This window comes from Numida meleagris, chromosome 5, assembly GCF_002078875.1.
Source record: "Numida meleagris isolate 19003 breed g44 Domestic line chromosome 5, NumMel1.0, whole genome shotgun sequence".
NCBI lineage: Eukaryota > Metazoa > Chordata > Aves > Galliformes > Numididae > Numida > Numida meleagris.
Genome location: NC_034413.1, coordinates 16,854,819 through 16,996,819, shown reverse-complemented (window position 1 = coordinate 16,996,819; position 142,001 = coordinate 16,854,819). Strand labels below are relative to the sequence as shown.

General features: G+C 40.5%; 1 protein-coding gene and 1 long non-coding RNA gene across 3 annotated transcripts; one reads left to right on the top strand and one right to left on the bottom strand.

The window, feature by feature from the left end:
• On the bottom strand, nucleotides 6,002-53,029 carry ERCC6 (ERCC excision repair 6, chromatin remodeling factor). Of its 2 annotated transcripts, XM_021398802.1 has the most exons (22): nucleotides 52,936-53,029; nucleotides 52,481-52,694; nucleotides 51,177-51,610; nucleotides 48,338-48,458; nucleotides 45,816-45,924; nucleotides 43,231-43,957; nucleotides 33,949-34,074; nucleotides 28,993-29,151; nucleotides 26,662-26,797; nucleotides 19,963-20,133; nucleotides 19,336-19,512; nucleotides 17,876-17,992; nucleotides 16,391-16,486; nucleotides 15,283-15,501; nucleotides 14,430-14,540; nucleotides 13,887-14,006; nucleotides 12,763-12,857; nucleotides 10,855-11,000; nucleotides 10,055-10,768; nucleotides 9,307-9,508; nucleotides 8,886-8,964; nucleotides 6,002-8,481 (listed from the first exon to the last, which is right to left on the bottom strand). In XM_021398802.1, exons 3-22 carry the CDS (start codon nucleotides 51,605-51,607, stop codon nucleotides 8,047-8,049), a joined length of 4,491 nt encoding a protein of 1,496 aa, XP_021254477.1. In that variant the 5' UTR covers nucleotides 51,608-51,610; nucleotides 52,481-52,694; nucleotides 52,936-53,029; the 3' UTR covers nucleotides 6,002-8,046. The 2 variants fall into 2 exon arrangements, with proteins under 2 accessions (XP_021254477.1, XP_021254478.1); XM_021398803.1 differs by lacking the exon at nucleotides 33,949-34,074.
• Nucleotides 63,318-139,814, top strand: LOC110400443. Its single transcript, XR_002439846.1, has 3 exons — nucleotides 63,318-63,507; nucleotides 136,725-136,883; nucleotides 139,697-139,814. It is a non-coding gene; the product is annotated as an uncharacterized LOC110400443 (long non-coding RNA).

The window sequence follows — 142,001 nt, the reverse complement described above, 5'->3', positions numbered from 1 at the left end:
TTATTTTCATATTTCTGATTAGGCAAACAACATAATGAAAGCTTCGCTCCTTATTCTTTCGTAAGAATGTATGACTCACTGCTTATGTAAGCCTTATACAGGAGTTGGTCATAGCTCCACTGATGATACTACATTCTAGTTCGCAATTAGTGCAAGGCTTCAACCTCCCTGTTCTGTACCGTAAAAATAGCGCGTTCTCTCCACTTACATGTTACTAGCAGTGTGGCTTTGGGAGCCTAGGAAAAACAGGGAATCTATAGGGAACTATGATACGCAGTTAACAACGTAAAATTATAGGTGGATTCTCCAAAGAATTCAGCATTGGCATTGCTTTTCCTTCTCCTTCTCTCAAATGGGTGGGTAAACAGCTTGGTGGGTCTGTAGAGTTCAAAATTGCCTGGCTTTCAGGAATAGCTTATGGGGAAGAACAGTGGGATTTATTTTGTGCCACCACCTCACCTTTGATCGCATAGCAGTTAATATGGGACAGCAATACTGAAACAGCATGGATATTGCATTGCATCACTAGCTGGCAAAGTCTACTTGTGAGCTTTTGTTGCATATTTTAGAGCCCTATCAAATTTGGTCTTAAATGCATGGTCAGCCCTGCCATTCAGAAATGAAGGGCTCAGCTCTGATTATACTTCCCTTCTCCCTTAATTTGTCAGTATTTGTTTCATTTTAGCTCAACCCCCTTGAAACTAGTGCACAGAGCATGCTGGAGAAGTTGCTTCTTTCTCAGAACAGTGGCCTAATACTTCTCTGTATACTTTCTGTCCAGGTTCTGTATTTTCTAGTTTGATGCTCACAGTAATTTCTTCTTTCTGGATAAAAGAGTTGTTTTTTGTTTCCTAAGCACAGCATGGTGCACTGCAGTCTTCGCTGTGGCTTTTGCCAGCAGGGATCAAAAAAAACAAACAAAGGTATTTCACTTGCTTCATAGCAGCTGCCTCAGAACCATTTTATAAATAAAAGAGGAATGATCCTTGCGCGAGAGGAATAAGATTTCTCTCTGCTTCTAATGTTAGGGGCAGCAAAAACAGTCACCAACAAAAGCTAAGAATTACTAAGGAAAGCTTTATCTTCTCAGTCTCAGCTAAAGGAACAGGACTGTACCACATCAGCAATACCACGTGAAGTAGGAATGTTGACATCACTCCAGAGCTTAGAATAGCAATCCCATGAGGGGTGGGTAGATGCAGAGAGCCACTGAGTTAGTAAGCGTACATTCAGCATTTAGCTTGAATGTTGGAATAGGGAAATTATAAATGGCCTTAAGTAGCAGAGAAGTTTTACCATTTATCTAATATATAAATATCTCTCCCAAGGGAGGGAAAACTCCCAAGTGCAGACTTGCCAGCACATCCTGACTCCAAGGCATGTGCCCTACTCAAGCCCTTCAAAAACTGTACTGTCAGCATTTTGTACGATAGTTTTGTGTAAACTACAGTTGCCGAATTCACCATGTAGACAAGAAGATGCCATATTACCTTTGTTCTTCCAACTCGGACACCTTGTACTCTGCAATCATTTCCTGAAGCATTTCCAAAAAAAGGGAAAGATTTGTTGCCTTTTCCCCCTAAAGACTGCATCAGTCAGATGGTGAAAAAGAAGGCAATAAAGTATCTCATGCAAAGTCTCCAAGCAGTTTATAGCAGAATTCAGATCTCCCTGCTCCTACAAAACCAAATAGATTACACGGCATTTTAAACTGTCTGTGACTACACTACCTAACTTTATTCCTTCCTAATTTTTCTTGATGGTTTAATTAATTGATTGGCCGGGTATTGATAAAGTTTATCCAGGGTCTCTTAATATCTCACCTTTTCACCATCTTTACATATCATCTCAGAAAGCACAGCCACAACCAGCACAAAAGGAACTGCATCATGCTAGATCATTCTTCTCACTGAACCACAGATACACACAGGTCACTCCAAAAGTAACGTCTCCTATTTATTTCTGTGGAAACCACAACAGATACAAAGAGTACAATACCACTATTTGATAGTGATTCTCAGCTACAAAACACTATTTTTCAACAGAGCCACCACCATTAACTATGCATTTTCACCAGTGCTGAACAAGAGCCTGCATCTGTGCTCAAAAATCTGCACTGGGGAGGTGACCCACTGTTTCACAGCTGCTATGACAATGCTGTTACTAGGAAAATGTAGCCCATGTAATCGATCTTTCACTGGCCTGATCAGATGGAGGTCAGAAGGGGCCAAATCTGGACTATACAGTGGCTGTGGTGGGAATGTCTAGCCAAGGTTGGCAATGTGTTCCACAGACTTCAAACTGGTGTGGGAACCTGGTGCTACTGTGTTGCAAGAGAACCGTTGTCTTCTCCTCTAGCCAGACTTGGGAAGTTTGAGCCTTAAGCTTAAGTCAGCATTGCAATGTAGTGGTCAGAGCTGATTGTCCAGGTTCCAGGAAATCTAGAACAATCACCCCTTTCCTATCCCAAAAGACAGTGCACATCACTTTACCTGTTAAGGGCTTTGTTTTGAACTTTTTCTTAGATGACGAATTCACATGTTGTTCAATAAATTTTGACAAACTTACATATGGTGTTCTTTCTGTTCCTGTCTGAGCATTTGTGGGACCCACCTGGAGCAAACTTTGTAATATTCCAGTGTTGCCACCATCATTTCCAGCGCATTGAAGCCAACATTCAGCTCCATGCACAGTTTCCTGTTGTGATCCACTGATTCATGCAGATGAGCTGATTGAGAAGCTCTTCATTTCATGGTGCGACAGCTGTGCATGGCTGTCCGGAACATGATTTGTCTTTCAAGTCACTGTCGCCACTGCTGAAACACCCCACCCACCACCTCCCTGTACTCACATCCACTGTTTGGTCTCCATAAAAATTCAGCAAGCATTGGTGAGTGTCAGGGGGTGCCATTTTTTCTGCATGGAGGAATTCAATGACACACCTTTGCCTCATACCCACTTCCATGTCAGACACCATTTTGTCCGACTGCCCCTCTGCTGCCATCTGTCACACGGCAACAAACTGTAATGGAGGAAGGCTCAACCTGCACTGTCATACATCAACATCTGTCTCTAACATTGTGGGATAACATAATAAAATATGAGCCATTACTTTCAGAGCAGCCTTTGTGTATCCATTCCTCAACACCTCATCTTTCCAAGAGAGAAAACTGTTTAGACTGGTATTGCTAATACTTGACAAAGGAATCACAGCAGTATGCAAAAGGGGTGCAAGCCAGGTATTAGCCCACCAATTTTATTATTCATCTACCCAGTTCCTTATCTTAAAAATAACATCAGAGGAGGGCGACTAAGATGATCAGAGGGCTGGAGCATCTCTCCTATGAGGAAAGGTTGAGGGAACTGGGCTTGTTTAGTCTGGAGAAGAGAAGGCTCCGGGGAGACCTCGTTGTGGCTTTCCAATACTTGAAGGAGTGTATAAAAAGGAGGGGGAATTGTTCACGAGGGTGGATAGCGATAGGACAAGGGGGAATGGTTTTAAACTGAGACAGGGGAGATGTAGGTTAGATATTAGGAGGAAGTTTTTCACACAGAGGGTGGTGATGCACTGGAACAGGTTGCCCANTCTCCTATGAAGAAAGGTTGAGGGAACTGGGCTTGTTTAGCTTGGAGAAGAGAAGGCTCCAGGGAGACCTCATTGTGGCCTTCCAGTACTTAAAGGGAGCATATAAACAGAAGGGGGAACGATTGTTCACGAGGGTGGATAGCAATAGGAGAAGGGAGAATGGTTTTAAACTGAGACAGGGGAGATGTAGGTTAGATATTAGGAGGAAGTTTTTCACACAGAGGGTGGTGATGCACTGGAACAGGTTGCCCAGGGAGGTTGTGGATGCCCTGTCCTTGGAGGCATTCAAGGCCAGGCTGGACGTGGCTCTGGGCAGCCTGGTCTAGTGGTTGGCGACCCTGCACACAGCAGGGGGGTTGAAACTCGATGACCTTTGAGGTCCTTTTCAACCCAGGCCATTCTATGCTTCTATGAGTTGCTGTTTGCTTTAAGACGGGTTTGTCAAGTGAATTTCAAATGAATTACTTAAATGTTGCTTCCTTGTGACAGATTTCCCTGAAGGACACATCCTGTAACAATAACTGTTACACTGCTTTTTCTACTTACCTGATGCCTTCCGGGACATCTTTTTCACCAATGAAGTATTACTTACCTTTTAATGTTTCCTTTTCCCCCCAAACATCTTGATGCATAATATTTTAAAATACATTAGAAAATTCCTTCCTGCTACACCAATGCTGTTATGAGGATTCCTCTCTCATTTTCAGTTACTCAACAGTATCCTGGTTTACTGAACAGACTTAATGTCTGCTGAGTCTTAGCAAATGCCAGACATTCTCTGTCTTAAAAGTTTTCTTCCTTACATACTAGTGACGGGGCGGTATTTATACACTATCAAACTGAGTTAACAGGGTACATGAGGAAAGAGACCCTGATTTAATTGCAGACTAACATCATTATGACAAAGAACACTTAATACCTAGCTTTAACGATGTTGCAATTACCAAGAATAGGAAATCAAGACATAAAGATGTCTTCAGATGACTACTAAAATCATTGCCTTTACCTGTCTCCACGGTTTTTGAAAAACCTGTCTCAAACTGCATGTGGAGTTCTGGCCAAAAACAGAGCCCACAAGATTAATCTTCCCTAAAACTAAAAATGTCCATTGTCCAACCATGTCACTTGTGCACAAATGGGTATAGGTGAACATCATCTGAAGCCAAGACTTCAAAATTCAACAGCCCAATTCTGTACCACTTCACTTGCAAGGATAACATTTATTAGCTGTAGTAGACTCAGTTCTCCACACAGTGTACCCCACTGAGAAGAGGCTGAGCCTCTTCCATGAGAGCACTCATTTATGGATTTAAAAATACTCTGTCATTGTAAATCACTGTTTCTATCCCACCTATCTATCCATTCAATGTCTTGCTAACATTTATTTTGTGGTGGGGCATTATAGTTCAGAATAGTCAACCACCTCTCATCTGCAGCAGAACCTCTAGGTCAGAATTTAGATATCTAGGTCAGAATTTAGTTCTTACACTAGAGAAGTTTTGTACAGACAACATACTCAAGTGTTCAGCAAAAGGAGAATCGATGCTTGGAAGAATATAAAACAAGGAAAGGATGGGAAAGGCAAGTAATGCACCTTAATAACCAATGCTAGAGCTGCCTCCCAAATATTTATAGTGTGAAACAAAAATAACTAATTTTTTTTTTTTGTCTATTTAAGAACTATATTGTCTCATGCTGAAATGGCTTTCCTTAACAAGATTTAACTTGATTGCTAAATTAACATCTGTGTTTTGATCTTTCCTTTTCTCCTTCCTGATGAGGTAAGAAAAATCATAAGATAGAAGCATTCCACATGGAGCGATTTTTGTGATCATACACAATGTAACAACCACTCACTGCAGCACTGGATACTTGGAAAGGGTGAAATAAAAGCTTTTGAAAATGCTACACAACTATAAACTACCTGAAGGTAAATGCATTTGACTGCTTAATCATTAGTCAGGAACCGCTTCGTATCTTCTCTGAAGATATGAAATGAATTGATTTTACACAGGTAAAGAAATAAACAGAAGAGTCAGATACAGCATCTATTCTGGAATAAGAATAGGATTATTCTTAAATAACTCTGTTACTGTCAAATGCTTCAGCCATTCCAGAACAACTTTCACCTATAAGTCAGTCTGTAGACCTTTAATCTCACACCTTTTTTTTTATGAGATGAAGTACTTAAAAATATCCTCGTATTAAGTATTATGCTAATATTCATTCATTCTTTTAAACATCCACTAGTATTGGAAAAACCCAGTTGCTAGGGTACATAATTTAAAGTTGTATGAAAAACGGACTTGTACTTAAAGATAATTAGAATCATTTAGTTACAGAGCTACACCACACAGGAAAAGATGGCCTCCCTACTCCATCCTCCCCCCATCTCAGGAAGACTTCTAGAACAGATTTTTGTTTCTACTTTTTTAATAAGTCCATAAAAGCCAAGGATTTATAAAAGCACATGCAGGTCCATTTACATCAACAGATCATCAGTAAGAAGCTCCAAACATTCCTTAGTATAAGAACAATGTCTTTAAGACTGAAAGTAGTACATAAAACAGGACACCGGAACTGATAGCTAAGGTGACAACAGCAGCTTTGCTGACAGATGAATTCCTGGATTGCTCCTGGGGCATGGATAGGGATACATGTTGGGGATGACACCAAAATCTAATTGAAATCCTCTGTAGCTTTGGAGAGAACAGCAAGATTGTATTGTTTTAACTCTTTTACTGATCCATTTTAAGTCATATCAACAGATCTACAATTTTCTAAGCATTTTTGCAATTGCAACCTAGATTCTTGGTTTCATGTTTCTCCGGAAAGAGAGTATATAAATAAATATAATGGTATCAGAAAAAGGTGTCAGGAAAAGGTGCAACAGGCCCACCTTCAAATATCAGGAGGAAGAAAAGCAGATTCTTCGATGGTCTGTTCTCTCCAATCCCAGTCTGTGAAAAGCTAACTAATTGGTTATTGAAACAGTGAAGCACCGCTTCTTGCAAATATCTGCAGATCCTTTAATACAGAATAAAAACAGAAGGAAAAGCCATCAAAAGTATCTTAAAGACTACTTTTCTTTAGCAAATAGTACCTAGTTTGTGTTCTTGCTTCAGCATTCACCTTTCAGTGTTTGTACTTGAAATAAAAAAAAACAACAAAAAACAGAAGTAACTCAGATTTCCCTTTTCTCAATAGCTTAGAGACAGGGAGGATATCAGGCAAAACTAACTGCTCCTACCTTAAGTCATACAGTAACTTAATGTTGCTGTGAAGATGTGCAAGTCTGCCATTTTTCTCTCACAACCTATATTTTTTTTTCCCCCCAGATTTCTTTATTTAGCACACCAAATATCTAACATAGCACTTGGGTTTGCTACAAATAATCCGATTCTCCCTTCTTGGAAGAAAACAGGTATTAGAATTTATCTGACTGGCAGGAAGACTGAGATTTTCTCGCCTACCTGTCTATGGAATAGGCAGGAGCATATACAGAAGTCATAGATCATATTATGACTGTGTGAACACGTGATTATATTCAGCCAAACACAGTAAAATCATTCCCCCTCTGACAATCTTGATGCTTGTCAAAGACTATGTGCTAACAGGGAACTGAAAAATTTTCTATATAGAAATCAGTAAGAGTGAGACTTACAAATACGTAATGGGATCTCAATTATCAGTCCACAGCCTGTGACAAACACAGTGGTTACTGTCATCTCACTGGTAAGAAGCACTATACTGAGCAACTGCCAGTGGTGTATAGGACTATGACTGAATCAATGATTGTAGGGTAAATGGGTTTTCCACAATCCAATCAATTTTCCATAAATATCAACTGTCAAGCTTTTCATTTTTGTGATTAAATTTCTGTGGGAATAGATTATTTTCCAAGTTAAGTAGTAATGTAAGTCACACTGCATTTGTTAAATGCTAGCAACAATAAAAGTAGCAACATTAAAAACAAATTCTCACTACTAATGAAAGCTTCTTAATGATTTCAATACTCTTGTCAGTACAAGTGAATCTCTCATGCTGATCACAATTTTTTTTTTTTTGATGTTACACTGTGTGCCCAGTGACCACTTAAGTAACATAAAGGAAACTGAGAAAAGTTCTTGGAATTTCACAGAAATCAAATAAACGCCCACGGCAACATCCATGGTTCTTACTGCAGTAAAAAGTCAGCACGTATTCTTCATCCCATTATTTCTTTTAAAGAAAAGGTGGTATTTTGTATTGCTTCACCTATGAGGTAGGTAGCACTTTCATATAAATAACTTAAATCGGAAACGAAGCCAGCACTAAGCCTGCAATGAGTGCTGCATCACTGTCTGCTCAAGTCATTTATTAAATCATGAACACAAATTCCTCATTTCAAAAGATAAATAGCAAGTCTTTGACAGCAGAATGTCGGCCAAGTGCAAACTGGTGCCTCCTCTTGACAGAGGTCAGCGGAATTCTGGCTTCAGTCTCCAGACACCTTCACCATTTGGGTTCCTATGAAAGGTGCAGAGATTGCGGAGAAGTTCTCTAAAGACACAAGACTGTGCTGCAGGCAGTTTGGACTCAAATTCCTGCAGTATTTCCTGAGTACTAGCCTCACCGTCCACACGGGCCTGGAATGCTATGAAGTTCCGCACATCCACCAGCAATTCATCGTATTCTGTTGAACCTGGGGCTGGAGCGGGTGCTTGATGAAGATTCTCATCTCCCTCATTCCCTGTCCTTTGTGGTAAAATAAGGTGGTTTCTTGCCCTCATCTTAGCTAATAAGGATGAAGAATCTAATACACTAGATGATGATTCTCCAGTTTCCGATTTTCCATCGAAGTGCCCATTGGAACTACTCTTCTTCACATTTTCTTTCCTTATTGTATCTGCATCCTACAAATAAACATATAGACTATGTATTTTGAGATCCACAGAATCTGTTCAACAAAATCTGCTTGCCATTTAGACTTAATGACATCTGTGAGCACACAGGAGCTAAACATTTGTAATACACAATAAAGAGGTAGTATGCTCTAGTCTCAACTTGAATACTTTAGAACTAAGGAAGTGAAAGAAAAGCATTGCTGATCTCGAGACAGACAAGCAGAGCATGTTGCAGTTTGCTGTATCTGATTAGACAAGATGCTATATCAAAAAAATGAAAAATTCTTGGGTGACCGAAAATTCTAGAAGTCTACATAGACATATGATGAATAGGTATGAGAGTATAAATAAGTATACATCAGGTTTGTGAAATGTATATTACATAAGCTATTGAAAGAGCTCATGTCTCTTACCTTGCACTTTCTCCCAGGTGATGCACAAGTGGAATGTGAAGAAAGCAGCATAGGGTTTCTTTTTTGACCAAACCGACTCCTAAACATGCAAAAGAATTAATTTGATAAAAGATCTCCCTCAAAATTAGGATACTTTTGCCAAAGCCAATGACTGGATTTGCATTCTAGGATTCTCGAGGGTGCTCTGCAACCTCTCTCTCCTGTACTGTGAAACAGTAATGATTTTTTATACTTCAGAATGGACTTCTTTCTAGCTTCCAAATATGTCATTTTGTCTTACTGAATATTAAAAAAAATGAAACGTTGAAACAAATGAAAAATGATAAATGTTACTACAAATACAGGGTGCAATAAGAAATAATCTACATCATTCTAAGGAATTCTTCTATTTTTGGATAAGCAGCGTGAGAAGTGAACTTACTTTACTGCTGATGGTGCACCTGAAAGACCACTCATCCCTGTCCAGGTTGGCACACCAGAAGCAGCTCCTAAGCATCGCTGTCGAGAGACTTTTAAGGCTCTTAGTGCATCCTGGGCCACTCTGTTTGCTTCTGCTTCTACCAGCACATAATCTGCACTGGAAGCTTCCATAATGGCATCGTGTTTCATTACACTGTGTACCCCTAGCAAACAGAGCACACAAGAAGAGTTGAAGGAGGACACCTGTTAATTGAAATGTTCATCTTAAATGAACACCACAATCTTTTTTTTTTTTTCTTTTTTCTTTTTTCATTTTCAGATCGATTACATTCAGCACTTCAGTACAGTCATTTCTAGTAAGAGATCCCCCTTCTATCAGTTGAGCAATCAATTTGACAGTAAACCACTTTTGGTTTGCAGATGAGGTCATTATTCACAAAAGACTTAGCAATTATGTGGTTAAATTGATCATTTCTATTGCTATGGACAGGACAAACAGAAGTGGAACTCTTGCCTAAATGAAGGTTGGTAACGTATTTGTTTCCAGAAGAAACACTGTACTACTTCCATATCCAAAAGAGTTTCTGGAAGGCAACCAGCACATTCTCACCTAAGCAATTTCAACAATGAACATTTTAACACGTCATGACAGTAATAGACTAGAAAAACTGCTCTTTCTCATTCGCATGAGCTTTGTATACATCTGTTTAAATAGTTTGTCACTGTTGAACAAATCAAATAACATTTACCTGTTTTCTTGAAGAGTTTCTCCAAGACATAATCATCGTTTTTCTTTGGGTCTTCCTCCTTCTCTTCACTGTCCTCCTTCCTGTAGCGTTTTTGTTTCACTAGGTGAGGAATACGCTCCCCTTCAAACTTGGCGTCTTTGTGATGTTTCTTCTTAGACTTCTCTTTGTGGCTGCCATGTGATAGCATATCCACTCTGTGCTTTGTTTTTGAGGTACATTTATAATGATCATTATCCAATTTCCCATCTTCTGTTTTATCAACCTCCTTTTCCTGAGAGCCAGCTGCATCATGCAGAAGGCTAAAATCTCCCTCAACATTTTCATTAGCCACTTCACATTCTTCCTCGGTCACCATGGTGTTCTCTAAAGACTGTGCATCACCTGGCAATGATTGGGACAGAGATTTGTCAGCACATCCCAAGCTTTCCGGCTCACTTTTATTCACTGAGTTTATATTAGTAGCAGTTTGTGCATTATCTTTTGTATAGCTATTTTGGTCAAAGGTTTCCAAATTTCCTTTGGCTTCCTCGCTTGTCTCTATTGCTTGAGAAGAATTTGCCATGTGGCCGGTTAAGTGGGAACTGGATGACTTGCTGTACTTTGGTGAGCTGCTTTTTTTTAGATGGAGATCACCTTTCAAAGTGTCATCATCAGCTGGCTTTTCAAGTTTTCGTTTCAATTGGTGTTTGGGGACCTGAACATCTGAACCAGTACCTGAGGGATGAATAAAATTAGTATCAATTTACCAAACACTTCAAACGTTTTTCCTATTAAAAATATTAGTTAAAAAAAAAGTGTACCTGCAAAAATTGCACTTGTTTCTGTCCCCTGAGAAACATCTGGGCTGCTCAGAGTAAATAGCTCATAAAGATCGTTTGATTTGAAAAAACGCCTTTGCTTAGGGTCCTTCAGCACTCTGTTTGTTAAAAACTGCTTGAAGATTTGTCTAAAAACAAACAAACAAACCAAAAGTAATTTATGCAGGAATCAATGTCTAGCTATGTTTAAGTACTGACTACAGTACTTACACAGAAATCTGTATAAGCACAAATGTTACCCTGCAGAATGATTAAACAGTGGGAAGATGATGCTGGTTTCCAAAAGACAATCTTGAGTTAGTAACTTTCAAACAACCAACTAAATTGTTAAACATGGGGATTTACTGTTTTGCAACAATCCCATAACACAACAGGTAACCACCATCTTGAAACGTCCTGAGAGGCATTCGTTAACTAAGCAATAAATAACTTCACAGCTAGGGTTTTTTTTTTTGTCCATTAAAATTGAAAAGCTCACATATATAACTATCAGAAAGCTGTTTAAATGAAAAACAAGATCACGTTAAAATGTCATTTTTAATAGTCGAAGGAATCAAAGGCAGCATGGTAGCTCATAGTCTAATGGTGAGGACTAGATGGCAACCAGTGAAAAGAGAAAACAGAATTGGGTTTGAGAGGAAGGAAGTTGCTAGTATTAGTAGATTTACTTTTATGCCACATTTATACAACACAATTTTTGACTGTCATAAGCATTATTATTAAATATTAAATGTATTTTTAAAATGTATTATTAAAAATACATCCCAAATAGATATGGGAATCAGTTCACAAGTGTTATCATCATTTTGGCACTGCTAGCATTAAACAAGGACAGTATTTTTAAATCCAAACGTCAAAACTACATGCAAACATTGGCATCAGGTACTGCAGTGCACTCATCAGAAGACTTCTGGAGTTTTAAAGAATTAACAGATCTTCACAGCTTTCTGCATGGGATGATCACATATTTGCAGAGAGGAAAACATAAGGCAAGGAGAAAAGACAACTTGCTTAAAGCCTGAAGTCTACTGTACTGTTCTGGAAATACAACGGATTTCTGATGGCTGTCCTGACCCGTAGAGCCCACTTCCTTCATGTGGTCAGTGTTGTTCAAACACATGCATGCCAGAGGAATGCAAGCCAACCAACAGCGGATGCTTTGCATCAATGTGGTAAAGCAGAGAAAAAAATGCACTCAGTAATGTGCTGGTACTTCATTATTTAGAGCTTTCCGTTCATTCATCTGCGTTTTCAATGAGGACATTCCTGTTCTAAATAACAGTACCTAGCAAGAGGATTCCCACACATGTTGTTCACTTGGAATTCATGTGAGTGAAGCTAACTACTGAGAAAGCTGAATGGGAAAGCAAACAAAAAAGATTTCATTATTCAGAAATGCAAGCACTTTAAGACTTCAGATACATTTTGGAATAAATAGCATGAATATGACTGGCAGTTCTTGGGGTTTAATTCTTGCATTTTGGAACAGTTTGGGAATAAAATCAAATTAGGTTTGAAGCACAGCAAATATATGCACATATAGCACTTATCTTTACATATTCTAAGGATAAAAAAACTTGTTGATTTCAAATTGCACCTCAGACTTGTCAAATTTCATCTTCTGAATAAGCAGCCCATTTTCTGTGCTAAGGCCTATACTCTTCCTTACAGTGAACTCTTTGTGTGCTGGGCACAGCTGCTAAAACAAATTGAAGTACATTTAGCACGTGGGGTCTTAGAGCTAGAGCTACATGTGCCTGTCACAGTGAAGGCTGCGAGTTACATTCCACGTGAGCACACACACAGGTGTGTCACTGTTACACAGTCTCAGATTTGCTGCAAACATTTTCTTGAGCATAGGACTGTATTCAAGGAATCATTTTGACTGACCTGTGGTATATCTTCTCTTCAATAGTACCTGCAGTGAGAAGTCTGTACACAGTCACTTGTTTCTTTTGACCTATTCTCCAAGCACGTTCACGAGCCTGAACACAAAAGGTTTGGTTACCAGACATTAGCCTCTTAGATGTGTTTGACTGGGAGCTATCAAAACCAGCATATCAAACCTAGTTTGGACATTTAACAAACAGTTCAAGTAGCTATATTGCTGCAGTATTTCTACAGCATTAGGACAACTAACTCAGAAGGATAGGAAAACAATTTAGAAAATATATGCATGTAGAAAGACAAGAATCCAATTGTAACAAGAAACTTATGCAAAAATGTCAAAGAATAAATTAGTATCTTAAAATCAGAACTCATATCTAAGGTAAATAGTTTACATAGACTTGTTCTGAAACAAAGTTATTTCAGAAGTCATCTTTAATATAAAATTTTCCTTTGAAACTTTCTCCTTTTTCTAAACTGAGAACTTCCCTAAAAAACTCTCGAGGCAGCCACTAAAACAGACCTCTCTAGGTCTGCATACTTGCAGATCTCAGAGCTATTCAGGATTACTTTCCATCAGAAATAATTTATTCCTCTCAAACATGTAAGCCCCAAATACTGTTAAAGGATCTGGTAACCCATAGTCTCATCATTAAAAGCAGCTTCTCCTAAAGACATAGCTACATATGACTAGTGATAAACTCAACCTATGCAAAATTTTTCTCATTTTCTTACTCTGTATTGCCACCATGAACAGTCATGCCTGTTTAATGGCTGAACAGCCGCATTCTTCCTTGCAAAACATCTAGTATGTTTATTTGTTAGAGAAAAGAAAAAAAACAGGCCATTTCCACCGTTTGTTTTGCTACACTGATTATATGAGTCCACAATATTGAAGAGTGGTAAGATGTAACAACATAAAGGGGATGTGGTGGGAACCACTTATAATAGCTTTTCCAAAAGAGCAATCATAATGTGGAACTGTCCCCTAATTGACCACTGCTGGCAACAACAACTTAAGGAAGAGCAACACAGTGCTTTAACCATATTTGAGGAGACAGATCTCATTCCATCTTCAGTTTTATTTCAACGTAGCTGTTGAATAGAATGCAATGAACCAAGCTCACCTGTGTGTCCGTACTGGGATTCCAGTCAGGATCATAAATAATAACTCGGTCAGCACCAGTCAAGTTAACTCCAATACCACCAACACGAGTTGTAAGAAGAAAAATAAATATGGATTTGTCCTGTAACACAAGACAGAACTTACTAAAAGAAGAATTACCCAAGTACAAGATCATTTTCGTTATTTTCTGCATTCTTTTATTCTTATTTGCAAAGATCCAAAGAGAGTCAAAAGGAGGAGCAAATTTCCTTGTTTACCTAATATCTCTTTTGACAAATACAAGTAGTTTGATCTAAATTTAATTTATTGTTGCCCACTAAACTTACTTCTCCTTTTTCAACTGTTTTTTTTTCTTAGCAGAAATTTGTATTAAAAAAAAATGATGACATTTCCCCCCCTCACACTAAGAAAGTGGTCTCATTTGACTGAACTTCCCAAATGTGAAGTATTTAAAAACAGATCAAAAATGAATACCAGGAATTCAAGCTAAGCTCAGGCATCATACTCAATAATAGGCAGTAGCGTATGGGATCAAACATCTCACCTCATTATATCTTGTTATAAGGGGCTGTCTGGATGCTATTGTTGTAGTGCCATCCATCCTGAGGTAGGAATAGTTTCTGTCTCTCACAAAGACTTCAAGGATCTGCAGCATCTGTTGTGATAGAAAAAAAAATAATGAAATCCAGATGTGAAGACTAAACAAGCATCTGACTGAGTTGTGAGAATTTCTGGTACTAAATGCAATGCCAGTCAAACAAACAAGAAAGAAAACCAGCAACCTGTGAATCTTAAGTTAGCAGAAAATTTAGTTTACTCCAATTACATAAGTTGATGAAGAGTAGTTGTTTCATTGCTGAATGCAAGACTGGAATGTTTGTGCTTGGCGTAGGAAACCATGATCTGTGATCTCAAGCCAAGTTAACCAGGTAAGTGGTTCAGCATTCCAGGGGATCCACAGAAGACAAAATCATGAATGAAGGTCAGAGAAAATGAATGAAGATCACTGGCTGTGCTACTGGCCCAAAGCACACAATTGTCAGGATTAGATGTTAACAGGCTACCAGTTCTATCCTGAAATAATGCAGAAGGGGCAATAGATACATCACCACTACTTCAGCCTGGTACTGTGTGGTTACAACTGATACAAGCTTTGACTCAGTACATTCAACTTGGGCAACACTTGCCACAGCACTGCCCTTCCAGTAATGCTTGTGAGCTATGAAATAGGTCTTCAATTATTCCAATGACATTAGACTTTTTTTTTTTTTTAAGTTGTTTTTTTTTTTCCTCCAATAACATGTAAATTTTATAAGAAGGACACAAAAAATAACTGTTTTAAATTACAAGTCTTGTCAGGACAAACACACTTTTTATGTGCAATGAGCTCATCTTACCTGTCTTGACTGAGTGAAAAACAACACTCTGTGACCTTGCTTGTGCCATATTTTCAGCAAGGACTCTACTACTATCATTTTTCCAGAACGTTTCCAATATCCAAACTGATCTGCTTCCTCCATGTCAGCATCTGGTACACACTTCAAAATCTTGGGACCACCAGAGAAGAGGTCTGGGTGGTTGCAAATCTTCCTCAAAGCTACTAGTCCTGAGAAAATCTAAACGATACAGGAGAAAATATCTTTTTTATTTCTTGACAAATATTTACATCTACATGCATTGTGAATGAGAAATAACAGTGGATTAACCTAATCATAATCAAGATAATAGAGGTTTGCTCTTTAGAAGAACCAGTGGATGCCAATACTTGTTCCATGTAACGTTTTGTGAAAAATCAGTATAGGAGAAGGTCAATGACAATATACTACTGTAAGCCTATTCTGATGACAAGGTTAAGTGAATCCTGCAAAAATTTCCACATTAACAGATGCAGTCCCTAGCTGTTGCTCATGGTCAAGCTTTTCCTATTCAAAAAAAAAAAAAAAAAATCCATCAAGCTTGTTTAATTAAATTGTTGCATCTATCTCCCCATGTTATCAGGTAGTTTCAAACAGACCTTGAAGATAGCAGGTAAACCTTTTGGAATACATGGTAACAAAAAACAGCTGTGTCAATATACTTAAACACACCATGCTGAAAGTGACCACTTTTGATATAATGCTAGAAAAGTTCTGTTCAGTTACTCATTTAATACAAGTGACATTAATTCATCTGATATAATGAGTGCTCAAAAAAAATGAACTGGTCTGAAAGAAGCTAATCCCTCCATCTTCCATAACTGAAACTTGGATGAGCCAACACATTATTTATGGACTAGTTTTTCTTATTTTTATCTGGTCACGCCATTACATAGGGACTCCTAATTCTACATACTTCACAGCACAGTTTTGAGGAAAAAAAAAGAACAAAAAGCAGATATCCACAAAAGCAGAACTGAGATTGAATGTGTTTCCCTTTCCGCTTAGAACTCAGCTAGAAGAAAGAGAACGTCAATTTACGACTTTATCCATCAAACTCTACCTGTCATCAACCTTAATTAATGCCAACCTGCATGTCTCCATTGAGAATCTGGTAGACTTCTTTAGAGTCGATGAAATTTTGATAGACTCGACGCTGCTCATCTGTCAAACGACAAAAGAGGACCTACCAAAACAAAACAAGCAAACAGCTCAAGTCCAACTTGTAAACTCCAGACTTCACAAATTTTAGTTTTCCAATACAGAATGTGCTACAATGAAACTTCACAGACACGTCTGACATACTGAATTAAAAAACACTGTACAGAGATCGTTATAAATTAAAATTTGTTAGAATTTTTAGAGAATTAACAGAAACATTCAGATGGGTTTCATCATTTTTCTGTGCCTTTTCACAGTTATTACCTTTTCCTCTCATACTGTTTTGGTTTTGGAAGTGCTGCCATTTTCCAGCTTTACTGAGCTAACAATGCAGCGGTAGCATTTTCTCAAAAGTACTTTTATAAGAAATGCTTTCCACCTTGTGTTTGTTGTGTTCCTTACAACTTGTAAATTGTCAGTACCTCATGGGAAAACAACAGGTTAGAATACACAACTTGTACCGTCATTATATGCTCACACTCAAAGGCTAATGACTTTTCCTAAAAAGGAACAAAATCACTTCCTCACAACCTGAAAGGCACCCAACATTATGATGCAAGTCAAACTTACATTGTGCCCCATTACTGACAATGATAAGAATAAAATTTGTTTAATCTACTTATGACTACATTATTTAGAGTAAGTAGTCCAGGTTCTTAAGTAAATAGAAATTCAAAATTTGATTAAAAAGGCCATCGGACTGCACAGCAGAAACTGAGTCTGGGCTATTAATTTCTTATGTCTTACAAAGAATTACTGGCATGTCTGCTTCTCTTTTAGAGGGAGGAGACAGAAAGGAAAAGAGTTAGGAGAAGACAAGAAAGCTCAAAGCTCCAAAACCTGAGAGTCAGAAGAGTCCAATTGTAAAAAGTTTTGTAAGAATTTCAGTTATTTAAATAATCCTTACAACCTCCTCACCTTTGAGACAAAACATTTCCTAAAAAACATCCCAACTCTCTGTAGTAGGAGTAGTAAGTTCTAGAGCAAAAGGCTAGTGTTTCAGAAACCTATTACAATTTACAGGCCCAACTAACTTGCAACATGAAGAACTGTGGTTACATACTTCTCTAATGCTTGCAGCCCAAGTTAACCCCTTTACAGCAGGAAACAATGCTGAAGTGTCCAAGAGATGCACTATTCTAAACAACTTGTGGTGCACCTGTGACCTATGAGGACTGTATTAAAAAGGTCTGATCGCACTTCAAATAGCCTTCGTTTTTTAGGTAAGAGTGTACGTGTATAGACTCTGTAAGATAAAGACTATATTCTGCTCAGAAAACAAAGGAAAGAATAAGCAAGTTAAAAGCTCTCTATGTCATCCATAGTTAAAATAGCATTTCAACTGCTATCAGCACAGGAAGTCTGAACTTCAGGGAGGAAGAGGGCACAGATCCAACAGTAACAAAAAGCAAACCTGTTCATTTTTATCGGGAAGTGAAAGGCTCATTTTAACATCAGCCTTCATTCTTCGCAGCAGGTAAGGGTTTATGGCATCCCGTAACACACATGCACACTTGTATGCAGTTTTTACCTGAAAAAGGAAGAAAAGTCAAAAATTGTATTTTGGTTCTTGAAATTCTAGCAACAAACAACATTAAATAACTAGCAATTGGAAAGTCCTCATTTATGAGATGGTTTATGATTTATGTGGCCCTACAGTTACCTACTTAACACAACATGAATTGCAATAAAATTCACATTAGCAGCAATAGCACTGCATAAATAACTTTTCCTCAGATACCACTGATTTATCTTGATTAATTTAGTGGAATTTCAGAGACCAGAAATGAGATTTCTTTTAAAAACCAATTTGAGTTTAAACTTGCATAGAGCCAAAATCTGCATAAACAACTGCTAACACACACACCGAAGATCAAAAAAAAAAAAAAAAAGGCCTGAAGCAATGGCGGTTACTAGACAATAAGTGAAGATTAGTGTCCACTTGAGACTATTAAAAAAAAATCGGTACAAGAAAATCCCCATGATCACAGAAACTAAAGGTCACTATGGCCTCAAATGGAACATATGGTTCTATAATGGGTAATGGATGTGTGAGATGGGTATTAACTGTACATAATGGCTAAAAATACCTTCATTTTTCTTAAAGCAAAACAAAGAATACAATAAATTATTGATATGTAAAAAAACAAACTGGCTGTCCAATTAAGTAAATTACTAAGCTTTAGACAAGGGAAGCACTCAAGCTCAAAAAGAAAATAAAACTTTAGAAATGGATATGTGCAAAATATTTCAAATAATATTTAAAAGCAAATTTTTAATCGTTTCTATGAAATTTTTAGTCTACAGATTACTGAACACTAATTATTAGCTAACTTGAAATATGCTTAAGATGTCAGAGAACCACAACTACAAACATTAATAAGTGTACTTATTCAGAAGATAACATTCCAAACAACTTTTGCTTTCCAAATTAAATAATTTATATACTCTCATGATTTCTGATACCTATTTCAGTTTTGTAAAATGAAAATAGCTTTCAGTTTTGATTGAAGAATTCCTCTAAAACATCTGAAATAATTTGCTGAAGCATGAAATCAAACAAGAAAGTTCTATTTAACTACATTAAAATATGGGATTAGTCTTTTCCCCACACTTGCATATCTTTACTTAATTTCAGAGAATACTTCTAATGATTTCAACTTTCTTGACAAAAAACACTTGTGTTTATTCTGTATCCCTGTATAGAAGAAATAGTCTCACTTTGTTGAGCTATTTTTTTCCCCCACATACACAGAAGTGAAACATAGATGCATGACTCTATTGTTTGTGCCTAGAACGCATAGCAAGAGATACATTTAAAAATCAGATTTGAAACAATAAAACAGTTTCCAGTGAAATTTTCGATGCGTTTACCTGCACAGGAGAGGCATTGGAGTATCCTCCCATGGTTATTGGAACAGAAAATTGCTCCATGAACACAGGCAGTGTTCCCAGTTTCCCTGGGAATACAAAGTCAAAGAGGGACCACAGCTCCTTCAAGTTGTTTTGCATAGGGGAACCAGACAAGATGATGCGATGGGGTGTGCGGAACTATTAATTAATAAAAACAAAAACAAAATTAAGCTGTTGCCATGGCTCACAGTGTAACATGATTCCTGCTCCAGATGATTTTCAATTTCACCACCAATGAATTCTCATTTTAAAATATGTGGCTTCACATTCCTGAAACAACCACCCTTCTGCGAGATATCATCTGTAAACTGTTAGCAGAAAATAAACACCTACATTTGACAGTTGTTCCGAATGGTAAATTCCACCACAATCTGACATTTGATGTTTTTCCTCTGTCTTACCTCTAAAAATTCTTACTGATGTAAACTCACTTAAAATATTAACTAAATTAAACAGTCAAATACATACCACTGTTATTTATGCCTTAATTTCTTACTAATGGTTGATGGTATAATACAGGATAGTGGATCTTGGAAGGCAACTCCCACCCCTCAAAAAATAATCTTCCATTTGTTTTTGATGAAGTACCTGCTTGCATGCAAGTGTGACTGCGGCATTTGGATTTCGGATTTTGTGACCCTCATCCAAAATCACATAATGCCAGTCATAGCTGTGGATGTTATCTTGCATCAGTCGAATGTATGAATAAGATGTAATTAAAATTCCATGGCATGAAGCAATTTCTCGAATTAGTTTCACCTAAAAACAAAAAGGAGAAGGTGTCAGTAACACAATGAGACTGAAAATTCAGACTTGCTGAAAAAAGGTACACATAAAAGGTTTTGGAAGAGCAGAAAATCTGCTTCACAAAGAAAATCAGTGTAGAAAAGACTTTGATGGCATGATTTATCTATAAAAAATGAAGCACTTGGACACTGTGACAGAACAGAACAGAACTGGACCTGTAGCCTGACGAGAAGGAACAAGTTTTTTTTTTTTTTTGAAAGGCAATACCTGTAACTCAAACATGAAATTTTAAAGTAATTAGACTCTTCAAATTCCCCTATGCTCACTTTACAAATTTAGCTTTGTGTACTGCATCCAAGATACAACAGAATTTTAGAAGAAAATAAACAAGTGAAAAACTAAAACAACAGCAACAAAATACTTGTTAAATACTAAATTCTGGCATAACTTTTTCGTTAATAGGATTTTTAGGTTTTTCTTTTTTAATTTTTTTTCGATTGGCCACCAAATTGTATGCTTCTCTAGTAAGCTATATTCTTTCCACTGCTTTTTACTAGCCTTTCTAGCTGTAAATTATCTATGGCAGGAACTGTCTTTATCACCTTCACTGAGTACTTTCACAGCAACCATAGTATTCACGAATCTAATTTTTCCTGCATTTATCCCTCACGTATAAATCTAGTAGAAGATTGATATTATCTTTCTCTATATAGGAAGGAAAAGAGCACAGAATTATTTTTATTTATTTGCATGGATTTGGGTGAATCCATCAAGGTGTTTAACTGCCATAGAAGCCAACCGGACTTAGGTGTGTGCCTTAATAAGGAAAAAATCCTCATGGACTCTGGCGTTAAGAGTCCATGATCTCTTCTTGTAAAATTTCTTACAATAACTTCTTGCTCAGAGATACAATCCAAGATTAAAAAGCTCTTCTGCAATTAACTGTTCAAGAATTTCTACTTTCTGATCATCATCCCCTCAAACAACGTGCAGCATTAAATAACATCAATAGCACGACTGTCAAGAAAATATGCAATCTTTATAATCACACGTATTACAGATATAGTATGAATTCTAGGCATGTGGGAACATCCAAAGCTAAATTCTACCTGGTGCACTGCCCACAGTCTGCAGCAATGTCCTACAGTCTCAGCAATGGCCTATCACGGAATATTGCAGATATCTCTACCCAAACACTTAAGACAAATCATCTCGGGCGATTTCAAATTAAAAGCTTGTAAAATATGTAACCTCTCCTAGTTTTTGCAATTAATAGGGTATGTCTGCAATTAGCCTGACTTACGGAATGCTACACTGTTGTCATTAAAAGATGTTTTGTGAAAGTGCTGCTGTTATTATGGAGGCTCAAGAGACCAATCCCTCCTAGAGGGCAAGCAGTGGACTAGCAGAAAGCAACAGCCATAAATCACGCTGTCAGGTAGCACAGAGAACAGAAGTGAAACACAGGCACATGAAGGCCATTCACTGTAAACACACCACAGCAGAATCCTAGTCAGGATTTACTGAACCTGTAATTAATTAAAGTTCCCTTCAAGCTAAATTTTTAATAAACAAGGATTTCTGCTGACAATGAAGAAATACAACACCACAATTTTAACAACTCATACTACAACATCTCTTAACTGCTGTTTTACTGTACTGGGGACTTTCTTGGAGGTTGCCTTATCATTAGGTTGTAGCTCTTGGAATAATTTAATATCTTTTAAAACATGATAATGGATTTAATGTTGGACATGCCGTTTTGAAGCTGTGGCACTTCAGAATTTATGCTATTTTATCATGTATTCTTTAATTCACAGTTCCTGTTTGGTTAGATTCAGATATGTTTGCATTATTTTTATATTTATGTTCTTGGGAATGCATTTCAGAGAAATATTTCAGGTCATGCACTGCTAAACTGAAAAAAAAATACAAGAATAAGTTCAGCTCAGAGACAAATCCTGCCAATGCCGAAAGATAAGACAGTTGTCGTCTAGTTTTGAAATTCTGAAGTCTGGTACTTGAAAAGATGCTAACGAATACAAGAACATGCAAATAGATGGAATAAGGCTGATATTATAGTTTTGTTCAGCACAGTATTTCAGGCTTTTACAATTCAAGGACAGTATTTCCACCTAACGTGATGATGCCATTAATTGTGTTGACCTTTGACTCGTCTTCTCTGGGATGCACGTACTGTAAGAAGACTAGAAGATTTTCAGCACATACCATTGCTTAAGGCTAAAATGTTTCAGTGGTGTATTCTATGGACAAACCTTTCAGAAAGCTTTTCCATCCTGCTGATTACCTTGCAGTAGCTATGAGTTGGTTTCTGAAGCTACAAAACCACAATTGTTTTGAATGACTCAGATACAGAAATTAGATTTATCTTTTCAGCTGCTAAAGTAGTCTTTCTAAAAGATACTTAAGAGAACCTGGACTTTTGCATAATATTGTGTATTATAATGTTAACATTCTTAAATAGAAATATGCACGTAACATCAGACTCAAAGAATTAGACTAATGATAGCTATGAAATTCTCTGAACTTTCAGATACCCAGATAAGGCACACGTGAGCTCACCAAGATAATACCTAGTCACCTGCACAACTGTATCACTTGTCAGTCAAAAGTGCACAGTTCAGCAGTCTCTTTACTACCTCATAACCAACCATTAAACCCAGAGATCCATAAATTCAGCCTATAAAACCTCTAATATTTCCCCACCCCCAACAAAACAATCTAAATGGCACCATGAACAGGCTTCAAAAGAACACATTACAATGTTTAATAATGTAAATGTTGCAATAAAATGAGCTAGAGCACTTACTACATATTTAAGAGGAATGTTATTTGTTGTGGCATGATACAAAGTTTATCTGAGTTTAATCCCTAACACAGAAATAGAATCTTCTATAAAGTCTTCATAATCAGTCAAGTTCATGCCAAGAACTTTAATCTTTGTAATCTACTGTGAGGGTAGAAGACTTAAAATCTACAGTGTGCAAAGTCATCTTCAAGTTGGTGGTTCCAAAGGTGCAAGCATCATGAAAGGACGATTGCTTCTGAGGGCTACATTTTGTCCAATGTTTGACTAGAATAAATGAATATGCAGGTAAGGCTTTACAGACTGAATCAGATTACCAATAGAAAGAATAAATAACATCAGTGATATTTGTTCTAAACGTTGAGAAATTAAAAATTCAGCCTTGATCTCAATAATACAGCCTCCTCTCACATTTGAGATGTTAAATCAAGATAACTCAAGGACATGATTCCTCTTAGACTGTAGTTTCATACAAATGCTCACGTATTATCAGGTTTTGAAACAACAGGATAAGTTCTCTGTACAGAAGGCATTCTTCCCCATGTCCCCTGTTCTAAACTTCAAATAAATATTTTTGACATGCTATATTGAAGATACCATTTTATTTTCTCTCATTACTAGGGGTGTCAGAGCTCTTGGTATTTTCAAGTCACTTTATGCTACATCAGGTTTGAGTGTAAACTACTGCAGGAGGTTAATAGCATAAAACAGCACCAAAGGACACAGCCACAATAGCTATACCACGCTCAAACTGAAAGCTGACCTTATGGAGGAGGACAACTGTTTCAATCCAATTCTTCCCACTACTTCCAATTCACTCACATTAATAATCACAGAAGAACCAAATGAACTTCTGTTATCACAAATGGAGGGGGAATAAAATCAAGTGTTACATTTCAACCAGATGGCCTCAGACTAGATCCGAAGTCTTGGAAATCTATCCAACTTCTTGTTGTGTCTACCTTCCATCACCTAAAGTACCAGTTACCAGTCTGCTTTCCCTTGTGGATAGCTGAAGGCCAACGACAGCTGTTAGCTCTTTCAGCTACAAAATAACGTCTTGCCTTATGGTACACCTGTCATTACTAAACTCTTTTCCTCCTTAATTGTCATTCATTAACTTTAAGATCAATCTTTGCTGTTTTTTTTTTCCCTGAAATCATTTGTTCCTCTTTCATCAGGCCTGCACAGACAAAGCTGCAGTACTGTACTTAATAATAAACAACCCAATGTTTAATTACTGCAAGCCAAAGCACTCCATAAAATCCATGAAGATATTCAATGTCTGATTTCCAGTTAATTCAGAGGACAATAGTCTTCTTCCACCAGCCCTTTTGTTAACCCAGAGGATATAGTAATCTTTCCCACTCCAAAAACAGAGCAATGTTCAGTTCCATGATCCTGTTTGCTTGCAAGCTAACTGCCAGCTAGCTGTCCAGCACAAATTTCATATACTTGGTAATAAATCTCAGAACAATAGGCCGATCCTGGAACTGTCAATTTAATTCCAAACATGTCTATGCAATACTGAGACCACACATGCACACTATCTTGGCATTTGGCCACAAAAAATTAATATCAACTAACACTTTTGTGATCTTAGTCTAACCACAATTTTCATTTGTTAGCAAGAGCATAAGGGCTGAATGGTCTATGAGTACTAAAAAGCTGACATATGCAAAGCAATCTCCTGTAGAGCCACAGGTAATCAGAAGACAGAATTATCATAAGATTAGATCAGCACTAACATATTCATAGAAAGAGTCCATACTGAAAAGAAATTCCAGGTGCCACTAAGTCACCTGACCTGTACTGTGTGTGATCTATTTTCATTGTGCAAGTAAGATTTCTGACAATAAATTAGTAGTAAACTCTTCTTCTTCCAGGTATAAAGACAATTAGGATTGGAAAGTATTTGCAGGAGGAGGGTGTCAATCTTTCTCTAAAGGTGGCAAGTGACAGGACATGAGGAATGAGTCCCACGTTGTACAAGAGAGGTTTAGATTGAATATTAGGAAGAACTTCTACATGGAGAGGGTAGTTAAGCATTGGTACAGGCTGCCCAGGGAAGTGGTGGAATCCCCATCCTCAGAAGTATTTAAGAGATGTAGTACTAAGGGAATGATTTAGCGATGGGACTCAGTAGGTCAGGGTGATGGTTGGACTTGAAGATCCTGAAGGTCTTTCCCAACCTAGATGATCCTAGGATTCTATTTTTTAAAATTTATTTCCATCAGAAGCTTGGTCTTTTTAAGGAAGTAACTAAGAATAAACATGCATGAGATAATGATGACATCAGCAGTGACACTTGTTTAAGGCATCCTGTTGCAGTTATCAAAAGATGAAGAACAGAATTAGAGTACTGAACCTATCAAAAGTGATCATATTGTATCAAGATTCTTTCAGTTCTTGAATAAGCATTTGTGAGACAACAAGGGGAACGTAAATCCTGAAAACCTGACTACTCTTGCAGATGGAAAAAATTTGATCCAGTTTGTCAAGTTCATTAATTAACAAATATCCCCAAAATAAGCACATACAATTTAATTTAGGAAGACACACAAACATGTTATTGAGGTCAACAGATTTTTAGGGATTGAAGACATACCAAGTTAATTGAAGAACAGGAAGCTATTAGCACATTAGAGCGTACTACTTCTTTTTTGCCATGTACTGTAAAATGGCATCGATTACTTCACAATACGTTTAATCAAGTGCAATTAAGCATCATACCACTGTAACGTTATTACAAGAAATTCAATAAATATTTAAAGAGAAATTTAAAAATACTTTGCTGAATCCTGCAAATCCTTTTAAGTAACTGAAATAGGCGAGGAGAAAACAAAAATTAAACTTTTCCTTGTTTTGTTCAAGCAGGGTATCAGGGATAGACAAGTCTGATTTGTCGGAGATTTCATCTGAAGAAATGGAATAAGAACATGCATATTAAGACATTGGCCAATAAAACTAAAAGACAGAAAAGACACTGCTTGAAGAAAACCAATAAAGTACCATCATCATTAAAAGATATCAGGTGATATGAACTGACATATTGGCCAAATGAAGAGAAATTAATATGCCTTTTCCATTCTTACAGAGAAGCACTCTCAGTGATTAATCTTCAGATATGCCCACCTTTAGCAGAAAGGATTCAAATCTTCTCAGATCAAATCGCATAAGTTAGTTACTATTGCATGAGCACCACTGTAAAAGTAGGTTAGGTATCACACTGTGTTGGCTACTCTAAATGGTTAGACTTAAAGAAAAAGAACACATTAACATTAAAACCACAATGCATTTTGATTCCATAATAAGCTGAGTTATGTCTAATATTGCAGGGGACCCATAGCAAGCCCAAACTACATGCAGTCTGGTTTGAAAGCAGTCTAGCCAGGGCAGTGTTGGCTTCAGTAGAAGTAAAGCATTCTGAAGGAGAAGCCTGTTATAATGTTTACTTTGTTTAGGCAGTTCTATTCTGCATTATAATATAAATGTACTCCCTGTTATCCCCTTTTTGTCCAGTTACCTAACAAATCCATACAAGACAGTGAACTTAGTAACCTCTACTAAGAATCAGACAAAGAGCACATGCTTGCACAGAAATTTTCAGGAACATGGGATACTCTTCTTTTTTTCTTTTTTCTTTTATTTTTTTTGCTAGTTCAAAAAAAGAGACAAGCTTCTGGAATTACAAAATGAATACCAATTATTACCTTTTTGTTGGTGTAAGAACCAGTTTCATGGAGAATGGCAACCCTAAATGGAGGCCACCATGTGTGGAATTCTTTCACCCACTGATGCATTACAGTAGCTGGACAAACAATCACTGTTGGACCCAATCCCTGGTACCTAACAAAAAAAAAAAAAAAAAAACCAAACCAAGATCTTTAACATGAAATAAATACTCCATATTATGTGTCTTATTAAAATAACCTGGTACACTGAAAAATCATGAAAACAATGCGCTTGGAAAAAAGGCGACAAACTCATGGACCCACAAGCTCTTCATCAAGTTTCAGCAACAGACTTCAATCCAAAGACAGGCTAGAGATGGGTTACTTGAAGCGCACAGATATTTGTGAACAGACCATTGGTGTGAAAGCTCTGCACTTCTTCTACCTTGACTTATATAACAAAAGATCTTTCCCCTCTATAAATCTCAGAATCAGATCAGTTTACAAAATGACATTTCTTCTAACTTATTTTGAAGAATATTTCTTCAGAAAATGTCACAAAAAATAAAGTTGCATATTTTGAATGTTCGAAAATAGCCTTATTGTTTTCATTCTCAAGTGCTTCCAAACACAACAATCTTCACAATTCTGCACAGTAAGGAAGGCACAGTTATCTCCATTTTACAGAATGAGAGCTGAGGCTGATAGAGACCATGGGAAAGGCTGCAGTGCCAGATTCATACAGCAGTACATGAGCTCCCTCTGTACATCAAGGCAGTGAGATAAGAGATGAGCTGGAAGTCACTCAGGTTGACAACACAACTATGTCCACTCTTAACAATGCCTGCTTCTCAACCTGACTGACCATGAGGTGTTCTGCTTGCTAAACAACATGGCTCTCAAGTAGGAGCTAGCCAGCTAGTGTTAGTGCATTCCTCATTCTGAGTGCTGGTGCAGAAAATACTTGACCATGCAAAGACCAAGATGTTTTGACATGCTGCCTTGCAACACAGAGGCAAGTAAGAAGTTTCACCAAAGAAATAAAGCTTATCTTTTCCCACAGAGTTACTACTGTGGGGACTTGTTAATTAAATGCACCAGACAAAAAGAACAACAAAAAACTCAAACCAAAACCTAGAACACATGATCTTATATGAAGAATAAATGTTGCAATTTCAGTGTTTATATTTTGGAATCTTCAAAGTTTCATTGTAGTGTCACTGAAGTATCTTAGCTCTTAAGCTGAAACTCTGTAACAATGTCAAGAGATGCTCCCCAAAGATTTTTATGAACTCAGTTGGTCCTCCAGCAAGGGCAAGTAATAAATACACCAGCACAAAGTAATCTGTAGAGTAGCAACCTTAGAAGAGGCAGCCATATCCAAGTAAATCAACTGGCTTGAGTGATGGAGTACAGCGTAGCAGTTTTTTTTATAAAGGCTACATTAGGAATCAGCTGAAGAATGTAAGTCTTCCATGTTTTCCTTTTAATGCATTATTTTACAAGTCATGTACATGCTGAACAGAATTTAAATGGCTCACTATGAAGTTAGGTTTTTTTTGTTCAGTATACTGCTGCAATATTTGCTTAATTGCATATCATAATTTACATCAGATAAATAGGCCACCAGAACCAGAAAACTCGAGCATCATTCACGCGTGCCTTTGTAAATCCAAGAACACCAACAAGTACATTTTCCGGTAATTTCACCTATAAAGACAGAATTTCAAAGTATTGTTCAGTAATGAAGAAAGAGCATGAAAGCTCTTGCAAGAACAGCCAGTTACTCTAATACAGTTTTGAACAGTAACAAAGATGGAAATTCCTCTGTGTAAGTTACAGTTTTTATTAGCACTACTATTTTTTTGGCATAGGTAATTCCCTGCTGATCAGGAACTTTAACTTTCATCACAAATCAGCTTGCGACTTCCTGTAAAGCATTCACCTGGTGTCTTGCCAGAACAAATATTTTAATGTAAAATTTAATAAATGGAACTAAAGGTATTACATCTAATTTAAAATTCCATATTGTGTAAACTATTGATATTAATGTAATTGAGTTTGTAAACAATCCATTTGTGGAAGCTAACCTTAGACACTGTATTGACCCAAAATATCTAGTGTGGCTCATCTGCAAAATGAAGCATCAATGCCTGGAATTCATTAAAAGTGTTACATGTTTAATTTTTCCTGCCCTACAGCTCCACTGTCTCGTAAAATTTTTCCTTTGATGTCCCCCACTAAAAGAATTAAAGGAATATTGTAATTGAAATGTCATTAATAATTCACAGGACCCTCCTCCACCAGCAATACATCTGATGAAATATTAATTGAGCTCCACAGACTGACAGTCTGCAGAGGAGCACTTGCCTGTAATTTGAACCACGAGTCCTGATCTTGCTGTAGCTCAGACCTGCCAAGAAGGCAATTATCTGGATGGTCTTGCCCAATCCCATCTCATCTCCCAGAATTCCTCCTGCCTGCTGGCAGTGCAATTCCCAGAGCCACCTAACACCTGTCTGCTGGTACCTAAAAACAAGGAAAAAGAAGATGGCAAATGTTTGATAATAAAGATCATAACAGAAAGTACTCATGAATTAATCATTTGGCAGGGTTCTTACACCAGTTACAGTAACATGCTGGATGTGTGTTTTACATGAGTGCTCTATTTACTAGGTCATACATTTTTGATATACTCAAACATTACATGTGACTTTCATTTTTTATGCAATACTAAAACATTTCTAATTAAACTGATAGTCACAGTAATTAGAGGGTATTTTATTTCACGTATATTTTAAGTGTTAAAAATAACTTGGAAAGCTACTCTAACAAAGCCATACATTGTCAGAAGAGAAGACATGCAGAGGTCTAATCAATTATATTACTTGGAACATATACCTTAAACTGAAAAGTTTGACTTGTAAGTGGTGCAGACTTTATGTTCTGCTCTGAAAACTGATCACATCTGTCACAATATGCTTTCTTTTCACATAAATTCATTTAGTAAAATTTAATCTCTTTCAATGAAGAAAAGAGACAACAAGGGAAACTGCGTTGGAAGGCAAAACAATAGAAATGATTCCAGTGAATGAGATGCAGCACAGCGTTATTATGTGCGAACATCAGGATAACTTCTATTCCCAGACACTCACTGGAAATTGCATGAGAAACAATGTAAAATATATCCCAATTAAAAGAAGTCGATTTAAAACTTTTTTTTTTTTAAACAGTGATATGAAATAATGACAGCATCAGGAATAAAACATTTTGGAAAAGGGAGTTTAAATTGAAAACAAGAAAAAATGGAAACAATAGCATATTTAAATAATTCCGAAAAAATTCGTGTTTCAGCATTTCTGTGTCTTTTAACATAGATGATCAAGGCTACTGGTACTATTTTCTTGGTGGCACGCATTGCTAGCATGCCAAGCACAGCAAAGAACAAAACAGGCTTTTTTTGTAAAATAGGGATTGCTCATTCTGGAGTATTCTCAAATGCATATTTTAAAATCGTGTTTCTCTCTTTCAGAGAAGAATGTTTAGGACTACTGACAACTAATGACACTTGTGTCTGCTAAGTCCTATCAAAAATCAATTCATGTTGTCATCTGTATGGATTTAGATTAACGCTGAAAGGAAACAATCAAATGGCTTGAGCAGTTAGAAAAAAGTGATCAAAGAACACATCTAATGGTTGAGACATCACACTATCTTGCTGGTATCGTAAATGCATTATACCAAGAAGTCCTTAAAAAGCCCTTTTATTAGGAATGAATTGACCTTAAAAATGCAGGAATCTAAGTTAAACAAAATAGCTTCAAGGAGTAGATCTAAGCAGATGAAGACATTACTACAATTTTTTTATGAAGGTCAGAGCGTTTTCTTATGGAAATATTGAAGAATTGGAGAAAAAAAAGAAGTCAGAAGCTATACCAGACTAATATCATATCTTTAGACTAATAACACTAATAACATATCTTTAGAAGACAATTCCCTGATACTATTTTTTGTAATATTTATTTGGGTTACAGACAGTGCTAAAAAACTAGCTGCATTTATAAGCATCTTTCTCCCTCTCTCCCTGTCTTCTAAAAAAAAATAACAAGAATACGTTTAAAAAACAATAAAGTTTCGGAGAAATTCTCCTCCGAGGATATTTAAAAATGGAGGAGATGCAGGTGCTTTCACCAAACACATTCAGGTGAACAAGATATAATGTATTAATAGCTACTACTGATTGTAATAGGTGTAAGTAGGCACATTAATAGATTTAATTTACGAGGAAAACCTCTGATCTCTGAAGATCAAAAAAATACAATTTTTTTTTTTTTAACCAAATAATGGAAGGAGAGTAGCAATAATCACGCATCTTTCTGCAATGAAATGAAATTCTCAGTAATTCTGGATCACATAGTGCTTCTCCCTTCCTAAATCAATCTGGAGCACTAAGGCAAACTTTCAGAGATGTCCAAATGAGCCTGAACAATAAGTAAGACTTTTTTTTAAATAAACCTTTCATACTTCACAGTTCCGAATGTTACTTATTATCAAGGAAATACAGTATTATTCATCTTTGGTGTTCTTCTATTCTCTATGCAGGAAAAATATTCTACACAAGATTTCAAGTGTCTATTTAAATACGGAATTTTAAATGCATAGATTTTTATTTTCCCTTTTCTGGATATCACACTAAGGCACATTCATGAAGCTAGACAAATGATTTCAATTCCCACATTCTTCTCTACACATGAACGTTGTATGCCAGTCCAGAGATGAGTATCTTAGAACGTGTCAAACAAAACCAGGAACATGTTTTTAAGTAATGCCCTCTATATGGCTCTAAAATTTTATGTTGTCAGCCCCTTTAGGAAATGTGAAGTGTAACAGAATTTCAACTCACTTCCCCAGAGTAGTTTTTTCACACATACTTCTATAGCTAAATATGATCTTACAGAAGCATACCTCTTAGCCAAAAAAGTCTTGCAAGTTGTGTGGCCTTTTTCAAGACCTACACATCTCCCACTACACAAAAGAAGAATGGAAATGACTACGCACAAAGCATGTTTGCAACTTATTTCTGATAAAAGCATTTCCCAAAATACGTATTTTCATGGACAGAACATTAATTTAAAAGACATTGAAAGTACACATGGAAAAACATTAACATTAGCGTGTGTGGAAAATTAAGGTTCTTTGTTACACCAACTCTTTGTAAAAAAACGAAACATATAATATTGCAACTACTGAAAAGGTTAAAAAAATTTTAAAAGTTTCTCCCCCAAAATTTTTTATGGTAATCAATAATCAATTCTCTTTACTCTTACACTTCCAATGGATGAATTTCTGGGTTCTGTTTTTAACTTAAAAATACTGCAGAAGTAAAACAATGTTGCCCAGTCTTTTAGATCGTTACATTTGCACCAAAATTCACATTAGGTAATCACACTATGATGCATCCCTCAGAAATTCAGGACACTAGCTAGCAGAGTGTAGCTGCTTTGTTACTGAGATGAAATAGCATTGCAGTTGTTAGGAAACCATGCACTCGAAGTATGTAAGGAAGAAATCAGGTTCCCTCCTTACACAGAATTCTCTCAGGTTAAGTGCAGATGCTTTTAAGTCAGTCTTGCTTACCATGGCTTTAGTCCAGAGCAGCACCAGTGGTACTAGCTAAGTAAATGTTGCTGAGCGTTCCTCAAAGCAGACAGAAGTATATAGGGAAGAAACAGATTGTCCACTTCAACAGATTTACAAAAAAATAAAACAAAACCAAAGAAACAAAAAATGAAAACCAACAAAGCAAAAAACAAACAAACAAAAAAACAACCAGCTTAAGGGTCTAATATTTCTACTGTGAGCTAACTTCTCTTTGGAATTCAATTCACATATGCAGAAAGACCACTTACAAAAAGTGCGATACCACCTCCTTAGATCAATATACTTCCATGTTTTCTACTAAACTTGTTCAGAACTCAAAGTTTAATGACTATTGACTATGGGCCTTCCTACACTGGAGGTTTCAGCATTTAAGTTACAAGTCAGACAAATCATTCAACTCAATTGAACTTTCTAACCACTTAAGAAGTCTTGCCAACTGACTCATGCTTGCAGGGATACCCTTCATTAGCGAGGCTGATATCCCTGAGATTAATTTCTAGTTGTCTGCCTTATTTCGATTCCCTTTGGGTTGCTCAGACCACACATCCGTTCTCAGGATGATTACTCCTGCAGTACCGTGGCATAAACAACCGGAGACCACATATTGGCTGTGTATGGTCCTGGCAACTAAGTCATTAATTCATTTCCATCTCAGAGCTAGTGCTTTCCTTCTGAAGAAATGCAGGACAACAACAATAATTTCTTTGAGGTTAAGACTAAGTGGCCCTGTTGAAAGGGTCACAATGCAAGCCTACAAGAAATGACAGCTTTCTGCTAGATTAATTATAAGATTTTAGAGTTAACTTTCGAAAGAAGAGATGGTTTTCCTTCTGTGTGAAATGCTGCCAAAAAAAAAATGAATTCAAGCCAGTGATGCATGGAAGTTAGAGAAAACTTATGGATGAAATTAACTTGTCAGCAGCTAACTTGTTTAGATTGCCTTTTATAAACGGCTTTTTGAGATTAAGATGAGTTACTTGAAAGTGTCACTGGACACCACAAAACTCAAAACTCTCAAAAAACTGAAATGGAAAGTAGTCCTGCTCAAATCTGTAATCTATCATTAAATACTAAAGGAATTAAGAATGCACTCTCCATATTTGAACACTTTTACCAGTAACACTTGAAAGATCTTATAATATGACTTTATAAAACTACTCAAAGAAAAAGTTGGCTGTATTTTTTGCTGGCAGAAAACTTCAATCACTCTCAGCCGAGTTGCAGAAACACTTAGATTCCTTGTTTTCATTTATTACCAACTGCCAACACAGTATCTTCAAAGTCATTTTTATATCACTCTACACCTGAACTAAAAGAAAGCACTTACCAATAAAAGAAAACATTTATAAAAAGAGACAAGGAGAGCGTCTCAACCCTTAGTTTAGCTAATGAGCATTTACAGTACTCACAAGCCACTTATTAATTGTATTTTCATAAAACAGCATTTTATGCTTACAATAGCCAACTTTGTTTAAGGTTTGGTTGAGCAGGACTTTTTAAGTTTTTTGTTGTTGTTGTTGTTTTTTTGTTTTTTAGAAAAAACAGAAATAATTGTACCCAAAGTTGCAGGACAAGGCATCTAGAAATCACCACCACTGTTACTACTAATATCATTATTAACAGCATGCAGCACCCTAACGTTAAAATAAAGTATACAATACATACTTAAAAAGCTTTTTGAAGAGAAATCCTGGAACTTTGAAACCCTCTTCAAATTCAGTGTCGCTTTCATCAGAAAGTTCCTCAGCCACACGATGTTCTTTGTCCTTCAAACGTTCTCTTTGCCACTTCCTATAAGTGACACAAGGAGTCAACATTCAACCACTGCATGGAAAAGATATCATATGAACACTACACTGAATTTTGCATCAAGAAGAAAAGAATAAATAAAATCTTTTCTCAGGTGTGATGAATTTAAGTAGTAATCCATTGGAGGAGAGAATCATGCATCTAAATGCTCAAAATATTTGACATAACAAGTGCACACACTTCTGAATAGTTGTAAGCTTTCGTAGTTGCACAGCTAATTACAATTATCTACAGACAGTAACGCTAATGCAATGCAATTAACTGTTAACACTATTAAAAGAAACTGGCAACGTTAAGTTCCTAAACATCCATTTAAAAAAGACAAAATAAAAATGAAACAACAACAACAAAAAAGACTAAGTATTACAAAGCTATTTTCCTTAATTTAAACAAATATTTAAATGTCTTTCACCTAGAGAAACGTTCAGTAGCATACAATCATATACATATGGTACATACAGAGGACTCATCTGGAAACATCACTGTCTTTGAGCTGCTGTGCTCTAAAGACACTAAGCAGTCATTGTTAGGAGAGTGAATATTCGACATTTTGAAATTATGGCGGTTTATGGCATGCAGCCCAAGTGTTGTATTTGGACTTCGCACAGACTACGTCTAGAATTATGTTCTTGTCCCGTGTCCCCTTTTAGAAATGGTACAAAAGGATCTTCAACATCCAAAGGAATTACAGACTTGTGTTTGCTTTAGTGACCCAAACAAAAACATTTACTTGTAACAGCAAAACATATGCTTACTGCCTGGGAGAAAATGACTGCAGAAACTGAACAAATAAGTACTCCACTACCAAAAGCACTTCACAGACAACTTGGATCTTGCTGTCATTCAATGCTGAAAGTGCATTCACTGCAGCCACGCCAAACACAGTGTACAGCCTGCTAAAATCCCTACAGAAAGTGGTAAGTTACAGAACAGATTAAGAACATCCTCATGTTATTGCTCTTCATGCAGCACCAAAGCAGACATATTTCATCTAATAAGAGGATTGTTCCATCTGTAAGGATGAAATGACTGCATGCCTCCTTGCAGATACCTTAGATATATCTATCAGTGAAGTTTCTTCCTACCAAACCCTTTTGTCTCCCCGGTGAACAGCCCTGTCCTCCTCAAGCCAGACAAAACACTTTCAAATGAATCATGTACTGCAATTTAAGTCATTGTAGGCATCATTATTTGAATACTTTTTCCATACTCATAATTAAAGTTGCTGGCCTGAATGAGGCTGAAGAATGAGCCCTGGCAGTCTAAAAGCATCTGAAACATAAAACATAGAAATTGAAATTGTTCAGGTTCCAAAGAACTATAAATAGCAGTGACAGTATGAAAAGAAGCAAGTGGAAGATTGAGGCCAAAAACTGAATATAAGCCTCCTAGCACTGAAATTCACAGTGTTAAGCTACAAGGAGCCTCGTAAGTGAGATGCTGGAAAACTCATCCATCCTCATCTAAAGTATTTGCTTTACTGAGAGAATATACTCTAGAAGTTCTGCAATAACTAGATGGAGGAGGCTTAATGGAATGCACCAGTTTTCCACTACACTTGCAGTTTCTGAACGACAAACATTACAGCTGAGTGAACAGTCGTGCTTCCCTCCCGGTAACAGTTTACCTCTCCCATTCACCCATTACACAAACAGCTTCCCGATGGCTTGGGCTCTTACTGTTGGCTGGACAGCTGTACCAGCAGAAATATGGCAGGGTAAATGAACTAACACAGTTCTAAAGAAAAACTCATCTTCTGGGAAAATGGATTTATGACCTATTTAAAATACATGATGAAATTCACTCCTTTTAAACTTATTTAACTTAACTTTTCTGTAAAATATACGTATGAAGAAAAATACACATTTAGGGAGAGAAAAGATGTATATCATTTTCATATTTGAATACTTGAAAGAAGACAAACTGCACTGAGAAGCTGACGTGCAAACGGCATTTTATTTCCTAAGCACAATGTGTTTTAAGCTTATAAGTGCATGTTCTCAAAGCTATTGGTCCAACTTTCAAAAAGAAACAAAGTTGTTCCAAAATTGACAGATACCATTAGATGTAGAAACAAAATTTAAATACTTTCATTATCTTGATTTATAGCCTGACCTAACTAGCCAAAAGAATGGAGATAGAAGTCACTGTTAAAATTTCTCAAGCAATTGCTCATAAAATTGGTGCTATCTCATGACATACTGACCTTCAAACCTGGCAAAACAATCCAGAAGAGACTACAGAACAACCCACGCATTGTTCTAAGTCTTTAAGACTTGACTCACACATCTTGGCTCAATGATGTTAAGAGCAGACACTGCTGGCAGAATGGCACCCTCCTGCCTGATATTCACAGGTACTTCACTGAAAGGCTTCTACGTCTCTGTCAAATTTGTTTGAAAAACTTGGAATAGGAACAAGAGAATGAGAAAGGAACTCAACACTCTACACACGATCATATACTCTCTTGTGCATCAAGGCTAGCTATGGTAGCTTTCTAGATCAGCTTTTTACCAGTATCTTGAAAAAATACTTACAGCCTGCTTTTATGGAAGCAGCCACAAACATGGAACTGTGGTATTGTTTTATTAAGTGAAAATAAATATCATCATCTCCAAATGCATGCAGTTACAATAACTGCAAAACCAAAAAAAAAGCACTGAAAAACTAACAAGAAAGCATAATACCAGACAGGTTCATAGAGACAGCTTCACAGCAATATATTTTGATCTCAAGTTCTAAGTCTTCAGAAGCAAAAACCACAATGGAAAAGTCAGCATATACGCAGGGAAAAAAACAAAACAAAATGAGGGACAGTCTTCAGCTTTCTGATGAAAAAACTGAGTTGCTACTATCTGTTTGTAATCTCTCAGATTGTTCTTATTTCATTACATGAAATCATGTACCCTGTTAAGTAGCAAAAAAATCCACCCAACCAAACAAGAAGCAAACAAACTAACAAAATAATACAAAAAGTGTGTAAAAAGTCAAAACTTTCCCCGCAGATACTTTTACATTACCTATCACAGGTATGAAAATCTCTACCGTAGAACAGCAATCTTCTAAATGGTTGAATTAGGAAAATAACATTGCGCTCGGACTAACTGACCCAGAAAGGCAGATGATACTGGAAGCACAACACAAAAATGCATTTATTTTAGTTCAGTACTACAATGTTGTGCTATCAGGCATGAATTGTGTTACTGTCCTGAGTTCCAGAGAAAGATAAATGATTCAAACTGACAGACGCTGACAGACACAGCTTCAGATTGTGTCACTACTGGAACTAGCACACATCAGAACTTGGTTATATCACCTGACCGAGTTACGATAAAACTTGAAACAAGAAAGAAAACACCTACAGAAAACACCTACTTATCACATTAAAATCTAGACAATTTCAACTTAAAAAACTTCTAAAGCGACAGGCAGAGCACTTTAGAATCATTTTAAATTCAAATCAAATACAATTGACAAGCGAGGCAGTATTTTGAACTAGAGCCTGCCCCTAATCCAGTTTGCCAATACCAATGTCCGGCTGTCGGCACTGGAGCTTCAGTCTCCCCTGGGAAGAAGCAGATTGCCCTCTAGTGTACGCTGGAAAAAGTGATCCAGAAACAACCAAGAGGAAACCCTCCTTCAGATGAACGAAAGCTCATAACTGTTAAGGAATTTAACCAACAGTTCCTGCAATTAGTTTGAGCAACATTAGATATCTCTTGAAATCACTAGATACCTAGAAAATCAAGATATCTAGAATTTGAACTAAGATATCCTGTACCGAGTTATCATAAAGCAAAATTCTGATAAACGCCGTATTTGTTACTCTACTGATATGTACAACTACATCAGCTGTAGAACTGAAGCTCTGCTCCCCAAGGTCTGCAGGCATTTTGGTCTTTGATTTTCCCCACTCAACTGCAAGAAAAAACAAACAGTAATTTGTTGTTACCGCTGTAATAACTTGCAGAGCTTGAAGAAGTCATTCAGTTCCTGAAAAGCTGTCAACTTGATGCAAGATACTGTATTAAAGCTTCATTGTTCTCGATAGAAAGGTGAAAATATTCCCAGTGGCTGAAGCAAAGGGAAGACGAACAGTATTTGCTAGACCAGACTGGCCAGGTGGCCGGTTGACTCCTGTAAGTCAAACTTTCAAGAGAGAAACAGCAGTAGCTCATTATTTGACTTAATTACAAGGTATTACATTGAACAAATATTAAAGAAAAACCCATACAAGTCTGAGTTAAATTTCATTATTGTGTCTAAACAATCAGCAAACACAGGTTTTACTGTATCTCCAAAGTCTCTTGAAAACAAAGCATGACGTTTGAGAAATCTACTTTTCTGCAGTCCATGGTCACTATGTAAGTACAATTTTATCCTGCAAGCGCAGAATGAAAGCCATATATCATACAATTAAATCTTCCTTAATATAAGATTGTATTCAGATACTGAGCCCATTTCCCACTTATTGCAATACCCAAGAAAGAAATTCTGCATCCAAAACAGTAATGAGCACAATTTTTTTTTTCTTTTTAAAATACAGTCAGGAACCAAGCTGAGTGTTTAATATAGTTTGCCTTTTTGAAGCACAATATGTTTTCTGTTTTAGACAGCTAAGAATCCCTTACAGATTATTCTAATTTGCTAAACTGAAGCATTCGGCATTACTTTTCCGATCTAACTTTTTATGGTCTGTATGTGTGGATTTAATTGGCACATCCTAACAGATGAAACAAACGCAGTTAGTACCACAAGTCTCTGCAAGTAAATTAAGACTGATGTAGATGATTAGACACTTGAGCTTAGAATGAAAGGTGTACTCAGTGAGTGAGCCAAAATATATCTTCATTTGTGTCTCAGATTTGTCATCTTAAAGAGCAGTTAGGATGCTCTAAGAAAACGTCTTCCAGGAAAGGTAATATTTAATCCTTTTTAAATTTATAACTCTGAAACAATGAGAGATGCACTGAGTCAGATGCTTTAAAGACAGCTCGTATATGAAAACTGACATGACTTGAGAAAAACACAACTTATTTTTTAGCTAACTTTGTTTTTGGTTTGATTCTTTTTGTCAGCTGTTTTGTACACTGCTAGCCACAACATCCAGCAACTCAGCTGCTTGGCTGACACTTGGGAGACAAGGCAAGAAGCAACTTATCTAGCCTTGCTTCCCAGCCCTTGAAGGCAACTGAAGGAAGTGCTATTCAAAAAACTATACTCCACAAACTATGCAAAAAAAAAAAGCCAAGAAAATATAGATATGGCACTTATCTCCCACAACTTGAGATTTAATTCCTTCCTTGAAACAGTAGGCATACACACACTGGCAGCTGCTACAGGAATAGTGACCCTAAGATAGCTATTAAGATTTTTTCTTTTTGTTTCCAAGCTATTATTTCACGCAGACGTTGTATTAGTGATGTCAAAAGTATAACACATAGACTATAGATAAGGAGAAAAAATTATGATTATATTTACATTTCCTACTTTAATACATGCAAAGGAGAACCTTTGTTAGCATGCAAAAAGACTGGATGGGCTGCAGCTTCCACAGCTCCAAAACCTTGAAAGAGTAAAACAAGAAAATCACGCAGTTACTTTCTCGCTGAGAAGCAGAAGAGGCTTATTTCCTATGCCTTTAATCTGCATATAAGCGAAGCTTACTTTTATTTTCTGATTCTAGGTACGAAAAGCTAAAAATAGGCACAGTTTCACTGAACAGCCTTCAAAGAAAGAGGCTCTGCCGTGACCTGGCTGCTCCACCAGGCGGGTGACTGCTCCAGACTCTTACCAGTGCTATTGCGGAATGGCTCTCGACTAGGACAGTCACCGCTGAGTTGACAAAAAATACACTGAAACTACAGCTGTTGAGGGGGATCAAGTCTCTGAGACCTTCAGCACTACCCCAGAGACTGATGACATAATCCAGGCCTCTGGGTTCAGCTGGGAATAGTCACTATGAAGGACAGTAGGGAATGATGATAACACTGCCTTGTACTGAATCCTCAACTTAGCATTTAGTGCATGACAGTCTGTCACTGATTTACCTTACCTCCCCACAACCCTGGTGTTCCTTGCTACATTAGCCAGATGATTTTACCCTGCATGTCTGCACAGCAACACTGCTCCGGTAACGGTAACAAGAGAAAGGCAAGAGCCACGCAAGAGAAGAGATATTACTCAGAGCGTGTGCTGAATTCTGGCCTTTCCACTTTCTGCCGATCATGTCTGGAAGAGTGACCAGGCTGACTGACGCAAGGTGCCTTTAGAAGAAAAGTGAAGAGCGGGTGTTCTCCACCCGCCTGCCCTGTTTACTACAGACGCATCAGCTCCTCTTTGGAAACAGTCAGTTCTTCTAGCAGTCCCATAATTAGCTAATTATCATGCTTTAACATCATCATTGTATTTTCCCCTTGACACAGACCAGTCTCTTCAAGTCCCATCCCTGAAAAGTTTTAATGTTAAGGAAACTCATTTTCAGTCTTTAAGAGTGTAGGACTTTATACAGCACCAAGCACAAGACTGGATGTTCAGAATACTAAAGTAATCCTAAAGGACTTTCCCTTGCCTATCTCAGGGGTAAAATATACCATAATCTCACTCATTCATTTGCATTCAAAAGTAAAACTGATGTGAAACAAGACATAAATGTAAGCAAATGACAGCATTTCTATAGCATTCTTAATATGTTTCTTAATTCACTACACTTTATTTTCTCATGGCATTTCCCATAATGAAGATTACCTGGGGGTGTCAGCATAAAAACGTCAATGTGGACAGCTGCAGCTTAACAGCCACAATAACTGTAGCTATGAAATTTTTAAGAGATGTAGTGTTTTGGTGGCAATTACAGTTATTGATATTTCTAAAATTCATTTAGGCTTTTATTGTAACTTTAGTAACCAAAAGAAATGTAGTGTATGATATGACTTTGCTAAGGATAAATTGTCACAATCTTAACGTTATTAAAAAACGTGTTTGAATGAATTTAAACTGAGAGTCATATTAAAACTTTCAATCAAAATAAATTACTCTTGATGAAAACACTGAATTAAAAATGATTTAATATTGGTCTAATTTACATGTGAAGAGTACAATTTTATTCAATAAAACAGTAAATATTTTACTGATTAAATACAATTAATTTTTGTTAACGTACCCAATAAAAAACACGTTTTTTTGACCCTATGGACATTGTTCAAATTAGCCTCTTGTTGAAATTTTCTATTCAAGAAGCAATAAACTACTCTTTAACCTTGAAAAGCAGCATCCTGGGATTCCAGCCCTATTGCCTCATGCCAGCTCCTGATCTGCCTTAGTAATGTGCAATGCGAAAGACAAGTTGACCTACTGCTACTTAACATTTTGTTAAGTAATAACGCTACAACTGGAACACAAGCACCTCTATCAGAGGATACCTCTTCCTCCACAGCAGCTCTTATCACAGGGAAAGTTGGGTATTCGTACCTCTACTTATTGACCCCCTTCTTTGCTACAACGTAATTTAACTCTGTAAAATGTTATATTTCTGTAAAACATAAAATTTAAATCTCCCAACCATTAACCTGGCATTATGCTAGGACTGTTCCCTGCATCAGTCGCTCTTCTCTATAGCTTTAATAATCATTGCTCCTTTCACTCACTCTAGGACATCTGTTTTCAAGTTGGAATCCATGCTTTTCTAAGGGCTATAAACCACTTGAAGGACCTTAACAAAATGTAAGGAATTAAAGCACACCATCAACAAGCTGATGTTCATTATATAAAGCTAAGCAGTTATAGTAGAAAAGAGACAACGTGCCACAAGCTAGAGAACAATTAAAAAAACAACAACAACAAAAATGATCATCACAGCGATCTTGATTTTCTGGCTCCCAGTATGTGTAAAAAGTCTCTCTTAACTTTACTGGCATGTCTAGTTAGCATTTTAACAGCTTAACAAATTACATGTCACTTCACTGGCCCTTAAAAACGTTTTCCAGGCAGCCATAAAAAAGGAAATATTGCACAGTCTTATTTATAGAAGCTCAACAGCAATGGTACCAGTAGGAAAAAATAACAAAAAAACCCCCACCTCAACAGCACACTGTAGCTAAAGAGAAATCATTAACACCCAGGCTACACGAATTTCATAAATTACAGACTAGCACTAGGTGTTTCAGGTGCCATTTTCAGAACTAACTTGTGTTCTTGACATCTTAGCTATATTTCTCTACCTAATTATACTAGTTTAATAGAAGGCGCTGATTCTCCTTATAAATCTTACACAGATTACTACCTTAGGTCATCACAGCTGGAGAAAACTACTACCATTGCCACATCTTTGTTAGATAAGGACATCACTGTCAATAAGAACAGAAAGAAAGGAAAACCACTGTCAAACAGGGCAGCTCTTTTTAGACTTGACTAATAGCAACATGATGTCCAGTCCTTATTACTTATCTAAGTTACACAAGAACTATCATTCAATAATAAAAAAGAAGATTCCTTTCCAGTACGAATTTTGCAAGTTTAAATTCAAAATCCACTTTATATTGATATTCAAATAAATATATTTGCCTGAGATTTCAACAAACTAATGGATTATACGAAAACAGCACATAAACATTTGTTCAAGAAATTTCTTCCTGAGTAGTCATTAACTAAAGCCAAAAACCAAGCATCTCATCCCAAGCCAAACAGAAGACATATCTCACAGTGAGAAAGTGCCTTCCCTCTGAAGAGGGAGTCTGTCTGTACTGTAATTTTGCCTATCAAACAGAACACATCACATATATTTGAAAGGTAGGTATGAGGATCTGCAGACAAAAGTACTGCTTAAGTAAACAGTAATGCTGCCAAGTAATACATAATACATTGTTATATATACTCTATTGCTGGCACATTCACAGTACTGCAAATGACACATAAATCCAATGCTGAAATAACTTCTTTTGAATGATCCTGTAACAATCAGAAAAATTAAATAGCAAAGTCCTTATAATTAAGAGGTATGCCTGATTCCTTTAGGAAGGGCATGATAATTCTGACCATCTCCTTTCCCTTACTCCAATTCCTAGTCGTGTATTAAAGACTTCATCTTTTACACATGCAATATCATTTGTTAATGTTGCTACTAAAATGTCTGGGACTAACCTTAGTCTCTGTTTATAATAGTCTTCATCTCCATCATCTCTCCATCTCTTTACTTTGCGCTTCCCTACTGTAGGCTCTTCCTCCTCAGAGCTTGGAAAATAATCAACATCGTTTTCAGCTTCTTTAGAATCTCTCTTCACCAAGTATTTTTCCTTTCCTGACAAATTCCTGAGTTCATAATCAGAATCATTTTCAGCATGTGAAGATGCCTGTTCGTCCTCCTCTCCGACTGCTTCAGGATCAAGATGTTCCTCACCAGGTACATACTCAGATTCTCCACTATCATCCTCCTGTCCAGGCTTCAGCTTTTTAGTCTCAAGATATTTTTTTTCTTTTGGAATCCCTGTTTTTGAATGAACCTGAAGGGTATGCTTCTGAAGTTTCTTCAAGTGTTTTTTTAAACGTTTATCTGTTTTTGACAGAGCTTTACCTCTTTCTTCCTTTGTAGCAGATGTGGGAGCTAAGCACTGAACATTTTTGGCTTGTGCTTTCTTCTTTGCTCCTTTGTGACGGAATAACTTCTTTCTCTCCGATGACAGCTTAGCTTGGTCTGCTAAATACTTCTCAAAATCAGATGCTTCATTTAGCATTAGCCGTCGTGTCTTCCTCTCTGGCTTCTGAGGTATCTTAGTTCCAAATGGGGTCATCTGGCCTGTACGAATAAGCTCTTCCCACTCTGTTTCCTGAACGGGCATAAGCATACTGCCAAGAGATGATGGACCAGGTTCTGTAACAAAAACCAGAATAACCACAATGCCTTCCACACTTTCTGAATAACTCAGACACAGGAACAAAATTATGTATAAAACCAGAATGGATTTAAAGCTTAAAAACAACTCCAAACTAACATCACACGATATGAAAACCTCAAAAAAGGTAGAAACCAACAAAAAAGGTCAAAACAGACTTGTCTTTTTTAAAGTTCAAATTACTTCTAAAATTTCATATAGAAAACATTACACATGCTATCAGAATGCTAATACTTCTGGAATAACACACAGCAGCAGCAAGAACCACCATAAAAGAATAACCTTGAATGTCACATGAACTCTAATGCACTCCCTATACTTTCAGTTCAATGTGGCATCATGTTCACTACAACAAAACCCAGAGTTCCCATAAACAGTAACAGTGTCCACTTCTACTTCTAATTGTTCAGATATTCTTATAAGCTTGAAATTTGAAGTTTCCATTAAGCATACCAGGACAGAGACAAAAATATTAAGAAAATCATAAAAGATTGTCTTCCCATAAGCTAAAAAAAAAAAAAAAGCTTTCTATACTACAATACCATTAGGATTATGATTTTAAAAGTCAGATTGACTACATAGCATATTGCCATTCATGAGCATTATAGTTAAACTGCATACACAGTTACTACACTTATTAACACAGTTAACACAAATATAATTGTCATCTGAAAGCAAAGAGGGGGGATATTTCTTGGATCCAAGAAGCTGGAGGGAAATGCCAACCTGGAATCTATTACTAAGGTCCAAAATTTCACAGTAGCTACAACAGAACTGTGAGCACGGCATGCTACTATATATGCTACTTGAAGCATCACATTTACCACTAAAGCACGTTCAATAAGTAACAATGATGCATCAGGCTTGAAACTCTTCCCTTTTCAGCCCCTCAGTTTCTTAAACCATAGGAACTGTTCAACTTCATTTCTTTTGTCTTGGGCACCATACAGTTTCTAGCCACATTTCATCACACTTGGTGCCTGAGTTTTCCTGCATTAACTCATTAGAAGAAAAAAGGCTTAAGATGGTTTTCTGCTAAGAAAAGTTTACAGAAGTTTTCCCTCTCAGTAAAGTTTCTTGACCCAGGAGAGGAGCATGAGCCTTGTGAGATTCAGAATCCACATCTGCAATGAACACAGAGCATAAGGACATGGCACAATGAGGGGGAGGAGGAATCAGTGCGCAGGATAAGGTTGTATGGGTCCAACCTTGCCCTTCAGAATACTGCAGAGAGTGATGGTGAGTAAAACACAGTTAAGCTGGAGTTAAAAAATCCAATCTTGGTTTGTAGAGGGCAGTGAAAAAGAACACAGTGAAACATTTGCATAAGAAACACAGAAAACAAACATATTGCTCAGGAAGCTGCTTTTTTTCTATTCTTTTTTTTTGTTTTGTTTTAACGTAGTGCAGCCTGATAGAGAAGAAACACTTCCCTCTTACATTTCTAACAATAATTCTCAACAATAAGAGAAAAACAATTTTGTTAATGTTGATTGATAGCATACAGCACATAAAATGTAATTCACTCATGATGTTAGTCATCATTATCAAATTAGCTGTGAAAAAATGTTAAGATTTCCAATTTATTAAGCCCAATACTCTAATGTGCATCAGTCATCCCTACTGAGCTGAACAAGGATTAACATCCATTTTTTTTTTTAAAACTTCCCACATGAATATGCCAAGATCTGCAATTCTGCAGGTGCAGAGAAAAAACAAACCACTGAAATATATTTCCTTATTGGCAAAGATCTTCCTAATTGGCAAATTACCTTCAAACAACAAAAGGCATTATGTCAAAGTAGGGCGGAAGTTTCAGCCTTCTCCCATACATACCTTCATCATCCTCAAATTCAATTTCATTTACTTTATCAAGAATCTCGGTTCCACCAAGAACTGCTTGGAGACGTTTCTGTTTTGCTTTGATCTTCTTTAGCTGTTGCTCCTTGAATGATAATTAGGTATATCATTAAAACTTTAAGCTGATTCATAATCCTGCTATCCTTTTAAACAATACTTAAGCTATAACACTTGCAGTATTTTCTACCAGAAAGTCATACTCAAATGTTCAAAGTATCCCATTTAATAAAAAAAGCACAAAAAAGTATCACCAAGTGCCTGTAGCTTAATAACTCACAGGATATGAATACTTTATGTGTACAATCATCTTAAAATACACAGTAAGACATTATTATTTATATACACTTTTCACACACTCATTAGGCATTTTCATGTCCACATTTCAAGGTCATTTTATACCTATGCTGATACTAGCAAAAGAAGCCCTTCAACTAGTGAGATATGCAGAGAATATAAAAAAAAAGTTCATGATTTGCAAGACTGAATTACTGGCAAATAACCTATTAAAAACAGTTATAGTATTTATTAGGATTTATTTATCACCAATAAGTTTTGGAATGTTTGCTTAGAAAGGAACAAAAAATGCAAATCAGTCAGACGTCTTAATAAATGTTGGTACATAATTAATTCAGGAATGGCTGCAGCTACGTTAACAGCAAAAACTACAAAGTAAAATGCTTTGGAAAAGTAAGTGAAAAAATTCAACATTACAGACATTATAACAAGTGTAGTTCATTACTGCAGTGAAAATGATTCACACCTAGCTTTTCTGCTACACCTTTTATCTGACTGTAATGTCCTCATCTGTGTATTTACCAGTAATGTTGCAATTCCCTTGGTGTTGCTAACTTCATTTACGAAACAAGAAATTCCAAACAGGAAAACAAACAGGTAATACAACTTTCCTCATGAGTAACTTCACTTTTTCAAAGTATTTCCTCACTTACAGAAGCACATAATTCAGTAAAAAAATAAAAATGAAGTTTATAATGCAATCAGCTTTTTTTTTCTGGGAAAGAAGGTTCTCTTGCCTGCCCAAGTCCTCATGTAGCACCTTTCATATCACAAAGTGTAGTGTATTCGTGTATGTTACAATGTATTACCTCCTTTGTTCCCAACCATTATCCTTGCTATTGAAGAACTTAGAATACAAAACACTCTGTGTGACAGCTCTAACAGTTACTAACTTCCATTTATCTCAGTAACAGAGCAACTCAGCCTTTTTCACTTTTTCTTTTTTAAATGCTACAGAAGGAAGAGCACTAAAAGAAATTCTCCATGCATAGTTCAAGATGAGCTTCACGTATAGGATCCGCCTCCAAACACACTGTGATTTAACCAGACTCTTGAGGTTACTGAGACCACTTCTGCAGAATATAGTATATAGTTTTCACACAAAGACTGATTCTTACCCTTCAAAGGCCATTAGAGATGGCTAACAACAGATTTCCAATGAGTTATGAACTTCATCTACTACTAACTTGCATAATTTCAAGTAATGTGATAGCAGGAAAATATAGCATACAATTTCTTAAAGACATTTTAGAGGTAAGTATGATAATCATGTATCTTCCCACTACTTCCAGCTACTTATTCCTAGAAGTAAGCAGCTAGTCCTGGGCCTCTATTCAGTACCGCTTGCCTCCGCCGGCCCTTAGTTGGCCAAATTGTGAATACATTATCCCAGTTGTTAAAAAACGATCAAAAGAATAATTAAAAAGAAACAATTGAACAGGGTCAGTGGCAAATAGCTAGAGGCTGGAAAGAAGTGAGGACAATAAGTTCTTGAGTTGGGTAGTCATTAGAGAAATCATTAGTGCATTTCCATGAGACAGTGAGAGGATCCTAAGAATGACATTCCTAACCAGGTGAAGTTTTTCTTTTCTCCAATCTCCCTCCCATTTACAGCTGTACAAGTCTATTGCTTACATTACACTGATGCCTGCTAGATCGCTCTCCAACTCCTTTAGCTAACTGCTACGGCAGGAAAAAGGTGTAACAGCTTCTGCCAAACCATCAAATTACAACAGCTCATAAAAGGCAATGATGCGTGTTGGTACAAGAAAGATACAGTGAAAGAGGATTAGGAAGATAAGAAATGAAAACCGTGAGAGCTGAGATTTAGATCAACTCTCAAATTATGTTCTAACAATGCTTCTCTATTTCTTGAAATACTGCTAGGAAAGATTTAGTTAACGTAATGCAAATCAGTCTTCCAAGTAAGTTTTACAGCTTTGTCTGAAATTTAAGAGTCAACATCCTCCACCCCCAAACAAACATACAAACAAAAAGCCAACATCAGCTCCACCCCTTTCACATCTTTAGTTATTTACTTTTTTTTTTTGGTAGAAAATTAAGCCATTTAAAAAGGGAAAGAACAGCAATTTTAGACTGACTCTGAGCTATATAATTAAGCAAGAATTATATCACATAATCCAGACCGTAAGCCAAAGCACAGGCTAAGTACTGTCAGCAGGAAATTACAGTAATCTAATCACCTTGTTATATTTTTGCCGTTTTACAGAATCTAGTTTTCTGTTTATATCTTTGTTGCTGGCAGCCTGAGGTGAAAGTTGCTCAATAATTTTATTTATTTGTTTCAGAGATGTTGTACATGATCTGAAAAACAAGAAGATTGCAATGTACCATTCAGCTCCAGTAAAAAAAATTAGAACATTCTCAATTCAGACATTTTAGAAATTCCAGAATGTTTAAGGTAAGATTTAAAAAGGACCATAAGTTTTTATGGTTACACATCATTAGAAACACTGAAGACTTTAAAAACGTAAACATTAATAAATATTTCTAAACAAAGTTCGACCAATACTAAAACATCAAGGGAAATGACACTAAACAAATCACTGGGTTATTTACTACTCAGAAACTACAAGCATGATGATCACAATAAGGGAGTGGCAGAGATTGGTTTTGCTATTAAAGATAAACAGAATACAATTAAAAAAACCAAACAGGCTGCAGTGACATGCGTCAAGGATGGAAGCAGCACGGAACTAGCTAAGGTCAAGCACTGTAACTGTTCTTATCAGTTCAATATCTGATATGTCTTCAACGAAAAGACTTTCTATTAACCAGATTTTTGGGGTCAGGAGTTGGATCTGGAGCTCGTCCTTTTCGCTCTGTGTACTGTTCTGACATTGTGAACGTGGCATTGAGGGACACGGTTTCCTGTCAGGACTTTATAGGTCAGGCTGATGGCTGAACATGATGATCTTGCAGATCTCTTCCAATCTACATGATTCTACGATACCATACAATAATCTAAATGAGAAACACTTTGTTTTCATTTTGTGAAACTGTTAACAGTTTGATGTCATTATATAAGGATGCCTATTTAGATTACAAGATGTAAATACAGTTTCAGGAAATCAAACTATCTGAAAGAACTAACAGCATACGTACATTAAACTTTCCTTACTTATGCACTACCATTTTCCTGGTTTCTACATAAAATAGCAAATTCAGGTTGAACCACATACTATAACCTGATATCATTTGGTTTTGCTATTGCATTTGTTTCCAAGAAGGATGCACGGCCCCACTGTCAAAAGCAATTAATCTGTTTCTTGATTTAAATTGCAGAATATTTCATAAGGATATACAAATAAGCATCTCAAACCATTACGAAAACATCCTAGAAAACTCATCTCACCTACAAAGCAACTATTATTCCCCTTATATGCAAAGAAAAGCACGACACTGTTTATTTAATTGTTAGGGAAGAAATTGTTGGATCACTTATAACTCTTCAGCTCTAGTCTGGACTCTACCACTGTTCCCCTATGAGATGTGATCTGCACGCTATCAATGTTATCTTCACACCTTCAATCCTTCACTCCCCTTTAACCTTTTTGAACCATCCCAAACCCTTTTCTCAGTCTTTTTTCTTGCTTTAAACTACAGCATCCTCTTGCAGGCCTCTGATCTATTGATCCTTGCTTCCTTGGCCCTGGGGTCTTTCATATGCTGCTACTGTCTTCTTCCACAATGCTGTATTTAAGAGAACTTCAAGAATTAACTTCAATCATTTCTTCTTCTACTTCTCACACTTAAACCTGTGCGGATGTTATCCCATCATGTAGCTTCTGCTATGAACTCCATACAAACTACTCAAAAACACTTCTCACCAAGGCTTACCGCCAGTTATGCATTCAGTGTTACAGAACCAATCAACTATCACACTCTACTCACATTTTCAGTTTTGCTGGTCCCTCCATTCAACAAGTCATGCGTATCTCTGCTTATTTTCTAAAAGTCAACTTCAGACTCAGACAGACCCTCTTATACAGATAAATTTCTGCAAATCTACACAAACCATTTGTATCCCTTCACATAAATCTAATTTTAAAACTGTAAGCAGGAGATGAAAATACAGGGGTAAGAAAAAACATTAGGATACTTTTCACAGAAAATACCAATCAACTGATAGGGCTGTGCATCACTCTTTAAGTATCTGGATAAATCTAATTGCAGTGGCTATGCTCATCCTCTCAATGACTGCCTAATCATTACTTCCTTCTGCTACACAACATCTGAAATTAAGCTCCAGTTTTACACACATACTTAGTTTTACATCTCCATGTCCAAACTGGAAAATTAATGGAGTGCATAGAACTAAGCATATGCATAAGAGTTCACACAGACAGTGCAAGTGTACAGTTCTCTTGAACACTAGAAGACAACATTAATGCAGCTCAGTGAAAGAGATGCACAGGTAAATAATTCTACCGCACAATAATTCTACAATATCACACAAGAATTCTACAATGAGATTAGAAACAGGAAGTTCTAAGATCAAAATTCAATGACGAGTGGCCCTTATCCCTCAGGGTCTTCTACTATCAATACACCACACTAAGCATTCGACTATTCAAAAGTGTTCTCAAGGACTTCACACAAACCTTTGTGGTGAGGCTGTTTTGGCTGTAGGACCCTGACAATACTGAGTCATCCAAGTTACAGAAAATAATGGTAGCAAGCTACTGAAACAAACTAGAAGCAGGTAACCACATGAAGCATGCAGGATTGAAGAAGTGATACTTTTCTGGTAACTTTGAATAACAAAGTATAATGCAGTTATCCATGGCCCAGGAAACAGACAAGCCTCTTGCTAAGTTAGACAACAAAGTAGAAAAAGGAGATGCGCTCTATATCTTACGTCTCTACTGCCTTGATGCATGACTGAACGGGTCAAATAAGAGCAATGCCTCATTGCTCTGACAGTAAAATTCTTTAATCTTGCAGCTTTTAAAAACATGAGACACTGAGCTTAATTTGACTGCCAGTAACAGAAAACAACACCAAGGACACAAAACTTACCTTAAGTCATCCAGCACTGACTGATATTCTTTTTCAGCATCAGCTATTTTTGTTGCTTTGTTAGCTTCATTAATTGCATTATCTACTTGCTGAAGAACTCCTTGCTCCAATACATCCTGGTCATACACATCAACTCCTAAACCTTTGAGCTCAGCAGCCTGTGCACTATATGAAACGGACTGAATCTGCTGCCTGTTGATATGCAAAAGGGGTTGTCCTCTTCTGGGCAACTCCACAGGAACTGCCACAGAAGTGGATGGCTTGCTGTCAGAGTCGTGAGCTCCAAAACGATTACCCGGGTCACTGTTACAATTGCCATTTTCTTGTATGGTTCCTGATTCTTCAGCATTATGGGGGCAAATATTGCTTAAAGTAGTAACAGAGTCTTGTTCTTGAATACTGTCTGGTAAATGGCTGTTTTCCGTTGGCATCCTCTGTTCAAAAGCAACAAAGAACAGTAAGAACCACATCACCATAAAAATATTCACACGCACAAAGTTCCTCATGGAGATGGCGCCCAAACAGAAGCAAAACAAGCACATATCCTCATAAGAAATTGTTATTTCAAAACACCTGGTAGTTTACCCTTCTGTGAGTCATCCTCCACCCAAAGGCTTCTCTCTCCACACTAATTTCCACAATCAAAAGGGAAAGAGTGGCAAAAACATCTTAAAGGCTACAGTATGGTACACTCCTAGAATATGTTATCAAGAAAAAAAAAGTCTGTAACTACTAGTCTCCTCACCAGAGCGAACTGAGTCTTGCATGAATGGTCATGCTCCAGAGGACAACATAACATAATCATATGTGACATAAAATACCCCAAACCAAAAGTACAAGCATTCAAAACAGGAAAAGAGTCAAGCATAAAAAGCAAAACATTAGTATTTACTGAGTATTTTAAACAGCCTGACGTAAGCTTTCTGTTGAACAGTAAGAAAAAACAGTCAAGCTAAATGCAGACAAAAAGATGTGCCAAACCTAATTAGGAAATTATTTTTATTTCTGCATTTGTTGTTGTTAAGATTGCAGCTAGGAAAGCATGCCCATTTGACATACAACCTTTTACCTTTTCATAAGATAAGAAAATACAAAGAAGAAGTTAAAGGACAGCTACTGGAGAAAATCAGAAATCTCCAGTACTACAAGGCTTCTCATCGATCAAGAAAAAGCACATCAAGCGTTTGAAAATCAGACTAGGAAACACTGTTGTGAACCACTGAAGGCTTCAGTTGGACAATTCAGCTTTTAAGCAGAACACAGTTCCCTAACAACGAATAGACTTAAACATGGGAATGACTCACCACGGCAACCTTGGTGCTGGTATTGTTCAGAGCCTTTAGAAGTTGTGTCTTTGAGAAGGACGTGGCTTTGTTCAACTTTAGGGAGGCGCAAGCTTTGTGAATGAAGACGTTAACGGGGCAGGTGGGCTCAGCATCCCCTCCCAGCACGGCAGCCCGCTGGGTTCCCGCTCACCCGCTTCTTCCATCAGCCCTGAAGCACACAGCAGGCCAGGCCCTGCGCACAAACATCTCACACCGTTACCACCCCGCGCTCCCTCGGCACGCACAGCCCGCCTCGACTTCCAGCTGCACGACTTCACCACCGCCCCCAGGCCCGAACCGGGAGGGCTTTGACAGGACCGCGGCAGACAGGTGACCCTCACAGCTAGCAACGAGCCCTTGAGGAGATAGGAACGCGAGAAGCTCAGAGGGCCCGACTCCCCACAACCTCTGACGCCGCGGCGCGCAGCACCCACCTCATCCGCCGCCATCACACCCGCCGCTAGTCAGCGGCGTCACTTCCGCCTCCGGCACGGCCGCGACGGCGCATGCGCGGCGCAGCGGTCTGGAGGCGTGCGGGGGTCGGGCCCTCTGAGCTTCTCACAACCTAACCATACTGCTCTAACGACCCACCGCTAAATCATGTCCCCAAGCAGCACATCCAAACGGTTTTTAAACACATTAGGGAAGGTGACTCAACCACCCTCCTGGGGAGCCTGTTCCAGTGCTTAACAGTCCTTTCTGTAAATACGTTTTTCCTGATATCCAGCCCAAACCTCCCCTGGTGCAACTTGAGGCCATTTCCCCTTGTTCTGTCACCTGTCACCACTGAGAAGAGACCAGCCTCGCTCTCACTGCAATCACCTTTCAGGTATTTGAAGAGAGCAATGAGGTCTCCCCTCAGTCTCCTCTTCCCCAGACTAAACAGCCCCAGTTCCTTTAGTTGCTCCTCGTAGGGCATATTCTCCAAGCCCTTCACAAGCCTTGTTGCTCTTCTTTGGACCTGCTCCAGCACCTCCATGTCCTTTCTGTACTGGGGCGCCCAAAACTGAACACAGTACTCGAGGTGAGGCCTCACCAGTGCCGAGTACAGGGGCAGGATGACTTCCCTAGTCCTGCTCACCACATCATTCCTGATACAAGCCAGGATGCCACTGGCCTTCTTGGCCACCTGGGCACACTGCTGGCTCATATTCAGCTGACTGTCCATCGGCACACCAAGGTCTCTTTCCGTCAGGCAGCTTTCCAGCCACTCCTCCCCAAGCCTGTAGGGTTGCCTGGGGTTGTTGTGACCAAAGTGCAGGACCTGACACTTGGTCCTGTTGAAACTCAGATGGTTTACCTTGGCCCATCGATGCAGTCTGCACTCCACTCCTGCCCCTGATTGTTTGCTAGTGATAAAAGCAAAGTTAAACTTTCTCCAGGAGTTGTTAGGCTTTCTGTCCCTTCTTCCCTCTTCCTTCTCTCTCTCCCCATGAGCATTCTGGACCCTGCTCCTCTTTGAGCAGCAGAACTGATGACCTTTGGCTAACTGTGAGAGGACAAGCATACAGTAGGTGTGGAATTTCTGTGCTGAATGAGTACTGAGCAGCTGGATTTGAACTTGTGGCTCCAGGGGATGATTCGTGATTCAGTTAACCCACAGAATTGCTTTCTTAGCTTCCTTTTAGTTGCCCTACTGCATGTATCCCTGTTGTCATTTTTTTTTTTTTTTTGAGTGAATGTCTTGAAACAATGCAGATTTAAAAAAACACACAAACATATTTTGTGGATTCTTGAGAGGCAGGGGCAAGTGAGTGAAAGTGACGGAGTCATGATACTGTATCCTTCCCACCCCTACCTTGAATAAACTGCTAAAAACCAAATGGAGAAAGGGAGCTTGTCCAGTGATGATCATACATTTACAGCCGGATCCAAAGGAGTCCTTATTCTTACACGTTAGAATAATAGAATCACTAAGGTTTGAAAAGACCTCTAAGATCATCTAGTCCAGTGGTCAACCCATCCCCACCATGCCCACTAACCGTGTCCTTCAGTGCCACATCTCCATGTTTCTTGAACACCTCCAGGGACAGTGACTCTGCCACCTCCCTGGGCAGCCTGTGCCAATGCATCACCACTCTTTCTGAGAAGAGATTTTTCCTAATATCCAACTGGAACCAACTTAAGTCTTTCAGCTCTCATCCTAGTCACCCTGCATGTGGAAGCTTGTGAAGGCTGGAATTGTAACAATGCAGAAATATCACAGTTGTTCAGTAGAGGAGAAGCAAAGTTCATCTTTGTGGATGATGACATAATGTTGTTCTAATCATGAAAGTGTAAGGATGTTGATTAGGATGTACAGGGAGAGAAGATACTATTTATTATATTTTAGACTTTGTCTTCTTTGTACCCTTTATACACTTCCTTTAGTTTTTGTACACATTGATAAGATCATCCCTGAAGCCTTCTCTTCTCTAGACTGGGCAGTCCCAGCTCTCAGCTTTTCCTTGGAGGAGAAATGCTCCAGTCCTGTGGCCGTCTTCATGGCCCTTCACTGGATACAGTCTGGTGGCTCCATTGAGTCTTTGGTACTGGGAAAGTCCTAGCCCCTTTAGACAGTGGTGGTCAGACATTTTCCCAACCCATGTTTCCATAGTGCATTGATGGAGCCCAGGTTGCTGTGGTAAAACACTGCTGATAAATCAAGTACCCGGTGAATCAAGCATTTCAAACATAACAAACATTTTTGACAAATTTGTGACTTATCTAACACACCTACACTGTCACTACACACTTGATCCAAGAGTAGGAGTTCTATTTCTTTTTCCGTAAATTGCTAGCACTGAGAGCTGCATAAAATATTGTATCCTATGGAGTTCTCCATGTGGCAGCTCTATGAGAAATTAAACCATTTCCTTTAATACTCACTGGTGTCAAGCTTGAATGAATAACTCAAAATTGCTGGTGGCCTGATAGTTCATAAAAAATATTACAAGTCATTGATTGAAGATTCTATTTTCCCATCTTTCCATCCCTTATTCGTTCTTGTTCCCTACCTCTGGAAGTCTCAAGGAAGCACAGAACTGGTCGTCTAGTGTCTGTAATGTCAAGATCTGAAAGGTCAACAGCAACAAACTGGTTAATTGATATATTTTTGTTTGTTTCCTTAGCTCCTACACTACTACTGCAAATACCCTTTATTTCCTATTTAAAGACTAGAATGAGGAGGTTTATTTTTAACCTTTGTTGCTATGTTCTAAACACAAAGAATGATGCTTTGTAATTGCTGAAATGATTGAAAATGTGGAGTGCGAAGTCTTCCAGCAGAATGAGAAAAGCAGCAACTGGGGGACATTTAAGGACAGAGCAACATCAAGCTGATGTCAAAACTGAACTGCTTTATGGAGGGGTTGGCTCAGTTTTCCAGAAACTGATAAATGAGGAGGAAAGATAAGTTGTCCTGCAAGAAGAAAAAAAAAGAGCTTTGTATTATTTGCCAGGAGAGGAATTTTCAAATGAAAAGCTGCTTCTTTCTCAAGCTCAAGAGGAAAATGAGTGAAGACTTTGTTTCATATTTACAGATTTCTAATGTGGTCCAACTAGGTCCAGAAGTAAGAGGCTATAATTGAACATTCAGTACTACTGGTTTGAGGCAGGTACTTGCAGAACAAGACAGTTCTGCTGGTGTCCTGTCTGTGCCTCCAAACATCCCTGGTAGAGCTTGCTCATAAAGAGAAACCATAACTTAAAAATGTGACAGGCTTTTCAGGCAGAGACTGATCAATGTCATCCATCTGTGAAATGCCATGTACACTGGGAGTGACATTTAATACTAAGTATATTGTGCAACGAATCTGTTGCAAACTGTCGAGCTCCCAGGTGGTATGGAGGTAGGCTGTTTGACTGAAGCCTGCTAGAACCAGGTCTTCCAGCAGTTGCAAGTCAGCGTGGCTCCATTAAAGTCATAGCGGGTATAGATTTCATTGGCCTTTAAAATTATTCTGTCGTGGTCCATCCTTGATGCATTTACAACACTATGCTTTTTTTTTTCTTTTACCTTAACACACAGTTCTGCGTAAACAGGTGAGATCTGTGGTTTTAATCTGTTTCCAACCTGAGCTGTTTCATGGAACTATCCACTAAAAAGTTGTAAAAATACAAAATCTGTATTATAAAAGAGTGTGTCTTTGAAATTATATTTCCCATGTAGCCATTTTTCACATAGAAAATTAGCCTCTGATGAATCAGAAGTTCAGCTCTCCTCTCAGATACATACATGCATGGCTTCTGATCCTTTTACACAGTCACAAGTAGAGTCCCATGCATCCACATTTCTCAGTATTATATTCAAGTATTCCACTGAATTTACCTTCATTTTCTTCTTCTTTTCTTTTTTCTTTTTTGCTACGTGTAGATGACTGCTAGTTGCAGTGCAGCTACTCTGCTAAATCACCGTCAGTGCAGTTTTCTGGGCAGGACAAATTCAGCTTGTTTGGTTAGATTTTTAAAAAATGTTAATGTAGTCCTAAGCTTTCCCTCTCTAGTGTGCAAGCATTAATGATGACACTTAATCCTTGCTGGAGCTGGTTCTGGCAGCTTTTGATATGCAGTAATGATGCTCTTTTACATGAATTAGCAAGGCTGGCAGATTAAAACTGTGTGGACTTCTTCCCTTTTTGTCAGCCTTGCAGGAATGCTGGAAAGGATCCTGGCCAAGTATGTAAAGTAATAGCTCAGAGCTCAGCTGTCGGTTCTGGTGGTCTGTGAGGAAATACAACTAGGCTTCCAAGGAAGCTTGAGTAGAATAACAGCTTGGAAAGGAAGCAATTTGTTTATGTGATTTTGAACTGGGTAATGAAAAAACAGGAAAAATGAGATGGAAAAGGGCAGTGGTTTAACTTTTATTCTGTCATTTTTATTCATTTTCCTGTTGTAAAATCTTATCCTGAGAGTCATGGCATAGGAATTCTATGTGAAACATAGAATCACAGAATAAAATAACAGTTTTGATTGGAAAGAACCTTAAGGACCTTCCAGTTCCAACCCCTCTGCCATGGGCAAGAACACCTCTCACTAGATGAGGCTGCCCAGGGTCCCATTCAGCCTGGCCAGGAACACCTCCTGGAATAGGGCATCCACAGCTTCTGTGGGCAGCCTGTGCTAGGGCCTCACCGCTCTCATTGTGAAGAATTTCTTCCTTGTATATATTTTTAAACCATTACCTCTTGTCCTATCGCTATGCGCTCTGATAAAGAATCTCTCCCCAGCATTTCTCTTTCAGTACTGTAAGGCTGCTATAAGGTCTCCTTGGAGTCAGGCTGAACAACCCCTACCCTCCCAGCCTCTCATCACAGGAGAGGTACTCCAACCCTCTGATCAGCCTTATAGCCTCTTTTGGATCCACTCCAACAACTCCATGTTCTTCCTGTGCTTGGGGCCTCAGAGTTGAACGCAATGCTGCAGGTGGGGTCTCATGAGAGTGGAGCAGAAGAGGGGAATCACCCTCCTTGACCTGCTCATTCTGCTGCTTTTATTGTAGTCCAGGATACTGTTGACTCTGGGCTGCAAGTGCACATTGCCAGCTCGTATTGAGCTTTTCATCCACCAGTACCCCAAATCCTTCTCTGCAGAGCTGCTCTCCATCCACTCATCACCTGGCCTGTAGACATGTCCCAGCAGTGTACCCAGTGTAGCCAGTAATAACCTGCCATGTATAAGCCCTTGTTCTTAGCAAGAGACGATTCTCTCAGGCCCCTTAGTGGCCTGGTTGTGCTGTTAAGGGTGTAACCTGACACTTGGCCAAATCATCATTCTTGATTCTTCAATTAGGCCCTTCCTTCGCAGATTTCAGTACGTATTTTGCCAAACTGAAGATTAAAGAAGGACTTAGTGGCAGGACACATTTATGGATTTTGTTCTGAGGGAATCCTGTACATGGAGTACAAATGATTGCAAAGGAGCCATCACACAGAAAGACTTGACTGACCAGCCAAGAAAAAGGTAATTTGAACCACTACATATTCAGAATGATGTGACCCTCACATTTGAACATCTTTAAGCTGTCATCACACAAACATATAAATGCATTAAGGTGATCTGAGATGGCTGACCCTCAGGCATGCGACTGCTACTCTTATTTACAGAGCAATCCCAATGGACACATAGCTTTGCTAAATATTTAAAGACATCCCTTGTCACAAAGTGCTTAGACCTAATTCTAATTTATTCATAGATTCATAGAGCTTAAGGCCAGACGGGACCATTAGATCACTTTTTCTGACCTCTCGTGTGACACACTGCAAACATTCTCACTCAGTAATTCCTACATCAAGCCAGTGTCTTGGAGAGGTGGTAGCACAGATGGCTTAGCAAGACATCACATTTTGATTTAAATACAATGAACAATAGAAAATCCACTACATGACTTGGTAAGGTGTTCTAAAGGGTAATTCCCCTTGCAGTGAAAAACACATTTCAAGTAGCCTGAAACATACTAGCTTAAAAAAAAAAAAACAAACCACATGTACTTAAATAAAGGCCTGGCCTTTTAAAAATAGTGGAAGGAAAAACTCCAGTGGGATTTTAAAAGAAGCCTGAAATGCATCTCTGTAAAATCTTGACTCTGATTTTCAGGGGAATGAATTTTCCCATCCCTCCTTAGACATCTGCAATTTCTAGCTGAAACTTCCCTGAGCAGTTAGTTGTGCTATGAGTGCTCCTAGAAATGCTGCCACTGTGACTGAGCAAATTTGCTGGGTATGCTCATCCTGCCCGAGGCTGCTTTTAGAAGATGAAAATCCCAACAAAATGCTAGAGGAATTAGTTAGGCAGGTATAGAATATCCTACTGCCAAAAGGCAGCACTATCCTTAAAAAGGGAAAACAAACACATGGCAGTAGCAGATTTTAGTGTACATGGGTTTATCTTCTCCAGTTTTCCTTCCTTTCTTGCTAAACTATCAGCTGTGGATCTGGGCCAACCTCCTAGGAGGTTTCCATACTAGTGGTGAAAATACTGTACAGAGGCACAAGGATGCTTTTAAAACAAAATGCAGCACTGATGAGTTCTGGTGAAAATAGATAATAAGTGATTTAGGGGCTGCATTACTTCTCAGAAGGGCACAGAATTGCTGGCAGCATTGGCAGAAATGGGAATTCCATCCACAGCAATAAAGCATCTGTATGTCTTTGTGCCAGCAAGTTGAGTGGCAAGTATATCTCTCAGAGCCACGTCAATGTAATAAAGCCAGTATATCAACTTAAGCCCTTTGAAAATAATTGTGTAGTTGGCAAGCAGCAGTACTTTTTATATTGCAGAGAAATAAAACATTTTTCTTCTCCCTACTCTCCCTGATATGGTTTCTGAATTTAAGAAATTAAATGCAGAAATCTACTCTCAGTGGATTATTAGGTTGGAAAAGCCAAATGGGAACATATTCCAGAAGTCAAGGTTTCTCCCACTACTTTAAGGTAGATTGCTCATCTTCTACATATATTTCTTTCTGTGTATGTTACCAGCGAACATCACCAGACTAAGGCTCTCACATAATGACATTTCTTAAGAATACCTGATTTTTAGGAAAATCCCATGTTTTTTCTTATCTAGGCTGCACGCTAGTCCAGAGGAAGATGGCAAGTGACTTTCTAGCCAAACCAGGTTGTATAGGAATGTTCCTGAGCTTGTGGCTAGATCACTGGTTCACGTTTTATCTTCACTATCTTTTATAGCTCTCAGCACTTTTTGAGGCTCTGCTTAAAAAGTGAACCAATACATATTAGTTTTAAGTATGTGCTGAGACCGTGTTTAAACTGTCAGATTATGCCAGGAAGAGAAGCGTATAGATCTTCAACTGCTCTGAAGTCTTTCACCTCTTCAAAAAATAGACCCAAAAGAGATCATCTGTCTGCTTTGTCACTAGAGGGAGTCATTGCCTAGAAGAAATCATCAAGACTCCTGGAATAGCAAAATTTACAACGATTTATGTGTCTTGGAAGGGATTGAAACACTGATTTCTTTTTAAAGTCTCTGTTTTTATTGGAATACATTATGGGAGGCCTCATTTGTTGCCCAGAATGCTCTTGACCAGAGTGAAATTCAACCTTCATGATGAGGCGGGCAGATTCGTCTTGCACTGCTCTGCTTTGTTTTAGCAGGGCTCTCCCGGGAGGACTCCATGCAGAGGACATGGAGGTAGCTGGGCCTCTATAAATAGCTCCTTGCTGAATTCCTGTGTGAGCACATTCTGAAGGCTGCGCCAAAGGATAGAGTGTTGTGTTGTTTTTGTTCACTTGACACTGACACACTCACACAGGTTTCCCTGTCTGGCTTTGGTTTGTGCTCAAAGCAGAGGCCATGAGGATGAAATGTCACTGCCTCATTCTGTATTCATTTCTACCTAACTGTAAGCCTATAAGCAAAATAACAGTGATTGACCTAATGAGGGTGGGTAGGTGGGAAAGGTTATGTTCCCTCAGGGGGGTTCCTTCTAACCTTCCATCCCTTTAGCTTCACTGGTTACAGCATGGATCCTGTACCATACAAAGGGTAGGTAATGCACAGCTCCTTTTCCTCGTAGTAGGAGTGCTTCCATATCTGCAAACTGCATTTTGCAAGTTCCATGAAAGGATGTACAAAAATTGGAATACTTTTCTGAGAACTCCATAGCAGTTGAATTTTACCTATGTGGGTATAATGCATATGTTTTGCTGAGCATAGAGTTGGAAGATACATTTCTAAAGTAAGAGACCAGCTAGCTAAGCATCCTGCAAGTTAATTGCACCAAAGTGGGGAGGGATTATGATTATTATCATGTCTTCTTGCCCCTGCTTCTTATTCTCAGGAGTAAAGGTGGCTCATGGAGAGGGTGTCATAGTGTCACAGAAAGATCCCAGGAGCTAATCTGCTCATAGCGTGCTATTCAGTGGAGATGATTCTTTCTTCTCCTGCACCCACATGCCCTTTGCCTCAGCTAGAGAATGCAGCCACACCTTGCAGAGAAGGGTGGAAGGGAGTGCCATGAACTTGTCTTTTTCTTGCAGGTAGCAGAGGTGAAACACTGCTGAAGAACCAAGAAAGGCAGAGCTGGGGTGTGCAGCTGAGAACAGAAAGATGTATGAAGAAAAAGTAGGGCAGGAGGCAGAGAGGAAAGAACAGATGTGAAGACTGGGAGAAGGGCTGTTGGAAGATCTGGGGAGCAGATTTTTTTTTGCTGAGCAAGGCAGTACAGAGTGACAGGGCTGGCTCTTTTCATTGCATTCAGTTCTTCGAATTTTAATGAGGTATAGCATACAGACTGATGGCCCCAGGTACTCTCAGATCACTATGATGAAGGTTTTAAGAGACAGAAGGTCTGTTGTCAGAAGGTGCAAGCTACAGACACTTCAAATGGATGGCAGGAATTTAAAAGAATAATAAAATGTGTAAGTTACAGGTATCATGGCCCTGTTTAGAGTCACTTGTGCTGTTATCTGAATTTATCCCTTAACATGTTCCAGGCAGTGCTTTTTGTCCTTTTGGCAACACTTAAAATGTCCTCAGTCACTGCTGAAGTGGGACTTTATCCACTGTTCCTAATGCATCATGCTGCGCCAGCTCAGCCGTATGCTGCTTCTAATAAAGGAACTTGCACAGTGTCTGTCTACAGTTTCATTCTGTTGTATCCCTTGGACACCTAATCATTTGTGATTCTCACCTAAGGCCTTGAGATACGTTTTGCTAGACAGCTACAAGAAAATTGCTTTGGGAAAGCTGCTGAATTGGTTCCTTTTGCCTTTCAGAACATAATTCTGCAGATCTGTATTTATTATAGCAGATCTCTGTTTAGAGCAAGGAAGATTTCTCAAGGTGCTGTTTAAGACTTCCTGGTTTGTGCTGCAAATTGTTAATCAGTCCATGACAGCATAAATAAAATTAAAGGGTTTAATTAAAACTAATGAATGAGTGAATGGAGAATACACTGCATGTTCCACTTGCAAAGCCCTGGTGCTGTGAATAATTAAAATGTCACAAAATAGATGTCTTAGTAAAAATGTTGGAACTGCAAAAACAGAGCCCCCTGAACTTTGGTAGTTTGCATTTTGTTTTTTAAATTGGTTGAAATCAGTTTATGTAAGTTAGGGAAAGATGCCGAAATATATACAATGCTGATTTTCATTAGGAAGAAGTCAAAGTTGGAAGCTTGATGCCAAACAAATCCTGCTGCATTTTGGATCAGTTTCCATGTCTCTGAAGATCCAGCAGTTTTCATACTATTTTAATTCTAAGCCAATATCAGCAAGAGGATTAGTTTCTTCTTTTGACTCATCTGTGACTGTATTTTTGCAAAGTTATTACTAACTATTACATTATTATTACTTGTTAATGTTCTATCTAACCAAAGCACAGGCATCCTTTGGGCCTAAAACCAAACCTGAACCACAGCCTGAACTTCATTTGTCTTTGGCTCAGGTTTAATGTATGTGACACGGTCAAATAACAGGCCAAGAAAATAATTTCAGCTGGACTGTTTAAAATTGATCTGGGGTCCTGAAGTTGAGTTTAGAAACTTGAGGCCGAAAGGCTGATCAAACTGTTGTGATGCTCCAGACTACAGTTTAGACCCAGAATATCAGTTGAAGGAAAAATGGGGAAATATTTTCCATCTTGCTGCCTTACGATGGCTTGCTAATATTGTTGCCTGTGATAGAACAGGTTTGATACTACCCCTATGTGATCTGATCTGAGGCTGGCATCCTCCTCCTCAGCTCTGGATTTTTCCCTGGATCTCCTGACACCATGATATCTTCTGAGGCAAAGAGTCTGTTGGAGGATGAAATAGGATCTGGTTAAATGTCCTCGCTGCTGACATTACTGATGAAATAATAATGCCCCTGCATTCTGCCTTCTGTGACATAATGACCCAAGGTGAGCTTCAGTGAGGGATCTTAGTTTAGAGATTTAACTGCATGTGTTGGGAGGTTTAAATGGTGCCATACCTCCATCAAGTGCCTCTGGAGGCAATGATATAATGGTAGGCAGTATTAGATTCAAGTTAGAGTGGGGTGAAAGAGGTGAAGATCAACCATGAGGTAAGTGGCTATTCTGTTGTATAATCCTAGCTCTATATTGTGTAATTCCCTAAGACGGTGGAGCAAATAAATTTATTTTAAGAATTTTAATTAATTTAAGAATTTGGTAGGTTAAGAACAGAAGAACAGCACAACCCCCACATGGCACCGTGCAGTCTTCAGTGTCCAGTCTGGGTAGACAAAGCCTCACTACTAATGATAGCCAATTCTTGGCTGGCTGTTTAGTGAAAGATCAGACTAGATTATGATAATGGTCCCTCTGAGCTTTAAACATTTATAAAGATATGAGTAGAGTTTGCCAGGAACTCAAGTGATTTCTTAATGTTACATTAAATAACATTTAAAAGTATGGCATAACCCTAACATATTTACTGTTAGCTTAATGCTTTGGCAGTATGAATCTGGTGGAAGAAAGGTATCTCAAAAACGCTTTTCCCTTGGAAGATTTTTCAAGAACATGGAGTTTTTATGCCTAAGATTTTCTCTTTCCATACATGTTTTGGCTTTGTTGTTATTATTGTTGTTGTTGTTCTTAAATTCTAATATTTTTGAAATAAAACATTGAGAATCTACCTAAGAAAAAAACATAATTAATTTTCCTTACACCTCATTTTTTGATGTGTTCGATTTGGAAGGATTTATGATGAAGAAAACGTGGGCCTTTCAGCGTGCTATAAATTACAAGTATCTATATATTCTCAAAGAAGACTGGACTTTCTGGCTCACTCTATAGCATTAGGGGCCTTGGTTTCCCAGAAAGAAAAGAAAAACAACGATGCAACAATTGGATTTAATTAGGCATAGTCAGTTCCTCACATAAGTTATGCTGATTTATATGAATTCTTAGACTGTAGCGGCTACATTAATAATTAACTACAAATTAAAAATAATCTCAAGTGCAATTGAGAAAATATCTTCACATTTGTTACTTTATGATTCCATTTCAATTAAAGGGTTCAGTACTCATTTGCAATCAACCAGGGCTTGTGTGCTGCTCCTGCTGACATCACTGTAAATCTGGGATGAGATTGTTATGAAGTCAGTGTCATTACTCCAGATTTACACAGATATAGCCAAAAGCAAAAAAGAGCCCATCAACTAAAGTATTCCCTTTATCTTCAAGGAGCATCAGTTACATCTACAATGAAATATCTCAGGGCAGCCTAGATTAAGCTTAGTTATTTGGCTTCACTGAGGCTCTTCGTGTGAATGAATCTTTTTAGATTCGATCCTGGGTGGTTAAAATCCATAAGCAACCTTCCATAGACTTCACTGGAGCAGATCCAGGCTCTACAGAGCCTCTGCTGAGGGGCTTCTCGTTACGACAGTTAAGATTGCAAAAATTTATTGGGCTTTTCCAAGCAAGGATTAATTAGTTACCTCTTCAGTTCATTTTCTTAGTTACTTGTGAAAAACTCCCAGAACTGTTGATCTAGATTCCTTAGTGAAGAGTCCCATGTTTCCGATGCAGACGTACTTCAATTCCTGATACAATATTTTACTTGTAGGAGGTAGGAGCTCTGGTTTGTATTTTGACATTTGGTTAGGTATAGCAAAGCAGAGCAATGCCTTTGATTAGGTATATACAGAAGGTATTACTGTTCTTTCTGAGCATATTGAACTGAACTATTAAGCCCTGTATTAAAATACAAGTCTTTATTCAGTCCATTTGGGACTTTGGCAAAACTTTTTCCCATTCCTGCATCTTGTTGCAAGAGTAAAAAAAAGTAGATCTGGGACTGGTTCACAGAACCCAATATTTTTGTCTGACGGTTTATTTGCATCCTTTCTGTGTAAGGGAATAGGAAACACAGTGTTCCCAGAACTGCTGGATTAGAGCAGATGCCAGCACTATGTATGCTCTCTAAGGAAGGGGTGGAGAAAGCGTGTCCAGAGGTAGGCAGCTGGCACCAGTATGACTTCGCCAGCTTTCAGCATGCTTCCAAATTGCTCCCAGGAATGTTCAGAGTAAATTCTCCCGGAAGAGCCCCCAAGATGAGCAGCCTAGTCTATCTGCTTGCGCTTCTTCACAGCTCCTGCAGCTAGAGGAAGCTTGCAAGAATTATTTCAGCATATCCCAAATCAACCATGTAGGGAGAAGGGAATATTTCCTTTTATTGAATAGGAGCCACCCTGGCTCTCTGTTAGAGAAGCTTGGTTTTTCTCCTAATGTTTTGGGTAAAGATACACTGCTTTACAGTCCTACTCCCTGTAGAGTATCTGAGGACAGCATTCATTTATAATGTCATAACATTATAAATGTTACGACAAAATTAAACAAAACCCACCAAATTTTAGACTAAATATCAAAGAACTTTATGACAGCTAAATTTATTAGAGTTTAGTCAGCCTAAAGAAACATCAGAAGCCCTATAGCATGGGTCACATACAACTATAATATTCCTAAACCCTGGAGAGTACTGTGTAAGGAGTAATTTTAGACTTTTGCATCTGGATGATAAAGCAAAAAAGAACAAATATTATCTTTAAATCCAATATATTTGCCAAATCTGTTTCTTTTATCTCATGTTTTGTTCAATTTGAATAAAGCCTGGTACTGTTTTATTCCAGAACAATTGTACTCAGGCAGTGGAGAATGCCAGGCTCTGTGCAGTGTGCCAGTGGTTCAAATCCGGCTCCGGTGCTGGGGTTAGTGCTGGGTGACTGGATGCAGGGCTGTGCTGGTACCTAAAGACCTCATCTGCTGAAGGAAGGGAATTAGCAGGGACTCCTAACGAAGAGGGTGCTCTTGTATTCATTGGTCGCTCAGCCCAGTACTGTCTAGCACTGATGCAGAGGTGTACTTGATGGGATGTTGTCTTTCCCTACAGATAAACTCTTCTCCCAGCTTTGTGTAGTGTGTATCCTGTGGCTCTGGGGAATAGGAATTGCTATATATATTGGCATGCAACTTGCACATGTAGGAAGCTGGATCTTCTCTGTTCTGTATGACAGCGCGTGTTTATAAAGATTGGACATCTGATGGGCCTTCCTGAGAGATGACAGAGAGTAAGTGTGCTTGAGGAACAGAGATGTTACACAGCACCTAATGCGCTCTAGTCTGTATTCAACTAAGGGACCCTTCTCATAACATAGAATAGCTGAGGCTGGAAGGGACTTCTGAAGTTATCTACACTCAAAGCAGATTATTATATCAGGACCATGTCCAGCTAAGCCTTGAATATCCCCAGCAACAGAGATTCCTGAACCTCTCTAGACCCCTGCCACAGTGTTTGACAATAGTGACTGATTTTTACTCCTAATATGTAATTGGAATTGCCCCTGCTGCATCTTTTATACTGTTGCTCCTAATATTCATATGATTTTAGGCTGTTTATGCCAGTAGGCCATGGAGTTATGCAGTTGTGAATGAAGTCCAATAAATAGGGTAGGATCAATACTTAATTCTATAAATAAATCCTCTTAAGAAGGACAAGAGCCCAAAGCCTGTATTAGTAGAGCCTTCCACTGTACACCTCCAATTGTACATCAGAGAGTTGTCAGTATCCCTGGTACAATTTACACTGCATCAAAAACACAAACCTCAGCAAGTACAGAAAGTGAAAGCAATTTTGGAATGATCAGTGCTAGAGCAATTCCCTCTACAATAGGTCTAAGCTAACCCAAACTGATGCATGTTACACAAATGATTATAAATAGAAGCCAAAATTTTGTCAGACCAATAGTGCAAACTTAACATATTGGCCCCTTGGTGTCATTTGAAGAAAATTAATGCAGAGGGCCAAAGAGACAAAGTCTGCAATATGTAATGCTCCAGAGGCAGAGATGAGATTTTGTTCCTAGTGCAGCAGAAATAAATGCTCTTGGCAAGTCATAAGGGAGAAATAAGACATGTTCATAAGTAAGATTAATCAGTAAAGCCAGTGTCTATCTCGTGAGTCATATCTGACATCAAAAAGGCCAAGGTTGTTGCATGTCAAATTTGTGCTACTATGGGAAGGGAGAAAAAACAAGGAATTTCCCATGCAAATTGTACTGTAAATTTGGAGAATATGTGAGCACTAGTAAGAATGGGGGCTGGGTACAAAGTGGGGGCTTTTTTCTGTTGGTAGAAAATGGTGGAATGATGGCCTAAGCAAAATCAGTAACAATGATGATCCCCATGGATCTTAGTGAGGCTAGGTTTGTACACATGGAGTTAGAGTGGAAGGGCTTAATTTCTCAGACTTTAGTCAGGTAAACTCGCAAAGAACTAAATGGAAATGTAAAGTGGACAAACAGCCTGAATATCTGTACTAAAAATGCTAGATCTGTCAAATCAAATTACACACTGAGTGGTGACAGCTTGGTGTGCACTGCTTTGCCTTCTTTGCAGCAGAGCACTGTGCTAGCTGCTTGCCCTCTCCGCAAAGGAGGCATGGAGGAAGAGGTGCTAGGTTTTTTGTAGCATCAATTCTAGATTTCTTGACATAGTAGAAATCTGTGATGCATTGGGCACTGCTTTGGTCTGCATAAAAGATGGCTCTCTGCAGGGTCCAGGAGAAGGAACATCAACAGAACTAGAAGATGTTATTCCAGGATGTGGCGGCAGAGATATCTGTTCTTGCTTTTGTAAAGGAACGTGTGTGTTGGAGGGGTCAGATACATGGCTCTTTACCTGTTAGTTGATGGAAGGGCATCACCTTCTCTTGGAGAATCACATTTTGAGCTTCTGCTCAGGACAAGTAGCTCAGTGATGCTCCAAATGGTTCCAAATCCTAAAGGCACAATCTAGCTCTTCCAGTTTTGTGGCAATGGTTCTAGAAAACCTTCCTAGAAGTGTCAAGTGTTGAGAATCCTGGGCACGAGGACAGGAAGGATGGTGCATAAGAGTCTCCATTTCTGTATCAAGACTCTTACCAGCCCTTAGGATGGAAAGCACTGAGGAAGAAATTCATTGCTGCCAAGTCAGAATGGGTGTTACACCTTTCTCTCTGTGTTACAAATGCTGTCCTGCTCCTCTCTGGCTCAGCAGCCATCCTGACCTTCAGGGCAGCTTTTTCCTGTTTCAGTTGATTCAATTTTTCAATTGCTGGTCTCCCCAGAAGAAGCAAACCAAGAGTGAGGGGGTGAAAGGTGCAGAATGTGCCCTCTTTGCATCACAAACTCATCCACTGTGAAGTATTTCCAAAGCTTCTGCTTCTGCTGAGGGCAGAGTTCCAGACTGCCTGTGTATGCGTTTGCAAGGCACTCATGCTCAGTTTCTTGGGCTGTGAGGGGAAGCTTTCTGAGGACTGTGCCCAAATCAACGCGCAGATTTGGAGCTTTTTAAAGCAGCAGGGCTTAATGCTAGCTCTTGAGTGCATGGGAGCTTTTAGTGTAGGAATACATTAGCCATTGTGCTGTTGACTCATTTCTATTAAGTAACCGAGATGAAAAATGCAGACAAGTTAAGGAGAGAACTGGTTGCCAGATACATCACTAGATAAATGACGTATAGATGGAGTTAAAGGTGAGGTTGTGCATCAGTCACTTAAAGGTTAAAGTCACATTGTAATGGACTGTCCACTTGCATGAAACTCTGAACACTGATTATATTGGCAAGACAACCTGTCATGTTAAGAACATGCAATCAAAGCTTTTTTGCCTTCACGTGGTGAGGATGAAAACTGTTAAGACAATAAGCATAGGGATTCAGAAATCACCATCCTCCAGCCTAGAGCTGCAAGCTGTGAGAAGGTCCCACTCATATGGCTAATGCACAGATCAGCACAGTGGATGGACCTATTCCCTCCCTGTGAGAAGGGAATGAATGGATGAGCCCAAGTGCTGATAAATGTAACTGCTTCTGGAGTCCCAGCACAGTGCAAGTGCCTTGGGACCAAGTACTTGCCCTGCATTAGCAAGTTCAGTGACTTGTGCCTCCCTGCTTTCTGGTCCAGCTTTGTGTTGTCTCATAGCAGAGACATCCTCTGCTCTGCAGCTGTCATAACACTTGCAAACCACCCACTCTTCACAGGAGCAATTACATGTAACCCAACCCCTCGCCGTATGTGCAAGCTGATCTCTCCCACTGCCCTTATTCAGGCTCCAGGATCTCTTTGTTTTTCAGTGCTGTCACCTCCCAAGCAATCGCAGAGGACCAGCTTCATTATTTTCCAATCTGTGCACTGGACTCTGAGAGCTCAGACCTGCCCACCTTCTCCCGGGAGAATTCCACTTAAGCAGCTCGAACAGGGTGCTTTCTGCCCAAGATCCCCTCACCTGCCTCTTTGGGATTAACGGGCAGGCTGATTTATGTTTCCTCTAATTGGATCAAGTGATTTGTCAGCCATAAATTTTGCTTCTGATTCATCCCCTAGTACAGAAATGTGTAGTAGAGTTGAGCTTATATGCAGGAACTTATTTAAGCACTTGTTCCAGTTTACTGCCAATCTCCGTTACATGTCTGCGCTGCTGCATCTCTTACACTCTTTGAATGGAGATTCTGGGCCAGTTTGCATGGAGAACATGGAGATGAGCTGTGACAAAAGAGGAGCCCACTCCTGGAATCCAGTTAGTTTGTTTCACCCTGCATTTTTAGACCAGGAAATTTGCTCCAGTGGGCAGACCTTTCCTGAGATGGGGCTGCAGCTATTCCCATTGCCACTGTTCAGTTGACTTTCTCAGCTTGTGTGTGGTTGGAGCAGAGACGTTTTGCTTCGGATCCAGATTTTCATTGCTCTGAAGTTAAATGTTTGTATCTACTCAGAATTTAGCCATGAATCATCTTCTCATCATTAAAAAAAAAAAAAAGAAGCTCTAGGAAGCCCTAATAGATTTCTTTCTCAAAAAGATATGTATGAAACATTCAGTTTTGACCAGTGTTTCTGCTTCTCAGGAAACTTTCATTTTAGTTCAAACTGAAACAAAGCATGGATTGGCTTTGAAAATCACTGATATATTTTATTTATCCTACTTTACTCTGTACAACTTCTGCAAAAAGTCTCTGGAAAACTACTGGAGCTGGAAGTGCTCCAAAGAGACATGCATGTGGTATGGAGCATCCCTCTGACTCACTGCCTGGGGAGTTACGAGCCCTGCTGGAGGTGTTCCGCATCTGAACCCAGGCTGTCACATTGAAACACTGAACTCAGGCTGCCTGCGGTGCCTTTGCTGTGGGGCTCTGCTCCCCTGTTGTATTTGTACCATAGCCAGATCCTTCTGATCTTGTTGGAGCTGGAGGATGAATGAGTCCTTTCGTCCTATTTGACTTCTATGGAGCTCTTGCAGGGAGAATGCTGGTGCTGCTGAGAATGGCACCAGCTTGCATTGCTGGATGTGGCCTGGGATTGACTCCCTGGATGCAAGACAGTATTAATTTCTTTTTCATGCCTTCATGGTGCATCTAATAAACTCAATTTGCAATTAGGCAAAATGTAGTGAAAGACTAATTCATATTTATTTCCTGCTTTCATGGCTAAAAGTGTTGGCTTGCTCTAATAAAATTGTTCCTGAGGGTATTGTGTTTCACAGTTAAAAGTAGGATTCATAAGCCAATGCTAGAAATCTAAATTTAGGCATCTAAATAGAGGTAGTCTAAAGACAAGACCAGTTTGGATTAGGAATCCTTAGAAACAGAATTCTGGGATCAAAAATAAACTTTCTGGAAAAGCCAGCCATCCTACAGGGCATTCAGAGAGTGTCACAAAAGTACAGGTGCTGATATGTAACAGCTTGCACTTCCCTGTACTTTATTGAGGCATATAGGAAAATGCTGTTGTGTGCATGGGGGAGAAGGACACAGAGGGATCATGAATTGGATCAGTGCCATGTGGAGACAGTGACCAGGTGGCAGTTTGACATTGCTACACTGGTCTGGGATGCATGCTGGGATAGGCCCTTGGGCAAGTGCTCAGCAGCTTGGTTGTGCCATGAAGTCAAAAAACCTATATATCATCAGAAGAAACTAAAAGTAACGTAGAAATGAACCATTAGTACCAGACTGCCTGCTCAAATATGTGGAAGCCAGAATCTCTTCCCTGAGTGTAAATGAACTGCTCTGCTCAGGCCTATAGATTTGGTGGTCCCTCTGCCTGCATGCTGCCTGCAGGGCTGCATCACGTGGCAGTGCAGAGCTGGGCAACTGCCCAAGGGAGACCAGGGCTTCAGGTGGTGGAGGTACCTTTGGGTCTGACTTACGTGAAGGGAAATCGCATTACAGCATCTTTTCAGGCCAATAGATGGTGCTCTTCACCTGATTTTCTGGCTTAAATTGGAAGCTTGGGAGCAGTTTGAAGTAAACGCTTTCATGTAGTTGACTTTGGTAATTTTGTTTCTGAGCTGGGTTGAACTACCCAATTATAGAACTCTGAACAGGCTTCAGAAACTCTTTTTAGAGCAGACCTGGCCTGATTAATTAGGCAGATCTTTTTCCATTTGCAATTAAGATTTTATTTAAACAGTGGTTAAACAAAAAGCACTATCCCCCATGTACAGTGTGCTGCTGGCAGCCTGACAACATGTAATGCTTAAATGACGACCCAATGGCGTTACACTACCAAACAGGAACAGAGCACATTCTTAAATATGGAGCCAAACAAGAACAAAGCATGCTCTTAAACTTACTGAAGGCTTTAGATTATCAGATTGTGACTAACTTACACAACAGGTGGTAGGAAAATCAAAACAGAAATAGTTCCTTCCTTGCACTTTGGATCTTGTGTTCGAGTTACTGCTCCTTATGGGAGCAGTAACTGAGGTGGGTCAGCTAGATGCAAACTTGCTAGATCACCAGGCTGTTCTGGTCTGTCCCATAGCCACCCAGCTGTCTGGCCTAAGGATGAATACAAGGAGTACTTTGATACAGTACATGCCTTTTATTTTATTTTTTTAAATACAGTAGTCTGAGATTACAGTGGCTGCTATGCAACTGTTCCTCACTTTTACAGATTTTATGAAGTCCTCTCTGAAAGTATTTTGGTTAACATCCTTTTGCTGAGAGGTATTGTGTGTCTCCTGTTCTTGTGTCATCCCATCCTCTTTTTTTTTTTTTACCAACTCAGCTGTTTGCTGGGTCCATCATGAACAACATTCAGTTCACCAGTCTAGGTGAAAATTATCTGAGAGTGTGCCAGCAAGACCCTTTAACTCCTTTAGCAACAGTAAGCCTGGAGTTCTGCTCAGCTGCTCAGGGAACAACAGCTAGATCCTCCAGGAACGTTATCGTGCTCACTTAGAGTTTGACAGTAAAATTCCACCTGAGTGCCACAGCAGCAGTTTCTGGGCTCCACTTGTGCGTCTGGCTATATAACACAGCACAGGTTTTGTTGCCTCTTCAGAGTTAAACATAGCAATATGTGCTTCAAATTGCTACCTGTTGTCTGTGTACATCACCCTCAGGAAAGCAGTACTTTAAAGGACTCACAGCTGCTTACAGGAAGGCAGTATATCACAGGGAGGGATGTGCTGCATCAAAGACAATGCTCCGCAAATGCTACAGCTGAGAATAACTTCCCAGCTGCCTCTTGATTTACTAATGATCAAGGGCACGTGAGCTGCAACTTCCTTCCTTTACTTTTCCTTGTCAGAAGGAGCTGTTTAATGCAAAGCTGGTAAGTATGACAGGAGGTTTTCTCGTGCTCTCTTGGTGGTTTATGTGGACAGCGCTGGCTTGAGTCACTCTAGTGGAGGTGGAGAGCACATCCTCCCACACTAGCTCAAGAGAAAGTATCCATGTTAAAGCTAGCAGGAGTTTCTTGTTAACTTCCCTTCCCCCAAAAGTATTATCACAACAATCTAATGCATTTTTATGGGTATGAAATCTTCCTCTGATTACCGAATTGAAAGTAACACATGAGCAATTTGTTCCAGTTAATAACCAGGAGGCTTAGCTTGAAATCTGTTGGAATGAAAGCAAGTGTAAACCAGATGCGGAGAGAACAGAATTGCAACCTATTTAAGAAGTGTCTGAGGTTTCACGTGCAGATTTTTCTTCAAAACAAGTAATAACATGCTGAGAGTGTGTACCAAATCCATGATGCTTTGTCCTTCCAGTGTGAAAGCTGCTGAGAACAGGGAGAAGCATTGCTTTGATCAGCAAGTGTGGGAGCAAATAAAGATCGCTGGGTTGCACCATTGTTTCTCTGGAATGGGCTTCTCTAGAAAGTGTTCTGAGGTTGCGAGAACAGCACACTGTTGCTTTTTTTTCGCTCGTTTTTTAGCTCAATGGCCAATAAGAAAAATGCTTATCAAGGCTATCTCTGGCTTTACAAGACTTTGTTTCTGGTTCTTACAGTCTATGTCAACTGAAAAACTCAGAAGAGGCACACAGATGAATACCCTAGTTTCCATTTGCTTTCAGACATAATAGATCACACGGAAATCAAATTGATTCTCTTGCTGTATTTCTCCAACATGTTGGTCTACCTGGTTACCTGCCCAAAAGGTTCACATACACCCAATTCCCCAGTGATATCCTAGAAGTAATTGGAATTATTCAAAGATCAAGAATACAAAATAATTGAGGAGAAGAGAGGAAATTCTCTTCAGTGTTATGCCTTGTGTTGTGATTTCCATGGTTGGAAACATCAGTCATCTGTCCTGAAACAATCTGAAGTGTGGAGCCTTGGTAACAGCAAACTTTGCTCTTAGCACAGTAGACACATTAGCACTTCTGTTAACTGTAACAGCAGATTGGTCTGAGACAGAAAGTTGGTCAGTATCTAGATTCACCAGAGTCGTCTGTTCAGAGGCAGATGTTAGCAACAGCGTGTAAGTCCAGAAGCTAGATGGTGTTAACAGCTGTCTTGGGGTTGCATCTAACAACAGCATTTTTCTAAGTGTTGGATCAGTGCCAGCAAGGGAACCCCAGCCCTGGTTGTCTTAACAGCACATACAACTAGTGCTTAGCTCTGTGCATTTTTGCTATTACCTTGTACTTTTGCTGGCGTTGCTGTTCTTTGTCAGAAAGTTTTATGCATCCCAGAGCACCCCATCAGTGTCTGGGTACTGGAGGCTGTGTGTCCACTTTGCAGTGTTTATTTCTCTGAAGCTGAGTGGGTGGTAGCCATATGAAAGAAGCTTCACTAAAATCAGGGTGGTTTTATTTTTCTCTGGCATATTTCTTTCTTCTGCATCATTCAAAAGAGTCTAAAAGCTTCTATCACTGGAAGCTAGTTGTGGGGCATGGGGGCATGTCCTTCTTTCCATAAAGCTCAGTCTTGACAGAACTTCACATGATAGTGTACACAGTCAGGCTGAGGAAGCTATCCAACTCTACTTTGATGGCAGCTGTATAAAAGCAAGGGTGTGAGACCATCCCTTTAAGGCTGGTGTTTTATTTTCTGCCACCTACTCTTTACCAAGGGTAGGGCTGTAGCTACTTGACCTGCCAGATCAACCACAGATTGTCCTGGTGAGTTCTACCCAGTGTAGAGTGTCCTTAGTCTCCATGGGCTCTGCTAGCTCAGATCCTGTGTCAACATATAAGATGGATTTATTGCTACCTACAGATTCATACAGATTTTTGTTTAATTTTTTTTTTACTACTCGAGTGGGAATGGGCAGGATTACTTGGCTGCTATACTTTGTTTATCTGCGAGTTATTTGGGTGAATTATAGATTTTAGCAGACCTGCAAAAACAATGGTTTAGCAAAGCTTGCTTTCTTCCAGATCGTTAAGCCATTTAGTGTTGCATCACTCTCTAGGTCATACCAGATATATAATAATCTGACCATCTCTGTTTGTGGAGAACTAAACCTTTACTGAAACAGAAGGCAATGATTAGAGGTGTGGGTTGCATTTATTTAACAGAAGGAACATAAACCTGGACAGAGAAGCTTTGGGAGGGCTGTGGGAAAGTGTTAAATTAAGGCCACCTTCTACTATACACTTGGGCATATGAGTAAAGCAATTGCTAAAGAAATAGGTATGAAGCAGAAGGAATTCACTGTTCCTCAGATATTTAGAAATGCCAGTCATTTCAGGAGGGTCCATGAGTAGAAGCGTGGCCCTTACTTTCATGTAATGGCCATTCCCTGGATCCCTGTGCAGCAGTGTGGTTGCAGATAGGGCGGATGGGAACTGAATGAATCATGGCATTTACAGTCTGCTTGGTGGGGGAAACTTTTTCTCCAAAATGTGCATCGCGTTGTGGTATGGTTTCAGTTCAGAAAGCTCAGTGGATCACAGACTGTGCAGCGGTCCTTGAAGGCTGGTTTTCTGAAATCATATTTTCCCTACTTCATCTACCCACTCTACTGTTCCCTAAATTGGAGAAGTGGTCACCTGTGACCCAGTGTTTTTGTCATCTGGAAGATTTGAAGCTGTTTACTATGTCCGGTGTCTGAACTGGAATGGAAAGAAATGGGATCTAATTATCATACCTGGTGCAAACTGGATCTGCTTGAACATGAGTGGAGTTTTGACGTTAGAGCTGCAGCTTCTATATCAAAGGTGTCAGATGGGAATGTAGCTCTGCACCTCCCTGTCGTTTGACCTCTCTTCATGTATGCGGTCTCTGTCATCCCATCGCAAAGCAGAGAAGCAAGGCAGGCCTTCCCTAAGCATCAGCAGGGTATTGGCAGCGTGGCTGCTTTTCTTTCAATCACTAGAACAGGTGCCCTGCCTGATTAACTTTACAGTATAAGGACCTGTGTGTGATATTTGAAAAAACAAAAACAAAAACCAACAAAAAAACCCACCATGTTTTGAGTGAGAGGGCAAGACAGTTTAGGCCTAGGTCTTCCAAACTAGGAGTCGTCTCTATTACCTCTTGTAATGTTTGCAGCTGCGTAGGCACTGGGCAACCACTCAAGACTTAATAGTGGTTGCAGAGATCAGAAGCTGTTAGGAAAGCTCTGCGGCTGTCCTGGCAGTGGTGCGAGACCCAGCCATGCACGCGCTCACGCACACATGCTGGCCAGCATGCTACAGTATTTCCCAAAGGGCTGTGCAAAAAATAACTCTAAAAAGGAAATGGTGTTGTTGAGGATATTTTCAGAATGCAAAATAAGCTCTCGTCCAAGAAAAGGTAGTACTTTGGGAGGAAGCCAGAAACCGAGCACACCCATGACCTGCAATGACCGCACCTCCTCTCTTCTGATCCTGGCTTGCTTCTAGCCTCCCCAGAGAGTGCAGCACTGAGCAAAGGGAAGGCCAGCAGCTTCTGCTCTTATTCATCTCTGCAGCAAAAAGATTAGACTGTCGGGGTGTTGTGCTCAAACGCTATCTTGCCTTGGTGAATAGAAAACCCAGCAAAAAAATCCCACCCTGCACTTACAGGCCTCCTTGTGAAGAGGAGGGGAGGGAATGCTGCAGAAAAATATACTAGCTGAACAAGAGCAAAACATGTAAGCTCAGTCTGTTCTCTAAGTACAAATACATTACTTTTTAAATATTATATATTCATATTAATATATGCTTTTCCCAGACATTTCCTCAAAATCTTTCTGTTGCAGTTTTTTTGATTTTTTCTGTTCTACACATGGTGGTTAAGCAGAACATGCAGTAGTCTCTTTTATAACAATCTTTCATTGATTCTTATTACCTTTAATTGTTATTACTTGGATGCAGAAGGATGCTGCGTATCTCTGTTACCATCCATTGTCACTCAGTACCCGTGTCACTCCAGTGATTTCCGTTCAGATTACTGGATTTCTACTCAAACCAAACTGATGGGGGAAAAAGGCTCCCTTCTACACTGATGCAATATTAGAACAGCTTGAGAGACCCAGTTCTTCTGGGCATCCTCTTGTCCATCTACTCTTCAAAAGCAATGCTTTTCTGAAGTCCCCAGATAGAGGAGCTCAAAGCCCCATCCATCATGAGTGTTACTGCTACAGCTATAGAATCACTGAGGTTGGAAAGATCACTAAGATCATGCTGTCCAACCATCAACTCATGTCTGGGACTGCTCTAAACTATGTCTCTCAGTGTACTCTTTTCTTGAATGCCTCCAGGGACGGTGACTCCACTAGCTACGGGCAGCCTGTCCCAATGCATTACCATTCTTTCTGAAAAGTTTCTCCTAACATATATTATCCCTGCATCCAAAGCCATGTAGAGTGAATCAGAAATCAAATTCTGTTTGTGGTCAGCACTTCAATTGCTTGCAGACACTCTGAGGCCATAAGCACTGTTTTGTGACAGCAGAGGTCTCCCAAGTATGATGCTACATATTCTGTCTGGGCTGCTCCTTTACTGCTCTTCCAGGTGGCTTTCATTGGAGAACAGCCAGCTTGCACGAAGATTATTAATTCCTCACCTTTACTGGCGCATGCTAGCGGAATGGGCTGAAATGCATGTTCAAATGTGCAAAGTGAAAGTCTTTTCATAATGGCTCAACACTGTCTTGTGTCTCTTCACTCTCCATTTTACAGTATCATCAGGTTGGTTGAGAAGATGAATAAAAACTCTACATACGCAACTGGAGAGAGAAGGTTGTTGGTCCTCTAGTGGAATAATTCCACTATAAAACACTGAGAAGTCCTGACCTGTCCTTTCCTTCCTTCTCTCTCCTCCAAACCCTTGATTTTCTGGATTAAATGCTGGATAGAAGGTTTTCTTAAGACAAGAAGCAGTTCTGGGCTGACCCTTGTGGGAGACCTTACAGGAGCCTGTTTGACCTTGTTAGAGTGTTGTAGCTGAATCTGATGCTCAGTCTTTGGAAGATTTTTGACTCTGGGAGAGGTGGCAGTGGCTTTTCAGAAAACTTGGGACTGAGCTTTCTTATCTCAGCTATATTGGCCTTACAAAATCCACACAGGAAGTAGTAGCAGGACCGGGCTGTATCTAGTGGCCAGAGGGGGACAGATTCTTATAAAGTGGTAGAAATAGTTCCAGTGAGCATTCATAGAATCATGGAATCACCAAGGTTGGAAAAGACCTCTAAGATCATCCAGTCCAGCCATCCACCTATCACCAATAGTTCCCACTAAAGTATGCTCCTCAGTACAACATGTAAACATTTCTTGAACACCTCCAGGGACGATGACTCCACCACCTCCCTGAGCAGCCCCATCCAGTGCCTGACCACTCTTTCTGAGAAGTATTTTTCAGCCTGAATCTCCCCTGATGCAGCTTGAGGCCATTCCCTCTAGTCCTATTGCTAGTTATATGGGAGAAGAGGCCAGCCCTCACCTCTCCACAGCCTCCCTTCAGGTAGTTGTACAGAGTGATAATGTCACCCCTGAGCCTCCTCTTCTCTAGACTGAACAATACCAGCTCCTTCAGTCACTCCTCATAAAGCTTGTAATTAACTAGTTGTTTTTGATAGAACACCTTTAAAACAGCAATTTCAAATTGTGCAGTTTCGCCTCCATAACAGCACAGATGGATCAAGCAGAGGGTTTTCTTATCTGTGTTCTAAAGAATGAATTTTCAGAGCCCTTATGAACAGCACACAACCAATTTCCCACTTTTATTGGAACTAATTAGCTGTCAATGGAGGAGTGTCTTCAAAATGATATATTCATTTCACCCAGCCCAAAGAGCTGCCCTTGTTTCACATCTGTGTCTGATTACATCTCTTGAACTTTAAAGCAGCCATCTTACAGGTTCATTTTCTGTAGGAACTCAGGAAATTACTCAGGAAAGCCACTGACACTACTACCACTTACTGCCAGATCTCTTTCACTCCTCATGTGAAGAAGCCTATTACAGGGAACTGTTGGCATGTAGCATGGTCTATGGCAGCCCAGCAATTAGTATGGAATTTATGAAGAATGATTGCAGCAGTCCCTAAATGCTACCAGTTGATGTGTGCTCTAATGGCCTATGAGGCAATTCTTAAAGATTACAACCCTTCCCACCCACCAGTAAGTAGTAGGAGATTCTACAAATTACATTGAGATGACAGTGGAATTGATTAGGTGTTAGGGAGATTATATATAAAGGAGAATGTAAAATGATACTTGCATGCAAGTTGTTACTATAGTGAGGGAGTTGATGGTTGTAATGTTGCCTCAAAACATTGGCGTTGTTTCCTGCTGCATGGAGCAGCCTTCAAAGAGCTGAAAAAATGACTTGTTTCACTTTTTATTGCATTTTAATCTAAAAGAAGATACGTGACTTGGAACAACTGAAACTCATTGCTCTTCTGGTTGTTTTCCTGATAAAAAACAAATTGAAGGACATAAGGTGTTTTCTTTAGTGCCTTGCCAATAACTATACAGTAACTACTTCCAAAGGGCATGCAGCCCACCAGTGTTGACTTGAATGAAAAATGCAGGCTTTTGATATGATGTTAGTTGATTTTTTCCCCCTTTGTTTCTCAGCGTACTGCTTTGGGCTATTATCTCACGAGATCTCAATTCTAGGCAAGAGTTAATCCTGCCAAAACTTGGATGGGAAGCAGTAAATAGCAGGTTTCAGGAAATGGAGTTGGTTTATTGAGTTATTTTATATATTAAATGAATGTCCCAGCAAACTGCTGCAGTCACTGTGCTACCAAAAGTGCTTTGGTAGGCCTATAAACACCTAACTCCTGTTTTTCTGTTAAAGAAAACCACACTTTTTAAAGCATAGCCTTGTTTGCTTGGACACCCTTGCAAAACAAGATTTGGTAGTTTTTCCTCAGAAGTTTTCTTCTTGATTTCTGCCCTCTGTAGTTAGTATAACGCTCCATGTTTCAGAAGACTGGTGATATACAAAAAAAATCCAAAATCAGGTCAATGCAATTTGCTCACAAACAGATCAGAAGCTGAAATGTGTTTATACATAACATTAACCAAATGGATCAGAAGGATAAATTTATATGAATCAAAGTATGGTGGGCATCATAAAAACCACTACTTAATCTATGCTGGCCTGGAGCTGGCCACACACAGGGGCTGGGGCTACTATGTACAGAGCAGTAGTGTGCATATGCTGGTGTCCAGGCAACAAGCCTTCTATGCACTGCCAAGTTATCTAGAAAGCAGGAATGTGTGCTCCATATATAGTATGCCAGGAAGTGAATAAATTATATTTTATAAATAATCTTTTTGTTGATTTTTATCATGTAAAAAAAAAATAGCATCAAGTGAAAGGAAACAACAGCAAAAAAGAGAACGCTCTTGTGAAAGAAAAAAGCACAAAACACTTGTCTAGAATTAAGATCCTCACAAGCAAGTCTCTGGAAGAACCATAGGTATAAGGAAGAAAGGCAAAGGGCTGAGTGGGGAGAATCTTCCTTGCAGGAGAAGATAAGAAAGACTATTAAATATACATACACATATTCTAGCATAAAATGAACATTTAAATACTACCATTTTGCCAGACAGTCACACAGATAATATGTATTCTGGTTCAGGAAATAGTAAATCATTCAGGCTTTTCATTTCTTATATTTCATTCTTCAGATTCACTGCATTGGAAGTCCCTTCTCTCAAACTATTAGTAAAAAAAAAAAAAAAAAAAACACAAAAAACCCACCACAAGTAGCCCTTGGCATTGTTCTCAAAATAGGCCAGAAATTTTTGATATCTATGGAGAATGGTATGCTGACAGATGTTTCAAAACCTAAAGGAGGAGGATCTGGGGGAAGCACAGATAGAAGAAACATCTCAATCCAGCTTTTAATGACTGGCATTTTTCTGTAAAATATGTCTGGGAAGGTAAAAGACAGCATGCACTTTGCTCCATGAAAACGTAAAGCGAGTGCTGCAGTGCTGGTGTCCAGACCCGCACCTGCTAATCTTTCTGTGACTTCAGAGAGTGTGGGAGAATGCGTCTGAGAAGGAAACTCGGTAACTCAAAAGCTTTATCTAGCATTGACTAGAAGATGGCCTTCAGCTCATGGATCTTATCTGTGAGTAACAGTGGGCCAGTACTGTTGGTGCTGAGGAGGTCAGTGCTTTGGCAGGCATAGGCATTATGTACGAGTGCCCCATCTCCATGCTACACTTGGTGCAGACTTGGTGTGGAGAAAGGTGAGTTAGGGCTCTAACCCCGAAGGGCAGCAGAGAGAAGCTAGGGTTTCCGTGTCTAACTTCCTGAATTCCCCATGGTACGATCAGGACAGATGGACATAAGCCCCCACTTGGGTGGACATGTCTGCAGAGGAGTGAGGTGACAAGTGGCAGACAAAAGGCAGGCTACAAAAAATGGCAAAAGAGGAATCCTTTGAATGGCCAGATGATTTGTCTAATCAGAGGGTGTACAGAAAAAGAACAGTAAGCCCTAGGGCCCCCCAAAAAAACCAAAACCCAGTACCAGAGCAAAACTGTTATCAGCTGATCTGTGCAGTACAGTTAATAAAAACAGTAACTTCTCCATTTGGGATGAAATTGTGTGTTTACATCCTCCTCTGACTTCTTTGGTGGTGCTGGGGAAAGGACCAGGAATAGCTGTCCTCCCTTACATTTATGGAGCCCATGTGTTAGATATATGCACTGGCCATGTGTACATTCATTTCCTGAGGGAGAGTGGACTCCCACCTTCCCAGCTGACTAGGATTGGAAGTAGCAAGCCCAACTGTGTTATAAACAAAGGGAAAAAGCTCCCACAAAAGAGAGGAATGCATGGATCCTGTAACAGTTTTCTGGCTTTTAAAGCTTTCCAAGATTTCCTGGAAGCTGGAGCGTTGTAATCAACTAAACCTGAATATTGGACAAATGCATTGCAGTGTTTGGGTTGTTTCAACAGGTTGTTTTCTTCCTTTAATTTAGAAATTATTTGATGGAGGGACAGACTGAATTAAATCAGATTGCCAGAAGACCACAGGGGAGCTCTAAGAGGTCTGAGTACCTAAGCTTCAGCTCCCATTGGTTGGGCAGCTTTGGAGTCTTTAATCTTTGTTGCTGTTTATTTTTTCATAGCTGTCACTCTCTGTAATTCCAATTACGGTTTTTGTTAGTGGAGTCTTGAAGTGCCTGCTGGCTCAGAGTCCAGTGCTTAGGAACCTTGAGATGACTGGTTGAGTTGTGACAAGCACGTATCATTCCAGCCTCCCCAAGCCTCTCTGCAGGATTTGAAACAGCCTTGACAATTATTTGGCCAGCCAAAAGAGAGACAGTACCAAAATTAATAAAATGTGGTCAAGCAAAGCAATTTCCTTTGCTTTTCCCTGTCCTACTTCCCTACTTTATTTCACCTTTTGTCCCCCAGAAGTTAATTTTCAAATTAAGGAACACATGCTATATGATACAGCTTTAGGGTTTTAAGTGAGTTGAAAGCTGAAATCAGAGAGGCAGTGAGAACTGAGTGTGACCTCAGCACTTGCCAGGCACGTAACAAGCACATAGACACTACACAGTCACAAGGTGAGCAGAAGAGGAAGCGTGACACAGGAGCTGGAGCAAGGGTTGCTAAGTGGACCAGGATCCACCAGTGACGTAGTGTGTGAGCTGCCCTTATTCTGCAGGCTCTGTGCCCTACAGAACACACCAGGACTGTCCATACAATGCTGATTTTTCCTCATTTTTCAAGCTCCATGCAAAAATACATGTTTCTGATTCCTTTCAGAGTTACCTCTAGGAAGCAATTATGCATGTTTTTTTTAATTACTCTCCCTACTTGTGGGGAGGTGGAAGAAGGGTGCAAGGGGAATTGGAGTGAGAACCAGGAACACTGGAGTTGCAGGGAATCTTCTTGGGATGATGTCTAGCCATTCTCAGTAAGTTTCAAACACAGCAGTAAAGAGGACCAAGACTGGGGATAGTAATGACCTCACGTGGGAGTTCAGCAAAATTCCTATGACTATACTGGATGACAGTAGCAAATGATAAGGATAGGGACTTTAACTCAGCTGGTCACTGGATCATAGTTTAACAGTGACTTTGTTGTTGATTCCAATTATTATTATGGATATGCTGTAGGACCAAAGAGCCCAGCTTTTACTTCCAGGCATGGTAGAGGTTGGTATGTTAAAGTCCCTTAGTACTGACATCTGCAAAAGCTAGTTTGGCCTACAGTCCTACCCTCTTTGGTATCTATGCTGCTAAATTTAGGATGTTCATACTAACATAGCAAGGAATTGTAATGTAATAGAAAGTGTAACAAGATGACAGAGCAGCAAGGCCTCAAGCTACAGCAATGGAGGATCTGCTTAGAGATAAGGAAAAGAAACTGCTTACCATCAGAAGGCCTGTAAGATCCTCAGGTATGCAGGTACCTCCAAACAAGATGCCCTCATCTCCACTGCCAACCCTTAAATGAGGTCTGGGAAGGGGTGGATCCTGGCTCCACACCTTCTGGTCACTCAAGTGCACTGCATGCACCTTAGCTCCCCTGGGTTGGCCCTGCCGTCCCACCAGGTGCTCAATCACTGGTACAAACCATGACTTACCATTTCCATTACATGAGTACCAGTGCACTAGTGTAAGAGGCACTTAATTACCACATGGGATTGTTATGACTGCAAGCAAGCTGAGACAGAGATGTAAAGATGAGTATCTCAGACAGAGCCATTATCCTACACCTGAAGAAAGATGTAATTACCAACTGATATGATGTCCTCTGTAGAGCAACAGTAAATCATCACCTACTGCTGATACAGGACAGCCTAGCAAAAACGTCTTTACCAAGGAAGTCTAGAGTCCAGCAGTTGATGTCTGCAACCAGCCTGTATACTTGAGCATCTGGTGTTAGGTCAAGCTAGATCTTACCTTTATTTCTGCTCTCATGGCTGTACAAAGTAGACTTCTTAATTATTATTTTTCAACATTATCAAAACATTGTAGGGATTCTCAAAGAATCAAAGCACAGACCAATAGAATTCTGAATATCTACACAGAACTTTTAGCTGAGATTAGTTATTTTGCTTACTTTGTATTGAACATGCATAGCCCTAGGCAATCTGTGGTGAAGAGCAGGCAAGACAAACAACAAATGCTGCTAATACTGACCCAGAGTTCCATTTAGCTTTTCAACCCCCTTAAAAGGAAGCAATCAGAAGAAAGTACCATAAGTTCCTAAAGGCTTCTTGTTTGTTTTTTCACATGCTACCCAGCTTGGGAGGTGAAAATACCCGTCAGTTTTTTTTCGTCTTTCTCAGGCATCAGTTAATTGTTGATGGCTTTGTATTTTCAGTGATGTTGAAATATATCTTCAAAAGACCATGAAATATATTATTGTTGAAAAAAGCTTTGGATGCTTTTTTCAAAATGCTTTTATTAAATATATATATATTTTTTACCAGTTCATGTTGCTGAACCTTGTTTTAATATACATATTTTTAATATCTGGATTATTCCTGTGTGTAATTGTCACTCTGCACCTCTGGTGACTCGCAAGAGGTCTAGCAGGTAATTTTCCAGTCTGAAATCTACAAAATGGATTTTTCAAAGTTTTTGTAGTATGGTGATGCCTCCTAGACAATAGTATATAAATGTCATTTTCAAGTGAGACTGCTGTTATTATTACCAGATGTTCCAATTCCTTAGTTGCCTGAATATAGTGGCTGGTGAGGGATTTTAGGCTTTCAGGGCAGAAGGTCAGCTTGAAAGGGACTTAGAGTTGTAAAGTAAGCAATTTCTGGATTTTGAGCCTTATCAGCTCTCACTTTGAATGTAATGGGAAAGCCTTTAAGCTGTTTTTGTCAAGCTTGGGAGATAAAACTAGCATTTCTGAGGTTCATCTTGTAGGAAAAAAATGCTGAAGTCTGAGTCAGCTTGGGTCACAAGTTCCATATGAATAAAGTTACTCTGCTGCATTAATGTCAGTAGACCTGACATTATTTGCTCTATACAGGTTCTGGCATTTTAACATTAAATGGGAAATGTCAGAAACAGAGCCGCTTCCCCATCTTCTCATTCTTCTCATTTGAAGAAGCAAATTAGGCTGACACAAAGTCAGCAGCAGCACTTTGGATTTCAGGTTCTAAGAGAAGCTGCATGAATGTTTCCACCCAGACTGATGAGCTGCAGCTTGATCTCATGACACACTTCAATATTTATGTATTAAGGGCTATTCGTTTAACGGAGAATATTGTTCTTTTCCCATTATGACTGTCATGCAACTGTCAGTGTTAGCTAGGCTTTCACCTTTCACATGTCGTTACAAGCTGTACATATTGTAGCTTGATATGCTGAAGCACTGCAACAAAGTATGTATCATGAACAGCACTGTAGGAAAAACAGGTTGTGATTTGAGCGTGCTGAAGAGGCCTTAGCCTTGGCCAAACTCCTTGTTCTGACTCTTACCTTAAAAGAGCATTGACTGCCATTCTTAAGACCCTAATTAAATCTGAACCTTTGCTTTGATTTTACATTTTCTTGTTTCACCCCCTTTTTAGGATCCTTCATTTTTTCTCATATGTAGTGAGGCATCTCTAGGTTATTTTAAGATCTTTTCTTGTAGAGCTGTAATTGGGCTCCTCTCCATCTGATCCTTTCTCTTTCTCTTGCTTCTCCCTCTGGAACAAATATACTTTTCACCAATAAACCAGAGTTAGCCAGAATCATCTGGCAGACCAACTTTCTTTTCAGTCAAAAGGTTATGACAAACAATTTGTTTTCTACAGCAAGCACAGATTTTTCACATACTCAGAAAATTTCACTTAGTTAAGGTTCTGACTTCCGTCCAGAAAAATAATTTTGACAAATTCTTCATTCAGTCTTCATTTTTCTTCATCAGGGGTTTTTACTCAGTCCTAATTTTTGTTCATAGGGATTTCATTTTCTCCTCCACTATTTATATTTCCATAACCTCTTGAGCAAAATAAGATCCCTATAAACATATGGGTGAAAGATGAACTTTCCAACCTATGGTATTAAGGTGGATTAAAAATAAAGTGAAATAAGTATGCTGGTGCCCTATTTTTGACAACTCCAGCCTAGATGCTTCCTTTATGGGTCAGTAAAAGCCTTGCTGTATGTTTGTAGAGTCAGCATAAATAGCTGGCTTTCCTCATAGGCTGAACCAGTGCAGTCCTGAAGCTCTCTGAAGTCACTGAGATAAAGACCAGGCTCTGAGAGAGCGGACAAAAACAGACTAAATGTACAGCTCTGGTCCTTGGATACATCAAAATCTTTTGAAGCAAATGGCAGAGGGAATAAATAGAATCCTGTGTCTAGATCCAGACCACACCAAATAGCTCAACATTGTTCTCATCTGTAATTGCTGCCTTAGGTGATAAATTCTGGTGTATCCCCAGCACTTCAGAATATGCAGCAGCCACATCCAAAACCCAGCCAGCGAGGCCAGATGAGAAATTTTCCAGGCTCAGGAATGAATAAAGTCAATAGGGTTTTTTCTCCACTATGGAGGACAGTGTCAGCCAAAAGCTTCCCACACTCTTCTCTGCCTGCTGGATGTTAGGGCTATGAATATATGCAAACATTTGTAGGTCATCTGCTTCCTTCCACTACTGTCTATTGACCACAGGTTTGATCATGGCATGAGATATGCCTGTAACACTTGCAGCAGCATGTGTGCCTGACCAGCCTGATCTTGTTTCATCATGTTTCTTATTCCACCTTGTGCTTCTCTCGCTTGCACGGTATTGTTGCAGGAAGCAGCTGGGAGTCAATCAGTAGAATATGACCCAAACCAGGGAAATGCATAGTCTTCTCTAAGCAGACTTATTTCTGGGAGAAGAACTGCTGCCTTGTCAGTAAAAAGCAGTTTCTAGGGTAGACAAAATGAAAAGAACTTCTCTATGAGAAGATTTCTGCAAACTAGCATCCAGTGCTGCTAGCTGAAATGGTTACACTTTTCAGCTAACCTGCTGTGAAGACTGAATGGGGCATGAGGGTAAATTTAATATATTCTGCCTTAGTGTTGGAGTTCAGTGTTGCAGCCCTTAATGGGAGCTCTGTGACCGTGTGCTCCCTGGTAGCACTGGTTTCCATGACAGCTTCTGTGTCAACTATTTTTCGCACATGCTTTATGACTTATTGTGCAGCACGTGTTGTTTAGCTTCATGGTCTGTACTATGGTTTCAGGAAACCTGTGACTCTTTAACATGCAGCCAACGCTGCCTGGCAAGGAGCAATCGCCTGCCACAAGAAATGAGAGAACAATGAGCAATCCGCATAGGAAAGGTGGGGAAAGCTCACTGGTATGTTAAAAATTTGGATTTGTCACACAGAATACAGCTGGAAGGACTGAGAGGCTCGGGAACATCTGCAAGGCCTTGGAGTTGAAGAAATGGATTGTTAGTGAGTGGTGGTTCTGTTGCTTCATGAACTCACCAGTGTTAGATTTCCATTCTCTGTCACATTCTCCATCCCCATGCCAGCTGCTGCCTGAGGGCTCTCTCATGTATAAGCCTGCTTTTTCCCATGCCCCCTCCCTCCCATCCAAAAGTTCCTCACTCATATAGAGATGTTTCTAAAAATACCAAGGGAAAACGCTGCCAGGCCTGGCACACCCATGTGTGCTCATGCTGGGCCAGTTTGCTAGCCCAGCTGAGTTCTCACCATGCCCAGCTGGGGAAACCTCTCTGGGAGCAGAAAGGTGCCTGGCCTTGCTCCTTTTCCCCAGCACTTGGGCAACTTGGAAGGAGCAGCAGCTGCAGCTTCATGTGGGCGATTCTCCTGCAAAGAATCCCCCTCTGCAAAGCCAGGGCAAAGCAGAATAGGAGCATGTGGCCTCATGTCTGCCTGATGCTTCCTTGGAGATTGCTGCTGGGCAGCTTGGGTTTGAGTGGGGCATAGGCTGCCTTGGTGCAACTGACAGCATCAGCAAGCTTTGATTTCCTCTCTGAGAAGAGATAAGGATGTAAGAAAAGACAGTCACTGAATCACTGAGGCTGGAAAAGACTGCTAAGATCACCTAGTCCAACGATCAGCCCATCCCCACCATGCCCACTAACCATATCCCTCAGTGCCACATCTGCCCTTTTCTCAAGCACCTCCAGGGAGGGTGATGCCTCAACAGAATCTGAGAGAAATACAAGATGAAATCTTGTTGAGTGCGTGAGTGTCCCAATTTTGCCTGAATTAGAGCGGTCAAAATTGGCCTGGAGGGCAGTTCAGAGAACAATCCTTTGGCCACATCCCTTTGAAAGGAGCTTTCCAAAATGGTATTGTTTGTGCACAATGAGTGAGTACTGGCCGTGGCTTGATCAGAATAGAATTCCTACCAAATGCCTGCTGCCTCCGTCTGGATAATACCCAACAATTAATGTTACTGCAGGAAATATGTGGGAGATTAACAAAGGTTTTGTTGCTGAGTGGATTGTGTGGCCCAGCCAAAAGGAGCTGCAATTCCCACCCAGTCCAATTCTTTCTGCTGTGGCCTAGCCCTGTTACTTGCTTCCCTTTTCAAAAACGGTTAACACCTTAAAAAATTTGGAACTTGCTAGAGACTGGGAGTCTGCTGGAGACAGTGCTTCCCACCTCCCCCGGCCTTTCTCTGTTCAGTGTTAGGAGTTGGCAGGGCTCAAATGTGTCAGGGATGCTGGTCTTTAGGCAGTGAGGGGAACAGAAAGACAGCTGATGGAGAGCAGCGTGCTGGCCCGGTATGGGCTAATTTGTCATCTGCCAGGTACTGTTAGATCTTCCAGTCCCTGGGAGAGAATTTGTTCAGAAGTGAAAAGCTTTCTGGTGTGTGAAGATCAGTGGAGCCTGATGCAGGAAACAGTGTGTACCTGAATAACCTCAGATAACTTAGAGAGTAGAGATTGCAGCATGAACCACTAAGCACTCAAGAGCCAGGCACGAACTGTTTCACACCCAAAATTATGTCCTCTTCCCTGGCACTGATACAGCCTCCATTTTGTGTTCTCCATCTCCCACCCAGACGGACAACCTGGACATGCCACTGGCTCAGCTCCAGAGGAGAGATGCAAAGCCTGTGACAAGTGTATCTGTAGATGGTCTTTAGAGATCCCTTCCAACTCCAGTGACTCTGTGATTCTATGTCTGTGCTTCCTGGCAGCTTGTGTTGTGGAGGCTGTATTATCATGGGGTACTGTGGGTAAGGTCTAAAGCCATTTATTCTTGGGGCACCTGGGAAGGTGCTGCTCCATGAGGGTTCTAGGTGGCATGAGGGGGAGCACCACTGTTGGAAGAATACAGGGTTACCTTAAAGACTGCCCTCACAAGATGACCACATCTGGGGAGAGGAGAGATTAGGGAAGGTTCAGGTTGGATATTAGGGAAAATTTCTTCTCAGAAAGAATGGTAATGCAGTGAGATAGACTGCCCAGGGAGGTGGTGGAGTCACCATCCCTGGAGATGTTCAAGAAATGTGTAGATATGGCACTGAGTGACGTGGTAAGTGAGCATGGTGGGGATGAGTTGATGGTTGGACTAGATGGTCTTAGTGGTCTTTTTCAACTTTAATGATTCTATGTCTAAGAAACAGCTGTGTGCAAGTGAGCACTGAGGGCCTGTCTGTGGCTTCAGGGCAAAGTGACATAAGAAGGTGGAGACTGCAGGGAGATGGAGATGAGTGTGACTGTGTGCTGTGTTCGGGCTGGGACAGGAGTGAGGATGGAGCCTGGGATGCAGCCTGCAAGAAGCAGAAAGCCTCACAGCCCTTTTCTCATGCTGCATTTCACCATGTTTTATCCTTAGGACAGCTGACTCTGCAGCCACAAGCTGTGCATGGCAGACCCCAGACGGCTGGTCTGGGGAGCACTGCTCACTGTCTCTGCACTCAGTTGGGTTAGCCCAGCACTCACAATCGTGTGTGGCTGCAGCTCCACCCAGACAGAGCTGTTTATTTTTGTAGCTGCTGGAAGATGCTGTGAGAGAGGTGGGCAAAGTTCAGCTGGGATTATTTTTAATACCCTGTGTCTAGAGGGAAATTCAGAGCTCTGTTTAATTGGAGCTGCTTTTTCCGTCTTTAAGGTCTCTGCTTACATTGCGCGAAGCCCCTGTCATTTTCTGTACGTTCCTGCCATTTCCACTCTCCCCTGTTGGCTGCCCCTCAGAATGCTCCATTGGGGACCAAGACATTGCGGCAGGAGATGCACTTTGCCTGGACAGCAGGAGGACCTGGCCTCTCTCCCCTCAGTACTCCTGTGAGCTATCTTTATGGCTTGTTCCCCACCTGCCACATGGGATGAAATCTACCTTCTAGCAGGCAATTCATCATTGCACTTGGTGACAACTGTTGAGGTATCTGAGGTATCCGACTGTGTCCTCTGGCTGAGATACTACTTCACACAAAGCCTGGGAAATTAAGCTGCATTATTCTGTTTATAGCGAGCTGCAACTTTGCTCCAGACCCACTGCCAGGCTCCACGGAGAGTCAGTAAATGAGAATTCAGTGAGCAGGCTGGCCTGGGGCATTCACCTCCTCACTTTTCTTCCCTTCTGCTGAGCAGCTGGGCTGCCAAGTAGGTAGTAGTTAGGAGTTCATGGACAGCCAGATTTCCCCCTCACTCATACCTCCACCTTTTGAAACCACAGGGATGTCACCGCGGCCTGATGTTTGTAGGCACTATGTGTGTATGTGTGTATGTGTGTATGTGTGTGACACTACAACGTCCTTCTTGGTGGATTCAAACCAGATGTTGAGATGACAATTTGATCCCCTTCTGCTCTGGCTAAGCTGAGTGGGTGGAATCTGGGCTGCAGCTCATGGCTGAGTGTCCAGCCAAGAATCTCCAGGCCTTACTCTGACATTAACAGGACCCCCTGGAAGTTTGGGAAATGTTACGATATCAGTGTACAGCTGGAGAAGACAAAGCACATGAGGCGGGATGGACTCATGCTGGGTAGAATGGCAAGCTTGAGTGTGAAGTCAGACTGGCCTGGCCAGACCACTAGATGGAGACGTTCCTATCAGATTTGTGAAAAATTTGTGTATTTAAGACAAATGTGTTTCCCTGTGGTTTCTCAAGGATCTGCCAGTGAAATCACTGACATTCTTACCAAAGGTTTCAAAAGGAGTTAGCACTGAACAGTGGTAAGGAAAGAGGTTTCTTGGTTTGGTAACAGGGTATGGGAGCAATGTTTAAAAGGACTGCCCATTTGAAACCCTCTCCATTTACCAAGTGCCCCTGCTCCCACACAGGGAAGAAGTACAACAGCGTGGTTCAGAGCCCCAGAACTCTGCAGTGCACAGGGGAGAGTGCTCCACCAGCTCTGCAAATCCCCAGGAGCCCAGCAGTACCCATGCTCGCAGCCACCGCTTGCATAGCTCCAGTGCAGCACTCACCTCTGTGGCACAGTGGTGGGGATCCCTGATACCCTTGAGGCCCAGAGTAGTTCATTTTCAGCTGCCTCCACCCAGCATCTGGCAGCTTGCTTCACTCTGCCTCAGCCCAGAGGGTCATAAATATGGATTAGTCTTTGCCCAGAAACAGAGTTCTGCTTAGACGAGAATTCCTCAGTTGGGATTGGGGAAAAAAGAAGGTAGATATTGCTCTGTGACTTCAGCCCTGCCTGGTGGCTATTATATCTCACTATGTTAACGTATGCTTGAACTTACTTGCCCCCCTGCTCTCTGGACTCCTTCTTCAAGTAGAAGGATATTAATGACTTTGACTTCAATCCAGTTCTCCCTTTTCCCTTAAGCGCCCTGCTTTCCAAGTCCTGACAATGAGGTCAGACACAAACTCTGAATCAGTGTCCAGTCATACCCGGGTATGTCCAACCCTAATGTTCTGCAGAACTTTAGCCTGAGACGGCTGAGATTGCGATGAATCACCGTAAGAGGATCTGCAGCTCTGATCCTTGGAGGAGCAGATGCCGTAAGTTCTATGCCTCTTGAAGCCAAACACCAAGCAGCACAATTTTGTGATTTTTGTCTGTTTCTTATGGAACACGAATCTTACCAGTGCTGAATCACAGGTGTTAAAAATGCAAAGGGTGCTGACCCCTCCAGGCTACTGACCTGTGGTACCTTGTCCAGTTCTGTTAATCTTGGAGATTGTAACAAGTGTATGTCTACCAAGATCTGATGAGGCTACACAACCAGTAGCTACATTTTATCTTAGAGAAACCAGGAAAACAAAATCCATTGCTCCAGAAGCTTAGATTTGTGAGCCTTACACATGCTAGGCGAATTGTTTGTCCTCTGCAAGACAGAAGGACTAGGACACACAGTTTCATGGTCCTGCAGTTCTGAATGCATCTAGTCCATGGTGCAGGCACTTATCTGTTTCTGCATATACACATATCAGTACCAGATTCAAGACAGCTCACTCACTGCTATGAAGTGACAAGCTGTGAGGGATGTTCACAATAAAAAGCTCTGCAAAGGTGCTGCTTTTAGTGATCATGAGCTTCCTGGTTAGCGTTTGGCCTTTAAGTTCAGTTTAATTCATACGAGAGGTGGAGACTTCTCTAGAAGTGAGAAGCTGAGTGTAGAGATCAGGAGCTGTGCAACCCACTTCCCCACCCACTGGGTCTTCATGGAGGCATACAAAACCTCACACAGGGTGGCTGCTGCCAGCAAGGAGCTTGCTTTCACTGGCACATATCAGCTAGAGATCCTTTAAAGTCATTGTGATATCCAGATGTGGAGGAGACCCTGGCATCAAGTTTTCTTCTCCACTGCTCATCATTATGCTGCATTCTCTCAAAGGGCCCGTGTTTACCAAGGGAGAGGATGTGGCCCACATTCTGTAGCTTCCTCTCTCCCACTCTTCTGACTGATAAATGCGATGTTCATACTGGAAGACCAGTCATACAATGTCACACCTTCCCCATGTCCATCTAGAGGCAAAACATATGCTCAAATTTCTACTCTTCTCTTTTCTTGGAAATGGCATATTATTCACAGCCTTGAAATACTAGCTGGAAGGTTTTTTTTTGCTTTTTTTGTCTTCCTTTTTTTTTGTGTGTGCATGTGTGTTGTCAATGCCCATTGGCAAAAGTCCATCAAATGACAGATGAGGTGATGAACACAGCTGGAGTTCAGCTCTAGGACTGAAGTTCCCCTTGTGTTTGCCTTTGGGTCCTAGGGGTACATGCACATCTACAAGAGAGGTAATATTTTATAGGAGTAATAACTCCCCAGCTTCTGAGGGATCTCAAATTGCTTTGAAGCCTGGATATAAAAGAAACCAATTATGTTCAGGACTTACTTTTGCCATTGTAGAAATGAAGTCCCACCTCTGGGACACAGCAGGGCTGCGTATTTACCAGCAAGGTTGCACAGCAAAGGAGTGCACCAAGGGAACTGAATCACCACCAGGAATGTGGAAGGGGCTAGACAGCACTTCCCTGATCATTATGTGGCCAGGATATCGGTGTAGTTGTCATACTATTCACATAAGTCAAAAGATCACTGATAGCACAAGCACTTAAGACTTTATTGGCCAAAGGAAAGCATTTGCAGTGGCACAGGTCTCCTAACAGTGGGCTGGATCCTTTAGGGCTGAAGAGGAATGGCTTTTCTTTGCTATTCATTTGTGTTGGAGTTTGGTTGGTTCACCTTCTCAATAACTAATCCAGAAACAGTTTTGGAAAACACACTCTGTTGTAGCACCCTCCTCAGATCCCTGCACATCCTTGTTGGCATTTCCAGAAATGGGGTCACTTGAGAGACATGAATAGATGTGAGCACATGGTGGCCTTGTGGCAGCAATGCCACTGATTTTTTTAATTTCCTTCTCTTATTTTCTAAATACAACTTTCCAAAATGCAATCAAGTTCCAAGTTACAGGCAATCTCCTCAAATCTTGTATTGAGTTCAAAGTCCAGTGACAATGCATACTAGAACCTCATAATGTGAGGGAGCAAACCCCTACAGCCCAGTCATTAACGAGGAATTAATCACTACAGAAAAAGACTCTGTGCCTAATACTTTAAAAGTGAGGAAGGAATTATGGCTAGACCAGTAGGAGGGTCTGGAGCCTTGACTTCAAAGTTCAGCATTGCTGCTGGCCTCTGAGGTGAACTGAGTTGCTGTTCTCCATTGTGCCTCAGGTGTTCCTCCTACCCTAGATACTACTGACTTCATCACTAAAATGCTTTCAGCTTGAGGTAAGATCTGAGTGTTGCTACTCTCTGGTGACACAGAGAGTCAGAACAATCTCTTAATATAAACACCTACCTCATCAAGTTTAAAACAAACTCTTTCACTGCTTTCCCGGTGGGTAATAAGCCATTACGCCTGTTGGGTTTTAAGGTAAAAATTAACGATTTCCTTCCTGTTCTAAAGGAAGGTCTACTTCCGGAATCTGGGAAATTCTTTTCTTAAACATTCCATGTAAATATAATTCTTTTAAAAAATAATATGCATGGCTTAAGTCATCGTAAGCACAATGGTTATTGTATATAAAAGAATTGGGGCAGTATTTTATAACTAGGTAAGTTCTATATTTAAGAAACTGAATAAATCATGTTCAAATTTGCTGATGTTAAAAATGTCAGGTGCCCCAAGGGAAGGTGAAGAGGGTGTGCTAGGGACTATGAGTGGCTGAAGAGCAGTCTCATGGAAACATTGCAATACAATAGGGAATTCATTGTAATAAAAAATAATAAAAATTGAACATTGTTCCATTGTTTTCTGTGCTTGTAGTCCCAAAAACTTATATTGTCCTGATCTGTACAGTAGTCCCAAAGGACTTCATAGGAAGTAAACTTTTACTTATAATTTTCTGGTCAATTTGTTCTGCTGGAAGTAGCAATATCACAGAAGATTTTGGGAGTGTGGGAAGGACATTCCTGGTAAGTTTTCTGGAAGCTCTGCCTGGCCATTCCAGCTGCCTTTTTGACAGGGGAAAGCCCTTCCCTTATGAAACCTGGGATACCACTCATAAGATGTCAGTATGACAAACCCCTCAAAAAGAATACCAGAACTGTAGAATTAGATGTAATTCATTCTGAAAGGAAGACCATGCTGTGGACACCTGGTTCCCTTCAGAGCAATCCAAGGGTGGATTTCTTGCCCAAGAGAAAGAGTTAAGACCAAAAGTCAAATGTCCATTTGAGCAGAGGAGTGTGTCATGACTCTCCAGGGCCCTTCTGCTCCAAACTTTTGTAGATGCACGTGTGGTCGTAAGGATAGGAGACAGTTGAAATAGTTGCCTTTAACCAGTTTCAGATCACCCAAGAAAGATAACAGTCACAATTTGGTAATAAAGAAGGAACAGTTAACCCTTTCTGAACATCAAGACTTGCTAGAAACTTCAAAGGGAGGCAATCTCCAAGGAGAGATCCTTCCCCTTTGGTTGCTAGCCCTTAAATGAGGTTAGGAAGGACCCTGGGTCCACCTCTTCTGGTCACACAGATGAAATGTTCGTACCTGTGCTCCCAGGGCTGGCCATGCCCCTTCACCAGGGGCTCAATCACTTGTTCAGGGCATGATGTAGCAGTGTCCATACACTGGTACAGGCAGACACATTCATGGTACAGACTGGTTCTGTGGCTCAAGTCAGCCCAAAAACCTTGTGGTTTTCTTTCTGGAGAGCTATGCAGTCTCTGTTTTGGCCCAGATGGCTTCAGTTATTTCAGCATTGTCTGTGAACAAAAGGATCCCAAGGGAACTGGCTACTAGCTCCCTAAAGACCCACTGCTTGTGTGACTTTGGTACTTCATTTCTTTATGCTCTCTTGAAAATCTCACTTTAGAGGATTTATTGTAGAATTTAATACTACCTTCAGCTTTTAATAACATTCTGATTTATCTTGTTGTATGACTCCAGTCCCTCCTTACAAAATGCCTTAAAACACAACCAGGTGTTCTTTCCAACCTGTTCCAGCAGCTGCTGACAATTGTGCCTGGCCATTAGCCCTGCCAGAGGGTTACTGGGCCATCTAACTGGGATGGGACTTGAGGTCTTCAGGAGGAAGTAAGCTTCCTTCTGGGCTTGTACTTACATCACAGCATCCCAGTCCACCTCATCTGCATCTTTCTTGCATCTGTGTATACAGTGTATGGCATAGAACTGCTGGGACTCCTGCCAGAGCCCAAGAAGGGAGCTCAGTGGGTCATCAAATTCTAGATAAGAGCCCCATTTTCAGCTGAAATTCTGTGGAACGTCTTCTGGTGGTATGAATGACCCCTCTGTGTGAGCCCCAAACATGTCACAGGCATACTGCCTACCGATGATACAGTCTTTGCTTCAAACATTGCACTCGTAGCCCTAGGACACTGCTGTCTGAAAGTTATACTGGAAACAAGGTGCCCAGTTCTCTTTTCATCTTGAACATCCCAAATCAATCATTTCCATGGACTTGAACTACACTAAATAGGATTTGGTGCTGGAACTGACTCTATCCTGTTCTGTTCAGCAGATATGCCTCCATTTCCCATGGAGATGTGCATGCATGCCAACCAGTGCAACTCAAAAGGCTGATCCTCACAGAGATACTTTGGCTTTATTTCATTTCTAACCAGTCAGCTGCAAAAACAGGTCCCATTCTAGGATTGTAATCATAAGGCATTAGTGGAATTAAGTTGATAGAAACACTCTATTTATCTTTAAATAGAATGCAATGCTCATCAGATATGCAGTTGGCATCATTTCTTAAAAGGATGAACTTTGCCTTTTGAACTTTGCCCAAAATTATGAATAGGACTAGGGTGTATGAAATGTTCAGTTTGGACCGTGTCCAACCTAGGCTGTAACCAAATATGAAATACGTTTTCGTGCAAGTAACTCTTACTCACCCAAGGAGCTCTGTTCACTTCAGTGGCATTACTAATGTGATTATGGGCTGCAAAATGGAGTGCTGTATATAAGACTTGTAATTTGTGGAAGGAGGCCCCTGGAAAAATTTCTTCTCATTCAATTTTAATTACATCTGGCAAGATCCTCTGCCTCAATAAGAAGACCCAACCACAGAGGGGATTGGTGAAATAATCATGGGCAATCCCTACCACACACTGCTGCATGTAACAGCACACAACTACATGCATCACTAATCTTTGGGTGGTGAGCTGGAGAGGAGCCTGGAAAAAACAATCAGGGATTTCAATTAAGAGCCAATTAACATGGGGAAAATAATAGGGCTTCAGCTTATGTAATAATATACAGCAATTTTATTTGATTTAAGGTTGATAGATATTTTATGCCCCAGGATCTATAATTCTTTAGTGTTTCCAGGCTGTTGGTAGCTCTACTGCAGATAGTGGAATTGCTCAGGGAATCCTGGCAGCTGGTTGAAAGGGAAGGCATCCTCACTGCTGCAGCAGAGACACACAGCAACATCTCTCTCCCCTGGAGCTGCCTCCTGCAAAGTGCTAGCATTAGCTATTTGCTGGGCAGTGCAGGAGGGTGTCCCTGGCTCACTGAGCCACCTGACAATCAATTATAGTAGTTCAGGAAGAATTTCATGAGCCGTTAAGCCACTCCTGCAGCAGTGGCAGCAAGCTCTGAGAGAACAAGGGAGTGCAAAGGTGGGAAAGGGTAACCAACAGCCACCCCATATGTTTCTGCTGCTACTCAGGAGGAGGTCTCCCAGCTTTCACTGGTCGAGGTGAAGGTGGTTAGGAACTCACAGCACGTTTTACATTGTGGACCATTAGGTCAAAGCACAGGGATTTTTAAAGATAAAGACAGATTTTTGCTAAATGTTGTGGACATCCACAATAGTTTTATGTTGGCATAAACTTCAGATGACCAGTCCCTTCCCTCCCTCAAACCCCTGCCTGATTGTAGCTTTCAGTGACTAAGCCACAGGAATCTCACTAGACCAAAGTCTGGGAAAGGCAAAGAACCTGAAGCCTAAGTCTTTAAATACTGATTAAATCTTCAGAAGTGTTTGTTTGTAGACAGATTTAGCATGAGTCTGTTTCATGCCCAGTTGCCCTAGAATCTGTCTCCTTGAGTTGTCTCTCTGCGAGTGGAGATGGACGTGGGTAAAAGGGGACGTTCCATGAGAAAATGCGTGATATGGACATATGTAGTTGAATGACAAGTACTTCTTTCTGCCTTCTAAAGGTACAACAGGAAAAACAATGACTTTGAATTGTCTCTTGCCTGTTAATACAGAAGTGCCATTCTTTTCTGTTGCAGTTCAGCTTTACAGGTGTCTGACCTGGGGCAATCTTGATTCAAATTGCCAGGATATAGATTTCACATGAGAATTTATCTATAAAAAACTATTGACTTAAAGCCACTAGTGAAAGTGAATTTAAATGGCATTCTTACACAAACACAACACTACAGCCCCGTGGTACATTTAATTCTTGTCCTCTGTTTGCTTAGGATAATAGGAATATTATGGAGAACAGATTGTCTCCTCGTCATCATGTTGTGTCTGCATTTCTGTGGTAAACCACCTTTTGACATTCCCTCTCTGAGGCTGTGGTATCGTGAGTGCTGATTAAGTCACCCTGGCATCCAGCCACTCTTTTGCGCCCCCTACATATCCTCCTTCTCCCTTCCCCTGTACCGGCACTGCTCTTCAAATGTCCCTGCAGAGAAGTAAACTGGGGAACTGATCAGGATTAAACATTAGGTAATTCTTTCCTGGGTTAAAAACCTCCTCTCTGCTTTCACCAAATCTTTTTCCTATCCAGGTTTGCTGTGCAAAAATTGGATGTTTTCTCTTAAGGGAAATCCTTATATATCAATATTAGTTTTCATTCCAAGCTGGGAGAAAGAGACCACAAAATTAACTCGTTTCCCACAGAAAGTACTGTTAAGGAAAATGTGGAGTCAAGAACTTCCAAGTGGATGAGGGGTGCAGTCTGAAAAGCACTGGAGTATGCTACACCCAACTTTGTGCAACTGGGACAATTAGGAAACCAACTGGGAAAACACCAGGAGCAAAAGCAAAGGAATATTAAGATGACTTGATGCAGAATGCTTCTGTTCAGTTGGCCAAGATAAAATGTTTTGATGTCAGCTGAATAAGCTTGAAATGGAATAGTCAGCTCTCAGCTAACTGCTGGTGGATTATCTATGCTGAAAAAGAAACTTTCTTTAGCATTGTATCATACGAACAGCTGGATCTGGAAATGAAATTTGTGGCTTTTACTTGACCACAGAGAAGCTTTGCTGCCATGAAATGCATTGCTGTGCTTAATTCCAAAACAGTTCTCTCTGTTTTCTGATAATCTACAATTGTAATGCCTTTTGCAGCACTGCTAAGTGTCAGGATATCTGCTTACTCTTCTTTAAAGCTCCGCCTAGAATGGGGTGACTGAGAGTATTTCAAGTCCTCCTAAAATTCAAGAATAAGCAAAAGTAGACTGCAAAGGGAAATCCAGACCAAGAACTAAAACATTTGTGCCAGAAGGAAGGTGCATTTTTAATTGTTTTAAAATGTTTCAGTTTTTCAAGGCTGGGATCATCTGGGATATCATAATAATTCATAATCCTATGGGGAACAGTGACTTACCAACTGGTTGTGTAAAGGTTCAGATATACACAGCAGTGAGTGTGTAATAATACAGCACTGCACACCAGTTCAATGGTAGTGACTGTGTCTGTGCCTTTAGTCCTAAAGTGGAAAATGTGATATCATTTCAGCCAGCTTCGCCCTAAGAGAAAGAGGACATTGAGCTAAAATTAACAGATTCATAGCTCATGGCCAGAAGGGACCATTATGATAATCAATCTGACCTCGTGCATAACAAAGGTCACAGAAACTCATCCAGAAATTCCTTCAACCAATCTATAAATTGTATTATTTTCTTTTAGATATGCACTCTTTAAATAAAGACTTTATGTGATGAAGAATTTATCGTGTTTAGTTTTCCTGCTCGGTTATCCCTCTGAGGAAGTCAGGGAACTCTTAACAGAAGAATTAAGTTTATTTATATGCTGATCTTGATTTAAAACACAAAATAAATTTCACAAATTGCAAATAGAAATATTTAGTGATGTTTTGGGACACAAAATATTTGTTTCTAGTACTGTAAGTATATATGACTGTATCATCCTTGCATCAAACAAACATTTTTGCTGTGGCTGGCACTGGAGTCACAGCAGATTTACAGCAGTCTCAAAGTTTGATCTCAAAGTAAAAGTGTATGAAGAATATGCTTGGGAAGTCCCTGTTGGGTAATGCAGCCACAATACCAATTTCTGAGCCAGTGCATGGGAATCTTGTAATGAAATTGGCTAGAAGAGGAAGGTAAAACTGAGACGTCACTCTTTCTGGGCAAATCAGGCTCATATGCCTAGAATTAACCTGTACTACCAATGACTTAAATATGCTTAAAAACATTTAAGCAACTTTCATGGAAGTATAATAAGTACAAATTGTAACAAATTAGGGAAAATGACATAAATATGTTGCACTACCTTTTCATAGGCCGCAGGAGGCCAAATGTGAATTAGCCAGATCTGTGTCAGAGATGAGTCTCATCAGTGATTTTTAGCTTGACAACAAATAATCTCTGGACTTTGAGGACGTTTTTGCCAAAAAAATCCCTAAACCCTCAAACCCAAACCCCAAACCCCAAAGTTAAGTGTGAAGGTAGATGTATGTTGAAATGACAGGACAGCTTATTGCAGTGAAGTCTCATTGCTGATCCCATATTGCCCCATCCCCAACAAAATAACACAGGGGCCAGAAAATAACCCAACGTTAAATAGCATCACAGTGCTGGAAGCCTTTTCCTGCTCCCAATTTTATGACCTTAATTAACACAGACCAATCCATAAATCAGATCAACACCGAGAGATAACAATGAATCATGCTGAAGGCAGCTTTAATAGGAGCCTAAGCCCCAAAGAAGTGGACAGTACCGGCATTTTAAGTGCACGTGTGAGGTTGAAAGGGAACAGATGTCCAAATGGGGCTGCTGCCTGCAAGGGTAAGTCTGCAGGGCTGTTGGTTTTCCAGAGAGAAACCTGTTTTGACATCTTAATGGCAAGAGTGTCTGGCAGAGGCCGATGGAACAGTGATAAATACAGCCTCCCTCCCCGTGTGATTGCTGGGCAGGAGGGGGGAGCTCCCAGGTTGGGCGCGTCTGGCCGAGTGCCGTCACCACCTCGCGGGGTGCTGAGGGGGTCGGGGCAAAAGGGAAGGAAAGTTGTAGGAGTGACTGTCTGGAGAGCATGAGAAACTGAAGGGGAAATGGAGATGGAAAGGAAGAATTTCAGGCTTTCCCACCACGACTTCAACTGGTAACTTGCCAGCAGCCAAGCGCTGAGTGCATGCAGAGGAGCGGACAGACACTGCCTGCTTTAATACAGCCAGGGAGTGACAGCAGGAATGGCAGGTCCTGGGGCCTGCTAGCTCTTAATGATGAGCTCCCTCTGTGTGGGGCGGCTGCTTTTCCTGCAGGGCCTTCTATAGCTTTTCCATCTGGGAGAGGCTAGGATATCAAGGCTGCTTCCAGTTTCCTGGTCCTTGGTTGGTGTATCTGCTGGTTGAATGAGGTTCTGCTTACAAAAATCCCAGCAGTGCTTTGGTTACTGTGGCACAGAAAGCCCAAATCACCTGCGTCCCCTCTACCAGGAGAAAATACAATCTCCTCCAGCCACCTCCCTGCACATCCAGCTGGGCTCTGAATGTCAGGGCGGCTGGTGTCTTGCACAAAGTGCAAAAAAGAGCACAGACAAGTTATACCCCCTTGTGCCAGTTTCCTGAGATAGGTATTCCTCATTCTTTCTGACTGAAACAATGGATAAGTTCTTATGCCATTGCACAAGCTCTGGGGCTAGCTAGCTCACCAACATGATTACCACTGTGTGTTTGGTTCTGCAGGGCTAAGTGAAACCTCGTAAAGTGGAAATTTTGTCTGGATTGAATTGCTACAGCTCTGGTTTCACAAGAGGCAGATCAGATTTTGCAGGGAATCATCGCCCCTGTAATGAAGGGTAATTGATGGGGTGGAAAAGGGACCTCAGAGTGCAAACCCTTCCAGTTCGGGGACTGTAAGACCCTTCTGTGTGATCCTTCACACAGATTCCTCTGTCCTTCCTAAGCAGAGGCTATGAGGATTCATCTCTCTTGTAATCAATGTCTTGGTGCTCTGTTGAGCAGAGTTGGAGAGTGTCCAGCTCCTGCTTTTACTGAGCCATTGCCAATGACAGGCTCTAACTAGAGTAGCGGAAAGGAACTTTTATTTAAGACTCTGTGTGCAAGCTCTCTGGATTGTACTGGATAAGAAGTTAAAAAGGCCAGTACAAGGTTTTTTATGATAATGCTGTTCAGCTTCCTGCTAAAGTGCTGTTTTTCTGTGGGCTCTTGAATGTAATTTGGGCAGGAAGCAACTGAGATGGCTCCTCCTGCAACCTTTCAAGAGTCAGAAAAAGGAGTCAGTAGTGGCGCTGGGAATGACCTTCATCAGAAGCCACCTGATGAAAAATGAAACTCATCAAGATCTTTCCGATATTTCCCACCCATTGCACTCTATAGTGAAAGAGTATTGGGTATAGCATGTCATGAGAGCACAAGCTATGACATCCTTGGGTTTTCACATGAGTTAGCTGTGATCTTATCTGTGAAATGTCTGTGATCTCATTACAGAACCAGTCTCACTGATAGATGGAGGAGGAACATCACTTAGGGCTGGAGCAGCAGATGGGTTTTTTGGTGCAGGGACTGAACTAAGCCATTGTGTCATAAACAGATGTAGTGGGAAATATAAAGGAAACCTAATTTCAATCAGTCTTCAAGTCTGACTGTGACAAAGTCACTCTTGAATTAGTTTGCCCGTGCTAGAACTTTTTCACTTTTTTTTGTTTGTCTAGGTTATTTTAAATGAAAAATTCAATTTTGAAACAAACTGTGATCTAAATATAATTTTAAAAAGTCAACACGAAATGTTTCAGTGTTTTCAGAATGAGATTCTTCATTAAAAAAAAAAGTTATTAGAAGCAATTTTTGTTTATTTATTTATTGGGTGGGAGGGAGTCGGGTTTTGGCCTAATCTTGCCAGTAATGGTGAGTTCCTTTGAGGATATGATCCAGCCTACAATATAAGGGGTATGTAATATATATAGCTTAGCGCTGGGACCTTTGTATCCTAAATAATAGAGAAGGATATGTTAATGTGTGTAAACTTGCTGTGGATGTATACTTGCCAGCTTTTTGCTTTATGAGGTTTCAGGGAGATACAAATGTAATAAGGAAGCTAAAAGCCGAGTCTTTATAAAAACCTCCATGAAACTTTCAGCCACTGGCTCTCTCAGGAAGATCTCACTGTATTCTCTGTAGTCACTATTTGACAACATATGTCGTAGCACAATCTGCTTGACAAAATTTCTGGTTGCCAGTTCTTCAGAAGAGAGAATGATGCAATCTCTGGTAGGATGGGAGGTGACCCTCACCACCCTGGAAATCATGGAAACCAGGATCACAAGGCACCAACTGCCTCTTGATCAAACTCAACCCTGTAGGTCTGAATTTCAACCCGCAGCGGTGTTTAAACTGCCAAGCCTCTTCCCTTTACTAATATCCATTTGGTCAGTCTCCTAAGCATTGCCCTGGGGCACTGGATTCTCATAGTGGGAGACAGCTAAGGGAATGGGTAGGCAGAGCTGTTATTTTTCTTTTTATCCTCATTCCTATGGTTTATCTTCAAGGTTTGTCTCCAAGTATGTGTTTCCACACTAAGGGAGCCTTCAAGTACTCACTACTTAGGAAGAGGGTAAAGGACCTATTTTGGTTTATAGCATATAACTTTTGTTTCTCCCCTGAGTCCTGTAAACAAATTTCACATTGAGTTACTCCCAAAATAGATCCTGCTCTCTCAACTGCCCAAAAACAAGCTTTGTATTTTTTCTTCCCCTCACTTGGTGGGTTTTCTTTCAGTTCAGCCCCATGGGTAACAGGAAAGCTCAGGGAGTCCTTGCTGTGCCCTGCCAACCAAAACCGGATTTATTATAGATCAAATTAAGAATTGTTTGAGTGACTTGAAACTTCAAGGGCAGGAACTCTATGAACAGTTGGCAAAGCTCACAGGAGGGTCTCCTCGTCTTCCCGTCAGATCAGGCAGTGAGTGACAGAGTTTTATAAATAACAATTGTAAGAATTATTGTGGAGCAGGAAGGTCTATGTGGGGAACCTTTCTGTCTGGGGTTTGAGGGGTTATATTCATGGTGCTTGAAACTTGGTATAGGGTTTCTTTCTAGGCTTCCTTCTCCCAGAGCTGGGCTCTTTAGCTAGCCAGTCTCACACTGACTGCAATGTTTTTTGGTATTTTTTTCTCCAGAAAGTTCCTGTTGGAGCTGCCCAGCAATCAGTAATCTGAATAGATTCTGGAGATACCTGTGTCCTTCTCTGACTGTCTGAAGATCCATGATACTTGGTCCAGATAGGACTTTGCTTTTAAGCGGCCTACTTCAGAAGAATTTCTGTATTACATGGTTTAAAGCCCCAGCAGTGCCTGGTATAACTAGATGGGAGAGTCACTGCTTGGATAGTTAATTTATCAGCTTTCCCTTGTCTTTAATAGTCTATTTCTTTTAAGTTCATCCAGCTCAGGTAGAGTGGCCAGGCAGCACAGGGAATTAGTCCTCAGCTTGGATCTGCTCTCTTTGTGCCAGTCCAGCACTACAAAGAGATGGAGCAGACAACGAGGACAGAACCAAATATTTTATGATGGCTAGACATCTCCCCAGCAGCCCTTGATGAAAGGATGTGTCAGGAACTTGTGCTGGGACTACAGAGGGAGAAGCGTATATCTGGTCAAAATTCTGACCGTGGTACACAGGTTACAGATGGTGCCCTGCAGACTTCATCACTGGGGTGGGGAGAGATGGAGCAGGTTCCTTCCGTTTAGACAGGGAACAGGACCATGGCAGGCTCTTTCCTCTGTGGTCAGAGGAGCTGGATGGGCAAAGAGACCCAGAGCTTATGGCCCATTGGTCCTCCAGGAATGTACTTCTCCAAGCATTCACTGAGGACCTGTGATTTCAACTTCATAACACCATAGTGTAAAACATAGTCCAAGCAGAAACGTGCAGTCAACATCCTCAATCTGACTTTTGTTGGGGGGACTGCTGATCGAAGCTCTCCATAAAAACAGTGTGTAGGGCTGGGTAACAGATGTTGCGCTCACAGTGCTTGTTTAGATAGCTGTGCTCATGAAGCATTTCATAAATGCAGTGCTGGCCAGGTCTCTGTGGTGTGCTGCAGGATGGAAAGCATTAGCTTGGCTCAGTGATGGCAGGAAATGCATGAACCCACGGTGGGCCATGGGGACAGAGGAGGTAAGGGCACAGTAAGACAGATGCAGCTAGTACAAGTGGCTCTTTTCACACTGGATTTCCCAGTGAAATCCAGATCATTGGTGCAGTTAGGATAGCAAAGACCTCGGTTCCCATCCTGACTTCTGCAGGCTGAGCAGTCAGCAGCTCTTCTCCCTGGTCCCTGAGCACAGACTGTGCCCAGCCAGGACATGGGAGGCCAATCTTGACTCTGGGGCCAGCAGCTAACTGTGATCTACATGTCAGTAATGCTCCATCGCTGGCTGGGATGGCCCTGGAGCACGCAGCTCCTTCAGCTTTGACTGCTTCTGGTGCACTTCAAAGCCAGGGCAAGTTTTTTCCAGAGTAAGAGCAAATTCTCAGCTCTGGTGTTTATGCATTGGCTCCTCTGGCAACAAGCCAGGAGCTGGTAGCACATAAATAGCAAGAGGTAACTGCACAGTTGCCATTTCGCAACCAAAATATTGTGTGTGTTGGAAATGACTCTCCAGGTTTGCTCAGTTCTAGCGGCTGGGAGCAGGTCTGCATGCTCTGTGAAATGCCTCTGGGATTGCTAGAATGCTTCCCTGAGATTTGTTACACTCTCACCAGTGCTGCCTTTTCTGCCCAGCCAAATCTCCCACTGGCTTCAGAAGAGGACCCTCCAACCATTTATATTAAATCATTTCCCCTCATCAACAAAAATAATTAATTGCTACATTGGGAGGAAAAATATAAACAGCAGATAAATCTGCCACTCTAAAATGTTTCAAAGATAACAGATCAAACATTAATTTAGTCCCTGGGCCATATTTTTTTCTATTAAAAAGGAAAAAAAGGAATGCTTTTTTTACAAAAGAGGACTTTGATGTATAGCACACATTTATTACAAGTGTGTTTTTTCCAATGGCAATGGGATTTTCAACAGCAATAGGATATGTTTTAATAATTAAAGGGATTTAGCTTCTCTACATAGACAGCCAGCTTCTGTTCTCACTTTCAGGCTACAAATCATGCATAGCTTTGGTGATGTTGTTGCTATTAGCTTGGTATAAAAACAAGGTTTGTGAGACTTGCAGCAGGCCCTTTGTGGTTTTGATTTGCGGCCACTGCTGGTTGCTTTCCAGTGTTAACTGTAGCAGAAATCTTGCAGTGCCAGGGGGAAGCCAGGCTTGCTGCGGTTTCTGGTCCACTGTGTGAAGTACAGATGCTGGGATAAACAACTAAGCTGAACCTCTGGTTTTCCCTAAGGGAGCTAATCTACGAAAGAGGATCAAGCTCCAAATTAGTCTGGTATTTCTCTCAGGCCACCCCATAACATGGGAAACTCAGGCACATGTTTCAGGTCATCTTCTTTCAAATGGGTCTTCACAATGCATGGATCTTGAGGCATGTGCCCTCCAAAATTTATATTGGGATGTAGGGGGATGAATGTTCTTTGCAAGGGTGTAAAGATGCATGCGGAGAGGCCTCTCTCACCCTATAGGAACCAATATACTTCTCCTTGTTTTTGTTAATTGGTAAGTCTACAATTATTGTTAAATTGTGAAACAGAAACATGGAGGTCTTTCTTGTGCTTGAATTCAAGGCTAAAGCCCTTTAAACTCTGATTCTTTGGTCATATACAGAGCTGAACTCCTACTAACATCACCTAGGTGCCCACTTGTCTTTTAGGAGCTGCTAGTGGCGTTTGTCAAACAGATAGGAAATAGAAATTGTTCATAAGCTCTGTCAGATGGTCTGTCCCATCTTCTCTTTCCACTAGTGATCAGTATGAAATGCTTTAAAAAATGTCATAAGAAATCATAGCAAAATTATTGGTGAATAGTGGAAGAACATTACCAGAGGTAAGCTGGAAATATTAATCTTCCATTAGATGGTCCTTTCCTAATGCCCCAAAGTAGAGATGGGCCTATAACTCTTCTGCTTTTTATAGTGATTCCCAGCTAGTCTGACTGTGTTTGTTCCCATTTTTTGTATGTGTGTGCAGTTAGCGTCTGACTCTCACTCTCAGGGATCCCGTCGAAATGAATTCCAGAGGATAATGATTTGTTTGGTAATGAGAATTACTCCACAATGAAGAAACGAAATCAGATCACTGGCACATTCATCCAGGACCTTTCTACCTCCTATCTTCCTTCATAAATAAGTCTTAGCATAGGCAACAAACATAGACTGGTGTGGCAGATTCTAGATTACAGGAATTGATGTTCCTCAGATAGTTATCTGGCAGGTCAGCCACGAAAGGAGATGGATTTTAAATGGGACATTTTAGAAAATATTCTCTGCTAATGGGCAATTTAACAGCCTTCCTCTTCCATGTACTGCTCAGGGTGGGTGGGAAAGAAAGAGGAAAAAAAAAAGAACGAGATATTTTGTCTTAGGTGTTTCCTGCTGATTTCTCCCAGCTGTGAGGTGATTGTAATGTGGCTCCTTGTGCCAAAGGGCAGCCTGATCAGGACAAAGGCTGTTGTGTGAATCTGTACCCGGCTGCAGTGCAGTGTCTCCCTCTCCGTCCCCGTCATACAGGAAGGCTTGAGGGCTTGCAAACATAAGAGCAGAGAGGGGAGGAATGTAATGAATGGTAGCACGACCTTACACAGGAGACAGATTAAGCAAAGTTTACAATCCGTGTCTTGGTTGAGGAATGACGTTTTTCACCACTGAAAAAAAGACACTGATCTGTCCATCTAACCAGAGACAAGGAGAGGAGCTCTTTTGGAAGAGCTCTACCTGATTTCAGATTCTTCTTAACCTCTACTTTGAGCCTCGTCTCCAACACAGGTGGAAATTGACTCTTTAAAGCTAAGCCTGTAGGTACGTCTGGATAGATTCAGGGATCCAAGTCAGAACCTCCAAGCCCTGATGTGACTCCTCGAAAGGACTTGTAGAATCACGGAATTGCAGGGATTAGAAATGACATCTGAAGATCATGGAGTCCAGCCCCCGTGTTAAAGCAGGTTCCCTACAGCAGGTTGCACAGGCAGGTATCCAGGTGGGTCTTGAATATCTCCAGAGGAGACTCCACCACCTCTCTGGGCAGCCTGCTCCAGGAAGGCCTCTCCCTTCATGTTCAGACCCAGTGTTACGTTGCTAGAGCACTGACATGGGTTGCACTACATAGCATCTGCTCCAAGGTTAGGGCAGATATTCCTCATAAAGTGGCATTTTTGCTGCATTGAGAATCTGGCACTTAACACCAACTCTGACAGTTGTCATGTGAACAGCTCCATTTATATCTTTACATTTTGTGCCTCCAACTTTTTATAACTGCAGAGAAAGTACCCAAAGTCTGTTTCCCACCCAAATCATAACAGAAGAGTGACTTGGTGGTGATTCCTGGCCCTTTCTCTGTTCAGCGGGAGGGTCCTGTGTGTTTGATCTGTATCTGGTCTCCTGCTGGAAAGTCCAAACAGTGTGAGCAAAGCAGCCCACAGGAAGCCTGAGCTTTCCAGCCAGAGCCGCCGCTGGCAGCATGTGGGGCTGACACTGGAGCTGCAATGGGTTTAGCAGTCACAATGGCCACTGCTGCACTGTTAACATGCTCTGCCTATAATGCAGCTGCCCTTGGTTCTTTTGTGCTGAGCAGAGTATGATCTGAGCCAACACAAATGGCTCTCAGATGTTTTCAGTGGTGTAAATGAGGCAGTCAAGTATGAAACAAGGCAGTTACAAGCTGATCAGATGGAGATCTGAGGCAGAAAGCTTTGGTTAGAGTAACAGCTTCGGACAAAGTAATGCTTGCTGCACTGATGGGCACTCCAAAAGCCAGTGCCGACTTGTGAAGTAGGGCTTTAACACATCTCCTATGGGTACAGCTGGTTATAATACCTTTTAGAGAAAAGGAACACTCTCTGTGAAAAGCGAAGATTTTCACCAAAATGAAATAGTATGCAACTGCAGGTTTTGTTTCTCTTGAACAGCTTCTTTGGAAATTATTTTATTTCCATGTGGAAGTGTTATTTCTACTCAGAAAGTAATGAATCTACATAGTTCCATTGCTCTGTTCCAGCTGGCAAAGATTAGAATACCAAAAAAAAAAAAAAAAAAAAAAAGTACTGTTTTTTGACCGACAAGGGCTGAAAGACTGAGGATGGGGAACAAAGTAAGTCTTTGTTTTCTCAACCTTCCCCCTTCCCAATTTTTCTAATTTTCCTGCAGAAAAGTCATTATTTCTTGGTGGAGAAAAACCAAAATGAAATTTGCTTAGAAATTCTCTTTTTCCTACAGAACAGAATTTTCCTCATTGGGTCTCAGAGAATCAAATTCAGGTTCCACTCCTAACTTCTCTTACTCAGTTCAAGTTCTTCTGCAGACCCGACTGCAATACAGTTTCTCACTGAAGTCCTCATATGCAGTTGACTCAGCAGAGATTAGTGGGCATTTTGGTCAAAAAATTCCTGATGAATCATGCAGAACTAGAACAAAAGAAAAAGTCTCTTTCCCACCAAGAAAACTTTTAATTTCTTTTCAGGAATCTGCTTCAAATTCTGAAAACATGAAATATTTTTTTTTCAGAAAGGTGAACATTTTTTTTTAGCAGAAAATAGCTTCCCATCACCAGATACTGCCAATTACTACCTGCCTTATTCACATCTGCCTCTACCAGCCTCTCCATGCAATAAATACTGCTGAACATTTTTAATTTGTTAAACTGCAAGCTTTTGAAGAGTAAGTAATAAAAGATGAGGCATTTTCTGCAGTAGCAGCTGTTCCGATGTACTTATTTACAGATCTTTTGTGCAAGAAATGTTAGAAAGAAAGTGAGACTGGCCTAGTGGACTGGGACACAAAACTCTTGAACTAAAGGTTTTTCTACAACCAGTGTTGCAAAAGTCATGCTTGGCATATCATAAATCTAGATTGGAATTTTAACCTCTGTCTTCTTCAGTCCCACCAGGAACAGGATGATTAAAGCACTTGGAGGGATCTTGTGGATAAATTCAGTAGAAAATGGTGGGTCTGAGATTTCCTTGTACTAAAAAGTACTTCATCATGGGCTAAAATGGCCCATTAACTACTTTTAAGAACCATTCTTGGATGTACTGTGCAACTGGCCCCAGCATGTGCTCATCTCAGCTCTCACTTCTGTCTTAGTGTGATTGCTGTGATTCCTGAAGGGAGCTTCCCCCTCTCAGTAGAAAGGTGATACAGCTGTATCAGGAGATGACACAAAGGCAACTTCATATCTTGTATGTGTACAGCATGGTTCTGAAATTGAAGTCCCCTTCTCCCTGAGGGCAAAACCATAAAATGTGTAATAAAATATTGGTGTATGTGTCTGCCTGAACTCACTGCTCTCCCTGAGACATGTGAAATGGCTAATCAGAACATAATAACACAGGAGCAATATAATTCACAACCTCTGGCTAGCTCTGTAGAGTATTTGAGCATTTCATAATTCTCCATGTATTTCTTCCTCTGCTTCCCTGCTGCTTGTAGGCTCTGTGGACAGCCATTGCCAAAAGATGGTCAGTATTTGGGTCCATCCAGAGTCCCAGCATTATTCATGCTGCATATTACCTTCAGATGGTCTTGAATTCCACAGTGACCTTAGCCAACCCTTAAGCCACCAGTGAAAAGAGTCATCACTCTAAGTTGGAGTTATCCTCTTTTATTTGAAATTAGAAACAGAAATTTTATTTGAAATTAGAACATAAAAATGCTGGATTTCCTTTATTCCAAAGTTGCCTGTGGCCCCATTGTGTCCGAACGTGGTTCAGGCTCCTATCTGGGAGCACTGTGTTGCTCCAATAGATGGCAGGTGGACGCTGGCTGTGTGCCTGTAAATAATTATGCTTCGTGACTTTTTTAATTTGACTGCTTTGGGTTTTTGTCTCATGGCTGTAGCTGGAGGAGAGGACAAGGAATGTAGAATCTGTAATCCATATTTCTAGGAAGGCATTTCTTTTCCTTAAAATGTATCCCTTGAACATGCTCTTGCTTGTTTTTCTGGTGTAGAGGACAACATCTTAACAACTCTCTATGACCCAACTTCAGCAGAAGAGAAAAATAGTTTTAAATATTTCTTTTTTTTCTTATTTTGGTGCAAACTTGCAGTGAATTTGCATTTAATAATAATATTAAAAAGAGGAAGGAGATTATTTTTATTATTAAAATAAGTTTGGAGAAGACTTTCATTTCTTGTATGCTCTGGAAGCTGCTGGACATTTTGGTCAACCTTTCAAGAAATTTTGGGAAAGTGAGTGGGCCTGGAAGATTTCAGTCATTAGAATGAATGTTTCAGAAACAGTAATATCTTCATACTAGGTATTTATACCAGGACGCTTATACAGTCTTATCACAAGAATTCACTTGCATGCATTTAGTGGATACAAGCAGATTTTTCATCTTCATTTAGAGCTGTGTTCTGGTATGTCATAGTTTACTCTCCATTAACAGGGTTACACTGGATAATATGTCTGGAGTAACACTCCTGACAGCTCACCAAAAGGTCCTGTGAGGCATGGGCTTAAGCTCAGCCAAGCTAATTAATTCTGTGTGGGATAACACGCTCTTACTAGCTCAGGCTATAGATGGTAGATTGGGAAATATATTTTGGTTATGTTAAGACAGGTAGTGTAATTTTCTGATTTAGACTCCTTTAAGTTCATTTTCTCTTGGACCTGTTTATCCCAAGACAATGCAGTTGTGATTTACAGCTTTCCATATTGTCTTGCCACTTTTACACTGTGGTTGGTGAGACCTATTGGCACAGGTGACACTGTACACGTGTAGAGGAAGGGATGCAAGCAGACAGCTCAAGGCAGCTGAATCTGTATGCCAGTGTATGTGCATGCTTGGTTTAACCACACCCTGGGTTGGTTCTATAAAGGTGAGTTGCACATTTATGTGGTAGCAGCAAACCAAAGGTAGAGGAACTGTGTTTGGAATGACAGAAGGAGCCACTGAAAATAGATGTTAACACATTGTAGTCTCCCTCTTTGATTTTGGCCCTCTGGAGTCTGGTGAGCTGCATAAACTACCAACCCCATCTGTGGTAGAAATGAGATATGTGCTCAGGATCCCCTCCATCTCAACCATCTCTTTCACCTAATTAAGGAGGCAAACATGATCTTGAGGACAAAGAAAAATGACCTTATAAGCACTAGAGATTGGAATGTACCCCTGAATTACCCTCACTACATATCTTTAGAAGACCAAGGAGGTAAAATACATTGTAGGACTGTGTTAGCATTCTTTAGGAGCAGTTTCATTTCAGGCTGGGGGAATCTAGTGACATACTGTAGACAGGAGGAAAATGACATTTATTAGCGCTAAAAGCTCTTTGTTATATAGCTGAAAATGTTTTGGCTCCAGTGGAATTTAACGTTGTCTGGCTGCTTGAAAAATGTTCACATTTAATGTAACTAATTCAAACTTGCAGTCAAAGCTCTGTGTAAGACCCTCTTGTGGGATAAGGATCTTGGTTTACAGTATCTTAAGAATGATTCTAACCACACTAGATTGGAAGACAATGTAAAGGTGCCTGTTTCTGCCGAGATCAGATTGCTACAAGTATCAAAACTGAAAATCAATGTCAAATTTGATTAATAAGCATTATCCACCAAGGAGTTCTGCTAGGAATTAGTAGTCAGTCTTGCAGTAGCAGTATTTCTTTCTTGAGCTGAAGAACATTTCATTCAAAGACAAAACAAAGCAGCAACAAAGGGAACAAACAGAAAGAAAACAGAACTTGGCAAAGGAACTTCCAGGAAATGTTTACCTTGGTTTATATAGGTTCATCCCATAGCTTTGAGGTTTTAAGGCCAGAAGCAATCACTGATCACCTAATCAAACTTCTTGCAGAACACAGGACTGATGGCTTACTCTGTGAGTTCAGCGTCAAGTCCAGGAATTCTTGTTTGAGTTGAATCTACTCAGAGCAGGGAACTTGACTCCATTATTTTTATCTCCTGTGGCTGTATTTCACTCCTCTAGTAAGTTCTTTTTAAAAGCTAAAGCCCCTACGGCCAGACAATATTTTGTTTCCATCAACATAAATCAGAGCAGCCTACGTGGAACCAATAGTTATTCCATATTTTCATGTGGGGAAAATCTGATCCCATGCTATCCTCAGTTAAGAGTAAGAAGAATGGGATTAAACACCAAATTGCCCTGTTATGTGACCACATCTCCCTCTTATGCCTGATCTCAGTGATTACAATCCCAACAACTGTAAAAAAGAATTTTTCTTAAAAAAATCTTTGAGATGCGGTGCTGATGGCTGCAGCCCGCGCTACACCCAGAACATGGTCATGGACACGTGCTCCTACTGTGCCCTGTTTTACCAATAAACTGGCTTTAGTTCTGACCAGGGAGCATTAAATTTGAGATCAAGTGATGTTGCATCTCTGTGGAAAATGAACAGCAGCAGTGTAGCAGAAAACCAAACAGAAGGCACCTTGCACAGATGAGCATACATCCATTAAAATGTTTTTCTTTAGAGAACATGTAAACCTAGGGCAAAGAGGGGATCAAGATTCACTGACTACTGAAAAAAAAAATTCATATTTTTAGTCAGAACAACCTTATTTTTAAACTGGCAGCCCTTAGAAGAAGTGCAATGCAGGGCGAAGCAAACAGTCCTCCATAGTCCTCCTGGGGAGGAACAGCTCATTACCGCAGGCAGAGCTGGAGTTCAGGCTTGCTTATTTTTGGCTTTAAGTTCCTCAGTTGTGGGAAACAGTTTTTTCATTCTTGTACTTTTAATAAAATCTGCACATTGTTATTTGCTTTCCTCTGATGAGGGTCTGGATTGATGTTGTGATGTGATCTTTGCCAAATTTGTAGCATTCTTTTTTTATATATTTATTCTTCCCTCTATGAGGGCAAAGGATCTTATTTTGAAGCCCCAAAGACTTTCCCAACATGTGGGGGATGAATAAATACTCGAAATGTCTACAACTGCTGTTGCTGCTACAGCTGCCAGGTTTAGAAATGAACAAAGTATGTGTAAACAAGAGCGCATGCGTGTGAGTCTGAGAGGCAGAGAGAAATACAGTGTGGGCACTCTTGGGGTCAGGAGAGACCTCTAATAAGAAACACATTTTACAGGCAGCAAGAGAATTATTTTTACCATCCACATTTACAAGTCCTCAGGCAGTGAGCTGTGTTGTTTGGGTATTTTTAAGGCTAATTATTTATAGCACGCAGGGCTCGAACCTACAGATCTTAATCTGGCAGCTCTTCAAGATGTGCACTGCAGCGTATGCAGTGGAGGGGCAGGAGGCATGAGATGGGCACATGGTGGTCACAGGGGGCTGTCAAAGGCCCTGCTGGCTCCAATGAACACTGAGCTACTGTCTCCACTATCAGATTGTATATGAGTGTGGAAGGGAGAACAGTTCATAAAGCTGTGTGGCAACTAGCACTGGGATAGGGTGGCTGAACATAGGATTTCAGTGCCATCATCACCAGACAACTTGCCTGATTTTTAACTCAGCTTTTGGCATGGCACTTTAAAATAAGCTTTTACGGGGTATCCCATACAAATTTTATGGTGTTCCCACACAAACCACACTGAGTTTTAATGTTTCAGATTTTAGATCTCAGCGCTGTGATCCTGAATAGTTTCCTCTTTAATAGAAAGGGAGAGCAGGACCAATCTCTGTCAAGTTTCCATCCAGCAGCACGTATCTTTCATTGAGAAACAGAATACAGCCAGCTCCTTTGATCAAGGCAATTTGAGAGCTGCAGCACAACAGGAGGAGGACTGGGAACCACTAAAGCTTGTGAATCAGAAGCCAGGATTTTGTGCTGCATTGAACATGCTTAGCATGAGCAGGCTCTTCCCCAGTTGGATGATGCTAGGCATTTGAGAGGATGGGGATGCTGGTTATGTCAACAGCTTCACAGGGGTTTTGTTTTGCAAAATACTGCTTGATGATGTGAGAGCAGCTGGGTTCTTTCAGCTTTCAATGAGCTTTTAATAGGACAATTTTCATCTGCATAAGCTTGTGCACACCACCTGCAAATGAGTACATTGCTCTCCCTGTATAATTGACATAGAGAATTTGTACCCATCAGTGGAGGACTACAAATAATTGAGGTGACTTCTCTCCCTTTCACAGCCAGTCAAGCCAGGTTGTTCCTTTTCAGTTATTGAAACATAATATATATATAAAATAATTCCCATTAAATCAAACTGGGGAACAAGTTTTGAGCTCAATCAATTATTTCTTCATTCCCAACAATTAGGTCAGCCTCAGTAATGAAGCGTGAGGATATGCATGATTTGCAGGAGGAAAAAAAGAGTTTGGTTATTTGAAGAGTGGGTCTGGCGCATTATGTTATTTACAAGAGTAGGAAAATGGGAACTGTGCTGCTGGTAGTAGGAAGAATGCTCTTGAAAGTACTTAAACACACCTTACAGTCTTTCAGTATTGCCTTTTCTGAGTATAATTTCTGCCAGAGCACGAACAACAGAGAAGAAAAAAATGTGAAGGTTACCTAGTGAAAAGATGATTTTGTTTAATGATAGGCGGCCTTGATTCTCACATCTGAGTGCAGCAGATAAAGATGAGGATAGTCAGTTGTGCTGCAAGAGGTGGGATTGCTGTATCCCATCCAGAGCCAAAGGAGCTCACTGCTACGGAACTTGCAGCGACTTGGATAACCAGGGAAGCCCACTAATTCATTTTTCTTCCCATAAAAATTGTGGAGTCTATGGAAGATGTCAGTTAATGATCCTTCTCCCTTGGAAGAGGTTGCCAGAATTTTCATGGCATTTTGGCTTGGACAACATAGATTTGGTCACTTTCCACATCCAATATTTGAGTTCATCAGCTTACTTGTTAGATTTAGCTTAAACTCAAACACATTAAGTCTGCCAGCTCCTCTGCTTTGTCTGTTAGAGGTTTGAGGTCTGCTGGTGACCTCTTCTTCCTTCTACAAGGCAGAGGCTGAACTGGAGGATGATTCTGGGGATACAGCCAGTTGAAAAGGCAGCCTGCCAAGTAAGTGGACTCTCAGTGGGTTGTTGGATACCCAGGGCAGCTTGCTTTCTCTATTCAAGTTGCTGGAGATAACAGGATGTTTCTGTGACTCAGGGTCAGGTTCCCACTGCCTGCATTCATATCGCTATTGATCTAAGAGAACTCTTTAAAGCTGGGGTTTCCTGTGGTGATGTGGGTCCAACTGGTGACTTTTTTCCTCTCACACAGGAACTATAGTCTTGAAAGACAAAGATCTTTCTGGGTAGGTAGCTGGAGATATCTCTTCTGCCTATTCACTGACTTCCAAAGAACTGCTGGAGACTTGATGGGACAAGGAGACAGCAGAGTTTGTGGAAACAGCTTTTGGGTCTAAAGCAAGAAGTACTGCTAACAACATTGCTTTCTGTAGTGACTGGGACTCACCCTGCCTTACACACTAGAGCCTGGATGTCCTAAGAAATTCAAAGCTATTATGAGAAAGAAAATGAGCCATGAATGCCCATATAAGACTGCCAGAGCAATTTCTGTCCTCTTGCTTTGCTCTGAACTAGGGTAAGCAGAGCAGTGGACATCTTGAGTGCTTTCAGAGTAGATGCCCCTGAACACTATCACTTTTCTGCCAGTCTAATTTTGTTATTTTTATGGCTGACTGAAATGTGATCACAGTACTCAATTTTTGAATTTTTAGCGGATGAAAGCGCTGTAAGCAGTTAATAACTGAAAGCAGAGTATAAGGCAAAATCAAACATTCATCCAAATGGGTGAGAAAACTTTCATAGCAATTTTGTTTTGTTCTAAATACCAGGTATAGCATGTCCAGTTAGTCTTTTTATTAGCACTGTTGCCTCTGTGCATTTTCTTTTCAGAAACGTAGTTGAGAACTTTGAATGAACAAACGGGTTCTGGCATTTTCATCTGGCGTTCACTTCCCCTTTTGATTGTTATTCTTTCTGCTCTCGTAGTACCTACTGATTTTAATCTTGATTGAAATCCTCCACCAGTACCAAGTTTTGTATTCAGAATACACTTGTCATCCTTTTAGAATTTAAAGAAATAATTGAAAAATCACATTAAGCAAATTTACAAGTGGGAAATAAGGGTGCATGCCTTGTGTGCCAGACTGATTAATAAACCACTGTAGAATTTCCCGTCTCTAACACTGTTGATCCTAAACAGTTTGTATACTTAATTCAAAGCTGACTGAAAAAAAATCAGCTTTCTTCCCTCCAGTTCCCAAGGAAAACTACGCAGATTAATGGTGAATGGACTTTTGTTGTAAATGCTTTCTTTGGTTTTGATCCACATATCCAAGGCCTAAGGGTTAAGCATGCTCAAAATCAACTGTTTTGAGGTCAGATGAGAATCCCTTACTGCTATGACCTGGAGCTATAAGTTGATGCAGTTTTGCTCAGCTCTACTTGTGGGGAAGGTTGTGGAGGGTGTTGCTTGAAAGTGCCAATTAGCTCTGAGGAACCTGTATCAATCCTTGTAGCTATAATACAGCTGCAATGACATTTCACAATGAGTATTTTCCTAATTCTATATCTCTAAGCTAGTCTACCCAGAGCAAGAAACAATACTGAAACAGTGCTAACCTTTCTTCTCCCTTTTCAGAACATAAATTCTCTTTAAAAAAAAATGACAGGAATGTACAGACAAAGATGGCTTTAGAGTGGTAACTTTTTGTATGGGAACGGCCTAGTAGAATAACCAGCATCCAAAAGACAATGGGTAATGTTCCAAATTCAACATTCCTTCAAGCTTTGTAGCAAGGAATTACAAACCTTTCAGGATTCAGACTTGAGTGACTTCTAACAGAGCCTGTTCTATACTCTATAGTTGTATATACAGCAGCAGATGAATTTGCTATGCTAAGAGAGATTAGTACATGTCCTTTCCACTTGTAAATGAAGCTTCATGTGGCAACAGCCAGCCTAGTACAAAGGATGCTAGACCTCTGCTTCAAGATCCATTTTCTGCACTAAATAGTCTCCAGACTTTGTGCAGTCTTTTTATGTATCTTAATCTGCAGTTGTCACCTTGGCAGGTCAGGTAGGGAAGAGTAGGGTTGCAGGCTTCCATATACTCCAACAGCAGCAGCATGCAAGTCATTAGAACAGGTCATCTGTTAATAGACTGTTTCTGATGTGCCATTTGTGGTCAAGAAATCTAGAGACGTGTCTTGGTTATGAAGAAGGCTATAGTTAGTACACATGAACAGAGTAATGTGTATTTGGACATTTTATCATGACTTTGATGTACAGCTCATGAGCCCTTTGCTAATATCATCACATCAAAACTGCACTTTTTTTTGTTGTTATTCTCCCCAGCTACTCAAAACTGGCTTGTTACATTTTGGGCATTTGATTTCACTCAGGCTTAAAGCACTATGTGAATCTGGGCTAAGCAAGCTATGAACACATCAAAAAAAAAAAGCTTCAAAAAGCAAAATTCACACCCCACACACATAAACTCCCATGCTTCAAGAAGCTTTGGCTGCACATGCTGCCAGAGGAAACTTCTCATAAACCACTATGTGTTGGTTTACACACTGCAAATCCCACAGAATATATTTTAAAAGGTAGGCTCCAAGTCTGAGATGCTACAGTGCAAATGAACCTCCAGGGAGATCAGTATTTGAGCCTTTTACACAAACATCCCATGGCACCATATTGAAAGACAGCAGTAAACGACAGCTGAAAGGGCTAGGTATGCTGTAAAACCCATTGCAGTGACTTTGCAGGTATGCCCCAAGGCCCAGTCAGCAATCCAGTGGTTGTAAGGAGTGGCTGAGCAGAGGGCAGCCCAGCACATCACAGCTTCAGGGGGGATTTTCTTCAGCCGTTCTTAATAAAGTTGCTGTCTATGGAAGATTAGGCTCTGGGTCAAAAGCTATTTGGCTATGGTAGCATGCAGGTACTTGTGTGCCAGATGTGGAATGACTTAGCTAATTGGTTCTGTCCGCACTAATATCCAGCTTCCAGCCATCAGACATAACATTATCTAAGGAGGTAAAATAGTAAATGCAACCTCAGAGGCTTTCTCTCCAACTGGCAGTGAGCTGGGAACCCAGCAAGGTAACAGCTTTGCAAACATTGCCAAAGCAGAGCAGCAAGATTGAGTAGTACAACCATATCTGCTTGGTGTTCTCTAAACATCAAACAGAGCAGGAGGACCCCAGCGCAGCAGTACCTCTGCATATGCTGCTAACTCTGGCAGCCAGGGAGAGCATCAGAAAACACAAAATAGAGAGCTGAAAACATTAAAGGTTACTATTACTCCAGGGCTTTAGTGTTTTCATACACTAAACTAGATAGGCATCCTGATTCCTCTCCCATACACATGCATTTTGGAAGATGCTCAACTTACAGGGATGTAAAAATTGCTTCTAACAGGTTCTTGGTGATACTAGGCAAAGTACACACAAGCAGACCAACACTCTACAAAAAGAAGAGCTGAACTCACCCACCTGGTGAAGGGGATCTCTGGCTATGCAACACTTCTCCTCAGCAAGCAGCTTACACCAAAACATTCTCTTCTATCAGTGGATGACCCTTGTCCGAGCCCAGACTGGTTCCACCCTGGGTCCACCCCTTCTGGTCAGGAAGGCAGCACAGGTGCAAACAATTTTCCTGTGCTCCCTGGGCCAGCCACATCCCTTCACAAGGTGCTCAATCACCAGTTCAAGCTGTGATCTAACAGTTCCCCTACAGGAGAGATGAACAGTTGCCTCCCATTTTCTGAGAGACAAAGGTACTGATAGCAGAGGACAGCAGCTTGTATTTATATTAGGAAGGAATGGTGTGGATCAAATTCCACTAAAACTGGGCTGCTGGTTAGCCTGGTTCATCTGAGCCAAAAACTATGTCATATTGTCTTTGTATCAAGAAACTGTTGACTGCACCAGCCTAGCTTTGTTTGTGTGAGTTGACTGGCTCAAAATATTTCAGTTCACTGGGCTATAGTGCCATAAAGCCCATGTCAGCCATTTCTGGAGCTTCTCGCTAGCTCTGCCATTACCACATCTGTACTGCTTCCTATCTCCCTCAGGACCTGCATGGGCCTTTTTCCCCATGAACCTCTTCTCATCAGGAAACTCCTGCTTCTGAGCTGTACTTGATACCAGCCTCCCTGTCGAGCTGCCTGTCAGATGGGCAGCTTCTGCCTTCATCTGGGCTGCATGCAGATCAAGAACGCAGTATGCATTCCCATGAGCCTCCACAGAAAAGGCTCATTTATCTCCTGAAAAAACTTACCATGCCTCCAGACTGTTGGTAGCTGAGATCTCTGTCTGTCATTCTCACATTTCCTAGAAATTTGCTGTCTGTTGGTACCTCCTGTCTTATCATCACTGGGATCATCTGCATTTGTACTGATTTTTCTCAAAGGAATCCTGTCTTTCTATAGACTCCTCGGTACCACATCCCACACCCATTCAGCCTAATATTGACAATAAACTGAGTTACCAAAATTAGGATGTTTGTTGCCTCCATCTTCTTTTTCATCCATTGTAATAGACAGGCGTAAACAGGATGAGGCCAGAAGTTAGCTGGGCTGCGCTGCATTAGTGTAACTGAAAAAGAATTAAGTGAGGATTTCTTTTAACAGCGACCATAACGCTGCCACCACCATGGTAACATCCACAGTCATGTGATATTGGAGTGTTTCTCAGGATTTCACATCTCATCTTCTCTTAACCCACATCTGTGCCAATTTCATTTCACCAGGCTATAGCCTGGTGCTCTGCCTGATCCTGCCTCAGGATGCAGAGACTCAAATGCTGATGCTCCAGTGGTGCCATACAAGACAAAGCAAGATCACAGGAGCACATATCAGCACTCCTGATTGAAGGATTCAAGCCCTAGATTTCGTGTTGTCCTTGTCCATAAAACATGCTATGACGCATATGGTGCCCTAGAAATAATAAATACTGCCTATGAACTAGATTTGAGATGGAAACTACCATGGATAATGCTGCGGTTGTCACTGGAGACTCTATAACCCTGGTTAAATTTTAGTGCTAGAGGCAGTGTCTACCAGGTGAATGAAGGTTCCCAGAATGTGTGAAATGCTGACAGAAATCCCCAAATGGACTGAAGTGAGACTTTGCAGCCCAGCCAAAGCCCTCCAGCCAGATTTCAGTAGTATAAACAAGATGGTAATGGTCCTGGCAACAGCTGATTGCATGCTATCAATCATTCAAGATGTTAATTTTCCTGAGTTGGCACCAGAAGGAAAGCAAGCAAGGTCAGAAGGGAGCCTAGGTGGCTGTTTGGCCTGTGTCACACTGGTGGGGAACGATTCAGCCACAGCTTCATGCCTCAATCAATACAGCTGTTAAGCCGAGGGAAAGCAGGGCTTTACTGAAAACCAGATGTGTTGCACATGAACTGAGTTACTCCAGTTAATGACCCAGATAGAAAAGAAAACAAAGCATGCATACATATGTACACACACACAAACAGGCATGGCCAGGGCTCGAAGTAATATTTAAGAAGTGCAGACAGATGCTAAAACACACTGAGAAAGGGAAAAAATTACTGCATATGCCTGTAAGACTTTTTGGAATGCCAGAATGGCCTTTGGGCATATTCTGTCCCTTTCATGCACCACGTATATATATTAGTGCATGCACAAACATGCAGAGATGCTGCAGGGTGACAGTGGTAGGGTGGAGGCTGATTTGCATGAAATGGTGCTGAAAGCTCCCAGAGTGATCAACAAACATTCTTGCAGTGTTTTTCTTTATCAGCATTTTAGATGATTAACGAAGGAGGAGGGAGTTTCCCAGTATCTGGGTAGGAGATGAACTAAGTATTTAGAAAACAGTTTCTAAAAATAGCAAAATTGACCACGTTTTTATCCATCATCCTAATTAGGGACTGACCTTTCAGGACTGCAAAGAGCTCATATGGTGGTGGTTTCAAATGCCTTGTTGTTTGATTTTCTAGGGCATGACTTCTCAGCACTTGGTGAATGCTGGTAGGTGGGGTATACTTTAAGTTGCCAGTCACTGGTTGTTGCTTTTTTGTTCTTTCAGTTAGTTTTGCTTTAACGTGTCCATCTTCTTTGGTGTCTTTGGAATCACTGGCAGCTTTGTCAGAGGTGAAAAATAACAAATGTAAATAAAAATGACCTTGCAGCCATTTCCGTTTAATACATCAGTGTCTTTCTTTGTTCTGCACAGTGATACAGAAGAGGTGAGAATTAGAAAATAGACAAGAAATTTTCATCACCATCTTTTTATTGCAGTTGATCTCCATTTAGCAATATCTGTTTTTACTATTCTAAGGCATCATGAACAAGGATGGGAACTCAACAAATTACGATTGAAGATGTGGTCATTATCAGTGGCCAAAAATCAGCACTTGTGGCTCTTGGGAAAGTTTTTGGGGGCTTAACTCCTTTCAGTATCAAATTTGCTCTTTAATGTTGTGAACTGGCAACTCAGAAATCAAATCTTTTGACAAATGGAAATCACCAGCAGCAGCCTAGCAGTACAGAGCGACTTCAGTGTCCAGTTCTTCAGTGTTCATTTTCTTCTTTGTCTCAACTCCAGCAAAATTTGATCAGACGTGAGGTGCTTCAGATGAAACAATCAAGGAAGCAATGTTTACTGATGAAACTTTGTTTAGTCAGAAATTTGCAAAGCAGCTTTGCTTACAGTTTTATATCTCTCTCACACAGATTTTTTTTCTTGCATATATATTCACATTGAGCATGTGTTAAATAGACGCTATCAAGTATTTACTTGAAAAAACAATAAGTTTTAAACTGTTCGACCATGGAGCCTTTCTATCCCTTGTGATGCTGCCAAAAGGATTTATATAGAAGCTAAAATACATGTGGAAAGTGTCAGCCCTGGAATTTTGCTGCAATTGAATTTTTTTGATGCTGAAAAACAGCTGCCCATCAGTTTAAGAGAGTGGCTTGAGAGCCACTCCACTCTCATCAGTAACGTGACTGAATCACTGGAAGAGTAACTCACTGGAATGTTACAAAGGCTACTCCAAAATTAATGCCTCTTGTTTTATTCTGTTGGTCCACAATGTCAGAGGTGGATATTGGTGGTATGGCAGTAGAGGTCGAACCTTCCCACCAATATTCTGTTCCATGTTGTTGCTGTGTGACAGATGGCAGCAGATGGGCAGCCTGACACAATGGTGTCTGACATGGAAGTGTGTATGAAGCAAAGGTGTACAATTCAATTCCTTCATGCAGAAAAAAATGGCACCCATTGACACTCACTGATGCTTTCTGAATGTTTCTGGAGTTCAAACAGTGGATGCGAGCACAGGGAGGGGGTGGGTGGTGCATTTCAGCAGCATGCAGGCTCCTGATTATTGCTGGTGAAAATGCATGGCTAATGGTGGTGGCCATGTTGAAAAATAATGTTTTGTAGCTGAGAATGTGCTCTATCAAATGGTGTTACTGTGCTCATTGTATCTGTTGTCATTTCCATGGAAATAAATAGAAGGCATTACTTTTGGAATGACCTATGTACTTCTTTGGTTAGCTTTTCTTTCTGATCTTTGGCATAGGCTACTCTTGTAATTTTGAGAAGAGCAAATTCACCTCCTGAACCTGATGGGATGAACTAAACTGGGCAAGAGTAACTCTGCATCCAGCTCTGCCTGCGTCACCATGGTGCCCACCACTGCAGCAGAATTTTCTGCTCTTTTTAACATTTCTGCTTTGGTTCCCAATGCAAGGCCAGAAGTGGACATTAGGTTGAAAGAAGTAATTTTTTCACCACCCATCTCTGAAAGCTCCATATGAGGCTTTAGTGAAGTCTCTAAGAGTGCTGTGGATGTGAAAAAGTACTGTTTTTTTTTTTTTTCTAATCTTTATCATGCTGTATTTATTACAACATTTCTAAGTTATCATCAACAGGAAGCGTCTCCATGTAGTCCTCTAGGTCGGTAGGATCTGAAGCCACTGTTTCACTGCTGCTAAAGCAATGACTGTGAAAAGAACTGCTTACATTGGGCAAGGGTTCAAGTACAGCTATGTTGACAGGCAGTGAGAGAAAGCATGGTTCAGTAGAAAAATGAGATCTGGAAGCCCAGAACCTTTAATCAGATGATTAATTAGCAACAGAGTTCTTTTTACTATGTGCCTAAAAGAGTACTAAATCTTGGGTGGGTAATGTGAAAGTATGCAGTATTTTACGTTCCTGGTGGTCGCTTCTATGTGTTCCCAGTGAAAATCCCCAAGATGACTAATTGAGGAAACCTGAGTGTCACTCTGTTCACAGAGTAAAGTAATAGGCATTGAAAGGCATTAAGGACTTAACTTCCAAGTGAGATGCTGCCCCTCAGGCAGAAAGCTGTGAGAAGACAGATGATGAATAACCAAGTGCTGTATCTTGATAGGAAGATGAACCAGGCATCTGTGAGAACGGGTCTTCCAAAAAGCTAGACACTGACACAGCTCAACAGTTTGGTTTTCTGGGCTGGCCCTGCAGTTTATAGTGGGACCTTCTACTGTGTGCTGGATTTCTTGTGTGTCTCCTGGAGGTCTCAGTCTGTGGTATTTGCTGCAGAGAAGGGGTCATCAGGTTAATTGTGTTGTCGACGTATTAAAAATGATCAGAAGATTCAATGGCCGATAATAGCATGGTAGTTGTGCCACTGAGATAAGGGTAACCAGATACGTGGCTCCAGGGCTTGAACAGGCAGTCTCACATGAAAGATTGAGTAGTCTTTAAAGGATTACAGTAAGTCCTGAATGCTGAGTATTTCCATTTGTGACACTCAAAAGGCTGAGGGCTGGACAGGAGACAGGTGAACCCTCTCTTGTGCATTGTCACTCTTCAAGAGAGAGGTGGCATAGGCCAGCGGTTGGCTGAAAGCTTGAGCTGGGATTTCACTCCTGGCTCTCTTGCTGCCTTTGCTCCCAGAGGAGTGGATTGTCATGTGTCTGGCAGCTCTGAATCCCTGCAGGGATCACCTTGCAGATGGAAGCACGAAGGCCATACAGGGACATGGAGCAGTGCACGGCCTCAGTAGCATTGTGTCCCTGGGGGATGAGGGGGGAAGGCCTGGCGTGGCCATCTTGGCTGCCTGCCCCTGCCTTCTGCAGCAGCACAATGCTGAGTGCAGCAACTCTGGGAGCTCAGTGGGGCTGTGGCAGGGTTTGCCCCTGTAGATAAGCACCAGGCTATTTTGAGAGGCACACGTGTGTGGGACATAGCACATGCAAGTTCCTGAAATGAGCAGGGTGTGGGGACAAGTGGCTTGGGGGCAGCTTGTGTGCAGGGAGCTCTGAGCCACCAGTGTAAGAGTGTGGGTGCCTTGAATTTGCATTGCAGGGAAAAGCCCATATTTGCTGTGGAAGCTAGGCAGCAAAACCCAATCAGCACATGGGCCTACTAGAGGAACCTGAGGGTTTGTCAGACCAAAAGGTTGCACAGCAGCCAAAACCAACTGGTTCTGGTATTTCACCTTCCAGCTTCAGAGTCCATTCACCACCAACCAGCCTGGTGTGATTCAGTTAGACTGAATCCTCCTTGTGATAAGGACTCAGGGATCCTACGCAGTTTTATGCGCTGTGTGGAAAGTCTGCACTATGTCAGCCCGAAGACCAACACCATTCATGTCTATTCTTTCTCATAGCTTTCTCCATGTAGCCCTCAAAGACCTGCCTGTGTTTCCGAGTTTTCTCACACCCCCATATGCAGCCAGCAAAAGGCTAGCAAGCTGCGTTCATGCACTTCTGCACTCCACAAAAAAAGAGGCCAGGCGCACTTCAGAAAACGTGCTTAGCAGAGATGCTCTGGTGCTAAAATACAACAGTCCCCCATGTGCTCATCATCTCCCCCACAGATACATCATACAAACTTACGACATCCTCTTCACATGCTTCCCTTTGCAAATTGTTATGCGGAGTAAATATGCTTAGCGCAACACAACCACTTCTCTCATGCAAACCTATGTGTTCTTAGCCTATGAGTTGTACCATAAGTCCCATGAACATTCTACAAACCTCCAGCTTCTGTATTCATGGGGACAATAAAATTCTCAGCCTGTTTCTTAGATTTTATGGTTACAGGAAAAAAATAACACAAAATATGATATAAAAAGCTCCCAAACCAGAAGGCAAATAAAAATAATCCCAGAAACATTACTGCTATGGATGATAAATCCTGTGATTTTTAAGCGACTTTCTTTAGGGAATCTAATGCCTGGTTTTGGAACTGCAGCGCTGGCCACACTTGTGAGGAATGCATATATCTCCATACCGAGGTCTCAAAGCACTCTTTTTCCTTTTGAACCTCACACTGGCCTCCACAGGACTCGCAGTCACTCACTGTCCTGACATCTGCTATAGCACTAAGATATCTGGGGTGAAAAATCAGTCCTTTTAGATTCAGCTTGCCTAAGGCAGCTCCAGTCAGGGTGAGAAGTGGAGGCACCAGGGAGCTGCAAAGGCCACTTCCAGTGTCTGCTGCTGCTTTGGCTTAATGAGGTGCATGAGATGCCAGAACAAATAGCCTGTTCCCCTTCACACTCAGCTGCGAGACTGTGTGTCCTGCCTTAAAGAATCTGTTCACACGAGATGGTTCCCAGTGCTCCCACTGGAAGCACTGTGCCTGCCCTCTGGCAAGTGTGATGTTCAGCTCTAGGCTTGTAAGCAAAAATCATACTTAGCGTGAAGAAGTGGCAGATCACCCTTTCTGTGGCCCTGCTCTGCACTGGTCTGTGCAGCTCACACTGTATAGATGTGTTCTGTGCGCCTTCAGGGCACAGGGCCAAGTGGTGCCCTTGGATCGGACCTGGGTTTCCTCTCATGCACTGGTTTCTCTTGGCATGCCTAGGGGCATGGAGTGGAACTAAGGGGGCCTGGCCCCATGCACCTCAGGCACTTCCAGCATCAACTCTTTCCCCACACCTGCACTATACCGTGGTGTTGGGGTGTTGCCTGAAGCCCTATGCCTGCTGGTCTCCTAGACACCACCAGGTGGGGACACGGAGATGATGTTCTTGAGATGTAGTCTGCTCCTCTGAGGTTCCTCTCTTTTGACTGTTGAGGGAGAAGACAAAGTATATGTTACTGATTTTATTCTAAATGGCTGCAGTCAGGCCAGATGAATCCCCATGTCTGCCATCTTGGTTCACGGCTGATTTCAAGGGGCAGTATCTCCTGAGCTGAGGAGTGTACATGTGTGTGTGTGCACTCACTACTCAGAACAGTCTCCACGTGATTTCCATGTTTTACATGTCTCTGGGTAGAAGATTGCTCCACAGCCTGCTATACTGGCCAGTGCAGCAAAAGGAGGGGAGAGCAGACACCAGTAATCCAACCTGAGAAGGTTCAATTTTTTGTGACTCTGTGACCCTCCTGCTCCCACTTGGGCCAGTGACAGCTGGAGAGACTGGACGTGGTGTCCCACTGCAGCTGCAGAGGCAAGGGTGATGTGAATGAAACTTTATTTGAAGAAGGATTCTTCTGAATCCAAAAGGGCATCCAGTATTTTTTCCTAAAGTCTTGGATGTTTTGCAAGAGCTCTGAGTGTTGCCAGAGACATATTTTGCAGCCAGGTCTTCTGGGAGCAAGTTGGCAGTTTTGGCTGAGTGAGGATGACAAGAATTGGCAGCAGACTAATGGATCTGACCCAGGGCATGAGAGGAGTCTGGGCAAGGCTGACCCTAAGTGAGGTCTGAACTTCATGGCTAGCATGGAAGACACATGTGGAAGACAATGGGAACTGCCACCAGGACTTGGCATGGAGAGAAGCAGGGATGCCCTAGGGAGACTCCTCATATTGGCTTCAGTAAAGACTTGCAGAGGGCAGAGAGAAAACTGGAACGGGCAGAACTGATGTTCACAGGCGGATGCAATCTGTCAGAAACCATCTCCCTTCTTGTTTCCTCTTCTCTGTCCCCAACACAGCTGCAGTCTCTGCACTTTCTTGAATGTCAAAATTATTCTTTTGTAGCATCCTTGGCACTAAAGCAAACTGAGAACTATAGAGGGCAATGGACTGGTGGCAGACCTGGGTTGGAAATGGTTTTCTCAGTTTGTGAGGATTTACAAGGAACAGGGAAAAGCTTTTTGTCTTGACAGAGGCTGGAAAGTCAAAACGTGAAACATACTGGTGAGCTGAAAATCTGGAAGAGAGCAGTAAGGTTGGGGTCAAGTGCAGCATTTTGTTTAGATAATTTTCAAATGTTTTGCTTATTTCAGGATATTTTAAAAGGGTTTCTAGCCACTACAGTTTGCTTGAATTTGGAAATTAATAGCTACTTTGAAAAGTAGAAGCTTGAGCAACTGGGGGGAGGAAGAAACTTCAAGCTGGAAACTTTACAAGAACAAACTCTTCCCTACGGAGAAAAAACAGTTTAATGAAATGACTTTGCATTATGAAACCCTGAAAGAAACATCCTTTCTGCCAACAGCTGTCTCAGGAATAGGACCGTGTTTAGCCCTCTACTTCCTTGTGTTCACCTTGAGGCAATGCAGCTTGTCATGGATCTCTGTCTGTCCCCAGGACCTTTTTGCCCCACTCGTGAAAGGGTTTTGTGTTGTCTGATAAACACTGAGCAGAACCATATGTGAGCTGCGTTGCATTATGCAATAAGGGAGGACGGGTTAGTATCTACTGTTCAACTTACGAAAACTTTCCTTTTTGGCCAGATCTCAAGAAGCAGGATTGAATTACGTCGCATTTCATTTCTGATTGACGTTGGATGCTTAAAATTTACAGCCAGTGTAGGCACAGATTTCTTTTCTGCTGATGGAATTCTTATATTCCTTGAAATTTCTAGATCAACATGAGCCTGCCAGTGCCAATTCTTGCTTTACAAGCAACAACTAGATCCTAAGGCTGACTTAAGAGTATTATTTCCTTGTAAACGTCAAAAGTAATTCTGGGAGAATGCTCAGATATACCCGATACTGGTTGACTCACCATTTCATTGGGGTGCAGTGAAATCAGATGCAGCTGAGATCCTTACCCATACCCTTGAGGAAGCCTATTCACAAAGTTTGGAGGCAAGCTTTGGAACTAATAGACATGAAAAAGGATAAATCCTATATTAAAATTTTATAAGATTCATTATATAGTGACATTTCAATTACTCTGTGGGAGATTTGGATGAACCTACAGGAAAAAGGAAGATATGGGATTGGCTGAGGCTTTTTGCTCTGGTTTGGTTCTGAATTTTGCCTTTTGATTAGAAATTGGAGCTCCCTTCATCTGAAGGGATGGCACTGGATCACTTTGTGTTGGGCCTTTTGCAGTGATCACTGATTCCACTGAATTCCAGTATGTTTTGAGGCTCTTTCCCTCAGTGACCTTCACAGTCACTCCCATGGAACAAACCTGAGCTACATCCTGTTACCCAGGGTCGTGCATGAAACTTTGTGTTACATGTCCAAACTCCTCACCCCCATGGAACAAACCTGAGCTACATCCTGTTACCCAGGGTCGTGCATGAAACTTCGTGTTACATGTCCAAACTCCTCACCCAGTGTTTAGTGCTTCCAGTTGATATCCAAAACCCCGTGCTTTGGCAAAAAGGCAACCAGAATGAGTTACTATGAAAATGATATGATGACCCTTTAACCTGTCAGCCTTTTTCTATGTTCAGGTGTACTTCTTCCAAAGCAAGGGTAAGCTCTTTGAAGGAATAGAGGGAACATATTCCTTCTTCCTTTGAAAACAAGTGGAAATGGGAAGAATCCAGTGGTGCTGTGATTACAGCAGCCTGCAGAATAGCATTCCCAAAGTCAAGACCAGATTGGTAGTCAGCAGCCAAAAGGCACTGATGTATTGAGAAGACGGGTGTTTAACCAAATCCTGCTTATAGTTCTGTGAAAGGAAACATGAAATGTATTTGGTGACTTCAAAGGGGTCTGGAGTAAATGACAGTGGTCCTGTATGTGTACAAAAATTAGTTTGTATTTTTAAATATAGCTGTTCCTATAAGTAGTAAATATCATTTACTGTACAATCACTCACATACACATAGCAGGTTAAAAGCAGCAGCCAGATTCTGTGCTCACCTCTGTGTGGAGGTACACTCATTTCAGGGGAAACTAAGGCACCAAGTGAGTGGTATGCCTGATTGTAAGGCAGCTGTGGCAGTCAGAATGAGGCTCAGGAAATAAGGGAATAAGGGTGCTTGTCCCTCTGTTTGTATTCATTTTGCACCTTCTGCTCTTTATAACAACTGCATATTTGAAACTATGGAAGGACTCTGTAGGATCTTTGATTTTCTTTAACCCTTTCTCTGGGCTATGATAACAGTCACAGGTATAACAGAAATGAAACAAACTCAAACCTCATAAGAAAATGCATGCAAATTATCACAGGCACCCTACATTCATTCACAAGAGAGCTCAGCAGATCTACAAATAGACTTGACAGTATCATTGCCTACAGTACAAGAAGTTGATTTTCTTTCCCAGCCTTTGGCTCAAGTACTTGATCTTTATTCTCATATCTTCTCTCTTTCAGGAGGAGACGTACTAAATCCTTCTTCTTCTCAATTTGTAGGACTCATGCTTACAGCCAGTCTCTGATTGTGTGAAGCTGTCCCCAGAAAGACACTTTAAGAACTGCCATTACAGAAGGAACAATAATGCTTAATATAGTGCCTGCAGTGATATTATAGAGTTAGAGGCAGATCAGAGATTACTACATTGTTTATGCCATAGAGGATTTCTTGCTAGGACATTAATAGAAAAAGTTTTACCTAACTGTATTGTTTTCAGGCTTGTTTTGTTATGCCAGAGTGATATGCATGTCCCTGACTGACAAAAGGGAACAAAGTTCAGCTTCCCATTTTCCACTACTGCTAAACAACAAGCCTTGCAAAGTCTTGAGCTTGACTTAAAATGGGCTGTACAACAGCAGAGAAATGAGTGTATCAGCTGATTTCTGAGCAATTAATACTCTTAAGTTACATTTCTAAGCAAGAAGCCTCTATTAAGCGAGACAGAATGCCGGATGATGTTCACACACAAATTCCGGGATTTCACAAGCTGGACTTTTTTTTTAACAAAAACACTAGATTTCACAATACCCACATTCTGATTGTGCGGGCTGGTGACCCTTGGGATCCAAAAGGATTTTTTCCAGAGTCTTCTCCATTGACTCTTAGTTCTGATATTGCCTTCTCTTCCACATTTGCTCCCTTTTTAACCTGTAAATACTGTACATCAGGAAACCTGCTCTTCAAAGAACACTCTTCTCCCCTGCTCCTTTTCTCTGCAGCTCTCACGAGAGGCAGAATGGTTTCCGAGGTTTCTCTGCAGCCCTTCCTTCCTACCTTTTTCCATACAGTTTCAGAAGCCTGACAAAAGCACTTTAGTCATCCCGTCTGCTATCAGTTGCCTCTCTCCCATGCTTTCTAGCTCTCTTGTTGCAACATTGTGTACCCTGATTCAGAGACAGATTTTGGGAGCAACCTGTGCCCTAATACAGCCATCTAACACAGCCTAAATCCTCCTCAAAGATAAACATTGCCATTCTTGCTGTTCTGCAGCTTGCTATTTACGTGCCAAAGTTTGCTTCAGGAAAACCCCCAAATAAATTAAAAATACTTTTTCTCATTTGTTGGGATATCTGCTGGGCTCTGCTTGCAGTGCACAGGCTGCATTTGGTGCTAGTTGGGTAAAATAGCTCAGAAAACTTATGCCTCGGTATTTGCTCTTCTAAGGGTTTATCAGGCCAGGACACCCATAAAAAGGCCCCAGAACACACTTACAAATGCATGCACACACACACAACCTTTCTCTTTTTTAAACAGGAAACTCAGCTCAGCATGTGGTGAGTAACCAAATCTCAGCAAAGACTTTCTTTCATTTTTTTTATTCTGAATAAGGAGAAGGAAGCAAAAAGACCAGTGTTAAAATAAACTCTTGGGTGTAAATGGGTCAGCACAAATGAGAAACCTGGGTGTTTAATGAAGAGCCTCTGGCCAGGATTCATTAGTCACTGATTCAGTTGGCAAAGTCAAGCTTCATGTTACCTGAAAGTTTTTTGGAAGTTTGGGAAAAGTTTAAAACAACAAAGCCAACAAGCAGATATTCATTCTATGAAGATGGGATGCAGGCCAGTGATGTTAGCAGGCACAACTCCTTTCAAATGTGTTGGAGCTGTGCAAGGGGTTTGGCTTTGGCCATGGAAATAATGAAGGTGTAGGTTAAACAAGGCTTGATTCATTGTCTTTAATCCCACAGGGATTTTTATGTTTGTCTGTGTCTGTATAGCATGTCTGTCTGTATAGCATACATCTGGGGTACCCCATGATTCATCTATGAGTTCAGAGCTGTGGCAGCTTCAAAGTACTTTTTTTTAAAAGAGAGTTATCCTATGCTGATTTAAAGTCTTCAAAAGACAGAAGACCCACCAAAGTCCTTCGGTTAGACTTGCCAAGGGTTAATTACCTCTAGTTGCCTGAACACACATTACTCTGCTCACTGATCCTCTTGATTGCCCTCTGCCCCTGTAGTATGCAATTGGGTTCTGTCTGTCTGTATCTCCTCACCCCCACCTGCTGTATTGCCAGCTCTACTACTGCAGTGTGAATGCTGCTTTTGTATCAGTTGATCAGAGCAGAATGAAAGCTATGGATAGCCATCGTGCTTCTGGCCTACTCAGTGCCCAGCCTGAGGTGAGGGAAAATGAGATCAATACCTCCCCATCTAGAGAAAGACTACAAAACCTGGAGCAGGGTTATGCTACCTCCTGAAACGCTCAGTTTAAATATCTACCTATCATCCTTTCATAGCTGAAGAAAAGCTACTAGAAAGAAGCTTGACATAAAATAAGACCCTTTTTTTTAATGAAACTTGATGGTCTGGTGGTCATATTTTACTTCATCTTGGCTGAGGAAAATGCTTACCATGGTTAGTGAGAGCTTTGAATCTACAACAAGGTTTGGCCTACCAATCTTACCAAAGAGAAAGTATTTCCTGCATGGGGAGCAACAAGAGCCACATAGCTCATACAAAATCCCTGCAAGAACATACAATGTTTCTGTTTGCAGAAAATCGTTACCAGATGGTACAATGAAGGTTGGTGTATGCAAACCCACAGGGTGCAATAGAATGGATGAATGACATCTCTTTGCGGCACATTGAGAAGTCAAGGTGATGGCAAGCAAAGGCCTTGCTTCCTGTTCATTGCTCATGCTCCGTTCTGTCTTCATGGGGAACATAGGTTCTGTGCAAAGTGGAACATGTTGTGGGAATAACCATGTGTCCTGGGCCTGGCAGAGGAGTGTCATAGCAAAGTGGATTCAGAGATGGTTGGTCTTCTGCTACGCTCAGCATGGAGATTTTTCTGAGTTGGTTAACATAGCTCTGATTCATAATCTTGTATGGAAGGAGGCCAAAAAGCGCAGCATGCTATTCCTTGAAGTGAGCTGTACCAGCTAAACAGAAACAAAAATTGCAGCTCCTTCATCACCCTGAACTACAGTGGACAGGTGCTCTGAAAGTTTCATTAAAATACCATGCCATTTTAATGCCTTTTGCAGTAAGGAGCAGGTCAGTCATATTACTGTGGATGTTAATGTCTTACTGTGGTATTTTATCACATCCCGGCTTCTGCTATCTGAATAGAAAACCTTTTGTGTGTCCTGTGAAAAGTTTTCATAATGTAAAGGAAAAACCAACCTTTGAGAATGATATGGGACAAATCAAGATTTTTCATTTACCAGGACTAGGCCATCATATTACTAGATTTGTTAATTTCTCATAAAGGATTGACTAATAACTTATGCAAATCCACTTACATATGAGCTGCCTCCTGTATATGTCTCTGGAGGAAGTTGTGTCTCACATCTGACGAGCTGGGTAAATTGCAGGATTTTTGGTGGGGTTATTGCAGCTACATCTCTTCAGAGAGAAGACATGAGGCTTTCAAGATAACTGTGGGCAGGGCTGTCCATAATGTGCTGTTGTAGGAAAATTCACAAGCTATAGCTGTTTGTGAAACTTTACTCATAAAAAGCAGGATTTTGCATAACATCTTAAAAGAACTTTTCTGACTGGGAAGCATTGATTTTGCTGAACTGGAAGAGGCATACAGCCTAATCCACTGAGAAAGCTTCTAATTAAATGATTAAAAGAGATTTTGTCTCCTGGCTCTTATACTTGCCCTAAAATAAAAGCCGTTTTGCCATTTACAAATAGATCTTGGTCAGCTCCCAACTCCTAGAAATGCAGAAAATCAAGATTCCCTTCTTCCAAATATCTATTTTGTACAACAATTGAATTCCACTGATTTGAGAGGGATTTGGAGAAAGCTTTTAATGTCCCATATGGCTTTGGGATTCAAAGAATTTCCATGTAATGAAGTATTGTCTTCAGGACTTTTCCCTTTCTGCTTTATACTTAGCAGGCGGTATTATAACACTTGCAGCCTGGGGCAGTTTAAATTTCATATTAGAACTGTAGGATCTACACTGAAATCCCACCGGGGATTTTTATCCCTTTTCATTTCAGCATGTGTCAATGGAAACAATCCTCTGAAGGTCAAGAACAAGTGCTGTCCCTAAATATAGAATTCCTTTGGTTATCACAAAAGCAGTGTTCACCACAGGAAGGGACTGGACTTCTGAGAAGGGTGTGAGTTTTGATTTCATGAAGTTTGTTTTGCAGAAGGGTCGTGGACAGAGTCTGGGAGACTGGTAAGAATCATTGAGATATTATCAGCCCACAGCAAGGTTTTATGTTCCGAGACTCCTGGCATGTAACCTGGGTCCTTATTTTCCATGCTACTGATTCTGATACTAAGTTACATAGAAACAAGGCTAAAGAAGATTTTTAATAATCATGTTTTCCATAGCAAATGTAAAGCAGATCGTGCAGTTTGGTGCAAAAAAGGGTAAGCATAGCTCATAAAATTTGTTTGAGAAGGACCTGACTGACAGCAAACTTATCTCAGCACTCTCATCAGGAATATTACACTAGTGTAGCAGCACCTCTTTTTTATTATAAAGAACACAAAGAGCCAGTTGGCTTGATTGCATGTGGATTGGCCACCTCATAAATGTGCAGTACTCCTTGTCGTGAGAAATCTTTAAAGGCTCTTGGTGTGGGCTGGGCATGGTTTTCTTTCTCAATTTTTTCTTAACCCAACAGTTGCTGTAATGAAAAATTGGGGTACCAGCTTTATTTTTTTCAAAATTTTCTATTTATTCATTTTTTAGAATCTTCAGTTAATATTCTCTAGAAATATGGTAGTTTGAAATTTGTTTTCTTTGCTTGTTCTGATTTTCTCTCTCATTTTTCCTCCTCTCTCCATCACCTCCTGTTTTTTTCTTTCTCTCTCTTTTTTTTTTTTCCCTTTAAAAAATAAATACTGGGGGGAAAAGTTTCTAAGAGAAAAGCAAGATGAGAAAAGAAAAACTACAGAGAGACAGAGATGCCTGGGTCCAGATCCATGCTCTATTACATACCTTCTAAGAAAACATGATCAAATGATTCTACAGCTTAGATTTTATGCATGAATTTGTGTATACATTTGAATCCAAACTTGCTTAGTATCCAAATGATAAGGTTTAGGAGAATTCCTGAGTAAATCTGGGAAGAAGTTCCAGCTCAGTCTGTAGAGCAGGCCATGGTGTCCTGGCCAAGGTTCCCACTATTTATCATTTGCCACCTTCCAATGGCCACAGTACTTTCCTTCCCAGAAAGTCCCAGTGTGGTGCTCAGTCAGGCAGACACACAACAGGTGTTGTGTGGATGCACCTCCTCTGGGGCTCCCAGCCTGCTCTGCATCAGACTTGGGCATCACTTTCCCATTCTGTGAGCGGTAACAGGACTTCCTTGCCTCAAAGCAGTATTTTTGAAGAAAAAATCAATATATAACTGGAGGCAGTGAGATACTGCATTGAGAAGGACTATAAAGCAGCCATGACTGCTCCCTGTTGTCAAGGAGAAAATACTGTACTGCTGTTACCTAGAAGCCCATGGGGGTCTGAGATGGTTCTTGTCAGTTCTCCAGGAGGTCCTGCAGGCTGCCTCTATCACATCCTCATGTTCCTTTATGAAACACAGATGCTGATACTTGGAACGTCTGCCTCCACCAGTTACTGTTATATAGGTGCCATATGCCTAGCCCTAAACTGAACAACTGCGCTGTAGCAAGTGGAAGATGAGGTGATGCTTTTGGAACAGGTTTAGCTAGACAGTAGCCAGAAGACAACAGGAGGTGGCCCGGCAGCAGAGCCCCTCCTTCCTTGTGTGCCAGGGATGAAGTGCAAAAGTCTGTTTGAAATTTCTTCCTGAGCCAAGGTCTCCATGTTTTTCATCAGCTTCATTCTATCAGTGAGTGGAGCAGCTTGAGCATTACCATCCCAAGGCAGCAGAAGTACAGCACTGCTCAGCACAGGCAGTGGGCTGCAGTCACCAGGGAAGACCTGTACTGGGGGTGCAGGTCCATGGGGCTTGAAACCCCAAATCAGGGGAGTTCAGCCAAATGCTGAGAAGAAATCTGACTTCAAGTTATATTTTGTTTTCATTTTTCACAGCACGAAGTTCCACTACTATCAATCTCTGCTTGTGAAGACTGTTTGCAGGACACTGTAAGGATGAACTTGCCTTTTGCTTTCTCTGTGCTGGGGCCAAGCCCAGTGGTGCAGCAGCAGAGGAAGCCATTCTGTGCTGAGAGCAGTGACAAGGAGATTCCGGTTTGTATGCCTCTCTGTAGGCTTTCTTTTCACAACTGCTAAAATTCCCATTAAACCTTACTTTAAGTGTTGAAATCAGCTTAAGAAAGTTAATCTGGTGTTTGAAAAATCATTGAGTCTGTCAAGTTGATGTTTTATGTAGTTATTCGAGTTCTAAAGCCCTGAAAAATAGGGCTCATAAGAGAATTGGCAGCTGACCCTTAACTTCAAACACTGCTGCTTTTATACTGTAATATGAATTATTTTCTGCTTTACAAACTCATGTCATTCACTAAAGACCCTGCTGTGGACTAGAGTTTTCAAGTATATTAGTGATGAACTGTACTTATTCTGCAAAAATCCAGTGCTCAGTGATGTCTAGGTCTCAACAGCTGTCATCGTTTTCCCAAGATACGCTAGAAAATACTCTCTGGAGTTGCTGTGAATCACAGATGTTTGTTCTGAAGGGTAGGGTTGGTGGTCCAGGGCCATACGTAGGGATGCCTTGATGAAATTCTACATGGGGGTCAGTTTCAGTGATGCTCAATCTTTGAAGAAAATCTTTTCCTTACAGTTGCCCACCAGCAAAAAAATGCTAATTGATTTTTGAAGACTCAATGCCTACTGTAGAGAAAGGCAACAGGAGGTGGAAAAAGGTTTTGTTGTCTTTTCTGGTAGTTCATTTTGCAGTCTCCAATATCCATCTGCTTTCAGGGAGTGGGAGACATTCATAAAGAACATCTGTGAATATCCCATGTCATTGCACTTCCAAAGCCGATGGCAAAGGCCCTGGCAAGATCCAGGGTTTTCAAACATGAACCTTCTCTGGAAGTGTTTGGACAGATGGTTTGCTACTGTATGGAGCATCTTCAGGGAATTTGCTCCTATTCTCAATGTTGCAATTACTGTAGGCTCAGGACTGGCTGTCTCCTGCTGAGTTTCTGAACAGTGTTTGTTTTTGCTTGATGAAATTCAGTCTTAGATTTTTTAGTGATTATGCTATATTGTGTTCTGCCAGGCTTTGAAATGTGATCAAATTGCTTTTCCCTTGGCGTTTACTTACAAAACATAAGTCAGCCAAGTCCTGAAGTCCCTACTTGCTTACCAGTCACCCACCGAAGTCAGTGGGACCTTTGCCTGAGTAAGCAATGAGTGAAAATCAAGTAAGAGGGGGGGAATTTTGGCTGCAGAATAGCAGTTTTCAGTAGCAAATGTTTTATTTTCTCTGAAGGAGGTAAACAGGCACACTGACATTTCCTTTTATGATATACTTTTAAGACATGGATTGGCCATTTCCAGTTTGTGAAGTTTTTACATTCTTAAGTTGATTTCAGTCTGATTCAAAACAAAACATAAATTCAGAGATGCTTCCAGTGATCAGGAGAATTGCTGATACTCACCAAAATCAACAGCTTCTGTTATTTTTGCTGACAGCATAGCTGTGGAGCTGCTAAGAGAATCAATTTCACTGAGCAGTTGTAGAAAACTCTGGCCCCAGCTGCGTCAAGGTTGGGTAAAAGTCTTTAAACTCAAGGTATTTCAGACAAAGTGCTTTGTGCTCATTAAATTAGTTTTATTAAATTAAACTCTTGTAACAGAAACTTCCACTTATCTCTAATAGACATGATCTAAACCAAATCCCAACATTTTGCCACATAGTGCAAAAATGAATATGAACATTGAAATTCTGGTCCTTTGTGAGAGCGTTTGTAGATGGGACTGTTGGATTTCACAAAGAACATTTCTGAGAGGTTTATGTTTCAAGAGTTGATACTGAACCATGTTTCTGTCAGAACTACTCCTTTTCATAACTCCATACCATGCAGACTTGACTGCACACTAAGGAGGAAACTCATGGCTGAGAAAATAAATAGCACAATACTATTTAGACCCTTGAAAAACAAACTTGGTGGTCTTTGCCCTGGTCTATAGAGAAGGAAGAATACTACGTTTTCCTTCCTGTTCCAAATATTTCGGAGATCTGCACACTGCAGTCACTGTCCTACTCTCTGTATTATTTAAAGCAAATAGGGCAAATTTTATTTTAATTTACCATATGTCATTGCTGGAGTATCAGTGAAGCTCATGTCAGTGTTAAATAAGCATGTTAAAGGACTCAAATCTAGATGCTAGTAAATTCATGGAGTCTTTCAAATTGAAATACCAGTCACTCTAATTCACAATTAATTATTTCAATGAGTTAATAACTGTAGAAGGTAAGTTTATTTATGCATAATTTAAAATCTTTTTCAGCTTAGTCTAGGGAAATGAGCCCTGATTTCTTACAGAAAAAAAGATTGCATGTGTGTATGTATGCATGTCTGCGTGTGTGACCCTGACACCTTCTGAATTCATTGGCAGGTTTCCAATAGATTTGTCAGAAGAGTAAAGATGTCTAAGATAAGCTCCTAAAAGCAGATGGCTAGGTGGAAGAAAACCACATTGGGAGTACCTGACAGAGGAAAAGAGCAGAACATGAGTGCACACTGCAGAGATGAGAAAATCCATATGGGGGAAAAACCCTTACAGATGTCTCAGTTGCAATAAGATTTCAGATATCAAAGTCATGAGACACAAATCTGAAGGAAACTGGTTTCATGCATGTGGGTGCCCTTGTTCTCACAGCATACCTAGTTTTATCTGCATTCAAGTATTTGGGTAAGATTAAGAAAACATCCTTCTCTGGAAAACAAACCTTAAGCATACGAGTGATTATGCATTTTTGGAAAGAGTGTGGTATTCTCTGAGAGAGAGCTGAAGCAGGCTCTGAATAACAGGGATTCAATAACCAGTAATGCTCGGTGATCATTGGCTATGTGTCTTCTATTTTTCAGGTCCATTAGCTGTTTCAAAAGTGGGCTGAATGCATCTTAACTGTTTTGGAAAGTGTTTTGACTGCAGCAAAGAAATGGCACCTTATATGGGTAATTAAAATGTTTCTTTCTGCTGAAACCTTAGGCTCTAAGGCTTTTTATTTTTCAAAATGTGTACACAACTTTCCACTTCAGTGGATACCAAAACATGGACAGTCACAAAGAGACTGGGCTTCTGTTAATGCTCTTCTTTGTGCTACTTTGTAAGCAATACAGTCAAGGATACCACACAAGGCAGGAGAAAACATTTTGGATTAGCTCTTATGCAAGTAAAGTTTGAAAATATTTATGATAAATATGATCATGTACTGTGGATGAATGTGGCTTTATTGTCTCGTAGACAGCAGTTTTTTGAGCATCACTACACTTCTGTTAACTGGATCCACACTGATGTGAGGCGCATGAGATATTTCTGTCAGATACAAAAAAACCAGGGAGGCTTGGGACTCTGTTTTATGTCTCTCCAAATCAGTTTAATATTTTTTTTCTTTTATTTGAATAAAACATTTGAGGAAAATTCCTTCCAGAACTAACATTTCTGGAAGCTTTTAAGAACTGTGTAAAGCTTTGATGACGTCACTAAAGACATTAAAGATGAGTTTGAATGAGGGTTTCTGGAAAGGCTTAAGTCACAGTGCTCCAATCAGCTACAGAGAAAGGGTTGATAGATGGATCTGTTGATTCTGCATGTGTAACTTGCAAGTGAACTCAACTGTTCACTTGAGTGCGTCAGGGTTTTATACCATCGCCAGAACCAAAACCTAATTTGTTCTGGACCTAAAGCTGAAGTGTTAGATGGTAGAGCAGGCTTAGGGCTGAATGCAATCTGTCAGATGTACCAAGACCTTGTCCCAGCTCTGGTGAGGAAGCCACGAGGGCTGGGAAGTAAATTTCACAAATGGTTTCCTGGATAGGAAACCCTACTTTTGTATTAAAAAAAAATTATCTAACAATGTTCTGTAAACAAATTAATCAAATGCTGGCCAGATTTCTCCAAAATTTATGTGGTTATGTGAGGGTCAGCTGGGGCCCAATTAACTTGTGTTAGCTTCCCAGGGTCATCAAATCTTGGCAATTTTAATCATTCCAATAAAAATTGGGTTAGAGTTCTGGTGCAGAGAACAGCTGTGATTCCAGATTTTTAGCTTTTTCTAATTCCAAGAAGTGGTGTGCAAACAAACTAATCATCTGACATCTCAGCAATGAGCACGGGGAAGTGCGAGTTATGTGTATCAGTAACTTGTGCAAGGGATCTAATTAGGAACAGATGCTTAAACTTTCCTAATGTTTATATGAGGAGAACAAATTACCCGTTGGCAGAAAAGGCCATCTGTAATAATGGCCTTCCAGCCTTGTAATTGGGAATATTTTCATTACATTCCTAATTTGCATGTACAAAATAAATTGCAACTCTATATATTCAACCAGCAATGCAGCCTGAGTTATGCTAGGCTTAAGGTCTGGACCATGTCAGCCAGCAATTCTGTAAGACCGTTATATATTCAGCTGAGGATTAGGTGTCCATGAACCATTGTTTAGAAATATATATATATATTTCCTCAAAAAATAACATTCATGGAGGATCTTACAAAATCAACATGAATAAGAAGTCTTGTTTTTCTCTGATTCTCTAGGAAAGTAACAAGAATTTTGGGGTTAATAAATGATTCTTTTTAAATTATTTTTCCTGTTACACTAGACAAGAGAAAATACAAATGAGTCGGTGAGTTGTTACAGCATTGGTGTCAAGTAAAGGAGCAATGTTTGGACAGCATAAAAACACATTCCCTCCCCCATGCAAAACACAGCTTCTCTGTAAAATAGTGAATGCAAACACACTTAGGGATCCCTTCGTATTAATCGTGTGTGTCCTACACAGTGCAAGACCTGTCCATTCCCACAGATGTCAGCTGGGACATAAAAGCTTATTTTGGCTGTGCTTGCTGTCCTCCTGCCGTGGGCTAGAACACTTCTCTCCACCACCTGTGTGCCACACTGGTTGATTCAAAACCAGACCATGCACCGTATATTGGAGAAGCAATTATTTGTTTCTGAAAGTCAAATTACTGTAGCAGAAAGATTAGAAGAGGGATATTATGATTGTTTTGGGGTGGTTATCCTGGGGAAATCCTGACTTCAGCTGCTGGGCGGCATGATGGTGCCCAGCTGCCCACCTTTACATGTCAAACACTGGAATAAGCAGTTTCCTTTGAGCTCACTGGTATTACTGCAGCACTGCTGAACCTGCAAGGGAGCCACTGAATCT

Bases quoted from the DNA above. Each gene is read 5' to 3' on its own strand.
- ERCC6 (XM_021398802.1), bottom strand. From the start codon at position 51,607: ATGCCAACGGAAAACAGCCATTTACCAGACAGTATTCAAGAACAAGAC. The intron at 29,152-33,948 runs GTATGTATTGTA...CCTTGTTTTTAG, and splicing joins CTCTTCAAAAAGCTTTTTAA to GTACCAGCAGACAGGTGTTA. The intron at 11,001-12,762 runs GTCAGTCAAAAT...GTTTGTTTTTAG, and splicing joins GAAGAGAAGATATACCACAG to ACAAATCTTCAAGCAGTTTT.